Here is a 143,293-nt window from a genome sequence, read left to right as displayed (position 1 = left end):
CCGGATGTCGCCTCAGCATACGCGCAGAATCTCGAAGCCGCGTTGCCAGACGAGGGCGAGCTCGATGAGGCCCCTCTAGAGGACTGCTGGAGTACAATGAAAGCAGCAATCAACGACGCAGCAGAGAGCACCATCGGGTACGTGGAACGGAATCGACGGAACGAATGGTTCGACGAAGAGTGCAGAACGGTTTTGGAGGAGAAGAACGCAGCGAGGGCGGTAATGCTGCATCAAGGGACTCGACAGAACGTGGAACGTTACAAACAGAAGCGGAAACAGCAGACCCGCCTCTTTCGGGAGAAAAAGCGCCGCCTGGAAGAAGCGGAGTGTGAAGAAATGGAACTGCTGTGCCGTTCCCAAGAAACACGGAAGTTCTATCAGAAGCTCAACGCATCCCGCAACGGCTTCGTGCCGCGAGCCGAAATATGCAGGGATAAAGACGGAGGCCTCTTGACGGACGAACGTGAGGTGATCGAAAGGTGGAAGCAGCACTTCGATCAGCACCTGAACGGCGTGGAGAACGTAGGCACGAGAGCCCACGGCAACGGAAGGAACGACGACGCCAGTGCAGCGGAGGACGGAAATGAACCAACTCCCACGCTGAGGGAAGTTAAGGATGCCATTCACCAGCTCAAAACCAACAAAGCAGCTGGTAAGGATGGTATCGCAGCTGAATTCATCAAGATGGGCCCAGAAAAGTTGGCCACCTGTCTGCATCGGCTAATAGTCAGGATCTGGGAAACCGAACAGCTACCGGAGGAGTGGAAGGAAGGGGTAATCTGCCCCATTCACAAGAAATGCGACCATTTGGAATGTGAGAACTTCAGGGCGATCACTATTTTGAATGCTACCTACAAAGTGCTATCCCAGATCATCTTCCGTCGTCTGTCACCTAAAACAAATGAGTTCGTGGGAAGTTATCAAGCCGGCTTCATCGACGGCCGGTCGACAACGGACCAGATCTTTACCGTACGGCAAATCCTCCAGAAATGCCGTGAATACCAGGTCCCAACGCACCACCTGTTCATCGACTTCAAAGCGGCATACGACAGTATCGACCGCGCAGAGCTATGGAGAATCATGGACGAAAACGGCTTTCCTGGGAAGCTGACTAGAATGATTAAAGCAACGATGGACGGTGTGCAAAACTGCGTAAGGGTTTCGGATGAACAATCCAGTTCATTCGTATCTCGCCGGGGAATGCGACAAGGTGACGGACTCTCATGTCTACTCTTCAACATCGCGCTGGAAGGTGTGATGCGACGAGCCGGGCTCAACAACCGGGGAACGATTTTCACAAAATCCGGTCAATTTGTGTGCTTTGCGGACGACATGGACATTATCGCTAGAACATTTGGAACGGTGGCAGAACTGTACACCCGCCTGAAACGCGAAGCAGCAAAGGTCGGACTGGTGGTGAATGCCTCAAAAACAAAGTACATGCTGGTAGGCGGAACCGAAAACGACCGGATCCGTCTGGGTATTAATGTTACGATAGACGGGGATACTTTCGAGGTGGTGGAGGAATTCGTCTACCTCGGATCCTTACTGACGGCTGACAACAACGTGAGCCGAGAAATTCGAAGGCGCATCATCAGCGGAAGTCGGGCCTACTACGGGCTCCAGGAGAAACTGCGGTCGAAAAAGATTCACCCACGCACCAAATGCACCATGTACAAAACGCTAATAAGACCGGTGATCCTCTACGGGCACGAGACATGGACCATGCTCGAGGAGGACCTACAAGTACTCGGAGTTTTCGAGCGACGCGTGCTAAGAACGATCTTCGGCGGTGTGTAGGAGAACGGTGTGTGGCGGAGAAGGATGAACCACGAGCTCGCTGCACTTTACGGCGAACCCAGCATCCAGAAGGTGGCCAAAACCGGAAGGATACGGTGGGCAGGGCATGTTGCAAGAATGCCGGACAACAACCCTGCAAAGCTGGTGTTTGCAACTGATCCGGTTGGCACAAGAAGGCGTGGAGCGCAGAGAGCACGATGGGCGGACCAGGTGGAGCGTGACTTGGCGAGCTTTGGGCGCGACCGAGGATGGAGAGCGGTAGCCACAAACCGAGTATTGTGGCGTACTGTTGTTGATTATGTCTTGTCTTTATGATGTTGAACAAATAAATGTATGTATGTATGGATCGAGTGATGTGCGTAGTTCGAGTATCAGGGACACTCTGTTCAACATTGCTTTAGAGGGTGTAATAAGGAGAGCGGGATAAACACAAGTGGAACGATTTTCACGAAGTTCGTTCAGCTGCTTGGTTTCGCTGATGATATTGTTATTATTGTTATCGCAAATTTGAGACGATGGCGGGAAAGTACATTCGACTGAAGAATGAAACTAGGCGAATCGGATTAGCCAATAATGTGAAGAATTCGTGTACTTGGGCTCACTGCCCAAGTAACAATCTTAATTCTATTTGGTTTTATTTGTTTTTATGACAGTTTTATCGGAACATTGCATATTCTAGTTGATCTTATCGGAGTCTCAGCTGAGCACAACTATTCTTCGACAGTATGTGATTTTAAAAACACCTCCAAGAATTCTTGAGGTTCAGTTCATAAAACCATAAACACAACAAGAGCTGTTGAACTTATTTTCAGTTTTATAAGGTTCTTGTAGTTATCTTCAATCATCCGTTCTTGATCAAGAGTAACTGTTCTCGCATAAGAACAGTTTGGTACATGAAAAATACAAGAAAAAACTCAAGCATCAGATTTTGATTCTCATCGTTCCATTATTGCTGCCAATCAAGAACACCTACCCGGAAACCCAACCGCATCGCGGTGCAGTGCCAAGTTCCTCCGGTTGCAGCATTCGAAATGAGGAGGGTATGGTCATCTAGGACGTCGTTTCCCGTGCAATCGTGGTTCCAATCATCGATCTTCAAAATCAACAACTACTTACCTGTTGGAAGTGCTGACCGGAGGAATGAGGCACTGCACCGCATCAAGGCCGGTTATCGAAAAAGGTCTGCCTGGTTGGCAACGGTACCGGGCTGATAAATAAATTCATCGGACGAGATTCACAAAATCCACCGCGGTGCGATAATTTATTATTTGTTTACAATTTGGCGTACATGTTTTATGACGTTCTCGGCGGAGTTTGCATAAACCTATATCAAGAACGTTATAAACCTGAGTACTCTTGAGTAATACTTCTTACCCTTGCATAAGATGAAATAAATTTAAGGCGTTCTGGAAGGAGGCCAACCTGGCTGCATTGAGAACGTTATAAATCCTAGTATTCTTGAGTTATGCTTTTAGCTCTGGCATGAGTTGAAAGAAATTTAAGACGATCTTATAGTGATGTTGATTAAAACCATCGATGATGGACCGACCACCGGCCTAGATTTCAATGGAAGCCATGTTGAGAAAACTCATGAGCAATGTTCGCATGACCAGGAATAATATTTTTAAATATTTTATTAGTGCGTTATAATGGAAGCGCGTTGCAATTTTTGGAAGTATCTTGCAACATATATACGATGAATTTCGCTTGGCATTTGGCATCCTTGTTACACCACGGAAATATTTCCAATTTGTGTAATAAATTAATCCCGATTACAATAATGTGTCATTTTCATTGCGTGTTTTTTTTTTCAATTTAATTCACCAAACTTTTCTGTCGACATAAAAGCTGCATCGGCAACAACACTGACAAATTTATTATCGTTTTATCGTGTTCTTGAAGAATTCTACAAGGAGAGAGCAACTCGCCTTGAGGACAACTTGGGAAGTACAACAAGTTTTAAGAGAAATTTAAAAACAACTCTCCAAGAGCATCTTAGGATGGGCCTCTTTGGTCTTATGGCGGGTTTATGGTTGAGTTGATGTCGTTTTGCAGAGCAATTTGGTTTATGCATGGTTTTAAAGAACAGGTGTTGAAGAATACTTCAAAAGCATTATAAAATTAATTTTGTTACTTGGGTGGTGACCACCGACAACGACACCAGTACTGCCGTGAATCGCATATTTGTCCCATTTGCATAGGAAATCCAGCAAAGATGGGACTGATATGCGATTCACGGCAGAGTAGAGAAATTCAAGGGCGCATTGTGACAGGAAATCGGGCTTACTTTGGACTCCGCAAAATTCTATTCGTGCGTTCTTTGTGTTACATGTTTTATTTTAACTTGTATATATTCTCCAAGTTTTAATACACATTTATCGGGTTCCGACAGAATAGAAGCTTATGAAATGCAATCCTATCTGGTCAAATACTAGAGATGTAAACCATTTCCTGTCACAGACTTCAAGTCATTGTTCTCAAATATTGAAACCCGAAACGGGATGCCCGATTAGGATTAGTTTTCCTAGATAAAATCAAGCTTCGAAAGCAGCAGCAATGACTGTCAACTAAAAGATGAACTGCCAAACTGCCAAATACAATTCCAGGATGATTGAAGGACCAGAATCAATTAATGAAACCTTGTTGTCATTCTGTTATCAGAAGATGTTATCCATGTGGATAACAGGGCACATTTATGTGTTGTATTGTGATGTGTTAATTTGTAATGTATATTGTTTGTGCATTTATAAGGTGTCGTGATATGTTAATCCTTTGTAATAATTCATTTTCTTTTCCCAAGTAACAATTATACTTTTGTGGCAATCCTGAAGTAATTTCTAAGATTGAAGAATAAAACTTAGCAATAAAGTTCTTTGTTCTGCAAATCCGAGATAAAATAAGTATAAACTTTCCATAAGACTAATCTGGCCCACTCTTCAGGAGATCTTCAAGACTAGTTTTGAAGACTGCTTTGAAACTAGTTGTATTTATGTACTAACACTGTTGATTGGTTATAAGAACTTCATAAAATTTGTACAAGAATAGCTTGAAGCATGTTGATCTTTTAGCTGTCTTTCTCAAAAATGCTAATAGTGCATGATAAATTAAATGTTTTACCTCAGCATTATGCAGATGCGAACTAGTTTTGTTTCATGGATGAAATGTTAATTGAACTGCGAATTAATTTTCATCAAATTGAAATGGCTAATGCATCAAAATTGCCTGACAGATCATTGATGACAGGGAATCAAAATTTTCCGTGCCATATCCACTTTGTCGTTGATATGCCACCCAAAACATACGAAAATAACAAAGCGCCTCAAAAATAATATCATTCATTAATATACGAAGACATAAATTTCCTATAAAAACAAAAGGCTACGCCACTTTTTCAATTCTTTCTAAACATGGCTGCCGTTCCAAGCGAACAAAACTCATGCAGCCGCCATCAATTGTTATTAGCTTTAATCCAAACCACCTCAAAACAATGATGGAACCAAGTCGCCTTGCATGAAATCTACAGCACTTATTGAAGATTGTTTTTACTAGTGGTGATCTTAAGGCAGATTTGTTCGTCTTAAATGAAACTTATTCGTTTTATTCAAGAGTAACAGCCTTTGACAATTGTTTGTTTACCTTTTTGGAGCTAGAAAGTTGTTTCTGTACATTTTGCTTCAGGAAGTGCCAATTATATTATAGTTTTGTCTAAGGTACACCGGGGCAAGTTGAAATGGGTGGTGTAGTATCGGACTAACGTAGTAGGTCATGAGTATGTCAGATAATATAAGTCAGTCAGTGAAATGCCCCACACAATGCATACGTTTGCGTGTGCCTGACAGTAGTTTGACACATTTCCCATGGGAAAACTGTCAAAAAAACGCAAACCTCGACGGAACGGACGCTATGTGTTCCAGGCTTGACAGTAGGGGATAGAAGAACGATCTAAATATATATGGTACATTAAAGACAATTGTATCTCACTTTTATTAATGTCGAATTCGTTTATTCCCGACGGTGCACTGCACCGGTGTAGTAATTGACACCGGAAAAACGAACGGTTTCGGTGCACTTTGTTGACAGCTTATGATGGTATTAGTAAGAGCGCGTGAGAGCGTCAATGAAAACAATAAAGGATACAAAAATAAACATAATCAATGTTTTCATGATATCCGTGATGAACAAAATTATTTTCATTTATTTTTATTTTTACTTTCTATATACAATTTAACAATTTTAAAGGTTTTCAGTAATCCACTTGTACATGATAAACTTGTAATGATAAATGTTACTTGAAAATTGTTATCCAATGTTTTAACACTCCTACATTATTTATCTTCTTCAAATTCTTGTAATATTATATTTTTTCAATTAAACGATGCTTAGAATTCAACAATTTCCGATGCCCAATAAAAAAGGAGCTAACATTCAATTGTAAACGATCTACAACGTAAAAAGGAAAATAAACAAATGCTTTTTAAAATATAACGTTATTGAAACGCAACTCATATTATAAACGCTTTAACCATCCTTCAGTGACATTTGTTTGACTTTCAATGTAATCCAAAAATTCAATATTTGTTGTAAGAAAAAAAAATAGAATTTACGGTTTTTGAAACTGTTCCTACAGAATGTTACTTCAGTAATATTTCAGTCCAATTTGAATTGATATATTTTTATTCTATTCTGGGCTTATCAAAACTTTGTTACGTCATTTTTTTCATATATCATAGATCACCATGCGACAGAAAATTCTAATGATAAAATCATTAAAAGTAATCCACATAGATAATCAAAAAAAAAATAGTGATGGGAAAAATATACGTTGAATCAACTCTTTGAAATTTCATGTTATCGATAAATTTTCAAGATTCCTCAGAAGTTGAAAGACGTGATAATCATCGATCAAGTTTAAATAATTTTCAAACGCACTGATTTGCTATTTGGAAATTAAAACATCTCAAAATAAACGAATATCCAAGAAAACTGTTTACCTAATGCCGAAGAGAAAATCATCATCCCTACCAAAACAAAACCACGATACAAGTACAGCGATATGCATGTATTGGTAAAACTAGCTTTGTACCTGCTACACCGCGCTCAAACTGGGTGTAGCATTTTCTTGCACCGGTGCCAATCGGGTGTCAAAACAGAACAGTGCCTGCCAATAAACGAACGGTTTCGGTGCAAGTTTGCTACACCCGGTGGCAAAGCGGTGCAGGCGGTGCAAATAAACGAATTCGACATAAGTATCAATCTTCCGAATCCCGATCATAACAGTGAATATTATATTGGCGACGAGGAGAAAATGTGAGTATTCGATTGGTATTCGATAACTTTTAAAGAAATGGTTTGAATTCTGGCATATGTGAAAACAAAATCGCACGCATCGTTCTGCATGCGTTCTGTAGTTAACGAACCCGTTGAAAAAAAAGTGAAAATTCACCATGGCAACTATGAAAAAAAAAACAAATGCGTAAATGTTTTCTTGTGGATACTAATGAGTTCATATGTCATTTTCAATCAAGGGTAAAGCTGTGCCGTGTGATTTAAATGAGTACTTATATAACAATGCATGATTTGCTTACCATTCAAAAGAATTTTGATTCAAATTCTGGGATTACACAAGCAAACAGTTAATGTTGATTCACAAATAAAAAGGAAAAAAGTACTAGTGATATAGGACACTGAATAATTGAGAAACATGGAAATGGTAATGAACTACTCTTTCATAATAAAAATGGTGAGCATCTACCATTGTAGTATTGATTTGTGTTCAACTTCCTTTGGATAGAGAGTTTGGTTTTGTTGCAAATACGGTTTCGCTTAATTCAGAATAGGCGGAATCGTCTGATGTAAAAGCAACTGTACAATGAAGTGTTACAAGAAAAGTAGAATTATATGCTACATTTCACTATTGGATTGACGGCATCGTCGTTGGAAAGTGCGGGATCGTGATCCTGAAATGATAGGCGGATTCGCCAAACTGGTTCGGATTTTTGGTATTCATTCATGTTAGTAGGATCATAATTACTAACGGTAAAATAGTAAAGTAGTGCCACGTTAGAGAATAAATAACGAATAGTCAAAGCAGTTTTACTATTTGGCAGTGACGGATTCGTCAATAGGGCCCATATAGCCGAGGCGGTAAACGCACGGGTATTCAGCATGACCATGCTGAGGGTGACGGGTTCGATTCTGTTGAAGCATCGAAGCAATCGGTGCAAATTTGAATTTGGCAACATCATGCCGTTGCTATGTATTTACCATAGCAACCATAGCTGTAGCACATAGAGCTGTAATAAAGAATTTTTCATTAGTAGTTCAACCATTAACTGGACCACACGTGTTCAATTCATTTTCTCCCGGAAAAGTATCTTCCTTGCAGCCGAATCTCCAATAGGTTATTGGCCCAGCCGGAGGTTCCAGATCCAGAAAATTCAAGCGTGGACGTTTGCTGTTTTTTCCCGACGGAATGGAGTGGGCGAAAATCGTGAAATTGAACAATTCGAACTACCAATCATGGTCGTTCTCCGTGAAGGCGTTGCTGCGAAGGGAGCAGCTCTGGAGGCACGTGGAGCCGGGTACCCCGCCGGTACCGTTGACGGACGCTTGGACGGAAAGCGACGAGAGGACGCTGGCCACGATTCACTTGATGGTGGATGAGAGCCAGTACGGGCTGATTCGTGACAAGACGACGGCGAAAGACACGTGGGCGGCTCTGAAGGAACATCACGAGAGGACCACGTTGGGGCAACGGGTGACCCTCCTCCGCCAGATCACGAACCAGAATTACAAGGTAGGTGATAACATGGAGGCCTATCTCGCCGAAATAGAGAAGCAGTATGCACGTCTCGAAAATTCCGGATTCGAGATGCAAGAGTGCCTGAAGGTAGCGCTGATACTGCGGGGACTTCCGGAATCATTCAATCCGCTGACGACGGCGTTGGAAGCACGCAACGAAAATGAGCTAACCCTGGAGCTCGTTAAGGTGAAGCTGCTGGACGAAGCGGATAAGCTCCGGAAACGGTCCGGTTCCGACGAACAAGTGCTGCGAACGGGCGGAGCAAGTGCATCGCAGAAAAGCGTGGTGTGCTATCACTGCGGCAAGCCCGGACATCGGAAGCGAAACTGCAAGGCGTTTTTGGCGGAGAGCAGCGGCAAGATGGATCAGAAGCGAGAAAAGGCCAAGGCCAAAACAGTGCGCGAAAACGACGCAAAGTCGTTCACGTTTATGGTGCGGTCCGATATGCAAGATTCGAGTGCGTGGGTGATCGATTCGGGCGCGACGTCCCATTTGGCGAAAAATCGCAGTTCTTTTACGCGTCTCGATGAAACTGTGCGTCCGATGATGTCGACCGCCGACGGTAAAGTGCTGCATACGGCAGGTGTCGGTGACTGTAAAATCGAGTGCGTGAACGGTCGTAATGAAAAAGTGTCGATAACGTTGACCGGTGTGATTTTTGCCCCGGGACTTGAAGGCAATTTGATTTCCGTACCGAAGCTCGCGGAGAAAGGTGTGCGTGCGGAATTCGATGCGGACCAGTGTCGATTGGTGTACAACGGGTCGGTGATTGCGACGGCGGATCGCACCAGTGGATTGTACCGACTGAACGTGGCTGAAAAATCGTTGCAAGTGAGTAATAAGCAGCACAACGGCGATTGTCTGCACACGTGGCATCGAAGGCTCGGCCACCGAGATCCGGATGTGATTGGCGATATTGAGCGGCGGACTTTAGCTACCGGAATGAAGATCAAGCCCTGTGGCATACTGAAGACCTGTGAGTGCTGCGTTGAAGGGAAGATGGCTCGGCCGGCGTTTCCACAGGCAGCCGAGAAGAAGTCGAAAGCGGTGCTGGATATCGTGCACAGCGATGTATGCGGTCCTATGACAACATCACCGGGCGGGTGCCGATATTATATGACGATGATTGATGATCACAGCCGCTACACGGTCGTCTATTTTCTGAAGGAGAAGTCCGAGGTCGCCGACAAAATCCGTCAGTATGTGAGGTTCACCGAAACGCAATTCGGGAGGAAGCCGAAGGTCATCCGTTCCGACCGGGGTGGCGAGTACACCAGCTTTGCGCAAGTTCTACGTCGAGGAAGGAATCAAGGCTGAGTACGAGATCTGGTTCGGTGTGAAACCGGATTTGCAGCACCTGAAGGTATTCGGTTGCAGCGCCTACGTGTGGATCCCGCCGCAGAAGAGGAAGAAGTTTGAAGAGAAGGCAACCAAAATGACCTTCGTTGGATACGCGTCCGACAGCAAAGCCTACCGTTTGCTGAACACTTCTACAGGCCAGGTAGTCATCAGTCGTGACGTGCGATTCCTAGAGCTCGACGAAAAAGGTAAAAGCGTGAAAGATGGCACCGTTCGTGACCTACCAGGTGAGTGCTACAACGACGATGAACAGGTTGCAGTTCGATTGTACGATTGTGGACAAACTGGCGAGCAAGTTTCCCACGACGATTCCCAAGACGAGGAAGAATTTTTCGGATTCGAAGACGACGACGATGACGGTTTCATCGAGGCAGTACCAAGGCAGGAGGAGCAAGCTGTCGTTCCAGTTGCTCGGGATAATCTGCGGCGTTCATAGAGGACGAACTTTGGCGTTCCACCAGCGAGATACGACGGCACGATTGGTCTGGCCGTTAGCGAGTGCGCAGAACCAGGTACGTATCGAGAAGCGATTGCGAGCCCGGAAAGCGAGAAGTGGAAAGCTGCCATGGACGAGGAGATGGCATCTCTTCGTGATAACGACACGTGGACCCTCACTAATGCACCCCAACAACGCAACGTGATTGGATGTAAGTGGGTGTACAAGTGCAAACTGGACGAAACTGGGAAGACCGTGCGATACAAGGCCAGGTTGGTCGCACAGGGTTTTTCCCAAAAGTACGGAACGGATTACGATCAGGTGTTCGCACCGGTGGTGAAGCAAATCACGTTCCGTACCGTGCTAACAATTGCAAGCAAGCAGCGGATGATCGTCAAGCACATCGACATCAAGACCACAGAGAACAGACATCCAGGCTAGAACAAATTTCATTCGGAAAGTTGTGTAAGGATTTGAATCTTTACTTGAGTAAGGTTGCAAACCAATACACGATGACAACACTAACGCCACCAAACACCATGTTGCCACAGTCAGTGGTGAATTGAAACATTTCAAGTGGTGAATTAAATTAGTATGGGAAATTAACCGATTGCAGCGCCACGCTATTGCCACTTGTGTTGCCGATTTCAAATGGCCGTTAAATTCCTTACACAGTTTTGGAACTGGACTTGGATGTCTGTTCTCTGTGTCAAGACCGCGTACCTGTATGGCGTGCTGCAGGAGGAGATTTTCATGAAGCAGCCTCCGGGGTACTCGAATGGTGATCCGTCTACCGTGTGCCGCTTGAAGCGGAGTCTCTACGGGCTCAAGCAGGCTGCGCGGGTATGGAACCAGCGGATTGATGCAGCATTGAAAGGCATGGGGTTTCATCAGTCATCGGCTGACCCGTGTCTCTACTTGCGAATCGTGGACGGCGTGTGTACGTACATTTTGATCTACGTGGACGATATCGTTGTGGTGTGCAGAACGAAGCAGGAATATCGGAAGCTGACGGAGTCTCTGAGCAAGTCCTTCAAGATAGCAGAGCTGGGGGATTTGACATTCTTCCTGGGGATCAACGTTCGACGAGATGAGGACCGATTCACGTTGAGTCAGAAGTCGTACGTGCAGAAGATTTTGTCGCGGTTCAACATGGAGAACTGCAAAGCATCTCGTGTTCCGATGGCCAGTGGATTTGTACAACAAAAGGAGGAGGATAGTGACTCGTTGGCAGATGGACAACAGTACCAAAGTCTGATCGGTGCTTTGTTGTACATCGCTGTCAACACGCGCCCGGATATTGCGATCTCGACCTCTATTCTCGGGCGGCGCGTTACGAAACCAACAACAGCGGATTGGAACGAAGCAAAGCGGGTTCTACGTTACCTGAAAGGAACAGCAAACTATGAGCTGCGTCTGGGTGCTGATAGCAACCTTCAAGTGGAGTGCTTCGTCGATGCGGACTGGGCTGGTGAAGTCGACGATAGGAAGTCCAACACTGGCTATATTTTCAAGTTCGGCGGAGGACTCATCGGCTGGGGAAGCAGGAAGCAAACATGCGTGTCCCTATCGAGCACTGAAGCCGAGTACATCGCGATGGCGGAATGCCTACAGGAATTGCAGTGGCTGCGACGACTGTTGGGTGATTTGGGCATATGTCTAGCGTTGCCCATAGTGGTCAATGAAGACAACCAGAGCTGCATTGCACTAACCGCGGCGGACAGGACGTCTCGAAAGTCGAAACACATCGACACCAAGTACTGTTTCATTAAGGATCTGGTAGCAGCTGGTATCGTCTTCATTCGGTATTGTCCCACGAAACAGATGGAAGCGGATCTCCTCACCAAGCCTCTGGGAGCGGTGAAACTGAAGCAGTTACGTGAAGCCATCGGGATTCTACCACATGATGTTGAGGAGGAGTGTTGAAGCATCGAAGCAATCGGTGCAAATTTGAATTTGGCAACATCATGCCGTTGCTATGTATTTACCATAGCAACCATAGCTGTAGCACATAGAGCTGTAATAAAGAATTTTTCATTAGTAGTTCAACCATTAACTGGACCACACGTGTTCAATTCATTTTCTCCCGGAAAAGTATCTTCCTTGCAGCCGAATCTCCAATAGATTCCCGGTCGGTCCAGGATCTTTTCGTAAAGGAAATTTCCTTGACTTCCTTGGGCATAGAGTATGTTCGTGCCTGCCACACGATATACACATGCAAAATGGTCATTGGCAGAGGAAGCTCTCAGTTAATAACTGTGGAAGTGCTCATAGAACACTAAGCTGAGAAGCAGGCTTTGTCCCAGTGAGGACGTTACGCCAAGAAGAAGAAGAAGAAGAAGAAGAAGGATTCGCCAATAACGGGTTCGCTAATCAGAATAAATGGCGGAATCGCCAATAGCAAGATCGCTTAGCTTGAATCGTCAAAGCGGGTTCGCTAGTTTTGTGAATGGCGGAATCTTCAATAGCAAGATAGCTAAATATCAGGAATGGCGGAATCGTCAAAACGACCCTACTAAGTTTGTGAGTGACGGTATCGTCAATAGCGGGATCGCTTAATACCATAAATGGAGGAATTGCTTTAGCGGGTAAATGATTTTGGAAAATGACGGAATCGTCTGTAGCGGGTTCGCTAAACAGAATAAATGGCGGAATCGTCAATGGCAAGATAACAAATAGTAAGAACGGCGGAACCATCAAAGCGGGTTCGCTAATTTTGTAAATGGCGGAATCGTCAATAGCCATATCGTTAAATGATATGAATGGCGGAATCGTCAAAGCCGACTTATTGCTGTGTGCATTGGAAATGTGTTTGTGAATGACGGTATCGTCAAGAGCGGGATCGCTCTATACTTTGAAAGGATGATTCGCCTAAGCGCTTAGTGAATATCTCTTGAATGACAGAACAGTCCAAATGGAGAAAAATGGTAATTTTTTAACAATTGTTATTTACTTTGAGCTATAATGTATATAACTCACTCATTCACACAATAGCTCAACAATATTAAACACACATATTAAGAATATGGGGATTATTGTCGGAGTTTTACGGTGGCTGTTTAGAACTTTACATGGACCATCGACACCCAGGCCACGTTTCCCATAGAGACAGCAGACTAAAGAGTACATTTACATTATATAGATAGATACGCTCTGTATTTGGCATAATGTTATAACATGCATAGAAATAAAATATTTCTACGCTTTGGGCCGGAGAGGTCATATATGTTATGAAACTCGTAGTAAAGTTTTCCAGACAATTTGCGACTCATCTTAGTTGTTCATTATACTGCTGAAATATAAAACGAAGTTCAAAGTTCAATAAACGTTTGATGTAGTCGTACTATTGTAATTCTAATTTGCTTTACGATTTGATAGGTTCAGTATTAAATGATTGGTAAAAAAAGGTCACGTCAATAGTGCGGAAATTTGCCAGCAAATAATAGTTCCCGAGTAACAACTAGCACGATGTTTCATTTTTTTCGGCTTATAGGATTGTTGTACGGCCAATATAGAATACATCAGCTTTTTAATAGTAAAATATCGACACTAAAGGCGACATAAATAAGTGTGATTACATGAGTTTGTATCCTTAAATTTGGGGAAACCACTTAAATTGCCAAGTAGAGTATGAAGAAGGAGGACAACAAGAACGAGTACATTGAGCATACTCTGATGATAAACTTTTCTATATAATTCTTAAATATCTATCTACTGAAAATTATCGACATTCCAACATACAAGAGTGGTCAAGGACATTCATGTAACTGAAGTGTAATGCGAATGGAAGATAGTTGAAGCAAAGTTGTAATGTTGTAAGAAATGGCAAACAATGCAGTGTGTGCTAGACGAACTGTAAAACAGATGCTGAAAGAAGGATTCGACTCTTAAATAATTAAAACATAGCCATATAAATAAAAAAATGAGTAGTAAGTACTTAGTACATATTATGAAAATAAAGCGAAGGATTATGTTAACTGTCAAACATATCAATTAATCTTCGCAATGTCGAATGTTTGACACTAAGCCTTCGTCAATCTCTATATCCACAGGAGGAGAAAAAAATAGAAGAAGATGTATTTGATGATTAATCAAAATTAAATCAAATCAAATAAAAATGAGCTAATCTCGGATCGTCTCTACGGGTTCTACAAATTATAACAGTTCTGAAAGGTTCTGGAATTGTTCCACTATGATTTTCTACAGACATGAAATTTACAGTTTGCGATTTTCAAAAAGTAATTAAATTAGTATTGTCAAGCTTGAACAATTTATTTTTATTTGGTTGATGAAGTAGTTTTGGGACTTACATGGAAGAGCGTGATAAAAAAAATATACGCATAAGCTATAGCTATAGGTAAATGGACAGTGGTCTAATTTCCCAAAAGCGGGGGTAAAAAAAACTAGTTTTCGTTTCTTTCCAACTCTGAAATTGTCAAGAAAGTAAGCCTATCCGTTCCACAGTAATATACCCAAATTTTTGAAATGCATAAGAGCATAATAGTATGAAGGTATTTTGATATTGGGGAGATTGAGTTTAAAAGCATGGATGAGTATTATTTGACCTATAGAATGTAGCATTAAATCTATCAATCATTTTTAGGGCCAAGAATGAAGCAATTTTGGCAGACCAATAGCTGAAATAGTTATTTAAATTAGAAGCTTTTTTCCATGCGATGTTTTGAACAACCGGAATACATTCAGGCGGGTCGGGTCACAAACATTATTTTTATATTGTTCTATTAAAAAAAATAAAGGTCAAAACTGTTCATAGAAGAAAACGGTTCTGAAAATTGAGAGATAAAAAAAATACTTACATATACAGGTTTTTCGGTTTTAATAATACTTCAAGGTTGTAATCCATGTATAGTAAACAATTTGAGTATGTATCGTACAACATATGACGAAATATTATATTAAATGTGACAGAAAATTACATCATTAGACAATTAAATTTAGTCACATGTGTATATGTAAGTGTCACAATTATACATGAGTTTTTAAGTGTGTGGTTATTATCCATGATTGTGTCTGGTTAAACAAAGTTCACGATGGCAGATAAACTTCAAAATCGAATGGTGTGGTATACTAATATCTCAAATGAAGCGTGGACAAATAATACTCATCGACTTTTTAGAACACATATCTCCAGATAAATATTTGCTGAAGTTTGTCGGTTTTGCGAGAGTGATTGTCATAATATTAATTATAGTTTATTTAATCATTAATTAATGTGCAGTTGGTCAGGAATCGTAGAAATAGCGCAGTATACGAACAGGTCGCAGTTTTCCATTGAAAATTTTAAGATTTCGGGAACCGAGCAAAAGAGAATACCAACAGCTTAACAAAATAATTTATTTTGGCGTAATAACTGTATGATGGAATCAGTATTTTTTGTTGTATTAACATATCATGTTATGTTATCAAATTATTATAAGCGGCAAAATAACAAATATCATAAAAAACAATGTTCATGGAAGATCAATTAAATAAAATGTTTTGTAAGATTCAATAACAACTTAATTACAGTGAATATTGCAGTGAATTTGAAAACTTGTTATTGTTTAACACATTTTTGTACATTCTCAATAGTAGATGATAACTAAAATTGTCATGCAACAAAATATATTATTGAAATGACATTTCAATAACTTGATCATTAAAAAAATGATCAAACACATCATGTTATAGAAAAGTAATACTTTGCTAAGTTCATAATAACGAATTATGATATAAAAACAGGTCATGTGATTCTGCCATGAATTTGATATTCTTCTCTGCTCGGGGAAGGAGTAATTACAGCAACCAATTTATAAAGAACACTTGAAATCAAATCCAAACTGGCCGAAGACGAATAACGTGAGGTAGAACTCATAAGTAACAGGAATAAGAAAGTGTATGAAATAAAACAACACCAAATTAAAAAAAAAAAACTTAAAAGAGAAGCGAAAGTAAGCACTCAAGTTGTAACTAGAATCGATCAATTCACATTTATGTTTGACAGTTTATTACAGGATAAAATTGTAGTGTACACCTTTCAGCAAGTATTCTATTAAAAGAAATCAGGGACCGTGGTTAAACTAAACTAAAGGTGTTGAAAAAAGTAGATGTTATGTTGGAAACCATTATAACTCGATCTATGAAGTCTTGAAATTAATACGTATCATTCGATAGGCCATCTGAAGGAATTGGCTCAAACAGATGAAAAAGATATCACCGAAGAAAACATAGAAGTAATAGCATTCGAAACCTCTGAACCAGAACTTTTATTAATGTAACTTGTGTAAATAAAAATTGTTATTTAAAAGATTAAGTAAAGGGGGAGTGTAGTATCGGACTAACGTAGTAGGTCATGAGTATGTCAGATAATATAAGTCAGTCAGTGACAGTAGGGGATAGAAGAACGATCTAAATATATATGGTACATTAAAGACAATTGTATCTCACTTTTATTAAGTATATATCTTCCGAATCCCGATCATAACAGTGAATATTATAGGTGGGGCAAGATGAAACACGAAGTTTTGAAATAGATTTCAATACAATTTTAAAATTTATCCTTCGCTAAAAGATGGTTTCAATCAAAAACTAGAAAACATCATGTAAACCCGCTGTTTCATCTTGCCCCGCCCGTTTCAACTTGCCCCGGTGTACCTTATTTAATACGTGCATTTCTAAAACTTACTAGTATAGGGCACTGCATGAAATTCTCTCCTTCTCTTTTACTCTTACAGAAATTTAGTAAACAACAAGGCCAAGAAACGTCAGAATCCCATACAAAATCAAAACAATGCAGTGCCCTATTACACTATTTAGCATACACACCAAATTTTGAATTTCTCATCCAGCAAAACGTATTGCTGGAACCATATCAGCAAATTAAATTTTGCTGAACAATCAGTAATGGTAACTGAAAAATCAGCAAACACTTAAATTGCTGGATAATCAGTCAAACACTTGTCAAACACTTACAATTTTCCAAAAATACTTTTGCACGTCTCCTCATATCAACGCGAGCTAACAGGAATCAATGAAAATTCCTCCCAAAAAGGTACTTGGCAGCATCAAATGTAATGCGCCACGTCCACGATGGACATTCCTAGCATTGTAGAGCTGCTTTGGAGCTAAATTTGGTGGGTTTAATATTCATAATTGAACTTTGTTTTTTCTTCGAAAAGAAAAAAAAAACAAAAAATCCGGCCGGAATCGAGCGCGGACAAAATTACTGGTGAACCAGCAAAAAAATCGCATTACTGGATAGCCAGCAAAGTAATTATTGCTGGATGGATTGCTGGATCCACAGCATGTCAAAAACCAGCAAAATTTTGCTGGTTTCCAGCGAAATAAAAATAGTGTGTAAGCACGAGAAGAGTCACAGTAAGTACCCATTTCATTTTCGATTCAAGCTGCTGTGGCCTGTGTGAGTAACTGGCTGAAGGTTGAACTCGCATTTTTGGTTGGCTATAACAATGAATATTTCGTCGATATGATTACTTTTGAGCACAAAAACGGCAAAATTAACAGTGAGCAAAAATGTTTGAGTGTTTATATTTGCATAAAAAAGCCAATTTATTGCATAATTTATTATTTGAATAAATAAGATTTTATTATTCCGCTTAGTTCTTGTTCCAAAGTAGTAGCTCTAGCTCAAGAATTGAAAGCTTTAAGAAGTTTTTAAAGGAGAATATCTCAGATGAATTGTACTTGAATAAACAAAGGTTAAACTTTTAATAAAGTTTGTTGATGTTATGTGATGAAAATAACTTCAAATACGTCTTAAAACTTATTATAAGATCAAATACCTTAGGGAATCAAGTTGTTTTATGCGCGATTTTCAAAATTAACTTGAAGAAAACTTAAAAACCGCATACGAACGGAGATTATTTTCTCTTGATAAAAACAACTATAAATGTTTCATGAATTCTTCATGCTATGATAAAGCTTCCATAAAAATAAACAAATCTAAACGGAGTTTAAATTGTTACTTGGGTTGTTTTTGTAACATGGCGCCCAACTAAAAAACTTCGTGTATGCAAATGAAAGCTTGTTGGAAGGATTATAACTACAGTTTCAGGGCCATTTTACTTTTTGTGGATAGAGCCCGACCTTAAAATACACTAACGTAAGGTGTTGCGCACCATCTACGGCGGAGTGCAGATGGAAGACGGGACATGGGGAAGGCAAATGAACCACAAGCTACATTAGCTGCTAGAGTACCAACCATCGTCCAAACCGCGAAAATCAAGAGGCTGCGGTGGGCGGGTCACGTCATAAGGATGTCGGATAGCAACCGGACTAAAATGGTTCTCGAGAGTCAACCGACCGGTACAAGAAGGTGTGGTGAGCAGCGAGCTAGGTGGGTCGATCAAGTGGAGGACGATTTGCAGACCCTTCGCAGAGTGCGGAGCTGGAGAAGCACAGCCATGGACCGAGTAGAATGGAGACGGTTACTATGTACATCAGAGGCCACTCAGGCCTTGGTCTGACCGGTAAGTAAGTAATGAGTTAGTGAGAGTAAAAATTGCAATGCATTGAGAGGAAGTGATAAAATACTACAGTTCAATAGCACAAATCTCTAGAACATCTGATTAACATTTATTGATATGTGCAATAACATATTGTTCTGCTTTGCTGGTATGACATCAATTTCTATAAATGTCCCACTTTTAGAATCAACATTATGTTACACACGTCGGACTGTCATTTGAAATATGCACATTTCATATCATATCAACTCGTTATAGATGGATGTTACAGAACCATCAACAGTAGCAAATTGCTGGATTTTATTGAACAGTGTCAATAGCAAAACAGTATTCATAAACGGTTTGCAGAGACTCCACATGAACAGACAAAAATGGCCACAGTTTGATTAGCACATTGATTTTATATGAATAGTATGTAATCACAATTAAGGTGATTCATATGTGTGGATGGACTGTTCATATACAGAATCAACTTTTCTTAACTTTTCTGATTGTTCATACAAAATAATCAAGTTTACGCCTCAACACATAATCCGGGATAATATTCTATGAAACCAGTTATGTAACGTTTAGCAAACAGAATACTTAAACCAGTCATTAAACAATAAGCTGTTGATATTCTGAAAAGTAAAACAACCTGGTATAGAGACGCAGTAAATTCAGTAGGTTGAAACGTTCTTGACTGCGTCCCTGTCTTGCGAACTTAACAGACTTTACCGAACATAAAACATGATCCAACCCAATGGGGTTCCATGGATCGGCCTGCAACCAAAGCAAATAACTGAAACCTGTGTAAACTAGGAATGGTTTCCACGAGTTTATTTAATGGCTAACTGCGATGTGATCCAGTCCAAGTTTTCGTAGAATCGTGGATCGCTCATCTTCAGGGCGGACCTCTTGTACAGATAGTAGTAGAGCGGAGAAACTAAAACGGAGGACCCAGGTTAACGATGGACAATTGGATAGCTTACCTTCTGTCTGTCTTGGCGGCGGTCTTCTTACATAGTCTCTGTATGATGAACAATGCGGTCAGTGCCTTGGGCCATTGGAAGAGATACGGCGACTTATTGTGGTCAATCACCTGCCAGGTGTGCAAAGTAATGCACAGCAGGAAATACGTCATGGCCACCAACAGTGGGACACGGAACTTTTCATACAGGAGATGTGCCATGCCGGCCTAGAAGAAAATAAAATACATTTGAATAATACATATAGGTAGGTATTTTCAATTAGAAGTCTTCCATTAATTGATCTTACCTGATAAACATAAGTTGAGTACAGGCTAAAGATGATTGCCGTAAATGATAGAATCAGACACACATCCTGTGCCCTAAAATCATAGAAAACCCATCAGTATTTTCCCGACCAGGAAAAATCGATAATCCGCCTACAAAAACAGAAAGATGATGGACACTTTGTCGCCACGGGCCAAATACGAGAAACTGTTGATGCCCAAATCCACGCACAAGAAGACCAGTTGGAAAAACAGCAGGGAAGCGAATCGTTTAAGAGATAGTTTGAACATTTTCCTACGATGTACTCTGAAAAACTATCGGAACGAGATGCAATTTCGCGTATTTACTTCTGCACTGCACCGCCCACGCACAACACAACACAATCACTGACTGACTGAACTGCAGCACAGCTGAAAGAAATGCGCAGCCTAGCTGTGGAGCGACTGAGATGGCATTGCACAACAAAATGTTTTCGACCGTGTGCTAGAGCGTGATAGAGAGCAAACAAACCTTTTTGGGCAAAAAAAATGAACTACTTTATCGACAACAGATTCCGATTTGACAGTAGGCGCTTCCGGGAGCATGGTGCATGTAAGTGTGCAAGTTGCCTTGATAGGCCTTGATTTCTAATCCATTCGGGTATTGTCCATCTTAGAGCAACATTAACGGCGGCTACTATTCGAGCAACCCGCGCAGCGCTACCATTTTGACTTAACCACCCTTTTCCACAACGGTAGCAATCAAATTAGTCACCTTGATTCGTATCGGGAGGGCTGTCATATTCCCATAGAATTTTTAGCAGCGCAACTGTCCCGCTACTATATTTGGTCACCCACCCATAGCGCTACTATTTTGCGAGCGCATCCAGCAGCGACCGGTAAAGTTTGCTGCTCGGTTTGCTGCAATGATGGAGGGCTGCCAAACGGGGTATAGAAGCGCACCGTTAAAGGTATATAGTATATAGTATATAGTTTATTGCATTGCTAACTGGACTGCGACAGAGTGCGGAATCTTAAATAAAAGTGCGATATTGCATCAAATCGTTCCGGTGTCTTCACCGCACTTATTCATCGTGAGCTAATGCATAAGTGCGGTGAAGACACCGAAATGATCTGACACTAAATCGCACTTTTATTTGAGATTCCGCACTTCCTCGTCGCTCTTTTAACTGCGCAATATTTAAATCTCGGTATAGGGGAAATTGTGTATTTTCGGCAGTTTTGATCTTTTCGTCACGGGTTTTTTTTAAAAAGCTGTTGAACTCAGAGTTGGCCTCAAATCCCAACCAAGCTGAATTATATGAGCAAGTTCCTGGAAATTTTGTCGACAAAACACCCCCCCCCCCACCCCCGACAAGGAAAACAAACCTGCCGATAATACCCATCGTCACCCGGGTGGCCTATACACAAAGTAAATTCTCAGTTTGAAAATCAACCATGCGTTTTATTGTTTTAAACAAGCGCTATTTTTCTGCGTGAGGAATTATCTCAACCAGGGCCCTACATTTTCAATTTCAATTGAAATTTTCAGACGAAGTTTGTAAACAATGTTTTCAATCGTCAATGGAAACAAGGCGCCGTCGTCGTCGCTCAGCCCGACTGTCATCGTCACCGATGAACCGACGGTGCTGCGCCGTCGCAGATGCCACTTTGTTTCGCACTCACAAGCACACGCACGCTCGTTCGGTATCGACTGAATTTCTCTGTTATAACTCAATTAATGAGTGTAACAACTGGCAAATCTGTGTAATGTTAATGTATGCTATGCATATTTTACAGTGAGGATTCGCTCGTTGGGTCACGACTGCGCCCCGATTAGCGAATCGTGTTCGTTCGTTGGGGCAACTGACAACTGATCAAAATGCTCTAGACACACGTAAGTGACGAGAAATCAACACATAACACTCACATACTTGCGCAAACGGTCTGTATACAGGAGCTGCGATGCGACGACGGTCAGACGTCAAACTCGTTTTGACATCGATTTTGACATTGACAGTGCTTTTTAGTTGGGTTTTGCCCCAACCAGTGAACATCCAACCATCGAGACAGCCCATCTAACGAGCCGCCAACGAACGAATCGGGACTGTACTGATAAAGTGTATTACCCATAAAAAAAATTAAGCAAACATACATTTTAGACAATTTGAAAATTTCAATTGAATCCCAGTCGGTGTGAAAATGAGCCGCCACCCATCGTTGCGTCGAAGAAAGTGACAAGAAGGACGGATGAAGCGAAGCGCATGCATGTTGTTATGAATGTTCCCGTCGTCGGCGTCCGTCCGTTGCTGATGGGCGCTCGCTTTCAGCGTCATGTTTTGGTTTCGACGATGTAGGCCCCTGATCTCAACACCGCTAAAGAAGCCAATTGGGTTGTTTAGTGAATAAAATATTGCTATTTTCTATAGCCTAATCGAAAGAGCTCATTTTTCTGAGTATAACGTGATTTAATTGGATTCCAATACCTTTGTTTTGATGGTTAAATTAACAAAACAGTTTTAATTTTCGTGGATAGAATGACAGTTCAATCGATAAAGTGACAGTTCAACCCGAACAAAAATATTTCCCCATACAAACTTTAAATGAACTTTAAAAATAGTTCCCGGACTCCAAAAATTATGAAATTTTGGATTTCGACTAATTTTTGGGCGAAGAATCTGATTATGAAATAATCCTACACGAAAAATATTTTAATGATTTAATTTATGAAGATTGATTAATGTTTTTTATTAGATACGACGTTATTGATTTCATAAAGACAACTAATTGTGTTCATATAATGACCTAATGCTAGCCATAACATTTCCTTTTACCATTTATAAGTTTTGTGTTATGGCTAGAGAAGTATAAGATTCAACTAATAGATTCTCTAAGGTTTTGTTTTGAAAATCAAAAACAAAACGGCGCCAGATTTTTTCCGAAGCGGGCCATCGTGGCACGTTGTATTTTGCCACCGGCAATAAAAAAAGTAGTTTTGTGAGTCTGCGAAACAGCGCTTGGAGATCACGGTAGGTGTTTTACAACTTATTGTTTGTGATAATAACTTATTCAGCATTTCTTTTCAACAGGTTCTCTCCCAATACATCAACACTCTGGCTAGCGGACGGCGGATCTACTCGCTTAGTCGCAGCGGGAGCGGAGATTCCAGCTGGTTTCGCAACTCCTCAGCATTTCAACGGGCAAAGGGCAGCGCCATCCGCTCTCGGAATGAAGATCCCAGCTTGTTCCGCTTCTGCTCGATACTCCGGAAGCACTACCACCCGCTTCTTTGCTGCCGAAATAGAGATTCCGGCTGGCGCTACTCCTCGATGATCCGGCTTACGGAAGGCTGCATCATCCTTTGCCGGAAAGAGGATCCCTCCTACTCCTTTGCCACTCTGGATAGCTAAGGCACTGACACCCGTTTGTTTCCTGCAGGAGCGGAAGTTCTGGTCAGCTCCGCTGCTTCTCGTCATATTGGCCGGCTAAAGGCGGTGAAACCCGTTGCCGGAACAGCGATTCGGCTGGCATGCGTGATTTTGTGTCTGCTTTGAGGAAGGTTTTGATAATTGGACTCTAACGTCTTCAGTATACAGCACATACTATGTTGATTTTATTAAATAAACTATGTACAAATCGTAAACAAAACATGATTGTTTTAGTAAAATAAAGGAAAAAAAGTAAAATATTAGGAATTTCAAACAAAATATACAGAATATAATATATTAGGTTTAATGCATACATTCTATGAGGAAATTCTAATACAAATTATTACAAAGAGTGAATGGCATTCATAAGTTGAAACTTATACTTTTTATTCATCGTATGTTATGTTTCATATTACGCACTCAGATGAGCTTCATTAGGAAAACGAAATGGCAAAAATGTATAACATTTTCTTATATATTCGATATGGAAATTTTTTTTCGTGTAATACCCCTAAAGAACCCAATTCCGACGCCCCAGGGAGACATCCACCACAAGGAATTCAACAATAAATAATAAATACATAAATAAATACTTATAATATATATAATAATACTTATAATAAATACTTATAATATTATAATACTTAAAATAAATACTTATAAATACATAAATAAATAAACAATAAATAATAAATAAATAAAACTCGTCATTTTATCGATCAATGCACAAAAACGTTTTCCACGAACGTCGCATCACTTGCGGTCTTCGGAGGTCTGATTCCTCGTATTGAGCTTTGCAAGCAGGATTTCGCGACGATCGTGCAAATGTTCAATCTTTGACAGCACAATGTTCACACATCCAACAACAAAGGAAACAGTGCATAAACAAACCGATTAGTTGAAACACCACCCCAAAATAACGCTCCGTTACTGGAAAACTGTAGCGGCGACATCAACCAATGTATGCTGAAACCGGTGTGCATATTTTGTGCACCACCCATGGTGGGACAATTTTGTTTGCCTGTGCGTCGTATTTGGCGCAAGATCGTCAATATTAAAGTTTTCTACAGAAATCATTGATCGACTTTTTAGGAGCGGCGTCGGTGGTGTAGTGGTAAGCGTGGTTGCCTCTCACCCCAGTCGGTCTAGGTTCAATCCTAGTCGACGCCGTCGGTATTTCTGAGACAAAAATATCTGATCACGCCTTCCCTCGGATAGGAAGTAAAGCCGTAGGTCCCGGCCCATGTGTTGATGGGTTCGATATGTAGGGTGTCAGGTGTGTGTGGATGTCTCCCTGACCGTCCGTGTTTAGGCTTAGTACCAGAAATAGGCGGACGTTAAACTAGAGCTGATGCCGAACGGTGTCGGCTCGCCAGAAATAAGAAGAAGAAGAAGAAGACTTTTTAGGGATCAAGCTCGGGATCAAGGGGTGAGTCGGGAAAACTGCGGGACTTCCACACTTTGCGCAACTCTCTGATACGACCGCGCCCATACAACACCGAATCGAAAAACCATGACCGCACGTTTGTTTTCGTCCCATCTGACATTGACAGCTTTGGCTCGTTTCGGTTGGCAACGCCGATCGCTGGACGTGACGTCACCGAGCCGATCGAGTTCTTTTCTGTCCCACGTTTCGGGCTTCAAGTTTACTGATTTGAAGAGGCAGTAGAAATTCAGCCAAAATGAAGTGAGTTTTCCAATATTTTCGGACCGGATTCAAGTGCAAGGTGTTGGCCAAGCAAGCAACTAAGTGGAATTATGAATTTCTCATTCCAGGATCGGTCTGTGCGCGTTCAGCGGTTTCAAAATCTACCCCGCCAGTGGTAAAACATTGGTCAAAGCCGATGGCAAGGTAGGTGTCAACAATGGAAGTGAAATTCCGCGAGTTTTTAGTGAAATTGTGCCGGATTTGCGCTTCCAAGCGAAATGGTTCAATCGGAATTGCTGATAGAATTGTGAATGGCAGTAATCGCTGAAAAGTTGTTCGAAAAATCCGCGGATCGCGTAGTTTGTTGATGTATATTTTGTGCCTAACCTCGCTACACCCAAGTGACAGCTGCTCTACACGGTATCTGCTTCTCCGGTTTCCCTCTTTGTAGACCTTCACCTTCATCAACAAGAAATGCGAGCGTTCCTTCCTGATGAAGCGCAACCCGCGCAAGGTGAAATGGACCGTGCTGTACCGCAGGAAGCACAAGAAGGGCATGGTTGAGGAAGCCGCCAAGAAGCGCACCCGCCGTACCATGAAGTTCCAGCGCGCCATCGTCGGTGCCTCCCTCACCGATATCATGGCCAAGCGTAACATGAAGCCAGAGGTCCGCAAGGCCCAGCGTGATCAGGCCATCAAGTAAGTACCGCTTCGAAATTATGGAAACAAATTTCCCTTTCCGTGTGATGTTCGTAATGCATACTTGTATAGGGTGAGTGCACTAATGTTCGACCGATTACAAATCTTCTGTAACTGAATTGAAGATCAAACAAATTGTTTCAACAAGTCGACCGATTCAATTTAGTCGTCTATGATTTTGGATGTTCAAATTCATTCAGAAATTCCGTCAGGGTTTCTTTCTGGAACTTGTTTAGAGATGCCTAATAAGATTGCTCACAAGATTTCTTCCGAATTTTTTCACGAGATTTTTCTTGTGTTCTTTCTGGAAGTTCTTTTGAATTATTATCGGCATTTTCTCCATGATTGAGATAATTCTTGCCGAGATTCATTCTTGATAATCTTCCAAAATTCAGGAAGTCCGACCTATTTTTCTTTGAGTTTTTTTATGGGCAGAATTTCTAAATTTCTTCCAGAAGTTTTCTCGGTGTTTCTCCCAGAATCCTTCAGGTGATTTTTCCCAATAATCCAGCTGCGTTTCATCCAAAGAATTTTTCGTGGGATTTCTTCAAGGATTAACCTGAGTCTCTGTAGGAGTTTCTCTCAAGCTATATCTCAGATGTTATCTCGAAATTGCGGAGTTTCTCCTAGGATTCCTTTTATATATATTTTTGGAATTTCTTCGGATTTCTCTCTGTATTTCCTCAGGAATTTTTCATGAGATTTGTTCTTGGCGTAACATTCGCACTAAAGTCTGCTTCTCAGCTTCTATGTTCTATGAGCACTTCCACAGTTTTTATCTGCCAATGACCAGTTTGCAGGTGTATATCGTGTGGCAGGCACGAAGATATTCTCATGTCCAAAGAAGTCAAGGAAATTTCCTTTACGAAAAGTTCCTGGACAGATCGGTAATCGAACCTGTAACTTCCAGAATGGTCATGTTGGATAATCACGCCTTTCCAGCTGTGATTTTATCACGGGATTTCTTCTCGTAATGCTTCCAGAGGCCATCACTGGATTTCTTTTGGATTTCCTCCTAAAATTTCGTCATAAAGTTTCCGTGAGCTTTTGTCTTTAGTTTTTTCCCGGGATTTCTACATGAAAACTTCTCAAAAGTTCTCGCTGAATTCCTCTTCAAATTTCTCTCGGAGTGTCTCTGCCGGTACTCTGCCGTGAATCGCATATCAGTCCCATTTTTGCTGGATATCCTATACAAATGGGACAGATATGCGATTCACGGCAGTACTTCTCTTAAAAATAGCTCCCGGGATGTGTATCAAGATTTGTCCTGAACTTTCTCTCAAAGTTTTTTTTTTTTATCTGAGTTTTCAGACTTTTGCAAGAGCATTTCTCATAGAGTTCTTCCCGCGATTTCTTTCAGAGGCTTTAACAAGCTTTTCCACTTGGCTTTTCCAGGATCTCTTGAAAATGCTTATTTAGAGATTCTTCAGGAATTACTGCAAGGGTTCTACCCGGTATCCCTACCGAAAAATGTCATGGGATTCTGGGTGTTCTTTTTGGATCTTATAGTTTCTCCCGAAGATTTTGCAGCAATTTTCCCCGGAGTACCTCATAGAGTAATCTACGAAATGTAAAAAAAAAATCCCGGAGAAACATCGGAAGCAATCAAGGTGAAATTTTGTGATAAACTGAGGAAAGTCCATTGTATTCGGGAAAAAACCTGGAAATCTTCAAGTGCAGGGTGTCCATCCATCCGGGAAATACGGGAAAACCGGGAAAAAACCGGGAATTCGAAGCCACCGGGAAAACACGGGAAATTGTAGAGGCACCGTTAAGCAAGTCTTGAATAGAATGATAGCAACATTAACTGAGTTGCCGGTTGAATATGTTTTTATAGAAAGGCAGCCTCTCAGGAATTTTAGTAGTTTCTGTTGGATCTTAATAAATTCATGTAAAAGAAATCAGAATATACTTCTTAGGCGAAATTTTCAGATTTCTGCAAGATTTCACGATGGACTTTTTGAGTCTTGTTAGGAAAATCGGAATTCCTGGCGAACTCAGTAAACCTGCAGAAGTTACTTGCGGCGAAGAGATTTTCACGTTTGAAAAAAAATGTTTCAGTTTCTGGAGGGATTCTGGTGACATGCTTAGTGGAACTCTTCATATATTTCTGCCAGATCCCTTAAATTTGATCCCTTTGACAGAAGTCAAGAAGAAAATTATTGAAAAACAGTGATATTGTGCCTATCCGCTTCTGTACATAATTTTGGAGGAGTTTTAGGTAAAATTCAAATAAAATTCTGAAGAGTAAGTACAACACTGTAAATTACAGCGAATTTTCAAAAAAAAAGCTGCTCATGAAAGACTCTCTGATGGGATCCCATAAGAAGTTTCCTACAGATTTCCTTAGTATAGTAGTAAATTCCACAGAAGAATCTTCTATGGAATCTGTGAAGAAATGTTTCAAAATGTTACTTCCTGGAACATCACTCGGATCCCAGGAAGAGTATACAATAGAATCCCTGATATGTTTACGGCAATATTAGCCAAACGAAGCATTTTAAAAGAAATTGTAGGTACAAATTTCATGATTTTTTTTTTTTTTGGCAGAACCCATGGAGTACTTCCTAAAGGAAGAAATGTTGAATGTCCTCAAGATATTTAATATTGGAGAAGAACTCAAACGTTTTACTTCAAAATTCGAAGAAAATCGGTGTCAAAAGATTTTGGATTCAGCAAGTAAATTGTTTAAAATGACGATGGAAGCAGAACAAAAAGTTAGATGGAGATTTTCAGCAAATAATTGATACATTAGTTTCTAAAGACCAGGTTTACCAAAAGTGTTTCGATTTTTTCTACCGATTTTTTTATGATATTAAACAAAATTTTCTTGAAAAAATCAGACACAGTGACATCAGTTTCAATAATATTTTCATATAGATTCCATTTCCTTGTTATAGAAAGGACCTTTTCAACTAACTCTAATACTAAATTTCGTGTAAGAAGGGGAAATTGACACCAATGATTGTAGAGTCAGTAAGTTTTTTTTTTAAATCATAATTAATGAAATCAGCAAATCTATAAGATTCGTATCAAGTTATAGACCAAATTAAAACTGTATATAAAAAATACACTGAGGAGCGTCCTACTACAACAATAATTTGCGTTCGTACATACTCGGGAAGTTAGTCCATACCCGGGAAAAATCCGGGAATCGGAAAACTGAATTTGAATGGACACCCTGCAAGTGAAATCCCGAGAGAAATTACAAATCCGGAAGAATCTGTCCAAAAGTAAAAAAAAATCACATTCCTGAAGGAATCTTGAATAAATGTTTGAATAATATCCGGAAGGGATCCAGCGAGAAACCCTGAAGCCTTATAGGGAAAATCTGAGGAAGAAATCCGGACAGGTATTCCTACAAAGACCCCGTGAAATATTCATGCAGAAATTCTGGGAGGATACCTGCTAGAAAACTCTATCTACAAATCGGAAAAAAAACTTGATGGAATTTTCGGAGAAACTCCAGAAGAAATTTGGGAAAGATAAACTCCGGGCAAAGCTCTAACAAAATATTGGCTCATTTCAAACTCCAGAAAAAAAAAACTTTGTTAAGTACAAGTAAGAACTTCATGAAAAATTGTGGAAATATTTCTGTGAGATTTTACGAAAGAATGGAATGGAGAAATTGCGGTAAATTACATCCAAGACATCCGCAAAGACTTCGAGCAAAATCTTCAGAAGAATTACGGAACGTGCTCCAACCAAATTCTTAAATCGATCTTTGAAGGAATTGACAAATCCTTGAAAGCGTTCTTGAGACCACAAATATTGCTTGACAGGTCTCTCATTTCGGTCTCTGGAAAAAAAACTTTGATTAGTTCGATCAAAAACGATCAAACGATCATGGAAAATAGTGGAAAGATTTCTGTGAGATTTTACGAAAGAATGTAAAGGGGGAATTGCGGTAAATATAGACATCCAAGGAGGAATCCCGCAAATACTTCAAGGAATAACCTTGAATAGAATTTTGGGAAAATTCTCAGAAGAATTTCGGATCGTATTCTGCATAGGTACATTTCCAAGCAAATTCCTGAACGAATTGATAAATCTCGGAAAGAGTTCTTAAGATCCCAGGTTTTCTCTACAGTTTACTAGTATCTATCCATCGGCCAGGATAATCGGCACCACCCGTTTTTATTCAAAATTCATGTTAATATTCCATCGTTATTCTTAGTTTTCCGTAGAATCTTCATCGGAATCGCAACATTACGGCACCACAAGTAGTATCCTGTTCTTTCACTAGACGATCCTTCACGTAGATTTTTGGGGGGTCTGGCCAAAATCTACGCTTCATTCAATTTTTAAAAGTATTTATGAACGAGAATTAAGTCATAAATTGAAGGTTTTTTTTTGTCTGCCATTGCATGAAATTGTACATTGTGAGGCAAGTTCAATACAACACTATGCCCAGGAAAGTCGAGAAAAGTTATAGATCGGAACGGGAATCGAACCCGCCATGTCCGTATTGGTGATCCAAAGTCTTATCCACAGTCTTGCATACAAATCCATCGACTAGTATTGGGTTTTTAAATTAAGAAAAAAATCAGTGATTTTTTTATTTTTAAACGAAAGAGCACCTTTTTCTGAGCCGCTATGATTTTTTTCAGATTTTTAGAACTTTATTTTGGTATCTCAAATCAATTTCAAAGAGATTTTTTGAAATCACCTTTTGACAGCTGGGCAACTGCTTGATTTTGAAATAGGTTCCCGGGCACCAAAATTGATGAAAATTTGGATTTCGGCTCAGTTTGGCATGCAGATTCAGAATATGGAGGGGTCTGTGTCATTTGGCATAAAGCCATTTGGCATAAGGTCATTTGGCATAAGGTCATTTGGCATAAGGTCACTTGGCATAAATACATTGGCATAATGGTCATTTGGCATAATGGACACTTGGCATAACAAAGAAGGGTGCATTTGGATTATGCCTAATGTCCATTATGCCAAATGTCTTTAGCCAAATGACCTTATGCCAAACGACCTTATGCCAAATGACTTTATGCCAAATGTCCCGCTCCCAATATGGAGTTATCTCAACACCACTAAAGAAGCCAATCAATTTTGAAAATTTGGGAAATGTTTGGTAAACCTACATCCGGTAAAAAAAAAAGATATTTTCTTCACAAATCGCAAGAAATTGTTTCATATTGGGGGAAATCGGGGCATAATGGACACCCCTATTTTTTGCTGAAACCGTTGACTTCTATGTTAAACTTTTAATGTCTGTTTGTTTGTGGTTAGGCGTTTTGGAGAGTTTGGAAAAAAACATTCCGATTATTTCAGCCTTAAGTTTATTTAATTCACATTAATTGATGTTATGTAAACTCGTAACATGAAGTATTATATCTGTGATATTGATCCTCGTAGGCAAATTACTTAACCGGTCGATGTATCGAAAAAATTAGATTCTATAACATTCCCCAGAAAACCATTCCCCAGAAAACCAATCCCCAGAATTCCATTCCCCAGAATGTACCATTCCCCAGAAAACCATTTCCCAGAAACCCATTCCCCAGAATGTACCATTCCCCAGAAATCCATTCCCCAGAATGTACCATTCCCCAGAATTCCATTCCCCAGAATGTACCATTCCCCAGAAAGAAAATAAAACTATTGTTTTATTTCTGAATGGTTTATCTTCTTCTTCTTTATGGTTCTACGTCCGCACTGGGACTTGGCCTGCCTCTTTTCAACTTAGTGTTCTTGGAGCAATTCCACAGTTATTAATTGAAGGGCTTTCTTTGCCTGCCATTGCATGAATTTGTATATTGTGAGGCAAGTACAATGATACTCTATGCCCAGGGAGTCGAGAAAATTTTCCCGACCGGAACGGGAATCGAACCCGCCGTCTCCGGATTGGCGATCCATAGCCTTAACCACTAAGCTAACTGGAGACCCTGAATGGTTTATATTAATCGCTAAAAATCAAATATTTAATCGTAAGAAATCACCGAAAGAAACATCCTGCCAAAAATTCTTAAAAACTTTGGAAGTAAGCATGATTTGCCTTTACAATTTAGATTATTGGTATAATTATTGGCGTCGCAACTGCTTACTTTTTCAACATACATTTTTCCTTCTTTTCTGCATAGGTTGTTCTTTCGAATTGCACTTTTCAGTAAATTATCGACATCAAAATTTCTTACATTTTCTACGTAGTTTTTCCTTCTTTTCTGCATAGGCTGTTCTTTCGAGTTACACTATTCAGGTAATTATCGGCACCACAAGCACAGGTATTTAGAAATTTGAAAAAAATATTAAATAAATATTTTAGCAATTTTAACACCGGTGGAGGCTGTAATGCCCATAATTTCCCGAAAAAGAAGGGAGAATCTATGTTAAAAAAGTATATACGCAGTTGCGATGCCTATAATTTCCTGAAAAGTGCAACTCGAAAGAACAGACTATGCAAAAGAAGGGAAAATTGTTGATGAACATATAAGCAGTTGTAATGCCAACAAATCTTATAACGACTCAAACATTTTTTTAACGAAGAAGGAAACGTAACACTCTGATAATTGCCATCGTACAGGGGATGGCTAAAATGTTTGGGATAGGCAACTGTTTTTCTCTCACAAAAAACTTCAACAAGCTATAACTTTTCATAAAGCGCATAAAAAAATCTCAAATTTTGACTGTTTGTCAACCTGTTATGTGTGCATCAATGGTACAAATTTAAGTTCGATTGATTAATATTTCGCAAAGTTAGAACCGTTCGGGTAAAACACTATTTTTCAAACAACTCATTTTTGAGCTGTCATATCTCGGAAACCAGTGAACCGAATTGAATGAAATTTTAAACGTACACTAACAATATGTAAATGCTTCACAAACTATTAAAACATAGGTACTTTTTAAACATTGAAAAAAGTTATCATGGATTGACACTTTTTGGATTTTTCTCGAAAAAATGTAATTTTTTTACATCAATGTCAATAAATTTTAGTGTTGATATCCAAAGATTTTGCACTTCTGTTCTCAAGTTATCTCTAATCAGATATATTAGAGCCTATTAAGATTGAAAGAAGAACACTTTTAGTAATGTTTGTGTGGTGTTGTAAATTTGACTTATTTTCCTCTATATGGGTAAAAATTTCAAACCGGTATAACTTAATTCGCCGTGAGAATATATTACATTTTATAACGTCATATCAAGTATCAATATATTGTTGATGAACGTTAAGAAAATCATTCAATTCGGTTCACTGGTTTTCGAGATATGACAGTTCAAAAATTAGTTGTCTAAATAATAGTGTTTTACCCGAACGGTTCCAACTTCGTGAAAAATTAATCAATCGAGTCCAAATTTGTACCAATGATGCACATATAATAGGTAGACAAACAGTCAAAATTTGAGATTTTTTGATGCACTCTATGAAAAGTTATAGCATGTTGAATTTTTTTGTAGGAGAAAAAAAGTTGCCTATCCCAAACATTTTGGCCATCCCCTGTACTTCGATTTAACGGTTTATTTGAGGGTTGACCAACTGCCAATCCGCGGCGCTCGCATCGTTTTTGTTCGAGTTTGACACTACTGCCACCTAGTTGATGGTTGGTCAAATTCAGTCCTTTTAGAATTAAGCGAATCTGTTTCCGAGACTAAAATTTGAATCGAAAAATGTTCGAAGTGTTACGTCTGTTTGTCTGTGGTGACATTGTTTTCCTTTCGGCATTCAAAAACCCAACACTGTTCCTTTTTTTAAACAAGCTTTTTTTTAGAATTTAGGCAATTGGTACAATTATAGGAATTATAACTGCTTTCATTTTCAACATAGATGTTTCCTTCTTTGCTGCATAGGCTGTTCTTTCGAATTGCACTTTTCAGGAAATTATCGGCATCACAACTGCTTACTTTTTCAACATAGATCTTCCCTTCTTTTCTACATGGGCTGTTCTTTCGAGTTGCAATGTTTAGGTAATTATCGGCACCACAAGCACAGGTGATTAGAAATTTGAAAAAAAATATATATAATAAATATAACATCAATTTAACACCGGTGGTTGCAATAATGCCCATAATTTCCTGAAAAGTGCAATTTGAAAGAACAGCCTATGTAGAAAAGAAGGGAGAATCTATGTTGAAAATGTAAGCAGTTATAATTCCAAAAAAATTACTAATTGCCTTAATTCTAAGAAAAAAATTGTTTTAAAAGAAGGAACATTGTTGGGTTTTTGAAAGCCAAAAGGAAAACAATGATACTTCTTCATTAAAAATATTTAGAATTGCTGGCATTAAAACTGCTTATACCTATGATCACTTTTTCTATTCCATAGTATTGGAATAATGGTAAAAGCCCTTCTCATACCGCATGAATGAAGGGCCTTTGAAGCGAATAATTAGGAGCATCCATTGGGATGGATTCCTCCAACCATTTGCGTAGAAAAACGTGGTCAGTTGAGTCTTTCCGAGTAACTCAAAGTTTTCGACATAAAAATCTTTTTAATATAAACCGACCATAAACTGGTCCATTAGCATCTTGTACACTGAACAACATCAAAAGAAAATGCATTTTCTCTATAAATTTTGCACATCACTTTTAAAACTTTATTCATCGTGAAACAAGTGCTGCACAATTTTCACAAATCTGTCAAAAACAAAACATTTTATAGCAACGCAACTAAAATGGACATTTTGTGAACTTTCAAGATAGGTTTAAAGATCAACATGCAACTGTGTACAATGGTAATTAAACGTTTGAACCATTGTAGAATATTTTTATGGATATATCGTATAAGAAATAGATGTTTGCGCGTAATAACACTATAATGTTAAAATCCTTGCCTATAACATATTTTTATGATCAACATTGTACTGTTTGTGTATCGAATTAAACTTTTTAGACGAGTATATTAAGCTTTTCTGGGGAATGGTACATTCTGGGGAATGGATTTCTGGGGAATGGATTTCTGGGAAATGGTACATTCTGGGGAATGGTACATTCTGGGAAATGGTTTTCTGGGGAATGGAATTCTGGGGATTGGTATTCTGGGGAATGGTTTTCTGGGGAATGTTATAGAATCAAAAAATTAGCATAACATATGCCCCGTACCTTTCCTGCCAGCCCTAAAAACACACGGTTTTCAATTCATTATTTCTTTACCATAAAGACATTCTATCTGCTGTAAATGATTGAAAACGTAGGAAACAAGCTGAAGTTTTAAGCCAACCGATAATATGTTAAGTTTTTCTCTGTTAAACAGGCTTAACGTACTCATTTGCTTAGGGTGTCCTTATGCCCCTAATCCCCCTACCCAAAAGATTCCTCGAGGACAGAAAAAACGTTCATACTTTTTACCACAAAAAACTCAAAACAACACTTCATGGAAGATCTTCCAAAAAAGTTCCTCAAACATATTTTCCCAAAAAATGCTTCTGCAAGGAAATGCCTATACAATAAATTTCACATTTGATATAGGTACCTTACGAATAGAATGAAATTCGGGGAACGGATACCTCAGATATTCCTTTTCTTTTGCTCATCAAGCATTATAGACGAAACCATTACTAACATCACTATCGTCCATCACGAAATGTTATTCGATTTGGCCAAGTTCAGAAAGTTCGATTATTGGTGCCCTCACCCCTAGAGGCCTGCTTGCGCGTTTAAACGTCTATTACCCGATGGCGTTTTGAAGAAATAAGCTTGGCTAGATCAACTTCCATTTCGTTCACCTGAGATTTCTGCATTCTTGCTACTAGAGAGTGTATAGAGATTTCATTCTTTAGAAATAGTACATGCATCCGCCATGTGTGCTCTGTGCGCACTTGGTGATTCATCCACAACGCAGGTGAACAATTTAGCTAATGTGCTTCTGTCATTTCGTTCTAGGGTCGCCAAGGAAGCCAAGAAGGCCAAGCAGGCTGAGAAGAAGGTGACCAAGGCACCAGCCTCCAAGCAGCAGAAGACCAAGGCCGCCAAGGTGTCGCAGAAGGCTGCTCCACGTGTCGGAGGAAAGCGATAAGCCTCCAGTAGTGTGGCTCTCATCAGAACTGTGCGCGTGTGAATGTACTTGCTAAAGTCGTAAGAATTACAAAGGAAGAAGAATAACAGAAAGGTCGTAAACCACTCAAGATGGGTTAAATTCAAAGAGATATCACCGCCAAAAAATACAGTCACTCGGCCTTTTTTCATTCGGTAGGTAACCCATCCTGCAACGAAGAGTTCAAGATGATTGTGGCTCAAGTGGACGAATGTCCGACGGTTCATCGTGACGCTGAACAATTTCGATGCATTGATTTCGACGCACTTCTTTACCGGGAAAAGCAAACCCGTTTCTACATTAAGAGTAAGGAAATCGTGCTGGATGGTGTCGATTGCTGCTTTAAAATGAAATAAATGAATAAATAAAATTGCTTTTATTTATTCATTTATGTATCGATAGGGAAGTGGAACCATCTCGACAGGGCTTCTATTTTGGGCACTTTTCTGTTATCACTCAGCCAATTTCACTTTTTTGAACGCGGTGAGATACGTATAGTATCTAGCCGTGTACAAAATTGCAAGCCAATTGGTTTGAGTTTTAGACACATTCCACGCATTACGTTTTGCGCGAGAATTAAACTCTTGCTTCCAAAAATCGTAATGTTGTTAAATCCTACACGCTACACCAGCATATTAAACGATCAGATTTGAATAGAAGATTCATTTTATGCTTTCTAATTGGGAATTGGACCTTTGCACTTTGAAGGAAATCAAGAAATACAGCGTAACGGGACACCATCGCAAAAAATTACGAATTTTGATTGAATGTCAAGAAATTTGCTACTTTCTAGAAGCAGTTTTCAAAGTTTCAGAAACTATTAGATGAATATAAGTGATTATCTTCATCCTGTACCGACTTTTCGAACCCTCTAAGCAGAATACCCTCTTCGAATGAGTGTAATCAGTTTTGTACCTTATAATTCCACCCTAATTGCTTATCCTTTAACAGATATGCGTATTTCGACAACCACTTGTAATCTTCCTCAGTGTCAGTTATAGACTGTTTCAGAAATTATAAATACACTTTGTTTATTCTAATGATTTTTACCAATTTGTTTCAGAGTATAGCATATTCAGGGGGGGGGTATCGCAAACAACCGGGAAAAAACGGGAATTTGCTTAGAACATAAACCACCCTTAAAATTGAAGGTCCAGGATAATAATTTCTATTGCATCTACATGAGAATCATTATTTTTTCTTAAACATGATCAATATTTTTGTTATCTAAAGATACTATTATCGTCGCACCACCAAATCGAAGTCGTCGCTAGAAGCACATGCGAAGTTGCAGCTGCGAAGTAAATTTTAATCTATTTTTTCTGTTGCGCATCATTAAGCTAATTCAGAGCAACAATATACACTAATCCAAATTGAGTTGCGACATTTCTAAGTAGGTTAAAAATCAATTTTCGCACGTTCGGTCACTTCGTATTTCGACCAAAAGTATAATATATCGCAGATACTAGATGCAGAGTTCAAAACTTAATCATAAGATTTATTTTAGATTTTTCTTAAATTTTGATTTTAAATCTTGGATTTTTTAATAGAACCAGGCTTGTCCGCACTGAGCGCATGAAAATTCTGCTCTTTGGAATTACACCATCAAGCACATCATAAATTAGAAATCTTTTCATTTTATCAGATAGAAGGATGTTGAAATATTGTAAATGTCATTTCGAACTATTAAAAAATCGCACCGCAGCGCCACACGGGCCGTTCAAAGTAAAATTCACTAGAGTGTTTTCACCCGGGTGAAAATCTCTTTGCGCGCTCAGTGTGGCTCTGCGGTGCGGTTTTTTGGCAGTTCGAAATGACATTTACAATATTTCAACATCCTTCTATCTGATAAGATGAAAAAATTTCCAATTTATGATGTGCTTGATGGTGTAATTCCAAAGAGCAGAATTTTCATGCGCTCAGTGCGGACAAGCCTGAATAGAACTGTTGTGGAGAATTACAATTGTTTTTGAAAAAGCTAAGTTATAAATGGAAAACTTAAAATAATGTATCTTGGGAAGGGCAGTCAGTGTATTGTATCATTACAGAAAAACATATTGCCATATTTAAAAAAATACCTTATTTTACCGCAGTTTTCCTTTACAATTACAAATGCGTATGATTTTAGAAATTCTGTTAAATCGATCGTCTTCAAGAATTTCATAACATTTTTTCCAGTATTCCATGTTGCACATGTTCTTTAGATAGTATACAATCGATTCTTCCAGGTTGCCTAACATTTCTCTTGATGATAAACCAAGGTTTTCTTCGCAGATTCTCCTAGAGATTTCTCCAAACATGCATTAAGAGCTCACTTGAAGTGCAAATTTTCGGTAATACCAATCCGTGTGGTCAAATTATGAAATTCAAATAACTCAACGTACATATGTACAGATGGGTAAATTATTGGTTAAATTGGGAAAGTTTCAAACAATAAACAAATCGCTTTCGCTCTTCGTACATATGTACAACAGAGATGGTTATATTTGCGGTTTAGGGGAAGATGATATAGATCGATGAGATTAGAATTGAACCTTATGACAACTAAGTTGCCGGGTCATTAATTGGCTCGGTAGCTTAGTTGGTAAAGCACTTGTCTAGCGAATAAGGGTCGTGAGTTCAAATCTCACCTGAGCTGTGGATTTTTTCCCAATTTAACCAATAATTTACCCATCTGTACATATGTACGTTGAGTTATTTGAATTTCATAATGCATTAAGAGACTTTGTGGGGTTTTTCTTCACCGTTGAATTTTATGTTTCGAGATTTGTTGATTTTTTTTCGGTGAAAAAAATCAACAAATCTCGAAACATTCATTAAGAGATTTAACAAGATATTTTCCCAGGGATTTCTTGAAACGTCTTACAAGTAACAAAACCATTCAACCATATCAAGCAGTTTTACCAATAATTTCCTTTTTTTCAAGAAAATTATTGATAAAATTATAAATAATTTCTAAAGACGTTCTTAAAGATTTTACATGCTTTTCGACAAATACTTATGGAGTAATTTATTTGGGAATTCCAACTATATTTTACCTATTTGAATTCTCCCATGGATTTCTTCGGGAGTCCCCCTTTCATTAGTATACCGTCAAGGATCTCAACAGTGAACATTATCAAGGAAATAATTATTCCAGAGATTCCACAAACAGTTTTTACATTCCAGATTACCTTTACAGGTTTTTTCAAGAGATTCGAATATTCTCCCAGGGATTGCTCCAGTAGATTCTCGAGAAATTGATTTGAGTTAGAAATCTCTACCCTAACTTTGAATAGAGCATATCTAATATGTATAAAATTCCGAAAATACTTTCTTGAGAAATATTTGAAGTTTTTAAGACTAGAGAAAATATGGGCTTCTTACTAAATGTGGCCTATATTGGATTTTGTTTTTCCACCAAAGATGCTCTAATAGCAGGGCTCATTCGCTTCTAATTGTTAGGCATGATTTAATTTTTGCTTTGTTCGAGATTTTACTAACGTTTTCTGAATTTTGAATGTTGATAACTTGCACATAACAAAAGAACTTCTGGTACAAAAAATCGCATTCAAGTATTTTTATGTCATTTTGAGTGTTAAACAGTTCAAGCTTAAAGCATAAAATTGAACAGTTATGGTGTTATGTTGTTGGGGAATTTAAAATAAAAATATATAAATGTAAAATTTATCAAAGCCGCCATAAATTGTCAACCTCCTAGAACGCGATCAATTGAGCCAAAAGTCTACTTCACTTGGGCTGTTTATGATGAAGGATATTTTTTGACATTGTTAGACCTTTGACAATGGTGAGTAAGGTTCAACTGTTACAAAATCAGAAAAGTGAGAAAATAGCAATATCAATGTTCCGATTTAACCATATAAATCAATTTCTAGAAAACCGGGAAAAAAGTTTTAGGTACCGGGAAATAACCGGGAATTTATTTTACCGAGTTGAGTGGCCACCCTGCATATTGTACTCCATATTTTTATAAAAATATGGAGTACAATATGCTATACTCTGAAACAAATATATATTATATATATTTCCAGAGAAGGCCTGTAATGATGGTTCTTGATCAAATATTCCAGTACAGTAGACGTTCGGTCGGTGCAAACGGTTTAACTGCAATGCTTTTTAACTGCAAGTCCGGTAAATGCAACAAATTTGCAGTTATCGCACCGCCAAACGTCAAAATGGTGCGCCATGTTAGCCCTAATGAACAGTCGAATGAATTTTTCGTTCATTTTATGTCAATTGATGGCTTGTTGACACTGTCAGGCGTTGCAGTTATCGGATTTTCGTTCGCTAAGTGAAACGTAAACATGTTGCAGTTATCGAACGTCTACTGTAAAAATAACTTTCACCAATCGAGAAATATCTTTTATTATCGATACAGCCATTTTTATTGTGTTTGGAAATTAAATATTTTATCTGTGAGATTTTTTTCTTTTCTATTATGCTACATTTTTTGACCACTTTGTGCAACTTCAAATTTTAATCATCTAGTTTACAGAGCCCTATTTTTTAACTTTTACCAGAAACATCAACAAAATTGGTATTATTTGCTTCGTTAGCATGTTTACAATAAGAGCTAGAAGAAACTTTTTTGGATATTATGCTCAAATTGAAATGGCAGTTAATCGTTAGTGTATTTATAATTTCTGAAACAGTCTACACACTAAGATTCAGATGTTCCAGCTCAGTAATTTTTTCACTGAGTTCAGTATTTTTTCCATCTTTTTACTGAGTTTTCAACAGCAGATTTATTTCGGTACACTCGGTAATCGTATTTACCGTTCACCAGTAACGATATTTACCGTGCTTCAGTAACTTTTGACAGTTTGTGAGCTGAGCTCGGTAACTCATTTACAGAATATCCGCAAAATAAATAACCGAGCGTACCGAGTTAAATCTGCTGTTGAGAACTCAGTAAAAAGATGGGAAAAATACCGAGCTGATCTTAGTGTGTATATCCACAGCACAGACAAACAGACGTAACACTCTGAAAATTCTCATCGTACACCGATTTAACGGTCTTTTTCAAAATTTAATAGTTGGCCAACTGCCCAACCGTGGCGCTCGCATGGTTTTTTTTCGAGTCTGACGTTTGCTCACTACCGCCACCTAGTTGGTGGTTGGTCAAACATAGGCCTTTTAGCATTGGGCGAATATATTTTCGTGACTATGATTTGAATCGAAAAATGTTCGAAGTGTTACGTCTGTTTGTCTGTGTCCACAGTGTCAGTGGATAACTGACACTGAGGAAGATTACAAGTAGTAGTCGAAATACGCGTATCTGTCAAAGGATAAGCAATTAGGGCAGAATTAAAAGGTACAAAACTGATTATACTCATTCGAAAAAAAAAATATCTTCATTTTGGTGCAAAACGAATCATAATCTACAGCAGGAGCCCGAAAATATCGTTCATTTAAGTTCAAAAACCGCGGTGTAGAAGTGCGTGGAATGTGTCTATAGCAAAAAGTGCCCAAAATACCGGCCACTGCCCAAGTGGCTCGCTACCCTATGCCAAACAACCAATTCTGAGAAAGGAAGGTAATCAGAGCTGCTATTCGACGTTATACGTTATAATCTGGAAGATTGGATATGCCAGCTTCCCTTTAAAACAATTATGTAGAGAAATGTGGATTTTTCTTCAGGTTCCTTTGAGGTATCCTCCAATGCAATGGATAATAATTGTATCACCCTAAACGTTTTTGACAACTAACCAGAAAATTTCGCTGGTTTTTTTGCCGTGCTGAATGCATTCAGCAATACAAATTCCCGAAGTTCAGCACATTTTTCTGAAACATCCAGCTATTTGTGTTGACAGGGCACAAAGTAGTGCTGGATCCCAGAAAAATATTGCTGAATATTCAGCTAATCGTTTTGCTGGTTTTAGCTTTGCTGTAAGCGTTTGGCGTGACTCTTCAACTTTCGATTTCTGGCTTTGACTACCCTGATAAATCGGAACGCTCCCATATTCATCCTATTCGAAAACAAGTGATTACGGCACCGATTGATTCCGTTCTTTTTGTTTTCATGGGTGCTCACTTCAAACAAAAAATACAAACATAAGAAACAACACAAACAGCGCTTCAATCTTTTGTTTTTCGTAGGATGAAAATGGGAGCCACATGCTTAAGAAGGAAACCAATACCCTACACTGTAAAAAGTCAACGTGTGCGCGACCTACCACGAAACCGACGGTCCTTCCTGGTTGTCTGCAGTTTAAGAGAGTAAATATTTTTTCATAAAAAATACCTAAACTATCGTGCTTATCACCTAACAAAATTATCAACATAACCAAAACGTAGGGTAAGTCGGGGTAATTTGGCCACCTTAATCAAAAGTCGAAAGAAGATGCCGAAAACAACATTGAATCTCTCGCACGTCTTATGATCAATATTACTCGGTGATTATGATAATACTACACACTAGTTGCATAAAAATATCATAGTCATATCGTGTTTATATGCCAAAAAATGATTTTAAAAAAAGTGTGGTTTTTGTGTCGATTTTGAACCGCCGGGGTAATATGAAACGAAGAATTTATATCGCCTAACGTAATACAAACATAATTTGCTTGGCTTGATATTAAATCATATAGTATCAACTTGAAGTACATGGAAAACAAGCTAATTTGAAAGTCATCTTAGGTATTTAACCCTTAAAGGCGCACGACAATAAAAAACTGATTTAAAAAATAAATTAATAATAAAAATGAAGGTCAATTATTTTGGAGCGTTTTTAGGTATGTTGTTTTAAAACAACATTGCGCATTTAAGGGTTAAGGACAAACGTCTTGAAATCCCGTTCAACAGTGCATCAACATTTCAGACGCACAAATGTCAAGAGGCAAGCTTTAACAATGCATTTCATTATTCTGTTCTTGCTCACTTGATATTCTGTTATTCTGTTATAATCAACGCACCCCCTGGCCGTGGCCAATCTGCGTTGTTTCGCTGGGCGATACGTCTACCAGTAGACTTGTATCTGCCCTATGCTAAACCGATTAGCATATCAAGTCCTTTCCACTGATGAGTAGGCTCTAATGTCCCGCCCCTCCCTATAACCCATAGGGGGAAATAAGGAGTTTCCAGTTTCAAGTATTGTATTGATTATGACACCAACTCTTTCTATTCCTTGGGAAAAAAATCACTAGACTTGGATTATCAGACTACTATTAATAATGAACATAATTAAGATACAAGTTTACATACACAATTGCCCGTGTAGCTGCCGGCTTAGAATAGCACTACGGACCACCTGTTCCGGGGGTAAAAGTCCACCAAACAGGTAACCCCAATCCAAGGTGTCAGGCGACCCGTGCTGAGGGATGAATGGTTGAGGGGGTTTAAAAGATGCTCGATCTTTAACGGAGCCCGTAACGTGGGTAGATCGCCTTTTTGGGTTGCGTTGCGGTGATAGATCTCAAACCGAAATCTAGTGTCGTCCTATTTTTCAATTTTTGGAATAAGTGTTCTGGTAATTCAAGGAATTATAGTATTTAGTCCTTACTACTGGTGTTTGGAGACTTCCAGTTTTTGAATAAAACTGAGTTTACCAACTTTACTTTGCATATAGTTAAAAACCTCACCATCTGAGGCTAAACTCAATGCAAAGGAAATCAAATTGGGTTAGGGATCCATGTATGTACTAACTCTTCGAAGACTGGAAAGTGCTAGTACGCAAGGAACATACTAGAATCCTTATTACTGAACACATGTCCCATTATTGGAATGATATTGCTGCTAATGTTAAAACCCGGGTCCTAAACCTGGGGAGAATTTAGCAGTAAAACAAGGGTGATGCTAGGTTTCCGATGCATGGCCAATATCAGTACTCTTGTTTTGTTTTCTAATAAAACAAAACAAAAACTGTATCAAAATCGATACTTTATTGCCCCTCAATGGCAATTGAGTAATGCGACATGCACTACACTAAGGATACGGGTAATGTCACAATAGATCTAAAAACTGGTCGCAGTGACAAACCCGAACAGGAAAAAAAAAAAAAAAAAAACATACACAATTGTAAAAGCAGTGTACTTTAAAGTGAATTGAAAAATGTGAATAAGATAAATTGTAAACTATTTCGCGGCGACACGAATGCTTCAATAGTGTCATAAATAAAGGCGCAAACAAACAAATAATTGATATTGAAGTATGCATATTGAAGTATTTATCTATTAGCAAAGTAGTAGAAAGAGTTGGGTGCCTGATTATAAAATTGTTGTACTTATCTTGTGTGTTTCGGACAAGTCCCGTTTGTGTTGGCCATTAGGACACTTCTTGCTTCAAAACAGTCGTTTCTGGAATGGAAAGAGAATAATTGGCCGCACAACTCCGCAATTGGGCGGCCCGCACATATTAGTATAATGTTGCAAATCACCCTCCACGATTCTCTAGATACTGTTATAGCGTGTTTGTTGTAAATTTGTTAATAAGTGAAGCCTCCAAAACAGTTACGTGAAGTTGTATCAAAATTCTACAGAGTGTTGGGGAAGGGGAGGGGAAATAAACATACTTCTTCCTACACCTAGCAGTTCGGATCTTCTGTTCACACTGTCATTCCAACCTTCTTTCAGTGTGAAACGTTTCTGGATCTGGAACGGGTAGTATCACTTTACGCTACTCTTCTATCATGAACATAGATAACTACTTTTAAAAATAAAAGTTTTGTCCTACTACCTATTTTATACCTGAAAGATGTTAATTGGTCAAATGTTTTGTTCAGCAAGTCTATGTCCATATTGATGATACAACCTTTTATTAATGAGTAATAATGTTGCTCACAGTTGTGAGGCAGTATAACATTCAACTCGTTGAGGGCAAGTTATGAACCTAGAGAAAATTTCTTATTAGGCTGTTACCTCTAAAACTACTAAACACATATTGAAACGTGAAATTGTATTGTAATAATTGATCCTAATCTTAACCCTATCACTGGAACGCGTTTGAAGCAAATTGATATTGCTAATGATTTGGTTGGGCATTAAACGTTTTTTGGTTTCGACAATAGTCACATACTATGCCCTACGACATTGACGATTCTATTGTCTATGGCTCACCTATTTCGTGCCACCCAGCAGGGACTTGGTCTGGTACCCAATTCAGTATATCCGCTCCACGTAATATACCGCACCTCTTTTGATTTGTGATATATTACGCGGAACATTACTCTCTTCATTCGGATAGCGGCTATGTAACCCATTGGATTAAAAGCCTCCATCAAACATGAAGCGATTAATCGGAGACTGAAGACTCTATACCAAATTTGGCTCAGAGACAGGTAATCAGTGAGGTCAGTTTTTCTCGTTTGTCAGAGACGATTGATACGTATTAAGACAAACTTTCCACTGCATCTGCCAGCAATAATCGGTGATCGATCAACATTCCGAGTACCCCAATTTACACAAGAATGTCAAGGATCACCGCTCATGCTTTACAATACAGTTGGAAAAACTAGAACAACACCTGGCCACAATGATGCATAAAGCACTAAAGCGGACCGGAAGTGTTGGTGAGCCAGCCCCCACCATTCTGTTCTTGCTCACTTGATATTAGCTTAAAATAAGAAGCTCAGGTACGCTGGTTTTGTTTACGAAGAGATTTGTGCCCTCGAAATCGTGAGTAGGTGCCAAAGTCGGCCATTTTGGAATTCTAACAAGTATGTCCTTAAACAAGCGAAGTCTTATGTGATGTTTTTGTTCAGCCCTCGCCGGGGTAATTTGACCAACAATTTTAAATTTTATTTACCTACTCTGGGATTAATTCACTTCGTTCTAATGTTTTAATCGCTCCAATCTCAGATGAGTATTGGAGCTGTAAGGTGAATTTGCAAAAAAATACTAGATCTTAATTGATTTCCCAGTGGTGCTCAAATTGTCCCATTGGCCAAATTACCCCGACTACCCCTAAGTAATGCCGTAGAAAACGGCACTGACCCAACTTGCTCCACTTCACCTTACATAGAATGATGTGCAAATGTACAAACCAACTGGTGCAGCCCAGAAGGTAACCAATACTCGGCCACATAAATAATTCAGCCAACATACTGTATGTAACAGGGGATAGTCAAAATAATAGGGACAGGGAAAAAATTCACTCTTCAAAAAATGCTCAATTATCTGTAACTTTTCGAAAAGAGCATTGAATATTCTCAATTTTTTCACTGTAAGTTCATCAACTAGTTGTGTATCAGTGGTTCAAATTTGGAAACTTGCAAATTAAGTCAAACGTTTTTCAAAGTTCATTGTTAGGCATAAGTAATCAAAATTTCATTATTGCAATCGGTTCATTGAATCCGGAGATTTAACAGCTCATAGTTGGCTATCGGATAATTAAACCTTTTTCTAGAATCTTCTTAACTTCGCGTTGAATAGCTCGATCTTTTACAAAGTTTGAACACTGATACACAACTAGTTGATAAACTCAAAGTAAAATTTGAGAGAACATTTGATGCACTGTTCGAAAAGTTACAGCTAGTTTGCATGTCTCAATTATTTTGTACCTGTACCTCCAACCGACACCAATCAAATTAAACTCAGGAGGACGTTTCTTTCACACATTAAATATTAAACTATACACTCACGTTATAGGAAATGTGTCACTCTGTTAACATATATTGCCCAATAAACCTTGCATGTTCACATTTTTTTTTTGTTTTTTTGTTCGCAACCATCCTCATAGTAGGATGAAAAACAGAATATTTAAACTCTACCGCTGTTCAATAAAACATGGAACGCAATAATAACCTAAATTTTACTGTGATTAATCCTGGGGTTGTAAAAAATCTCCAATAAGGGGAAAAGCACTAATTTACGGCTGTCTTGATTTACTAACAGCAGGATAAAGTTGGTCAGTATTCTTTAAATGTATAGGAAACTAGTACTTTTACACCCTAACATGTGTAAAATGATCGTCCGTGTTTTTCTATGATTTGAAACGACTATGAAATACTTTATATTGCGACAACAAAAAAAAAGAAAATGTTAAACTAACTTACTTTGAGGTTTTCCCATGTCCTACATTGAAAGTGTTGTTTGTTAGTGTAAGAAAATACCTGCACATTCACTTTGACGTGCCTTTAATGTCGATGTCTTTTCTATCTTCATACCCCAAATGCCTTTATTTAAAATCCGCATCATGGAAAAAACAAGGTGTGATTGATGATGGGTGTGTGCGAATGGTCTTTCGAAATGATTGTTGTTGTTTGTTTTGTGGAAATTATTTAACTACTATCGACCCCTCTCTGCTTAGCCAGCTCGCCGCTGTTTGCGCGCATTTACTGCTGCTGCTGTTGCATCGGAGGCGCTAACCGACTGATAAAGCTAATGCTGCCTTGGAGCACCTTGCGCACGACTGGTGGCGTGCGTGCACCGTTGGCGAAATTATCCGTAACCAGACGCAACTCGTAAAATACGTTCCTCGTGTAGGGGTTGCGACGAGACGAGTAGCGCAGCACCAAGAACTGGTAGTACACCAATGGAGTCATAATACCGGCTTTTCCCCTACAATGAGTGGTAGAAAACGAAACGAATAGCAAATCAATTCAATGTATGAAAGAGAAGTGCCTGCTTTTGCAGCCACAGTAGTGTATAGGGCTGAGGTTTGCACAATGAATGAAATACTCACAGAAATACTAATACAATGGCCAGGGGCATAATGAAGATTTCGGCAAATGCTGCCAACCGCAGGATGTTTCTGGTTTGGAATTCCACCAGAGAGATACACAGCCGGGCGCCCCACCATGAGTTTTGTCCGAGTGTCTGCAAAGAGAAAATAAGGTGTGGTGATTATTCCAGGGTGGTAATGAAGTTTTCCAGGATAATGATTATTATTGTATCTATATGAGAATTATTGTGATTTTTCTAAAACTGGATCTGTAAATACTATAGTATATTTTTTTCGATATTTCCTGCTGAGGGAAGATACTAGATACGTTTGATCGTTTTCAAGAAATACATAACGATTTTTTCCAGTATCCCTGAACATGTTTTCCAGAAATAGAATAACATCAACTAGGCAGAGCTTCTCTGCCTATGATCGCATAACTGTCCCATATGTATAGGAAACGCAGCAAATATGGGACTGATATGCGATCATGGGTAGTTCTCTTGGTGATTAGCAAAGGCTTTTTTCGCAGATTTTCTCAGTGATTTCTCCAGGCATACATCGAGTGATTTCCACAGATTTTTCTCGAAACATTACTCAAACTCAAGTCACTTTTTTTCGAAAACAATTCAACAAATTGAAAATTCAAGCATTTTTAGCAATAATTTCTACAGACGTTCTTTAGAGTTTTGTACATGCATTTATTACAAGGAATTCCGGAGCAATTTTTTTGGAAATTTAACAATATTTCACCTCTTAGAATCCTACCATAGGATCCTATAACAGTTCCCCGAATGGCACATTACCCCGAAAGCCATTTCCCCGTATGACACATTAGCCCGAAAACCATTTCTCCGAATGACACTTACCTCGAATGCTATTTCCCTGCAAAATAATGACTTTAATTCATATTTTTCCCGAGAATGCAAATACAGTCAACTTTCGCTCGTTGCACTAAGCTCTTAGCCCAGTTAGTGAAAGACTTTCACTAACTGGGCTGAGTTTTCAGCTGTCAAATAATCTCTAACAATAGAAATTCAGGGCTACCAAACATGATAAAATGTGTTTCACGTCAAAAAGTGACGTTTGACTTCGTATTAATTGGGCTATAGCCCACCTAACGGGCGCCCAGTTAAAACGTAGCCCAACGACCGAAAGTTGACTGTACTTAGTTTGAAACTTAATATCAGATATTTTTTCTTCTTTTGTTCAACTGCTATTCTTTCGAGTCTGGGAATAATGATGGGTATACAGAAATAGCTCATTTAGAATAAATAAAAAAAGCAGAACTGTGAAATGATTAGGCGAGTTATGTAGAGTACTGCTCTGCCGTGAATCGCATATTAGTCCCATCTTTGCTGGATTTCCTATGCAAATGGGACAGATATGTGATTCACAGCAGTGCTCCTCTATCGCCTCTATCTAACTCAAACTGTCTACGACAAAGCTTTCCACTTTGTTCCATGGACTGCGCACAACTTGCCCTAAAACTGATGAGCTAAACTACTAATCACTGTTCTAATATAAGACGAAAGACCAACCTACGATAAAAGAAGGGAAAATCTTTATTAAATGCATTTGCTCCACATCATAATCTCATTATTTACGCCTACGTCTAGAAAGAATAGCCGATGCACAAAAGAAGGCAAAATTTCTGATAAAAATCAAGTTCATTTTTCTACAGACATCAGTTTTCTTTGCCAACACTATTGGAAGATATTTTTTCAGGGTAATCATCTATTCGGGGTGTTGGAATTCGGGTTACTCGACCATTCGGGGTATTGGTTATCGGGGAGATGGTTTTCGGGGTAATGAAATTCGGGGAACTGTTATAGGACCCATCAACAATTTACCCAGATTACCATCATACTAATTTGTTCAAGATTCTTTCTGAAAATCCTCCAGAGATTTTTAAGGGATTGCTTCAGAGGACTCTAGAGAAGTCTATTCTAAAATGCGACATGATTTTTCTCCAACGATTTCATTTAGCATTTCCTTCAAAATCTTCCACCGAAAACTTTGATAGGTATAACCTGGCTATCACTGAGATTTTTTCAGCTCCACTAGGATATTCTTTCAGAGTTATACCCGGAATTTCCACAATTATCGTATTAAAAATTAACTTCGAGTAAATTTAGAGAATTGATGGGAAAAGTTAAATCAAATCATTCCCTAATTTTTAATTTCGAATGAAGCGAATTTAATATGTATAAAACTCCGAAAATACTTTCGTGAAAAACATGTTAAATTTTCAAGATTAGAGAAAATGTCAGTTCCTGTATAAAATTTATCCTTTATCAAGTTTATTTTTCTATTATAGATGCTTTAACTGCATGTGGCTTGAGTTTATAGCAGTGAATCAAAATTCAACCATTGCACAACAATAATGACAATGTCGCAACCTGTATTTGTTGCGACAAAACAACCCATGCGACATTAGACTGGCCCAGATACAAAAATGTCGGAAACTTCCACGGGGCACCCTCTAGAATCGTGCCTCTGGATGAGAAGAACAATCTGTGAAAGATTCAGCTCAATCGGATAAAAAATGAGCTGGCGCAAATGAGTTGAAGGTTTGTATGGGATGTTCAGTCCAAATATATGGGAAATTGGATGACCTCCAGTCTCTCATTCAGCACGCGGGTTTAGCGATTTCGATTTGGCTCAGAATTGAAAGAATGGTAGTTGATACCCTAAGGAACAACTTCGTAAAAGATCATATCATGATAAAACTTAATTTAGTTGCAGTTTCAGCTAACGAAAGCAGGATAATAAGGACATCTTCCCCCGTTTACTCTCGGATGTTCTGTACAGCACGCGTGATTTGGCAAAGCGCCAAAGCGTGATTTGGCAAAAATAAAAAAAAAACACAAGACTGCTATACGAATTTCCAAAAGAATCCCTAGTGGTTCTGGAGATCCAATATTCTGTGGCGAAAATTCATGATTGAACTTTATCCAAATTATGAAAGAAACAGGTTTTTTACTTTATAATAAAGTTTTGTTTTTTTTTATTTATATGCGTTTCTTTTTCATAAAATTTTCAATCAAAATCATCAAGTTCAAGATGAATCTTAAAACACTTTTCAGATGAAAGTCGTCACACGTTTGAAAAAATTCAGATAAGCCTCCCGGAGGAATTCCAAGTTTATTTACTAGGAACTATTTTGAAAATTTTCCACAAATTCAGCGTTGAATTTCCTGAAAACCAAGTGATGACTGCATGTCTGCATTTCTACTTATTTGACAATACATAAAAAGTTATCCAATGCATAGGAAGCTTGTGATTCGCATCACTGGGTTTTCTTAATTATCAATCACTGAGAAAAGCTGACTACATTTGAAAATACACCAATCAGGAATATATTGTACTTTTGGCAAAATAAAATATATTTTTTAAATTGTTTTTCAATTTCTTATTTGACTTCTTGTGAGTTTGCTGGGATTCCTATTCACATGGGACTGTTGTGCAAATGAAGGCAGTGCAAATCTTCATCAATAGATGCCTGCGGTATATAATTCGTGCATAATGGCCTCAGAATTGGGTTTTTAAATTTTGAAAAATGTACTTTTTTCAAGCTTATTTTTTGATTTTATACGAAAGAGCATATTTTTCTGAGCCACTATGATTTTTTTTTTAGATTTTTGGAACTTTATTTGGTACTTAAAATCAATTTCAAACAGATTTTTTCAAATCACATTTTGACAACTGGGCAACTGTTTGACAGCTCCGCCCAGTACAAAATGCGACGAGGGGTGATTCGACAAATCGCTCCCATACAAACTGCAAACTGATTTTAAAATAGGTTCCCGGGCACCAAAATTCATGAAAATTTGGATTTCGGCTCAGTTTGGCATGTAGATTCAGAATATGGATATATCTGAACACCGCTAAAGGAGCCAATTGAATCTCTAACGTGGATCTCCACCATCGATATCAAAAGCTGATAGCGACAGAAATTCGGGAGCGAAAGTGGACGTGGGTCAGCCTCAATAAGTGAATAAAGGAAGTCGGCAGAAATTTGACCTGGCCACAGGTCGAGGCGATGGGTGGCAATCGCTCAGGATGGAGGTCTTTCAATTCGGCCCTCTGCACCACCGTGGATGCTCAGGACTGAAAATATTCTGTTCAATGAATTGACACCGTTGGAGGAGGCCTTCATCGGCAAGCTAATGTTCGTGAAGACTGATCAACGACGTATAAAATGTTTACTATGCGTCTGCGACAATCTTTTTGATGAATTCCGGGAGTCGCATGAATCACGAGGTATACTGCCCATGATCGCATAACTGTCCCATTTGATTAGGAAACCCAGCAAATATGGAGAGACATATTGTCAAGCAAACACAGTAGGCTGAGTTGGGTTGGTCACGTCGCAAAGATGCCGAAAAATTGCATGTATTAGCGTGGGACACCAAAGGACATTTTACTCCTGTACACTTTTTGAGTTTTATTTTAGTCTCATATCAACTGTGCAAAATTTCAGCTTGATCGGAGAAATTATAATTTAGCGCCAGCCGTTTTAAGTTTTCATACGATTTAATATGGGGAAAATCAATTTTTCAAAGAAAAATTGTCACAGGTTGACCCTTAACCCCCAAAAATAAATCGATGAATGATTTCTGTTGTAAATTTTACGAGGAACCAATCCTCCGAAGACAGCAAAGCGATCTAAGGCGTGTGGAAAAAGTTATTGACTGAATACCGAATGGCATGCCAACGCTGTTTAACATGTAAGGGATAACAATAAATAATAAAATCTCGTCATTTTATCGATCGGTTGAGGCTTAATAGGACAGATCGGTGAAGTACTAGATTTGTAGTAATGAGCTGAATTTTAGTATGGTGAGAAGGTCAATTCTCCGTTTCTGCAAAGAAATGGTGCAAAAAGCGTGGGTATTATGATTCCTTGCCTAATTTGATGCTGTTTGAGCAAAACTTTGGGCAACAGTGTTGTTTTTTTCTCCATTTCTTGCAACATAAACAACATAGTTATTCAAAGTTTTGCTCAAACAGCATCAAATTAGGCAAGGAATCATAATACCCACGCTTTGTGCACCATTTCTATGCAGAAACGGAGAATTGACCTTCTCACCATACAAAAATTCAGCTCATTACTACAAATCTAGTACTACACCGAACGTGCCCCATTACTTTTTCCACGAATGTCGCATCGGTTTGCGGTCTTCGGAGGTCTGATTTCTCGTGAAGTTTTCTACAGAAATCATTCATCAACTTATTTTTAGGGATCTAGGAGTGACTCCTAGCGATTTTTATTTGCAGAAGTAAAATTTTCCCATAGTAAATCGTATGAAAAACTAAGAATGGCGGGCGCTAAAATATAGTTTTTCCGATCGATCTGAAATTTTGCACAGTTGATATGGGACCAAAGGGGAACTCAAAAAGTATACAGGAGTTAGAGTTTTTCCTTTTTTTGTTGTTTCCCATATAAACCGTGTACCAGGCTAGCAGGTATCCACCTCTCTCTCTCTTCTTGGCGTAACGTCCTCATTGGGACAAAGCCTGCTTCTCAGCTTAGTGTTCTAGCACTAAGAGCACTTCCACAGTTATTAACTGAGAGCTTCCTCTGGCAATGACCATTTTGCATGCGTATATCGTGTGGCAGGCACGAAGATACTCTATGCCCAAGGAAGTCAAGGAAATTCTTTACGAAAAGATCCTGGACCGACCGGGAATCGAATCCGTCACCCTCAGCATGATCATGCTGAATACCCGTGCGTTTACCGCCTCGGCTATATGGGCCCTACAGGTATCCACCTATATCCATTAGAAAATCAGGGAGAGGTCGGCGGCTCCGTGGCAGGCCGCGCACAAGATGGCTGTTTGCTGTTGAAGAAGACCTTACTTAGAGCAGAAACAAAAACAAGACGCCGTTTGCAAATTCCCTTCAGCAGCGCAACGATACATACAAGGGCGTCAATTATAGCCCAAGTAAGTAACCAAATGCTATAATAATTTAGAATATTTTCAACAGGATTCTCAGAAGTGTTACTAGTGAAAACCTCAGAAACAGTTTTTAACCCTTCAACACGCGCGCTGTTGTAAAAGTACAACAGCACCAAAAAACCTCGTTCGTGGTATACAGCGCGAGCGCGGCGCAGTTTCGCTTGCTTGATGGCGCGCGTTCTGAAAGGTTAACAACTTTCAACCTGGAACTAAAATAAGCTAAAACTGCGGAAGAATTTCTGAAGGAATGTTCATATTATATATATTTTGCAAGTAGGTAAACGTTTATAAATTACGTTACACTTTAAGGGGAACAAAGTATGACTCATATTCATACAACAATTAAAGAAGTTCCATTCAAAAAGTGTCCAATAGGTGGATAAAATTACAAAACAATGACCTTTCACATAACTATTTTCTGCTATACTAGAAGAATATCATAAAATGCATTATCTTGCAATTATCGTAGGCAATACAGGTATCCGCACATTTCGATACATGAAATACTCGTAGTCATTCAGGCACGCAAAGTAGACTATAATTAGGTACGTACGAGTTACTGTGGTCATAGGGGTTAGACATGAAGGTTATGTGGCATCTTGAACAGCATTCAACTAGTCAGTCGGGGACAATCCAATAATTAAGTAAGGGCTAAATACTTGAGTTGAGACATTTTTTTTTTCAAAATACTCTTAAAAATGTCTACGAATGAAGAGGATAAGAGAATCGTAAAAAATTGCTTTACATTATTCAGGGACAGTCCCTTATCTACAATGTGCATGGATGCATACGCATTAGGTACTTTTACAGCTCCGACATCATCATGAAAATTGCTCCTACCTAGGTAGGTACGTTGTGATAAATTATCATACTATACCAGCGGGGCAGCGCGGACGTCAACCACGAATAGATGAGCCGTAGTCCACATGAATTTGACATGTTTGGGAAATTGACACTTTTGGGCACTCTGACAGATTTGGGATGTGCACGACGTTTGCGAATTAGTCATTACCATACGTTGTTACTTAAGTAAAACGTGTAAAACTAGCAAAAGGTTATCAAAATTTTAGCGTGCAATCGTTCGAAATTACACGACAACGCGGAGATAGCAAATAAATCAGTGAGAAATTGTGTAATACATAAATTTTCAGCACAAACAATTTTGAACGTGTTTTTGTTGTGAGCTACGGTGATTTTGCCTTTTGCTGGCCCCCTGTACTATACTATGGTACTTACGTCGAGCAGCGTGAGCGAGTAGCTAGCCGAATGCAGCACAGCGAATAAAGTCACGGGGAAGATGATCAACAGCACCGGATAGGCGTACAGGAAAATGAGCGAGTACAACAGGTAGTGGCAGGAGTCCTCTAGCAGCAGCTTCTGAAGATAATCTCGCGATAGCTGGAAGGGCGGCATGCGCTGGTGGAGGCGAAGTGCACTTGTGGCGGCATTAGCCATTAATACTTTGTAGTAGGCATTGGTGGGATTTCTGGAACAAAATTTAAATACAATACTCGTTAGATGTCATAAAATATGGTAATTTTGAACATATAAGATTCACATCAACCACATACATCGTAGGAACTAATAACTTCATTACATTTTATTTATATTTAGGGTATGTGTACCATCAATAATCTCACGCTCCCATATTCATCCTATTTGAAAACAAACCATTACGGCACCGATTAATTCCGTTCTTTTTGTTTTCATGGGTGCTCAATTCTAACAAAAATAAGACACAAAACTAACAGTGCTTCAATTATTTGATTTTCGTAGGATGTAGGATGTAGGAAAATGGGAGCCACATGCTTAAAAAGGGAACCAATACCATATTTCAAGTTGGATCGAAAGATTGTGTTCGATCCAAAACCAAATTTTCTCGGGCAGTCCGCTTACATCTCTATGCTATCAAAATCTTTTATCATTATTTTTGTGAGATATTGGCTATTGCTAGCTTTTACCGTTTCAGTGCGCGTTAGTATTTAGTTTCTAATAAATGGAGCATTTACAACTTGGACGGCACGGTGAAGACTGGGTAATTCGCGCAAAACAGATTGAATTGCGATCACTAGCTGCTGCCCAGCATTTCGTATCCCTACCTTCGCGTAGCACCGGCTGCAAGCAACTTTAGGGAAGATCGGGTAATCAACCCCGGTGGGAACTTTGGTGGTAGGCTGACAGGGACGTATGTTCTCCAGGAAGAGAGGCTTCCAACAGCTTCTGATCCCTATGTCAAGGGCGGCTGAGCGATATCCGAGTGTCTAAGCACGGTCCTCCGGAAAAAAGGAGGTTGGTGTCCGGCCGGTTAGAAAAATCTAACGGAAAATAAGCAACAGTATAATACGAACGTAGACTAACGGAAACAACCCCATCGAACAAAAGAAGGACCGCGGGTTCGGCATCGTAGCACTGCAGGAGGCGTTTGGACAGTGATGGGCGACATGCAGCCGACTTCAGCCTAATAAACGTGCACAGTCCTCACTCCGAAGACACTAAGGATGACAAAGACGCATGTTACGCGCAGCTTGAATGCCAGTACGATCACTGCCCAAGCCACGCCATCAAGATCAGCATAGGAGACCTAAACGCTCAGGCAGGCCAGGAGGAGGTACTCAGACCGACGATTGAAAAGTTCAGCGCCCACCAGCTGACGAACGAAAACGACCTTCGACTCATTAATTTCGCCGCCTCCATGGCCATACGTAGCACCTTTTTGCAATAGAATCTTCCTTATCGTTACACCTGGAGATCACCACAGCTGACGGAATCGCAAATCGACCACCTTCTGATTGACGGACGGCACTTCTCCGACATGATCGACGTCAGGACCTATCGTGGCGCTAACGTCGACTCCAACCACTATCTGGTGCTAGTCATACTGCGCCCAAAATTTTCCGTCATCAACAATTTACGGTACCGGCGACCGCCACGGTACAACCTAGAGCAACTGAAACAACCAGATGTCGCCTCAGCATACGCGCAGAATCTCGAGGCAGCGTTTCCAAACTAGGGCGAGCTCGATGTGGCCCTTCTAGAGGACTGCTGGAGAACAGTAAAAACAGCCATCAGCGGTAATGCTGCAGCAAGGAACCCGGTAGAACATAGAACGCTACAAACAAAAGCGGAAACAGCAGACCCGCCTCTTTCGGGGCAAAAGCACCGCCAAGAAGAAGCGGAGTGCAAAGAGAAGAAGCTTAACGCATCCCGTAACGGTTTTGTGCCGCAAGCCGAAATATGCCGGAATAAGGACGGGGGCCTCTTGACGGACGGACGTGAGGTGATCGAAAGGTGGAAGCCGCACTTAGATAAGCACCTGAATGACGTGGAGAAAATAGGGACGGGTGACCACGAGGGACGACTAAACCAATGCAACAGAGGACGGAAATTAGTCAACTCCCACGCTGAGGACGCCATTCACTCCCACGCTAAGGACGCCATTCACCAGCTCAAAACCAACAATGCAGTTGGAAAGGATAAGATCGCAGTTGAATTCATCAAAGTTGGCCATTTGTCTGCACCGTTTGGTAGTCAGGATCTGGGAAACCGAAAAGCTACCGGAGGAATGTAAGGAAGGAGTAATCCTTCCCATTCACAAGAAAGGCGACCATTTTGAATGTGAGAACTTCAGAGTGATCACCATTTTGTATGCTGCCTGCAAAGTGCTATACCAGATCATCTTCCGTCGTCTGTCTCCTTAAACGTGGGATGTTATCAAGCCGGCTTCATCGACGACCGGTCGACAATGGACTTGTCTTCACCGTAAGACACATCCACCAGAAATGCCGCTAATACCAGGTTCTAACGCATCACCTGTTCATCGACATCAAAGCGGTATACGACAGTATCGACCACACAGAGTAATGGAAAATCATGGACGAAAATGGTTTTCCTGGGATGCTGACTAGACTGGTTAAAGCAACGATGGACGGTGTGCAACACAGCGTATCAGGTATCAGTAGGTCGGGTCTAGAGGCACGTTCTCCTCCATTTGGGAAGTTTGTGCCATCAACAGCGTAAGGGTTTCAGATGAATATCCAGTTCATTCGAATCTCGCTGGGAACTACGACAAGGTTACGGACTCACATGCCTACTCTTCAACAGCAATGTGTATGCTTTGAGGATGATATGGACAATACCTATTGCCAAAAAATTAGGAACGGTGGCAGAACTGTACACCCGCATGAAATGCGGAGAAGTAAAGGTCGGACTCTGTGTGAATGCGTTAAAAACAAAGTGCATGCTGGCAGGCGGAGCCGAACACGATCGGATCCGTCTAGGAAGGTAGTAATGTGACGAATGCTGGAGGAATTCGTCTAACTCGGTTCCTTGCTGACGACTGACAACAATGTCAGTCATGAAATTCGAAGGCGCATCATCAGTGGAAGTCGTTCCTCAAGCCTGCGCACTAGTATGGAAAAAATAAATCCTCGCTCCAGTCGACTTTTAGATGCCATTTAGATCCCATATGAACTGTACAAAATTTCAGTGCAATCGGTGAAACTATAATTTAGCGCAATCGGTTCAAAGTTTTGATAGGATTTACTATGAGAAAAGTTACACTTTCAAACAAAAAATTTCAGAGGTCGCCCTTTGTCTCCTTAATTCAAATCGATCAACGCTTCTTGTAGAAAAATCATTCATGAAACTTTCCTTCGAAGACCGCAAAACGATTGGTTGCTTGTGGAAAAGGTTATTGATTTATTACCGATTAGTGATCCATCGAACGGCTGTTCGTTTCGTTTTATCAGCAGCACTGCTGCTACCGTTGTTGCATGTGGTGGCGGGAGGCATCATCACCCCCAGAAACAGCAGCAGCCAAGGCAGCAGCTACTTCTTCTTCTTCTTCTTCTTGGCGTAACGTCCTCACTGGGACAAAGCCTGCTCTCAGCTTAGTGTTCAATGAGCACTTCCACAGTTTTTAACTAAGAGCTTCCTCTGCCAATGACCATTTTGCATGTGTATATCGTGTGGCAGGCACGAAGATACTCTATGCCCAAGGAAGTCAAGGAAATTTCCTTTACGAAAAGATCCTGGACCGACCGGGAATCGAACCCGTCACCCTCAGCATGGTCATGCTGAATACCCGTGCGTTTACCGCCTCGGCTATACATATGGGCCTTGCAGCTACAGTGCTGCTAATAAAACAAAACAAAAAGCCGATCGTTGGATCACTAATCGGTAATAAATCAATAACTTTTTCCACAAACTTCCAATCGTTCTGCGGTCTTCGAATGAAAGTTTCATGAATGATTTTTCTACAAGAAGCGTTGATCGATTTGAATGGGGCACGTTCGGTGTAGTACTAGATTTGTAGTAATGAGCTGAATTTTAGTATGGTGAGAAGGCCAATTCTTCGTTTCTGCAATGAAATGGTGCAAAAAGCGTGGGTATTATGATTCCTTGCCTAATTTGATGCTGTTTGAGCAAAACTTTGGATAACTATGTTTTAATTAAATTAATTAATTATCGATTTTTGTGGCTTAACCAGCCGAATGGAAGTTTTACTTTATTCCAAAAGCTAGATTTTACATATACTGGCGTGAGTGAGAAATGGATAAATTGAGGTGAAATTTGCGAAAAAGTTACTCGTCCTCTCGGTGAGACTCGAACTCACGACTCCTACTCACTAGACAGGCGCGTTGCCGCTACGCCACGAGAAGACTCGAAGACGTAGCTGCTAACCTGAATTCAAGTTCAACACAAAATTCCGAGGTTATCTTTTCCACAGATTGCACCCCTTTCGGATGGAATTTTGTGTTGAACTTGAATTCAGGTTAGCAGCTACGTCTTCGAGTCTTCTCGTGGCGTAGCGGCAACGCGCCTGTCTAGTGAGTAGGAGTCGTGAGTTCGAGTCTCACCGAGAGGACGAGTAACTTTTTCGCAAATTTCACCTCAATTTGTCCATTTCTCACTCACGCCAGTATATGTAAAGTCTAGCTTTTGGAATAAAGTAAAACTTCCATTCGGCTGGTTAAGCCACAAAAATCGATAATTAATTAATTTAATTATGTCATCGAGCAACGGACTCATGTTCCGTAACCGGTCGTTTGAGAACGTCGCGACCCATTGGAAGCTTTCCGCTCACCGCGCGATCTCTTCGACACAGTCGTCGATGAGAGGTGTGTGGACTTCCAACACACAAAAACAATGCGCTCTCGCCTAGGCTTTACATATACAATATATGCGTAGTGTGGATGTACATCTCATTCCATCCGAAAGGGGTGCAATCTGTGGAAAAGATAACCTCGGAATTTTGTGTTGAACTTGAATTCAGGTTAGCAGCTACGTCTTCGAGTCTTCTCGTGGCGTAGCGGCAACGCGCCTGTCTAGTGAGTAGGAGTCGTGAGTTCGAGTCTCACCGAGAGGACGAGTAACTTTTTCGCAAATTTCACCTCAATTTGTCCATTTCTCACTCACGCCAGTATATGTAAAGTCTAGCTTTTGGAATAAAGTATAACTATGTTGTTTGTGTTGCAAGAAATGGAGAAAACAACAACACTGTTGCTCAAAGTTTTATTCAAACAGGATCAATTTAGGCAAGGAATCATAATCCCCACGCTTCTTGCACCATTTCATTGCAGAAACGGAGAATTGACCTTCTCACCATACTAAAATTCAGCTCATTACTACAAATCTAGTACTTCACCGGTCTGTCCTATTAAGGAGACAAGGGGCGACCTCTGGGATTTTTTGTTTGAAAGTATAACTTTTCCCATAGTAAATCCTATGAAAGCTTTGAACCGCTTGCGTTAAATTATAGTTTCACCGATTGCGCTGAAATTTTGCACAGTTTGTATGGGACCTGAATGGAATCCAAAAAGTCAACTGGAGCGAGAATTCAATGTTTATACCATACTACTGCGCACTTCAGAATCGGTACACTTACAATCGGCTGCAGATCAAAACGGTTTGACCTAGAAAAAAATGTTGTAAGAAGCAAATGAAGCTTATCTATTGCATTTTGTAGGAAAAATATAAAATTTGCAGTTTTTATTTCTTTAAGATACTATTTTGATCTGATTCTGTAATTCATGCCATTTTCATTTGTCCATTCACGCTATATTTGAAGCATAATTTTATTCAAAGTATTTTTTATGAAAAAATATTACCTGGGATCGATTTTTGGATCTACAATTCCCTAATTCATGTGGCCTAACATAATTCATACCGAAACCTGTATTATTTTGAAATTATTAGCAGTTTTCCCGCACAGCATTTGGAAATTAGCAGTCATGAGGCGAACTCCTCCTTATAAACCTAAAATTAGACAGTTTTCATGAGAGAAACACTGAAAACCATATGTAAGGACTGTTCACTTTATAAAGAGGACAGTTTTGCAACGCTATAAAAAAAAGGCGTTGTACAAATTTAACTAGCCTTGGTTGGCTGACTGTAGATTATATTAACATATAATAGCCATAATTAAATTGAGGTCAAATAGTTGAACTTCATAGAAATGGGGCAAAGTGTTTGGAATGGTCATTTTTTTGATTGGCAAAAACTAAAGATAAAAACAAAACAACGATGGAAACCATTGCAAATTTAACATAACATTGACGTCGGAAATAAAATTTTACATGTAGTTATTCTCAAATAAGAAGTATAACGACCAGGGTACGAAAAACGGATCACGCCGAAAAACAAACGCTTTGTCCTAAGCGGTGCATGTCGGTAACAAAGCCGCTCCGCAACAAACGCATGTCAGGCGATGAGAGCAATAAAACAAACATCGCTTGCCGTGCGTGTGCTGATATTCCGGGTTTTCTGATGAAATTTTCAAACCACATCATCGAATTCATAAGTATTTGGACGAATTAAGACTCTTGCAAACCTCAGAGTCGAGTTTCAGTTGTAAAACAATGCGAAAATCACGATGTGAATAGAACGAGACAAATATTCCGATCGTTTTTGTTGTGAACAAACTCGGAAGCGATTTTGTCATTATCTGCTAACGAAAAAACAAAGCGTTGTCGCCGTGCCTTCTTTGTTGCCTATTTTTCGCTTGCGCTGCCACATTCTGCGTACACTGATAACGACATAAGAATTGAAAATAAACAATAATAAGTTTCTCTAGAGTCGAAAATTTGCAATAATGTAGCTGAAAGTATGGCATTTTTCACTATGATCATCATAACGGATTAAGTTGATGTTGAAGAATGCACTTAAAAGCATATTTTTCTTCTGTGTAATTTAGAAAGCAATTCTCTCATGCACTGGACAAATTTTGAACCGAATCCGTTGTGTTATTACATCACTGTGCTTGAATAAATAGTTTTTTAAAAATCTCTATGAAAAAAAGAAAACTTACTATGTCAAGCTGGATGCTTTTTGGTGCAGTACTACTGACCATCTATTGAACTATATCCTTGGTAGAATAGTATTAGATTCCAATACATTGAAAAATTGATGAAAATTTAATTGTTAACTATGTGAAAAATTATATAGAATCTTGGGAATTGAGTTTCTATTGACGTTTAACGTAAACCGCTTCAGTTGCATAATAATAAACATTTTGGTTAATGTTACATTTTTCCTACATTGTAGAATAATTGTTAAAAGCTATGCAAAACACTGAAAATAATTTATTTGAAAAATGAAAAAGATACCGCATAAACAAGGTGTCCTCTTTATAAAGTGAACAGTCCTTATTATGAGACTATAGATGTAATTCTATGATCACAAATAAAAAAAAAGCAGAATAGATTTAGTTAAGTTAAAAAATATCTTAAGATATTTCACATCATTAAAACACATCCAATGAATTTCGTCAGCAAACGTCCATACAGCTTTCAAGCCACGATTATTCAAATTGTTCTGCGTCAAATCATTGGTTTCTTGTATACCAAAACTGTTCATATTGTATACTTCATATTGTATTGTTCATATTGTATACTCGTATGCGTATTTGCTGAACTAGAGTAAATGCGAAAACAATTTTCTTGACCTTAAGTATGTGTGGAAGTCTTTGATTTTCCATAAAACCCTTCAAAGGTTTACCATTGCTATACGGGTATTTTTAAAACACTCATGAAATATTTTACCTCCCTTAATTAATAATCATAAGGCCTTAAACGATTCTATACTGCGGAAATGGTGGATTTCGCAATTTTAAATTCCTACACAAATCTTGAATCTGACGATGATTGGTTTTTGTCCAATTTGTACAGAAAAAAAAACTTGAACTATTTATGAATTCAGATCACAAAACACGAAACAGCATTTTTTTTATTTTTCATACAAACTACAATAGATAGGCTTCAATTGCTTCTAACAACCCTTTTTTCCAAGTGAAGCCGTATTTGATCTGCAGCCGGTTGGAAGTGTACCGATTCTAAAGTGCGCAGGCTTTACTACATGCGCCAGAAGAAGCTCCGGTCTAAAAAAAAATCATCCACGCACCAAATGCACCATGTACAAAACACTAATAATACCGGTGGTCCTCTACGAACACAAGACATGGACTAAGACCATGCTCAAAGAGGAGCTGCAAGCACTCGGAGTTTTCAAGCGACGAATTCAGCGATCTTCGGCGGTGTGCAGGAGAATGGTATGAGGCGGAGAAGAATAAACCACGAGCTCGCTGCACTTTACGGTGAACTGCCACTGGGCGTTGCATGCTAGTCCATTGTCCAGTATCGTGCTTTCTTCAAAGAGCGAAAAGCTCACTGGAAGCATTTAACCTGTCCGTGTCTCTTTAAATTGCATGTTTTGGATATTTTGACATTGAAATAGAGACAAAGTCATGCATGAGTTGACTCGCGATTTCACTCATTGCTTTATTTCTTGGTGTTCTTATTATTTACAGCAAAGTTTTTAGGATTATATGATAGAACAAAAGCAATACGTGAGAAAATGATTCAGAATCGCGCGCGAGTTTGCTCACGCAGGAGCGGTTCATGAGTCTGCTTTGAGTGTGATTTTACCAACACTGAAGACGACCTCGAAAAAACGCACAAACGTGCTGGAAATTTGATGATATACGACGAAACGAGCATCCCAGTAGACTTTAATTAGCTTACAGGTCTTGAGTTCTATGCAGCATTACAACGTGGCAATGTTGCTGATTAATTTGAAGCCAAGAAATGATCAAAGTTTGCTAAGAAATTCATAGTTTAGTCGACTATGTATATGAAAATGTTGGAATATGTACAACAAATCATTATATTCACAACGAAAAGTGCCGAAAAAACGACTGGCACCCTTATTCAAAAGCTAAGATGATGTGTATAGTCAGGCCCGGTTTAAGGATTATGGGAGCCCGGGGCCCGAGCGGTTGTGAAGGCCCCTCGGAGGTACTAACGCAATGAGCAATACAGTTTTTCTTTGTTTTTGAGTAGTACTTGAACCAAAAACGGTTTTTGTGGGGGCCCAGGGCCCTTTCATAGTGCTGAGTTGCAAAAAGATATTTAAAATCCACTTGCGTCGTATTTTTGGCAGTTTTGTTCTCTTCGTCACGGGAGGTTTTTAGAAACCTATTGAACTCAAAGTTGGCCTCAAATCCTTCCAAAGTAAGATGAATGGTATGGCAATGTATCATGCATTTTGGCCGACAAAAAACTCCCACGACGGAGAGGACAAACCTGCCAATAATATCCAACGTCACCCTATTAGGTATTCAAAATAAGTCATGTTTAGAAGTACACTACGAATAAAACTTTTTATATTTAGAATTATGAGTCAAAATGTTGAATATTCGATGGGCTAAACGTTCTTTGAACTAAGTTTTTATAAAAAAAACAGTGTATTAAAAGGTATTAGAAGATTTTTTTTTGAGTGTCATCCTAAGTTTGTTTGTAAAAAATATAATATCTCTTGAACCATAAAAGACGAAAATGTTTATTGTGACCCGAAATTATGGAAGGACCGGGTTAAAATAAATAGAAGCTTCAATGCAAACGTACTTTCGACTTTCAAATCAGTATGACAAATTTCTAAAACTATCAACACGGTGCCTTTTTGAAGGTTTTTAATCTAATATAAAAACTTGATTGTCCCAAACCCGATGTGAATATTTTATATTAACGACCCGCCGGCTATAGATTATCATTTTCTTTATCATCGTCTCCATCCGTAACCAAACGTTTTACAATTTTATCGTTCATAAGTGTATAGGTTTCTTAAAAAAATATTTTCTGCCGTTTCAAAAATTTATTTATGAAGCAGGTGAAGAAACCCAAACTCTACAATTTGCGGTTTAAGCCTGGCTTAGCGCTGCTAAGCCACCTCAGAGCACCGCTTAAAATAAGCCACACTTAACGTAAACCGTAGCTTTATTAAACCGGGTTTAGTGGTTAAGCCGAGGTGAAGAAATTGAAAAAAAGTTAAGCCCGGCTTAAAATGTTGCTAAGCCTGGTTTAAAATTTAAGCCCGGTAAGCCAGGCTTACCCATATAGTTTAACGCTTAAGCCAGGGTGAAGAAATCGCCCCTTAAAATCGCCTCCATAAATTACGTCACGCTTTTAGGGGGAGGGGGGGTTCAGAAAAGTGTGACAATCCTTACAAAAATTTTAGAGGTCTCATACAAAAAGTGTGACATAGGGGGGAGGGGGGTTGAAAATGGGCAATTTTTGCGTGACGTAATTTATGGACGTTCCCTATGGGTAAGCCTGGCTTACCGGTTAAGCCGAGGTGAAGAAATCGGCCCTTAACTGATTGAAGAGATCATAGTTATAAGATAAACTATGCAATGCCTGTCGCACTATCAATGTTACCCGCATTATCAAAGTTACCCCGTTTTACTATACAAAAACTATATGTATTATGGAACTATAGATATAATTCTATGATCACAAATAAAAAAAAAAATCAGAGTGGATTCAGTTTAGTTAAAAAAATATCTTAAGATATTTTAAATCAATAAAACACATCCAACGAATTTCGTCAGCAAACGTTCATACAGCTTTAAAGCCACGATTATTCATATTGTTCTGCGTCAAATCATTGGTTTCTTGTATAACAATACTTATAGTATCCTTCCCAAGCGTATTTGCTGAACTAAAGTTAATGCGAAAATATTTTTTGACCTTAAGTATGTGTGAAAGCCTTTGATTTTCCATAAAATCCCTCAAAGGTTTACCATTGCTACATTGGTAAATTTAAAACACCCATGGAATATTTTAACTTCCTTAATTAACAATCATAAGACCTTAAACGATTCTATACTGCGTAATTGGTGGATTTGGCAATTTTAAACTCCTACACAAATCTTGAATCTGACGATGATTGGTTTTTGTTCAATTTGTGCAGAAAAAAAAAACTGGAACTATTTATGAATTCAGATCAATAGTTCATCTAAAAAATTAAAAACAGTAAATTTTATATTTTTCCTAAAAAACTACAGTAGATAGGCTTCAATTACTTCTAACAACATTTTTTTCCAAGTGAAACCGCTTTTGATTTGCAGCCGGTTGGAAGTGTACCGATTCTAAAATGCGCAGGCTTTAATACGACAAATCGCCTTTTTCATTGAATTACCTTAAGCTTGAGAATAAGTTACGTCTGGCTAGATTTTGTTGTGCGCTTACATTAGCACCCATCTCTGATAAAAATCATATACTCTGACATACAGCCAACAGAAAATTGTACGAAGTTCATGAACGAACAGATCTAGGAAGCAGTAGATATTTAATAAATACACATCTCACTCGCGTTTAGCATTACCCAATATACTAACCCATCGTAGTTTCTCCTACTTAATCGACTGACTGTTTACCTATTAGCCTAGGTATCTGTACAGCCCGAGTAGAAACGTATAACTAACACCAAACTGAAACAGCCTGGATATTGTATCACACGACCAATTGATGAAATTGTTCGGATATTATGTTTCCAGTTCAAAACCGAATTAGCGACATTTTTTCTTTGACTTCCGCTGCTTTTGCCTTGCGTTAAACACAATGTCGGAAGTGGGGCGCTGTATTGTAAACCTGATGCTCTATACAGCGCCCCACTTCCGACATTGTGTTTAACGCAAGGCAAAAGCAGCGGAAGTCAAAGAAAAAATGTCGCTAATTCGGTTTTGAACTGGAAACATAATACTAATGGTTGACTTTGTAATAGCTTATTTCGACATTTTTTTTTAAATTTGTCACAGTTAGGTAATACTATTAAGTATTAAGAACTGATGAATAACTACTTTTGTATTGTTGTACTTATCATAACAGCTCGTTCATTATTAATTCAAGTACTATAAAAAAATGATTTATTAATTGACGAATATAATGCGCGCACGGTACATTATTTTTCATATTTAACCTCTTACACTTGTGTTAATGGTGCACACGTGGGGGATAGCTTTCAAGAAAAAAGTTCTCGTATACTCCTGTTAATTCGACCGATAGCTCAATGAGACTATTTCCTCCTGCTCGGGATACGCTCAAATACATATAGCTACACTTGAAGCGTCATATATTTCGATTACGTAAACCAATTACATTTCCAGCGCCACGATTATGACCTGATGTACCGCCACCGCACCGCGCCGAGATATCGTGCATCTCGAGAGCCAAGAAAGCGATACCAAATACCTATACAACAACACACATGCATGCATGCATCGAACCGGCGGCGCGCGACGATGCTGGCGGCGGTGGCAAAGGCAATGTGGTTTTTGTTTGCCTTTGTCCGTCCATAGAGCGAGCCGGTCTTCACTTTTTGCCTCACCTGAATGAGTTGAATTTTATTTCAGAGCGAACACATTTGCATTGAGGTTTTTATGTCTGCAATAAACATGTAGGTAGGTACCTACATAACTATTTCCACAGGTAAACAACCCTGACTTTGCTGTATGGACAGGTGACGTCATCGAAGTCGAAGTGATAAGAAGGCTGTCCAGATAACGTACATAAAGGTATATGGGATCCTGATTTTCATTGAATGGGACTAAGATTACAGGTGATTGATGTGAATCGGAATGGTATTGAGTATACCTAAGTTAAGTTTTTCAGGATTTATATCACAATTTATGTAGTAAATACAAAATTAAATATTACTTACCCGAAAATTGGAATGACGTAGCCAATGGTAAACAGGATCGTTAGCACACGGGATGCCCACAGTGCCGTATCGATCTTGTTCAGGATAATGTGATCTTTAAGTGCCTGCACTCCACGTGCCAGCTGTGGTGGCTGGTCTCGTGACTGTTGATCACTCATTTTGGATCAAATTTGCTTCCTACTAACTGTGTTCCGTTCCGTTTCCACACGTAATCACTTTTCTTCCAACAAACTGTAAATAAACCGATTTCGTGAGGATTAAAGCCACTAATCACCACCACGTTTTCACATTCGCTGGTACTGTAACTTGGTTCAGTAAATCACTACACAGCCTTCAGGCCGAGAATCGATTCTTCAAGGTACACTGAGGATACTGTTCGTATGTTTTTCATAGTTTACATCTTATGAGCCAGTAATTTTTATTTTTTTCTTCATTTCATAGTTCTTGCATGCTTTTCATACTTTCAAATGCGAAATCCATAAGATTTGTCGTATGAAAAATCTTATAAGAAGCATCGTATGAAAATCATAAGATGTGTTATGAAACACCATTGCTAAAAAAACAACAAAACTGTTATTGGCTTCTAACCACTTCAACTTCCGAGGCGTCGATGGGCATATGAGTAAAGCACGCACTCGCCAATCTTGACGTCCCTGGTTCGTTTCCAGGTTGCGATTTTTTTTAATTTGTGCAAAATATTTCATAAAAATATGTATGATAATCATACGAGATAGTTTCAGTTTTTATACGTTATCGGTATGATTTTCATACGTGAGTGCTATGAAATTCATACAGTAACAGTATGACAATAATAGTTGGCGCTTTGCATCCAAAATCATAGTTCGTAACTATGATTTTCGCAAGAAATTCTTGTGGCAAAAAATCATAGTTGATTCGTATGATTTTCGGAGTTGCAGTATCCTCAGTGTAGGTACGCATATCATTGGATCTCTTCCTTTTATCTAATACCACTAGAACTATGCATTAACCTAATAATCTATTATCCATTGCATTTTTTCCGCAAAAGTTGCATATCAGCGAAATTGAGAAACGTTGGAGAGCTTTGCTCTTACTCGGTATACGAGTAGTTTCAATGATGCTCCGTTGGTACGATTTCCCGATGAACAAGGTTAGTAGGCAAGTCAAGTCAGCGCTTAATCCGCCCCATAAAGTCGGAAGCTTTGGAGGCAAATAGCAAAAACTGAAATTACTTGCCCCCATTAGGGTAAGTCGTCATGGAAATGAAATTACTTTATAGCGATTCAACCACAAGACCTCGGGTGAGCCTATAAATAAACGAACTGGTAGAAAAAAAAAACACAAGACCGCTGCCTTCTAAAACAACATTAAGCACATTTAAGAGACATAATAGTCCTGTTCAACGACGTAGGTTGAACTTGCTCGAAGTTGCTGCATCCCACTCTTACCCGTTTGATGACAAATGGGTAAGAGCAAGATGCAGCAACTTCGAGCAAGTTCAACCTGCGTCGTTGAACAGGACTAATAACTATGCGTCATTTCCAGCTATATGTTGCCTATAGGAAGTCAAAACATTCAACAAATCTCTACTTATTCTTCTATGGCAAAACCTGTTTTTTTTTTCAACTTATATACACACTTTTGGATTGGCAAAGTGTTGGAATTTAATGTAAAATTTATGCAGAACCAAAGGCTGCATCTCTGTTTGTTTCGTATAGAATACGATGACAATTATCTATTGATAATGCTACATACTTGGAACTATATTTAAGGGAAAGGGGATGTATTGTATTGGATCGTTGTTCATTAACAATGAATTTGGTCAAATGTTCACGTTGATGTTATGTTGCACTGATTAAACTCTTGAAAGTTGTGCATAAGTATCCAAATCCATCCTACAGTGTGGCCCATTAAAAATGTGTTAGTTTTCGAAGATATTGTTCACCTGCTTCCAATCGATAAACCATGCATTTATCTATTGGATATACAGTTGAGACACTAGTTTAACAATGACATAGAAACATTTAGTGTTTTTGTTCATAAACCTTTGAAAACAATTATCCCTGGCCAAGTTCGCAGGGGTTGACGGTATTAAAGTGAAGGAGTTTCATTTTGATTATTGTAATGTAGTGTTCTTTAGTGAAACATATCACCTTTTTAACACTTTAATGCGCCTCCAACGGTTCATCACGAACCGGCTGCTGCAGATGGAGTATGGCTGATCATATGCATCAGACATGCTCGATAAACAGGAGGAACCGCCGGGGCTCAGTAGAGTCTATTCCCAAGCAATAGTTCCAAGTCGGTTGGATTTGAGAAGGTTTTGATGATCGTTACAAATCCTAATAAAAGTATTATAGGATTTGTGACAGGTTTTGGAACCTTTTACAGCCATCTGACTTCAAAATGTTGTTTGGGCTCTATTTCCCACGTTTATCGGTTGATTTTTATTACATAGTAATTTATTAATGTCATAGTAGCTTTTTCGAATTTTTACAATGTTAGTTGGTCATATTTTCTTTAAATAAAGCAATAAAAATCGACCAAAGAATCAATAGTGGGAAGGAGATTTGCAGCACTTAATTGTGCTGATAGATTCGAAGCTAACGTGCGAACACTTAAACGCATTGTTGACGTCAATGCGTTCGACGTGACATGTTGGACAAAAACTGACTGCTTCATATTAACTGAACAACGTTACTTGTGTATGACTAGGTTGACATTTCTAGGCTACGCTTGAGAAAATGATATTGTACGAACCGCCAGCTGCGTACCGTGTTAGGAACCCCTGTAATTGTAGCTAGATGTTGAGGGAATGAGAATAGATTTCTTTTCGTGATTTGCATATTGCCTGCTAGATCGGGTGACAATAGACAGACGATCGACGAATGATAGCGAGTGGATGTGATATAGCGTGGTCATATAGTGCTCGAGATAATTTGCGGATAATATAGTTGAATTCTACTGTTTTTCGGTGATTTGAAGAAGGCCTGAGAATATTTGGAGTTGAGTTTTGTGAACAACATTGTACGTAAAGAAATTCCTATATGTTGCATTATACTAAACCGATCCTTAATTTGATAGATTTGCCACCGGTGGGAACACAATAGCCCTATTGAATTATAATTGCGTTGCCCGTGTGTATGAATCACTACGTAAGTCGGTCGGGGCTTGCCTGATAGTTATGTAAGAAGCTTACTGATGTTGAATATGTGCTTTAGGTTCGTAGAGAGATTGTGGGCTGTTTGTCAGGAGCTGCTGGGCTGAACGAGTTATCTTGTAGAACGGTCTATAGGAAAAACTAAAATTGTAAGAAACCTGTTTAATAATGAATTACAAATCACTAAATATAATGATTTTTTCAGCTTTGAGCGTATCATCAGTAAACGCTACAGAGAGGTTTTTCGTACAAATCCGAACATTTACTCAAAGAATTTTAATCTTTGTTCGGAACCTCACAAGATGTCCCGCCCAGCACCTTTGGATGATACCTACTGCGTGTGTGAGCTATGCCAGTTGTCCCCATCTATCGATCGTGGAATGGTTGCCTGCGACGAGTGCGGTAAATGGTTTCATTATTCCTGTGCGAATGTGGACGACTCTATTAAGGACCAACCGTGGTGCTGCAAGCTTTGCCTGGCGATGAGGTCCCAGCGGCACAGAGGAACTAGCACAGTGTCATCCAGGAGAAAGAAGGCAAAGGAATTAGAACTCAGGCGCTTGGACGAGGAGTATGCTATGCAGCAGGAGTATATGCGAAGAAGATATGACGTAATGGCTTCGTATATCGACGAATCCGATGATGATGAGGAGGAAAGCGTTCAAAACTCGAAGGTGAGCAACGTTAGTCGGACCAGACAGTGGATCGATAAGCAAATAGAGGTAAAGGGAGGACCAAAAGCCTTCGAGACCTACGGTGTGCAAGCGATCCCAGTAGCTGGACCAAGCCACGTTGGCTTGCAAGGGGACTGTTTTCCAGGAACTCCACCCGGTCGTCCTGATTCCCGTGTTCTACCCCGACATCATAACATTCCGCCAGCAGCAGTAGTACACGATAGACAACAAACGTACCATGTTCCGTCACCACCGGAACTCCAGCCGCTAGGGAGTACCATGAATTCGTACGGGCTGGGGATGGTCTCTAGCGTAGCTCGATCCCAGGAACCTCTGGATGACCGAGACCACAGAGCGTCATCGTTCGCACCTCATGACGTTGCTACATTTCGAAATATAGCGGGACCAAGAATGGCAAATTCCGTCAATATGAACGCGAATTTTGAACGGAATGAAAGACAGCGGCAATCAGCATCAGTACCGCCGTCAATGCTCGGAGGATTCCCGGTGTGTGGACCATCATCAGCTCAAATAGCCGCTAGACAGGTCTGGCCGAAAAAGCTGCCAACATTTTCCGGAGCAGTCGAAGAATGGCCCATATTCATAAGCTCATACGAAAACTCAAATACAGCGTGTGGGTTTTCAGACGTAGAAAACCTGATCAGGTTACAAGAAAGTTTGAAGGGTCCGGCACTTGAGACCGTACGAAGCAGATTGGTCCTACCTGCGAACGTGCCCAGAGTAGTAGACACACTGCGTAGAATCTATGGTAAACCGGAAGTGCTAATTAGATCATTGATTTCGAAGGTACGAAGCATCGAACCCCCAAAACAGGAAAGGCTGGACACTGTTATCAAGTTCGGAATGGCAGTCCAGCAACTATGTGATCATTTAGAAGCTGCGAATCAACTAGATCACCTAAGCAATCCGGTTCTGCTCCAAGAAATGGTGGATAAATTACCCACTAGTTTCAAGCTAGAGTGGGTGCGTTTCAAGAAGGTCGTACCGCATGTGTCGATTCGGACTTTCGGAGACTTCATGGAGCAGTTGATGGACGAGGCGAGTGAAGTCACTTTTGTGAACCCAACTATGGAGACAGCAGCGAAACAGGAAAGGAAGCCACCAAAAGAAAAAGGCTTTATCCACGCCCACAACGATGTAGCCGGTGTCAACGGAGACGACAAATCAAGGAGGTTTGCAACCCAAGCGTCGGAGGATAAACCGTGTGCGACGTGTTCGAAGGTCGGGCATCGTGCAAGGAATTGCGAAGACTTTAGAAAGCTATCTCTCGGTGAACGCCTGCGCCTGGTCGCTGACCGGAATCTTTGTACGCTGTGTCTCTACAATCATGGCACCATGCGATGTCGAAATAAGCTGCAGTGCAACGTTTCGGGATGTGGAGCAAAGCACCACCCCTTGCTACATCGCGTAGAAAAGGCACCAGAAACGAGCTGCATGCTGCACCATAGGAAATCGAAGTCGTCGGTCATATTTCGAGTGGTACCAGTGATCTTGGTTAACGGGGCCAAGCAATTCCGAACTCACGCGTTCTTCGACGAGGGTTCATCCAGAACATTGTTGGAAAAGGGAGTGGCTACCAAGTTGGGTCTGAAAGGTGCGATAAGGCCACTGAACCTGACATGGACGTCTGGCGTGACTAGGACCGAGAAATCATCGATGTCGGTGAAATTGGCCATATCCGGCAAGGACGAGGTCGAACAGTATCAGCTGAATGAAGTACATACGGTGGATCGACTCAATTTGCCGCAGCAGACCGTGAACTTCAACGAACTGGTGGAGAAGTTTGCACATCTACGGGGCATTGACATTGGGAACCAGGAAAGTGCCCAGCCGACTATTCTAATCGGACTGGATAACATGGACCTGATGGCGCCGATCGAATCGAGAATCGGCAATGAAGGCGAACCTATCGGCCTGCGGTGTAAACTCGGATGGACGATCTGTGGCCCGACTAGAGCGATTGCAGGGGAAGACTACTGCGGTGTTCATCAGTGCGACGTTGAAATGGATCAAGCTTTGAAGGATTATTTCACTATGGAGGAGGCCGGCGTCAACTGCCCCTACCGAGTAGAATCCGATGAAGATCGTCGGGCACGTGGGATCTTGGAACAAACTACCGTGAGAATTGGTCAAAGTTTCGAGACGGGTCTGCTCTGGAGGATAGATGACGTCAACATGCCTGACAGTTACCCGATGGCATACAGGCGACTACAGAGCTTGGAAAAGCGTTTTGCGAAAGAGCCAGGTTTGCAGGACAGGGTCAATACTGCTATTGAGGAGTTCGTCAGAAAGGGCTACGCGCACAAGGCGTCCTCCGAGGAATTGGCAGGCACCGAACCCGGTAAAATGTGGTACCTACCACTGAACGTGGTGGTGAACCCCAAAAAACCGGGGAAGATTCGTTTAACACTGGATGCGGCAGCGAAAGCAGGAGGCGTTTCCTTAAATGATATGCTGATCAAAGGACCGGATATGCTCGTTTCTTTACCAGTGATACTCAACCACTTTCGAGCACGGCGGATCGGCATAGGAGGAGACATAAGGGAAATGTTCTTGCAAATTCGGATGCGTGAGCAGGACAAACAGTTCCAGCGATTTTTGTTCAGGCGCGAGAAGAACAGCGCCCCTGACGTTTACATCATGGATGCCGTTATATTCGGAGCTAAATGTTCACCCTGCAATGCACATTTCACGAAAGATACCAACGCACTAGAGCACGCGAGTCGTTTCCCAGCCGCTGCAGACGCAATAATCAATCGACACTATGTCGATGATTATTTTGACAGCGCAGATGATGAAGATGAAGCGATTAAACGGGCTCTAGAAGTACGTCATGTCCATTCTCTGGGAGGATTCGAGATCCGAAGTTGGCTGAGTAACTCACCTAAAGTGCTGGAAGCTCTCGGAGATCATGAGGGAGTCGCCAAGACTCTCTGCTACGACAAGGCTGTGGGGTCCGAGAGAGTGCTAGGTCTGCTCTGGAGACCCGATGAGGACGTCTTCTCATTCAACACGGAATTGATGACAAATCTGGATCCGTATCTCATCGACGGAGTCCGACCAACAAAGCGTATCCTATTGAAGTGCGTAATGAGTTTCTTTGATCCCATTGGATTTCTGTCGCCCCTGCTGATCCACGGAAAAATTATTATTCAAGAAACTTGGAGGAGTAACACAGAATGGGATCAGCCCGTTACTGATGAGATCTTCAGAAAATGGCTTGACTGGACCAAAATGTTGCCGAGCATCGAATCAGTCAAAATCCCACGCTGTTTTTTCGGAAACGAATCGATTAACAACGTCAGCAACATACAATTACATATTTTCTCGGACGCTGGTGAGGATGCCTACGGTTGCGTAGCGTACCTTCGGTACACAGTAGCAGCTGACGTCCGGTGCTCTTTGATTGGATCTAAGTCTAAAGTGGCACCGCTGCAGTTAACATCAACACCTCGATTGGAACTGCAGGCAGCTGTCATCGGAGCACGAATGCTGAACACCCTATGCTCATCTTTGTGCGTGCCGATCCAAGAGCGCTTTCTGTGGGTGGACTCCATGACCGTTCTATCGTGGATAAGATCCGACAGCCGGAAGTACAAGCCATACGTAGCACACCGTGTTGCAGAGATCCTACACACAACGAACGTAGCGGACTGGAGGTACGTCCCGTCTAAGAAAAACGTTGCGGATGACATGACCAAGTGGGGCGACGGTACAACGTTGGACGCAGAGTGTAGGTGGTTTAAAGGACCATCATTTTTATTCGATGCAGTGGAGTCGTGGCCTGAACAACCAGGAACCAAACCCTTAGTCCCCGAAGAACTCCGAACCTGTTATCTGTTATATCATATCGTCCTGCCGGAACCAATCATAGACGTGACTCGAATTTCCAAGTGGCGAGTGCTACTCCGTACGGTGGCTTTGGTTTTTCGGTTTATCTCCAACTGTAGGCGAAGGGTGAAGAAGCTACCTATTGAAGCGATCAGTGGTGTTGAAGAAAGGCCTTCGACGATTCCAGCAGTGTGGGTGGTGATCCAACAGGAAGAACTGAATAAAGCTCAACGAGTCTTGTGGCGCATGGCTCAATCGGATTCTTTCGCGGATGAAGTGAAAGTGCTGATGAAGAACAAAGAACTTCCACCGAGTGAATGGCTCCATATCGAAAGATCTAGTCGTCTGTTTAGGACTTCGCCATTCATGGACCAGGACGGAGTGGTGAGAATGGAGGGTAGAACGGCAGCGGCCGAGTTCGCTGCGACCTGTACACGATTTCCAGTGATATTGGCTAGAGAACACCCGATTACAGCGAAGATAATTGAAGATTTCCATGTGCGATACGGCCATGCATCAAAGGAAACATTGGTGAACGAAGTGCGTCAAGCCTACTTCATCCCGAAATTGCGCACAGCGGTGGGGAAGGTGATCAACGGCTGCTTGGTGTGTAGGCTGCGCAAGAGTAAACCGATTGTCCCACGAATGGCCCCACTACTGGTTCAACGAATGCAGCCATTCATCAGAGCCTTCAGCTACGTGGGTTTGGATTACTTCGGGCCCATTGATGTGAGTATCGGCAGGAGAACTGAAAAGCGTTATGTAGCACTCTTCACATGCCTGGTAGTAAGAGCCGTGCACTGTGAAGTTGCTTTCAGTCTCAGTACTGAATCGTGTAAACTAGCCATCAGGCGTTTCATTCGACGACGTGGCTCCCCTGTGGAAATATTCAGCGACAATGGCACGAATTTCAAGGGAGCCAGCCGAGAATTAAGAGAAGAGCTGAAGAAGATCGATGTGGACTGTGCCAACACGTTCACGGATGCAAGGACCAAATGGACCTTCAATCCCCCATCCGCTCCCCACATGGGCGGTGTGTGGGAGCGAATGGTGAGGTCTGTTAAAGACGCGATGGCTGTGCTGAATGACGGCCGAAAACTAAACGATGAAATATTGATAACCACGTTGACTGAAGCTGAGTACCTGATCAACTCGCGCCCCTTGTTGTATTCTGGTACCGAGGATACAGAGCTAGACGCTATCACACCTAACCATTTCCTGTTTGGGAGCTCTTCTGGACAACATGAACCGTTCCAGACACCGATTTCACTGGCCGAAGAACTGAAGAGCAGTTATAAGCGTTCGCAAGCCTTAGCAAAGGAGCTTTGGACACGATGGTGCAAGGAGTACTTCCCAACTTTGAATCAGCGAAGTAAGTGGTATGCGGATAGTCGGGCTTTGAAAGTTGGGGATCTTGTCTTTGTAATGGATACTAAGGACACCGCTGGAGTGCGCGGCATCGTAGACGAGGTTTTCACTGGATTGGACGGACGTGTTCGACAAGCCGTAGTTCGGACTAACTCAGGATGTTTCAGGAGACCCGTTTCAAAATTGGCGGTTCTTGAAATAGAGAATAATCCTGGTGAGGTTGCTGAGGAAAGATAGGACCAGGTTTATGGGCTGGGGAGTGTACGAACCGCCAGCTGCGTACCGTGTTAGGAACCCCTGTAATTGTAGCTAGATGTTGAGGGAATGAGAATAGATTTCTTTTCGTGATTTGCATATTGCCTGCTAGATCGGGTGACAATAGACAGACGATCGACGAATGATAGCGAGTGGATGTGATATAGCGTGGTCATATAGTGCTCGAGATAATTTGCGGATAATATAGTTGAATTCTACTGTTTTTCGGTGATTTGAAGAAGGCCTGAGAATATTTGGAGTTGAGTTTTGTGAACAACATTGTACGTAAAGAAATTCCTATATGTTGCATTATACTAAACCGATCCTTAATTTGATAGATTTGCCACCGGTGGGAACACAATAGCCCTATTGAATTATAATTGCGTTGCCCGTGTGTATGAATCACTACGTAAGTCGGTCGGGGCTTGCCTGATAGTTATGTAAGAAGCTTACTGATGTTGAATATGTGCTTTAGGTTCGTAGAGAGATTGTGGGCTGTTTGTCAGGAGCTGCTGGGCTGAACGAGTTATCTTGTAGAACGGTCTATAGGAAAAACTAAAATTGTAAGAAACCTGTTTAATAATGAATTACAAATCACTAAATATAATGATTTTTTCAGCTTTGAGCGTATCATCAGTAAACGCTACAGAGAGGTTTTTCGTACAAATCCGAACAGATATGGTTCATCTAGGTAAGACCGATAGGACAATTGAACGAATTTGAATATTTTTAATAGTATTTGTAGCAGGATGAAAGTTGACATGAAATCTTTATTATTTTAAAATTTTATTGCAATCAACTGACCAACTTGGCGTATTTTTGATTATCTCTTAGATGTTCAAAAGTTCAGTTACATGTTTCGGTGGATTTGGGACCGATGACAATTTAAGGACACAAGAGATGAACACAAGTAGAAAACGATTAGTGAAATCAAGAAAACAATTTGACACAGGATCGACTATATTTTAACATACAGGGTTCGATTGATTCGATGGAAAAAAACAACATACGGCAACTGACTTAACGAGGAGAAAAACATATTTAACCATACCACAAAATCAAACAAGGAGACAAACACAAACCGTGTGACCATTACACTACATAGGCAAATCCTGACTGACTGACCAATTGAAAACTTTCCAATCTTCTACCGTAACTTTCTGAGTCAGTTGCAACAGTGTCTTAATGGATATCATTTTCCGCGTACGGCTGGCAAACTGATTCTGAAAGATTACGTACTCTTTTCTATCTTCGGGTCTAGTGTAGAGGTTTCAACTCTATTCAGAGTGCAGCTAGAAACCTAGCAAAAAAAAAAAAAAAAAATAAACCTTTGAAAACAATTATGTTGAACATAAGGTTCTCAGAAACGTCCACGCGTCAGAGGCCGTTTTTAAAGGCTGTAATTTTCGTAAAATTACTCTCAGTCACATTCAATAAAATGTTATTCCAAGAACAGCACTTTCATAGCTAGACAAGGTATTTAGGCGTCCGTTGATGATTTGGACAAGTACGAAAATTTACCGTCTTTTAAATTACGGGACATTTTCTGAAAATTGTAGTGAACGACAAATAAAAATTTTCAGAAAATATATAAAACTGGTCAAAATATCTACAAAAGCAAGCTAAAAAAATGAAATTGGTCAAACGGTTAAAAAGTTTTCAGACTCTAAAGTTAAACACTTTTGTAAAAAGAAGAAAAAATAAATTAAATCTTTAAAAAATCATATTTTGCGTAACTTTAGAAACAATTAATGTTCTATGAGTTGATTTGAAATTTAATTTGTGAGAAATTTATTAAAAAAGATTGAAAATCGGTTGAAAACTTATGGCACTTGAAGTGAAAACACCTTTTCATTACTCGAAAATTCAACTTTGAGGCGTTTGTGCCACCTCTTAATCTCAAAATTGTTGGCTCCAACTCAGAGGTTAATCTTTTTGTGTCATTTAAATTCAGAACAGCTTACGCAGGGTTGAAACGAGAAGGGTGGAAAAACATCCGCGCGAGCAAAACATGAATCCGCGCGATTCTGGAAATAAAATCGCGTCAAATCAGCGAGAGTGTGAAGGTAACTTTGTGTGTTTTTTCTCTAGCTTACGTTATTGAAGAAAAGGCACGTTAAACTAGAATGGACTAATTGAGTGCTGGATGAAGAATAAACTTTTGATTCGTATATCAACGCAGCTTATCTTTTATTATTGTAAGCTTTCTGCAAGTAAAGTTGAAGACATTTCGCCAGAGCTCCCGTTATTATTTTTTTTTCAAAAACATTCTTGAAAGAAGCAGTTGGGCCGATTTTTGATAAGAAGCAGTTAGACAAAATCGAAGGAGAAACATGCATAGAACTACTGCATTCGTGAAAAAAAAATAAAAAAAAACTGGATAAATTTTAAAAGCTGCTGAAAACAACACAAGGAAAAAAATTTTGAAATAAACAAAATGAAACAAGGAGAATTTCTTAAAGTATTTTTGAATATTTACGAAACAGTACCTGATACAAAATTTCGAGAAGAATTTTTAAAGCCAGCATGTAATTCTTGAAAGAATATTACCTGAAAAACCTGAGAAAATCTCCCTTAAAATGAGTAACCTGGTAAAATCCTAGAAGTTAAAAATTTCCAAGATATACTTGCTTGAGTCTTTTCAAGATTGTTTTTTTTTTCAGCAAGTTTGTGAAATTTCTGCAGGGTTTACCTGGATTTTCAAGGAATTTCTCTCAGAATTCCTGTAGTAATTTATCCACGAATGCCTGCAGACATACCCCAGAATTTTTCGCCAAAGTTTTCACTAACAATGCAATCTTGCAATGATTTATATGCCTATTTCATAAGTTTCCCCCAGGATTCCCCTCCAATTTTTTCCTGAAATAATCTAGGGATTTATCTAGAAATCTCTTTAGAAATTATATAGCAAGTGACTTTTGAAATTCTACCGGTAATGCGAGCAGATTATTATCGGAAATCCTCTTAGGGCTTCTGATAAATGGAATTCCGGGAAACAAATTTGATTTTTTTTATAAATTTGTTATTTTTGAAAGTTGAATAAAGATACACAACATCAAACCCGCAAAGGCCATATTGGAGGAATTGCTGCACAACTTCTTCAAAGACATATCAGGCCAAACATTTCAATAGGTCCTATCTGTATTTGAGAGGCTCTCTTCGTTCACTTTCTCTTTCAATTTTTGCAATGTAATGGTACACTTTTAAACTACTTTTGCAGTACGAATCAGAAGACGATTGTTTTGACCATCGTTCTATGCAAGGAGACAATCATATTTCAAATAAACAGCTAAGATAATAACGAAATAGAGGGAAACCAAAGAGAACCTCTCTTCTGCAGATAGGACCTTTAGATATGTTTGGCCTGATATTACAAATTTGATGTTATGGCATGGGCAGTAAAGAGGCTTTCAATTACAAATTCTATCTGAAGGTAACTAATGGACTAATGCTTTATTTTATCATATGAATTGATATTTTTGGTTGATGTATACATTTTTAACAATTGCTATTGCTTAAACATTAACAAAGTCTACCAACTACTCCTCGCTAATTGAAAGAAGTTTTAAGATTACTACACCTTGACATTTATCAAGAAGCAAACGCAAACTTTGAAAGCATTCTCTAAAACAATAATGAAACCTTTACAACTTTACACAAAACTATTCATCGCCCAAACCCGATTCCGTTATTAATAGGCAGACCCCGAAAGATCCCGTTTCATCAGTCTTTATGCCTTCGCCCCTGCCGCACACTGAGCCAAACATGAACCTCCATCAAAAGTTCCCCGTCATCATCATCATCACCATCATGCAACTAGATAGCTGTGTAGTTTACCTGCTCGTAGTAGGTCAGTCAAAGTACCGTGCAATATTTATGGGGAAGCCAATTATATCAATACCGTTTGAAATATTAAACAAAAAGGTTTTGCTGTTGCCACTATCCGCTAATTAAATGTCATGCCATGCTAAGAAAGTGATGTGTGTCCAATAATGTGATATTGGGGACCTATGACGAAATCTTCGGCCTACAGCAGGCGAAACGGGACATGGTCACTTGTGATAGCACTACCGTCTTGAAGAATCGATTTTGGTCACTTTCGTATCACTGTGTTGCAATAAGTAGCTTTTCTTCAGATTTATCATCCGGGAAGGAAATTAATCACTGATTAGGACGTTGTCAAAGAATATTCTGGAATAATTCTTCGCGCAGTCGATGCTTCTTTCGAGTTCGCAGCTAGCAGCTTATCTTCAACACATTGGGATTCGAAGCACATTAACTCTGCAACATTAACATTGGAATCTCTGTCCAGAAAACAGGTGAAATTTCCGCACAGAACCTGCTGCACACGGACCAAGAGAAAGCGAAAGCGCAACTACTACGCATTCACGATTCAGTTGCTGCTAACTTGGGATTCTCGAACGACGGCACGAAGGCAAAGTCATCCACTGGCTGGAGCGAAAGCCACTACTCACATCACAATGCTTCACACTCGCGCTGCTATTGCCACTAATAGTAATTCACTAGACCGATTAGTTACTTGCGTACTAGTTACTAGTTAGTAGTTAAGTGCCAATTAGGAAAACTGTAAAGACGGACGAGCAGTAAAACTTTTTTTTTGTCACTTCCAACATCACCATCCGACAGAAAAAGGAAAAAATTACGTTGACAGCTCACGGCTGAAAAGTCATCCCACACTCGCACGTGACATTTGCTGTCATCGCGAGAAAACATCGCAGAAAGAGAAGTGCGAGGGGTTGGAGCCTTTGGTCCGACAAACAATGGGCCCAGACGACAGACAATCGAGACAAATGGATCACTAAAATAACTAAAATGGCCGCTATGAAATGAACAGATAGCGCCACCGTAGCCTTGTGTGTTTGACGTAACTCGACTGCTGTCACTGTGTCACCGTCCATATACGGTGGCGCTTTTGTTTTGATGCGGTGAGTAGCGGAAAAGTAGGCTTCAATGATCCATTGGAGATATGCAAATATCCTCGAATTGCAATAATTGATGCAAATATTGAGGAAAATCAGAAAAGTTTGATTTCTCGTTTCAATATTTCAGGCCAAACATGTCTAAAGGTCCTATCTGCAGAAGAGAGGCTCTCTTTGGTTTCCCTCTCTTTCGTTAATATATCAGCTGTTTACAGTAGACGTTCGATAACTGCAACATGTTTACGTTTCACTTAGCGAACGAAAATTCGATAACTGCAACGCCTGACAGTGTCAACAAGCCGTCAATTGACGTAAAATGAACGAAAAATTCATTCGACTGTTCATTAGGACTAACATGGCGCACCATTTTGACGTTTGGCGGTGCGATAACTGCAAATTTGTTGCACTTACCGGACTTGCAGTTAAAAAGCATTGCAGTTAAACCGTTTGCACCGACCGAACGTCTACTGTAGGGTAACGGTTGAATTTTGGACCCCTAGAGGACATTAGATTAAATTTAAGTCAAAATCAAACAGATTCAGATGGTATTTTTACATAATGATGATATTAGTATGTTCGTAAAAGCCTCCACTGTCCGTTGAAAATACTCACAAGGTCATTTCTGGCTGAAAATTTTATGAAAATAACTGATTTTTGAAGCATCAGTTTTCACTGTTTTGGACACCCCAATATATTTTGGACCCTCTTCAGTATATATTGTGGACACCCGGTGTTTAAACTCGATTGAAACTATTTTGGAAGAATTTGCCGCTTGAATATGCTAGATCACATCCTAATTACTTGATTGACAAAGGCTGATTGAACGAACTTTGCGAATTTAGTGCGCTAGAATGGTAAACGTTTTTGTTTACATCTGCAAGTTTCCTCAGCACCGCAATCTCTTTTTGTAAACATGATGCGACACTCGCGCGGATGACGGGATTGGCAAAAATGAATTTCAAGGCAAATAAGGATATTTCCAGTCAGGAAATGATTGCTGCCCGTGCTGAGCAATCTTATTTAGCGAATGATTCTAAAAATTTTTGCCATCTCATCATTAAACCTGTGTAAGTTGTGATAATACGACCCAGGGGGCAAGGATGGGAAAAAATCAATAATTTATTGCGTATCCCTCACTCACATCCACGCACAATCTGATGCGAGTGTGCTTCTCTTCCAGCCAAGCAAAATCTTTCCACTCTCATTGCCCATTCTTTCTAATCGCCGAGCATCGAGCGACGCAAGCAACGACGGCCGAATGAATCGCTACCGAATCTGAGTGCCGAAGGCGAACGAACCAAGATTGAACGAATGCTTGCGTTCTGAGTCGGGTGCGAGAGCATTCATATTGGAACGTTCATTTGGCGTTCAGTGGAAGCATTCAGTACTGGGAATTGAATCAGTGAGTGCGTTTTGATTCAATCAGCTGAATGCCACTCGGTAGTTGAGAGAGCGAACGTTCTTGTCGTATACACCGATGCAAGCTGATTCATTTCGCACTCTATTTGTTTCTCTCCTGATTCGCTTCGGAGGCGTCGGTGCCGAGCCGTTCGTGTTGCGTTCGTTCCTAGTGCGCCGTGCTCTCACTCAGCATTGGGTTGTTGGCGTTCTTTTTGCTATTTTGCATCGCCGGCATTCGGGTGAGCGAATGAGTTTTCCCATGCTTGCCAGGGGGTCCAAAATATATGGGGGTCCAAATTATATTGGTTACCCTATTTGTATTATGATTTTCTCCTTGCATTGAACGATGGTCAAAATAATCGTCTTTTGATTTGTACTTCAAACATAGTTGAAAAGAGTGTATTATTACATTGCAATACAGTAGACGTTCGGTCGGTGCAAACGGTTTAACTGCAATGCTTTCTAACTGCAAGTCCGGTAAGTGCAACAAATTTGCAGTTATCGCACCGCCAAATGTCAAAATGGTGCGCCATGTTAGCCCTAATGAACAGTCGAATGAATTTTTCGTTCATTTTACGTCAATTGGATTTTTTAATTAAGAAAAATTCAATGATTTTTTATTTTTAAACGAAAGAGCACCTTTTTCTGAACCGCTATGATTTTTTTCAGATTTTCATAACTTTATTTTGGTATCTAAAATCGATTTCAAAGAGATTTTTCGAAATCACCTTTTGACAGCTGGGCAACTGCTTGACAGCTTCGCTCAGTACAAAATGCGACGAGGGGTGATTCGACAAATCGCTCCCATACAAATTTCAAATTGATTTTTAAATAGGTTCCCGGGCACCAAAATTCATAAAAATTGGATTTCGGCTCAGTTTGGCATGCAGATTCAGAATATGGAATTATCTCAACACCACTAAAGAAGCCAATTGGCGGCTTGTTGACACTGTCAGGCGTTGCAGTTATCGAATTTTCGTTCGCTAAGTGAAACGTAAACATGTTGCAGTTATCGAACGTCTACTGTATATGGCAACCCTAATCCCACCTAATGCATCTGACAGGAGCAAACATCTATCGTGTATCCACAATGGAATCCTTTGTGGATACACAAATGTTTACATTACAACATGTTGGATTCTAAAAGATGGTGTCCTCGCACCCTGGTGGTTGAGAACGGTTGAGTACGGTTAATAATTTTACTATGGAATCGGTAATTTCCACAACAAAATTTATTTCAGTGTAGTCGCTTCCAACTTTTTTTTTGCAGACTCGAGCTCGACGGCGGTCGAGCGATCGAATCGAGGTTTTTGGAGCGAGATTTTCCGCGCGAAAACATCGCAAAAGCGGAACTTCAGAAGGCCAGCATGCAGCAAGCATCCCCGGAACGAACGCGAAGATTGTGAGCAAAAAAGACGAGCCAAAAAATAAAAACAAACATCGACCCGCCGCACGCTGCTTCACAAATTTCACGCACGGGACTACGTGCTTAGCCGGTTTAGCCTGTTCAGCATAAAATTCCAAAACTAAAGAGTCACTTAGGAAATCATATCAGCATTACAACTGCAATTTTTTTTTGTAGTAAAGCATGTCATCGGAAAACAGAATAATCGACAGTGACGATGACGACTGCCGACTGCCCGCCGACACAATGCTGGTCCTACAGCAGTTTCTGCGGGAGAAAGAGTTGCGCGAAAAGGCTGAGGAAGCGGGCGAATTGGCTGGCTCTAAAGAATTCGAGGAGAATTGGGTTGGTATATCAAAAGAGTAGATGTTTTGAAACCAATGATTTGTAATATTCTAGCTTTTATTCATTAATTTCAGCAATTAAGTCAGTTCTGGTACAACGAGGACACTAAAGTGAAACTGGCTCAGGCGGTTCGTTACTTCAAGGATGCGTCTGAAGGGAAGGAGCTGCGAGTGGCGCTACTCTCGTCCCCATCACTCTATCACCACGTTAAGGAAGTCATCGAAAATGGTAAGTCCGTTTATACTATACACATTTTATAAACTTGATATTGCAATTCTGTACTAATCCATTGAGTCCAAGCTAAACGATGGCTAAACCAAATATATTAGACTAATGTTAAGTGTAACGGTAACGAACGATTACACTAGTTTACAGCATTTTTGAACTCGGTAAGCTGATGATCGTTTTTGGTGTAGAATCATGTCCTGAGTTCGAAAACGCGAAGGAAAAAAATTACAGTAGAGCGGAAATTTTTTTAACTTTCCATACAAGGTTGATGATTTGAAATCGATTTTTGTTCTATTTTTATGCAAAGTCGCTCACTTCACACATCTCATTCTCCGTAGTTAATGCTCCGATTAAGCTGATTTTTTTACTGTAACTCAACCACTTATGATATGTCAAATAAACGTTGAGAAAGAATTTTTATATTGTTTTTTCTTATTGAAAAAAAAATACATTTCTTCATAAATTTTTGGAAATTTTGCTAAAATTTAAGGAGATCGTCCCCAAAACTCGCCAATATCTTGATTTTCATAAATCTCATGCAAAACCTGCATTCAGATGATCGAATGGTATTATGTTCAGCTTTTAATTAATGGAAAAAGATTTAAAATTGGTTGAACAAAACGCAAGATATTTGAATTTTATTGAATTCCATATTTTAAAAAGTTGTAAAACTCGATATTGAGCTTAATCTCAAAAACTGTTCTACTTTAAATTTTTAAAAGCACGGTTTCGAAATCAGTGCTAAATTATGCTTCAAAAATTTTGGTCGTTGACAGAAGTTCACGACTTTCGTTTTATTTTGTAAACTAGTGTTACTTATTCTTGTAAATATGTAACGCTTTTCCAGTCCAAATTACAAGAAGGCAATTTGGCAATAGACGCGGTCGGGGAAGTACTGGAGTTTTAGTAATGAGCTGTAGATTTGTAGTAATCAGCTGAAGCCCACGCAATCTTGGTTGCTCTTTAGAGTACCCGAGAGGCAAATCTGGCCGGCATATTCTGTGGAATAGAACCACATATTAATGTATATTTAAAACAATCTATAATTTGGCTATGGGACATGCACGGTGAAGTACTAGATTAGTAGTAATGAGCTAAAAGGCAAGAAATGGAGAATGCAACATCACAGTTGTCCAAAGTTTTGCTCGAATAGCATTTTATAAACCAATTTTCAGGTTCGGTTTTAAGTATGGATTCCAATGATACTAGAGGTACTCGTTGCAAAACTCGATTTTTTCAACACTTTTCGTATTCATCCAACTCGGCAAGCCTCGTTCGTTGGATACATGTACGACTCGTGCTGAAAAAATCAACTTTTTGCAACTCGTTACATAAATAACTATATGTAATTGCTGCGTAAGCCATAACGCAATCTAGCGCTCATCACCCTTCCCTCTCAAGCAGACACAGAAGATAGCAATTTTTTGTTTAATATTTTAATAGTTTAATAGTTTATTTAATCAATTACGCGAACCTGTTACATTAAATGTTTAGGAGAGGTCAAGGAAACAATATTTTTATTAATAATTAATATTTTCATACGGAAACGTTTCCGTATGAAAACAAACCTATCCTCCTCGGTAGCGCAACAGAGAAAGGTGATCAAACGTCAGATAGCCTTATGATTTTCTGCTTATTTGAAATGTTTCATGATTTTGCGAATGAATTAATCAAAGATTGCTTTGGTGATCGCGACGTTTAATCAGTTAATCAGTTTACGCTGTTAAGTGAATCCCCCTACTATATTTCTGGAAGGCGAAAGATGTCGAATTATTTTATTTTTATTTTATATGTATTAACGAGATTTTTAGTCCTATGCTAGTTTATCTCGAGACCCACGCTTTACTTCCCTTCCGAAGGAAGAACTCACATTTTGTGAGTTTGTCGGGAGTGGGATGCGATCCCAGGACCTCGGCGTGAAAGTCACGTGCTTTAACCTCCTTACCAGGTCCGCTCCATGTCCTACACTGGGAAAAAAATCTTCATTCCTTCTATGTGTCCGGGACATGGATTCTTGCAATGGGGGTAAACAAATGTTTTCCATTAGTGCGACTCATACTTTTGATGAGGCACCATACAGCAGCGACTCATACAATTCATGCGCTAATTTGCCTGCGTAATCGGGTATTGGTTGCATATACTTTGGCACATGGATATTTGCCATTAATGTCGTTTTCGGATTTGAACCTGGGTTAGAGCTGACCCTGACTCACAATAAACGAACAAAAACGGATCCAGATCCGACCCGAGTCGAGTCAACATGTAAACATTATGAAAAAGAATGAAACTGTCAGTTGCGCATTTTCATTAAATTAATCTTCTCTGCGCACAATTGAATGCTGAAACGCTATGTGGTGCATCAATTTAATAATGCAATGCCATCAATGAAAGTTTTCAACCTTCTATTTGCTCAAAAAGATAGCAATTTTGATTTTCACGATTTGTTTTGTTGGTTTGTTTACATTTAATTTGACAGATGGATCCCGCTCGGGTTGGATCGGAAAAAATCGGCAGAGCGAACCTCGCTCTGTTTGGGTCGGATCTGGAGCGGATCCCGATCCGACTCGATTGAATAACCGAACGTTTTGACAGCAGTTAGGGCGGATCCAGAGCGAAACTAGGTTCGCTCTAGGAATAAACGAAAACGACATAAGTGTGAGGCAATTTTCCTGAGTGTAGTATAAACTCTACTAGTATAAACTCTATAGGGCACTGCACTGTTTTGATTTTGTATGGGATTTTGACGTTTCGTGGCCTTGTTGTTTACAAAGTTTCTGTAAGAGTGAAAGAGAAGGAAAGCATTTCATGCAGTGCCCTATAGTATAATATAGTAAACACCGCCTCAGATTTAGCTGATGAAATCTTCACGAGGCCAGAGTGGAAAATGCAATTAAATCTTTTAAGCCTTTCAAATCTGCAGGAGTTGATGGTATATTTCCAGCACTGATTCAAAACGGAAGAGCGGTGTTGATACTTACCTCACCTTACCGGTCAGGCTAAGGCCGGGGTGGCCTCTGCTGTACATAGTAGCCGCCTCCATTCCACTCGGTCCATGGCTGTTTGCCTCCAGTTCCGCACTCTGCGTAGGATCCGCAGATCGTCCTCCACTTGGTCGACCCACCTAGCTCGCTGCGCTCCACGTCTTCTTGTACCGGTCGGATGACTCTCGAGAACCATTTTAGTCGGGTTGCTATCCGACATCCTGATGACGTGACCCGCCCACCGTAGCCTCCCGATTTTCGCGGTATGGACGATGGTTGGTTCTCTTAGCAGCTGATGCAGCTCGTGGTTCATTCGCCTTCTCCAAGTCCCGTCTTCCATCTGCACTCCGCCGTAGATGGTACGCAACACCTTCCGAAAACTCCAAGGGCGCGTTGGTCCTCTGCACGTAGGGTCCATGTTTCGTGCCCATAGAGGACGACCGGTCTAATCAACGTTTTGTAGATGGTTAACTTCGTGTTACGGCGAACTTTATTCGATCGTAGAGTTCTGCGGAGTCCAAAGTAGGCACGATTTCCTGCCACAATGCGCCTCTGAATTTCTCTGCTGGTGTCGTTGTCGTCGGTCACTAGTGAGCCCAAGTACACGAATTCTTCAACCGCCTTGATTTCATCACCGTCGATATGAATTCGGGGTGGCGGGCGCGGTGATTCCTCCCTGGAGCCCTTTGTCATCATGTACTTTGTCTTCGACACATTAATGACTAATCCGATTCGCTTGGCTTCACTCTTTAGTCGGATGTACGTTTCCGCCATCGTCTCAAATTTACGAGCAATAATATCAATATCATCGGCGAAACCAAGCAACTGAACGGACTTCGTGAAAATCGTCCCACTCGTGTTTATCCCCGCTCTTCATATTACACCCTCCAAAGCAATGTTGAACAGCAAGCACGAATGACCATCACCTTGCCGTAACCCTCTGCGAGATTCGAAGGGACTCGAGAGTGTCCCTGATACTCGAACTACGCACATCACTCGATCCATCGTCGCCTTGATCAACCGTATCAGTTTATCCGGGAATCCGTATTCGTGCATAATCTGCCATAGCTGTTCTCGATCGATTGTATCATACGCCGATTTGAAATCGATGAACAAGTGATGTGTGGGCACGTTGTATTCGCGGCATTTCTGCAACACCTGGCGGATGGCGAACATCTGGTCCGTTGTAGCGCGTTCACCCATAAATCCAGCCTGATATTGCCCCACGAACTCTCTTGCAATTGGTGATAGACGGCGGCATAAAATTTGAGAGAGTATCTTGTAGGCAGCGCTCAGTAGTGTGATCGCGCGATAGTTCCCGCAATCCAACTTGTCGCCCTTTTTGTAGATGGGACACACGATACCTTCCATCCATTCCTCCGGTAATACTTCCTCCTCCCAAATCTTGGTAATGACCCAGTGTAGTGCTCTCACCAGTGCTTCTCCACCGTATTTTAGAAGCTCGCTTGGTAGTTGATCTGCTCCAGCGGCTTTGTTGTTTTTCAACCGGCCAACCTCCTCCTCAATCTCTTGAAGGTCAGGGGCCGGAAGTCTTTCGTCCTGTGCATATACTCCAAGATCTGTTACCACGCCACCTTCGGTACTTGCAACGTCGCCATTGAGGTGCTCATCGTAATGCTGCCGCCACCTCTCGACCACCTCACGCTCGCTCGTGAGAATATTCCCGTGATTATCTCGGCACATGTCGGCTTGTGGCACAAAGCCTCTGCGCGAGCGGTTCAGCTTCTCGTAGAACTTTCGTGTGTCCTTAGCGCGGTACAGCTCTTCCATCGCTTCGCGATCTCGTTCTTCCTGCTGGCGCTTCTTCATCCGGAAGACTGAGTTTTGCCTGTTCCGCGCCTGTTTGTAACGTGCCTCATTCGCTCTCGTACGGTGTTGCAGCATTCTCGCCCATGCTGCATTCTTCTCGTTTTTCAACTGTTCACATTCGCCGTCGTACCAGTCGTTTCTGTGATTCGGAGTTGCGAAGCCTAGTGCTGTAGCCGAGGTACTACCTATGGCGGATCGGATGTCCCTCCAGCCATCTTCAAGTGTAGCTGCGCCAAGCTGCTCTTCCGTTGGTAGGGCCACTGCTAACTGCTGCGCGTAGTCTTGAGCCACTTCTACGTTACGAAGTTGCTCGATGTTGAGCCGCGGCGTTCGACTTCGACGCGTGGTGATAACTGTCGAAAGTTTTGAGCGCATGCATACAGCGACTAAGTAGTGATCCGAATCTATATTCGCACTGCGTTATGTGCGGACGTTGGTTATATCTGAGAAGAATTTACCTTCGATTAGAACGTGGTCGATTTGGTTTTCTGTTTGATGGTCGGGTGATCTCCAGGTGGCTTTGTGGATATCTTTGCGGGGGAAGAAGGTGCTTCGGACTACCATACCACGGGAGGCTGCAAAGTTTACGCATCGCTGGCCGTTATCATTCGATACGGCGTGCAGGCTGTTTCGCCCGATTACCGGTCTGTACATTTCCTCCCTTCCTACCTGCGCGTTCATGTCGCCGACAACGATTTTCACGTCACGCGGCGAGCAGCCATCCTATGTTTGCTATAACTGCGCGTTGAACGCTTCTTTCTCGTCATAGGGTCTCCCTTCGTGTGGGCAGTGGACGTTGATGATGCTGTAGTTGAAGAAACGGCCCTTAACTCTCAACATGCACATCCTTGCGTTGATCGGCTGCCACCCGATCACACGTTGTCGCATCTTGCCCAACACTATAAAACCTGTTCCCAGTTCATTGGTGGTGCCACAGCTTTGGTAGAAGGTAGCCGCTCGATGCCCGCTTTTCCACACTTTCTGTCCAGTCCAACAAAGTTCCTGCAACGCCACGATGTCGAAGTTGCGGGGATGTAGTTCGTCGTAGATTATCCTGTCACATCCTGCGAAACCTAGTATCGTAGATTGTATCGAGTCGTATTTTCTCCTGGGTGGCTTATTGGGCCTACGCCAACACTCCTGTCTCGCCGGAGGGCCATCGTGCCAGTTCTGTTTAACGTCCCAACCAACACTGGGACGACCACGCTGATGGGGCTACCACCTTGGATCTAGCTGGGCGTGGTGCAGCGTTTCTTACTCAGCCGCTGGATGCCAGAACAGACGCTGTTTGAGCCGCACCTCCTTGGTGAACAGACACTCGGATCGTACCTCCTCAATCTAGCTGAAGTCAGAAGGACAACAGTTCCCAGGCTGCACTACCAGCTAAGCACACAACTCTTAGGGAAGATTCAAATATTACGTCCATCATTTTTTGGGATTTTTAGACCCCCCCTCCCCCCTCTGTCACGCTGTTTTCCTATACCTAATACACGTACTGTCACACTTCTCTAGACCCCCTCCCTCCCCCAAATGTTGAACGTAATTTTTGAACGTTCCCTTAGCTGGCGGTCTTTGTCATCGCTTGACCCGTGGAAGCATGAGATAAGAACTTGTGCACGGAACTACAAATCAACCCAAATTTAAGTTGTTTTGACGCAATCCCGGTCTTCCGTGGAATAACTCAAATTTGCGTCAAACAGCGAAAGTGGTGAGTGAGTAGTTCTCGTTTGAGAGCGGCAAAAAAATTAACCCACTGGTAAGTTATTTTCACCCAACGGAGGCCTCAAATGACGCAAATTTGGGTTAACTCAAGAAAACCCAAATTTGGCTTCTTCCACGGAAGAGCAGCGGATGCGTCGGTGCTTCTCTCTTTGTTTTTGACAACATTGCGGTGGGGCGAGGGAGAAAACAACCCAACTTTGAGTTAAAACTAAAAGCAGTTTAGCCAAATTTGAGTTTTTAAAACTTATTCTTTGGGTTTTAATATTTTTCCGTGTGAGGACGAGAGCTATATTGGACGCTCTCCTTATCGACTCACCGTTTTGCAGCCCAGAGCGGTGTTGATTCCATTACTAATTAGATGTTCAAGGCTAGTTTGAGATTGAACTACGTTCCATCAAAATGAAGGCTTGTAAGAGTTATTTTTATACCAAAAAAGTGGAAGCAAGTGACGCATCCGAGAGCATATAGGCCAACTAGTCTTTCTTCAGTTTTGTTGAAGACTATGAAAAAGGATTTGAAGGATTTTATCAATTATTCTTACATAAAAGAGCATCCCCTATCAGACTTCCAGTTTGCTTATCAATCTGGTAAGTCAACGGTTACGGCACTTCATTCGCTAGTAACAAAGGTGGAAAAAACGTTTTCAGACCTAGAAGGAGCATTTGATAATGCCTCCTATTCATCTATGAAGTGTGCTATATGGAGAACAAAAACTTCGACCAATGTATCATACATTGGTTTTATACTGTGCTTGCCAAAAGAGAAATCACCTACGAGCTGGGAAGTTCTTCTATAACAGTAAGGGCAACGAAAGGTTGCCCTCAAGGAGGATTCCTCTCACCACTAATGTGGTCCTTAGGTGTAGACGATCTTCTAAAAAGCTTGACGGAAAGAGGTTTTGAAGTTGTGGGCTTTGCAGACGATATGGTCATTATAGTGAGAGGAAAGTATGACAAAACTGTTTCGGAGAGAATGCAAAGGGCCCTAAACTGTAGGTACATATTGATGGTGTATTAAGGAAGCCTTAGCATCAACCCGTCAAAAGTCGTAATTGCCCCTATCACTAGGAGATGGGTTCCTAGTGATCGAGTCAAATACTTAGGTTTGATTCTGGATGCCAAACTGAACTGAACTGGATGAAAACTGAACTGGAATGCTCAAACCGTGATCGATAAGGCAACAAGTGCGTTTTGGTTATGCTCCAAAACTATTGTCAGAAAGTGGGGCCTAAAACCAAAAATGATAATGTGAATTTATACTGCCATAATCCGCCCAAAAGTGATGTATGCTTCGTTTGTCTGGTAGTCAAAAACAAAAGAGGCTATCACACAATTGATGTCAGAGGCGACGCGTGGTCTAATAAGGGTCTTGTTTGACATTGGGAATAAACTGTCCATGATCGCATAACTGTCCCATATGAATAGGAAACCCAGCAAATATGAGACTGATATGCGATCATAGGCAGTAAATTAAAAATTTGTATTCGACACACTGGTGGTGAAAAACGGGCATTGATTGAGTATTGAGAATTACAAATATGTACATATTCCAAAACTGAAAGTGGTGCACGTTTCTTATGAATAATTAAGAAATCTCAGATTGCGAAAATTCAACGTCTTTCGTCCATTGCTATTACAGGAGCGATGCGCAGCACTCCATCAAAAGCTTTAGATGCGATTCTCAATCTGCTACATTTGCACGAGTACGTGCAATTAGAAGCAGAAAAGGTTGTGCTGATATTTAAACGAGTTCAAAAGTTTATGCTAGGTGATCTTGTTGGTCACCTGAGCATTTCACATTACTTCCAAAATAGGCTAGTAATAGAAATGATTAAAGGCTGGATGAAATCGGTGGAAAACCATGATATTCCCTTTTGGACGAAAAAACTCGCGCAGATTGGGAAGTCGGAGGTCCCACTGTTCGTCAATCAATCAGATGGCTAAAAAGTTGAAATAAAAACGGGATCAGGAATATACGGCCCTAGAATAAAAAGTTCAGTTGCGATGAGACACTATTCTACGGTGTTTCAAGCAGAGGTTCTTGCTATTTTGAAATGCGCAAATATCTGCCTTGAGAGAAAATACCTACATATTATGAATGTATTCACCTCGTGGAAAGTCGCCTCTTTCTCAATACTTTGCGACTGTTGCTTTATTTGGCTAACTTTTAGATAAAACTACAAGGTAAAAGTCCTCCATGCCAAGGGGTTGGTCATTCAGCACACTTCATTTGTGCCGTGATTTTTGAGCGTGTGCCAATATGTGCCTAAACTGTGCCGGTTGTTTTTCAGTGTATGCCGAAGTGTGCCGAACGTGCCGGAGGTGTGCCGAATGTGCCCAGTGGAATATTTTCTTAGAATGTTTTTGCGCTAATTATAATCCTGTCTATTTTTGGCGAATGTTATTGGTCTAGTCGGTGTTTACCGACAAAATTCCACCCAGAACACTTGTCTAGAATCTGTATGAAGGGATTTTTTGCAATCGTAAGTATAATGACAGTTTGATTCCATACCGCAAAGTTGGATTTCTATGTTGTGCCCAGCCACTTGTCATCCAAATACTACCCCACAGTAAAAAAGCGAGCCAACATCTCTGACCCCCATTGTGCGTTGAACCCCATTTTGACAGCAAAATTTGTAAACAATAAACTTTTCTGGACCAACACTTGAAAAGCGCGTAATATTTTCCACAACAAAAAAGGAAATTTTCGAAAATACTAGAAGAATTATGAAAAAATCTAATTCTCTTAGCTGAAATATGTTACAATAAATAAAAACGTGTTCAAATTAGGCCGCAATTGGGGATATAAAGAACTTTTTTTGTTAAAGAACAAATATCACTCGTAAACTACGCCTAAATCAAATGTTTGACCTGAAACAGATGATGACTTCAAAAACATGGCCGCATCGCAGCTGGTTGGTTGTGCCCATGTGTGCCGGCATGTGTGCCGAGATGTGCCGGCATGTGTGCCGGGCACAATGTGCCGAGTGACCAACCCCTTGCTCCATGCACTGTTTTTGATAGCATGCTTCTGAGCTGAGAAAATAGTAGGGTGGGGCGGGGCAAGATGGGTCACCTAAGGATGGATCACCATAACTTTGTAAATACAAATCGTATTGGTTTGTATTCGTCCGCTACTCTTTAATACACTAGTTAGCTATGCTAAAAGTCGATAAAAAGTTCATTAAATGCAAAATATGATGTTAAACAAGCAGTTTTAAAAAGTGACCGATTTTGCGCCGTGAAAAAAGTGCGGGGTAAGATGGGTCACCTTTTAAGTAATTCACATTTTCTCAACGAAAAACGTCAAAATATAAGATTTGTTCCGCATTTACATATGCTTCATATCCATTTTGAGTAAACAAGAGCTACTAGTAAACATTTTATAAATTTATTTGGAATATAAAAAACTTTACGATTTGAGTGTTCCTAAGGCGACTTGAAAATCGATGTTTTCACTAAAAAATTATCATAATTTTATGTTATAATTTTGAGCGTTCATTCCGCTTGATTGAAGTCATTTATGGGATAGTCTTATAATAAAAAATAAATAACTTTTGAATGCTCCAAAAATACGTTCAAAATTGAAGGTGACCCATCTTGCCCCGCGGCCGTTTATATGGAGATTATATCGAATGTATCGCATAAGAAAAATGGCTAAAAACCATTTTATTTTTTATTTCCAATGAAAGTGAATATTTTTTCAATCAATGCCTCAAACTTTTGTATATTCATGCTGGTCATCTAACAGAATTATTAACATAATCAAAACATGAGCAATGCGCCCGAAAATGGCACTGACCCATCTTGCCCCGCGACCCATCTTGCCCCGCCCCACCCTAAGTGAGTGTTTCCATCCCTGGGGAGCCTAATAAATATGTTAGATAGATGCTGTGAAGTTGGAAAGACAAAACGGCTTTTTCAATCCGTTTCAGTTTCTAGCGAAGGCTATAAATTCGTGTTGTATATGCAAAGGGAAAGTATACAAAGTAGGAGAAATGGGATGGGCCTGGGATTGAACCCAGACAGAATCAGAACCGGTAGCCATTTAGAGGCGATTTCTTCACCTCGGCTTAAGCGTTAAAACAGGTTTAACTATATGGGTGTGTCTGGCTTACCGTTTAAGCCGAGGTGAAGAAATCGGCCCTTAGACCACCAAGCCCGTCTGAAGATTATTTCCATTTACGGGTTTAGTGAAAATATATACATATTTATTTTTTAATTTTAAAGAAGTTAAATTTTGTGAACTGCAATGTAATGTTAAAATATCCAAATTCCTCCACAGTTACATGTGGTTACATATACTTGCGGGCCAATTGGTTTATTTATTGTACATATTTACATAAATGTTCTACCAAAATGCTTTCACTTTTCACCAGTGACCCTATTCGAGTTCGATCAACGATTCGCTTCGATTGGAGAGGACTTCAAACATTTCGATTATAACCGCGCAACCGAAGATGGCTACCTAGAAGAGTTTCGGGAATCGTTCGATCTCATAATTGCCGATCCTCCGTTCCTGTCGGAAGAATGCATCGAAAAAATGGGCACCGTAGTTCGAAGGATTGCCAAACCGGATTGCAGGACGGTACTTTGTTCGGGACGCGCCGTGCAAGAGTGGGCTAAGAAGTTCCTAGGGTTAGATATGTGTAAATTTGAGCCACAGCACGAGAGGAATTTGGGAAATGAGTTTGCCTCGTACGCCAATTTCGACCTGGATAGTGTGTTAGCAGAAAAGGTGTAGCTTTATTACCCGGCAGAAAATGTTACAAAAATGAAGCTTTCTGTTCGACCTATTGCTAGTCCTCATTCATCCGAAATGCATCCATTATCGTCTAAATTCTAAACGTTCTAAGATTATTCCTTCTTCGCATCGCTTCCGTTCTCCTTCGCCGTGGATTCCGTTCGCTTCTGTTGGACCAACTCCCGGAGACTGTCCTCCTGCTCTTTGAGATTTTTCAGCAAGAACTCTTTGTTCTTTTCGCACTGACCGATCATCTCCTCGAAGTTGTTCTGTTTGATCTTCATCTCATCCGTCAGCGAGGGAACATCCGACAGGACGAACATTCGCCCCACCGAGGCGTACACTTTGGTGTCGGCATTCAGCTGGGAAATTTCCTTATTGGTCAGTTCCACCCGCTGTTTGGACACCTTCAAACTGTCCGTCTTCATGTCCAGCAGGCGGATTTTCTTCGTGGATTCGATTTTGTTCATTTGCATCTCAGAGAAGGCCTAAAATGGGAAGAAAGGGTTAGTCGGCTGCATCAACACTTGTGGCAGACAATATTTATACCTTTTTCAATTCCAAATCCATGGTGTTTATTGTGTGTTTCTCGTGGTTTTGAATAAAATTTGCAAAATATCCGATTTTTGAAATAGTTATCGCCTTCTATCCGTGCATGTGTTCGAAAATCAGGGAAAAAATCTGCACTTTTCGCTAGAAATCAACCGGAGAAGAAACAAATTCAGAACTGTCAAATCGGCAAACGCGAGCATGACAGCAACTTAACGAGGGGCTCGAAAATGGCAAAAAAAATGCTACTGCGGCACGCAGCCGAATGAAAAAATCACGTGTGTGGGCTAACATCGACCGCTGTGCAGCGTGCATCAATGACGATGATTCATCATTGCCCAGAAACGAAACGTCAAAATTCAGTCATTGTCCTCTCCATCGCACGGCGCAGATTTGCTATCGTGATTTCGCGATCGATTTTTGGCTATTTTTCGGTCAAAAATTGTGTGTTTCTCTTCAGAATAATCTCCAGCGACACAATGAGTGACGACTACTTGAGTAAACCACTTTCGTTTGGAGCTCCATCACCGGGTAAGTATGATTTCACAAAAATTTTAGTTACGCAATAAAGGGCAGCTCTCCTGTCGAGAGGTGTAACCTCACACTCGGTATGCATGATGATCATTGTTTTGAACTTGCACATTGCAGCGCTTCCATCGCAGCAGATTCAACCCTTGTCGCCGTACCTGAACTATGATACCCGTTACCTGCAGTCCCAGCCGGAGTTTATCTTTCCCGAGGGTGCCTCCAAACAGCGGGGCCGATTCGAGTTGGCATTCTCACAGATCGGATCGTCGGCAATGATCGGAGCGGGGATTGGGGGTGTTGCTGGGTTCTACAATGGAGTGCGTGCCACCGCGCTGGCCAATCAAACCGGAAAGCTGCGTCGAACACAGTAAGTAACAAGTGGGTTACTCAATTCAATAATAATTGAACGTATCAGGGAGATGAAAAACGGGGTTGTTGAGTCCTTCGAAGGAATCAACCCTCTGCTGCTTATGATTGCACTATAGCACCACCGATTTTCTATGAACTCAAAAGTATACATGGAGTACATAAACAGAAGTAGATGAATATGAAACAATAGTTTTATGCGTAAAGTAATTGTAATTGTAATTTCTTATCATAAACGTAAGCCTGGCGGTGTAACCAATCATCAGGTCCAGGAAATTCAAGTTCAAAAAGTTCGAGCTATTTTTGGAAACGCTTCATTTTTTAGCATATTAATTTTCATATCCTGAGGTTTTGGGTTTCTGGTGAAATACCTTTTGATTTAGATACTTTTTGAACAAAATCGATAAACAAAATGGATGCACAGTTTCGTATTGAAAGATCTCCATTCTGGGCCCGCCGGCGCCTTGACCTGTGCCCAGGTCAAATTTTTGTCGAATTTCTTTATTTCTTTGATGAGGCTGCGTTGCGTTTAAAGCTTTGGTGTGTCGACTAAACTGATTTTTTTTTATACATTACTTGAAGTCGCAAAAGCAGCTCTCGCCTTCTTGATCCGTTCAGATGTTCCATAGGACAACCCACGATTTGGTTAACGATCAATCGCACCTACACGGATTTGGTCGATTTTTTCTCAGGGACATCCTTACGTCTGCGTGTGACTTAAATTGATTTGCTCCAAGATTATCGGAGCGTGCCAGTTGTCCACACAACCTGCTGACGTCTAGAAAATGCGTCATTCTTCCCCTGTATCCGATTAAGCATCATTTCGCAGAGGACTTTGAGAACGATGTTCAGTAACATGACGCCCCTCCAATTATCGCATATGTACGATCAGATTACCCTTTTCGGGAAGGCACCTTTACTAAGACGCCTTGCATTGTCGTAGTTTCTCATATGTTGTTGCAGAATAATTGATGCATCAGATGTGCTGCAGATACTACGAGGTCTGCTTTAAGCACTTTGGGCTGATATGCGATCGACCCTTCGAACAACGGATGGCTGTTTCTATCTCCTGCAATAATGGAGCATCCTTGTTGACATGTGTAATGCGTCGAAACCTTCACGGGTCATGCTAAAGGTTGGTAGCGTAGCCTCGAAACTTGAAAAAGATTTCCTAAGTGCTCGAATCAACGTTTCACCTGGTCAGCCTGGTCGGTCAATAGCTGTTTTTCATGGGCACCATAGCATTCATCAGTCCCACTAAGGCGACGTGAGACATCGTAGAGGAGACGAATGTTGCCAGTATTTGCGGCTTTCTCGCCTTGGTCGTCTAAGGAGCCCATCCACGCTATGGTGTCCCATCTACAGTAGACGTTCGGTCGGTGCAAACGGTTTAACTGCAATGCTTTCTAACTGCAAGTCCGGTAAGTGCAACAAATTTGCAGTTATCGCACCGCCAAACGTCAAAATGGTGCGCCATGTTAGCCCTAATGAACAGTCGAATGAATTTTTCGTTCATTTTACATCAATTGACGGCTTGTTGACACTGTCAGGCGTTGCATTTATCGAATTTTCGTTCGCTAAGTGAAACGTAAACATGTTGCAGTTATCGAACGTCTACTGTACATAAGTGCTCCATTTCCCTCTCGATAGTGCTGCTGGCAGGCTTTGGTGGCTTTGGCCTCTCGTGTTTTCGCTCGCTTTATTTTGGCTTTGGCGTTCATTCGGTCCTCTATCTTCCTCCAGGTGTCACCTGTGATCCACCGCTTACATTGTTCTCGCAAGTGGCGATAAAGTCGTTCTTGATGGCGATTCGCTTCATTGATCTTTTAAGCTATCACCTTTCGGTTCTCGAGCTAATCGACGAAGGACCTTTTCACTGTAGCGTCTTTCAGTCGGCGTGTGTCGAATTTACTCACTTTCAATCCTTAGCACCCATGGTGGCGCAGAGGTCCGAATTGAAGGATGTCCATCCTGGGCGATTGCCCGTCATCGCCTTCACCTGTAGCCAGGTGAAATATCTGTCGACTTCCTTTATTTCCTTGTTGAAGCTGCTCCGCCATTAGTGTCTGGGTCTGCCTCCGCTATGATGTCCTTCCTGCTGGGTTCCAATCTAACGCTTGCTTGCACATTTCGCTCCCGCTCCTGCGTAGAGTGTAGCCGATCCCCCTCCACGTTCGCTTCCGAATTTCTGTCGCTATCGGCTTTTGATGACGATCGATGATCGAGCTCTACGTTGGAGATCCAATTGTGAGGCCACAATGCACTAATTATATACCGCAGGCATCGATGGCAGGCATTGATGAAGACCTGCAGCCGTTGACTATTCTCGACTGATACACTCCAAGTTTCACTGGTTCGAGTTAAAAATTCGGATCTTGGCGTGTCGACTAATCTGACTCTTTTCCCAAACATTTCTTAAACTCGCTAAGGCAACCCGCGCTTTCTTTATCCGTGCACGTATGTCGATCTTGGTGCCACCATCGGCTGCCATTTGGCAACCAAGATATTGGAAGCTTTCAACAGTCTCCACTGCTTTCCCAGCTACCGTGAAACTGGAAGGGTTGAGCGTGTTTACATCCAACGATTTGGTCTTGTTGACGTTAATAATTAGACCAGCCACCGAGGAGCGATTGGCAAGATCATCGAGCTTACTCTGCATACCAGTGCGCCGTTGAGCAATGAGAGCAACGTCATCAGCCAGTTCGAAGCAAGGTTCGAAGTCCTTTAGGTGCTCTATGGTAATGGGTTGCCACAGCAACTCACGATTTGGTTCACGATCAATCGCACCTACAAGAATCTCGTCAATTACGATGAGGAACAGTAGCGGTGATAGGTTACATCCTTGCCTCACTCCAGCAACGACCCGGTTGGGATTGGACAAAACACCGTTGTACACTACTCAGCACGAAAACGCCCTGTACTGAGCCTCAATGAGGCCGATGATCTTCTCAGCGACACCCTTGCGCCTAAGGGCTCCCCACATGTTTCCATGATTGAGACAGTCGGAAGCTTTTTCGTAATAAATGAACACTAGGCGTCCGGTTTTTTTTCGCCCTGTCGATAGATCCTAGTACTGCACAGACGGATTTAGTCGATTAGGTGATGATGGTCGGACGTCTTAAGCCACAGTATAGCAGAATTTAACCATGATACCAATCTGTGTTCTCCGATATTCGTCGCTCTACGATCTCAAATCTTAATTATTGTCCGTTGTTGCGCGCTAAAAGTCGTTGTCATTTAATCACTTTACAGCCCCTCTTCGCATGTCAGTCCAATGTTGTTTTTCAAAGCCCCTACCTTTTGAAGTATAACTCCAATTATTTTCTAAAAAATGTTTTTACTTCATGCGTATCCTTTTCATGGCATATTGAACTGTGAAATGAGGCGGAATAAATATCAAATTTGCTTTTAATGACCTCGTGAGTGACTAAAATATGATTCACATTAGAAACGACATGGGACTGACATGCCAAGAGGGGCAGTTTACGTTTCTGTAACGTTTTATTCGAGTTTTGGAATATGTAGTAGGTTGTTCGCATAAGGTCCTTTATCTACCGTGTGATGGAGCCTTAGGTATAGCTTCCGGTGGAGGAGCATTTCATATTTAGACCCTTGGTTAATAGACTCAGCGCTGTTATTGTACGCTTGGGCTACAACTGAAGCACAAAGACAATAAGCAGGCTATCCAATGGGAAACTTCATAGACTGCAAATAATTAACACAGAGAGGCTTAATAAAGACTGCCCCAGAAAGTATGGACGCACCTAGTCTTCAATTGTCTGGGCCTGATCGATGGTTCTAGTTTAGGGCTTCGTTTTGGCTATTTCTGCTTACAATAGGATTGAAAATTCAAACGTTCTTTGCCACGATGAACATTGGAATTCGAAATGGTATCTTTTTTTGTCATACCCGCTCTGTGTCAGTTAGAAGGTTTTTTTCTTGTGCTCAAATACCTTCACTATTTGCTTTTCCAAACGAGGGTTAGCAGGATCTTTATTGTTAACCTAATTTTTGCCTATGCTTAAACGTGTTATCCCCTCCGTGTTTGCCGATTGCTGCTTGCACGGTTTTCTCACTTACTCCCACCATATTTTGCTCATTTCTTTAGTGATCTTTAAAGCCATGTTCATCGTTTGTGCACATTTTTTCGTTGATGTTCCGCTGAAAGTTCTTGTATTTTGAAACAAACTGTTGGAATCGCAAAACCCGGAATACAAGTGCTGAGAAAATAGGTTGACCAACAGCATGTAGCTTTTAAAAAGAACTAGTCATCAATAGTTTTGAAATGTCAGTATGTTCTTTATGCGTCTATACTTTCTGGACCGGTCTTTAATTAAATAGTTCAAATAAACAATCACAGTTTATCAATGGACCACCCGAAGAATTCGCATTGGCCATTGTTAGGGATAACAGATTTTGCCGTTCATTGATCCTAATCCTACACTCTTTCCAGGCTGCTAAATCACGTCATGAAACAAGGAGCAGCTACCGCTAACACTCTTGGCACCCTGGCGGTGATGTACTCGGTCTTCGGCGTAGTGCTCCAGTGGGCGCGTGGGGAGGACGATGAAATCAACACGATAGCGGCCGGCGGTGCCACCGGACTGCTCTACAAATCCACCGCAGGCTTGAGGAAGTGTGCCATGGGAGGCGGCATCGGTTTGGCTTTGAGTTCGCTCTACGTGCTGTGGAACGTCACCGGCGGGAGCTCGAAAAAGCTGAAGGAACTGCGGTCGCAGTACATGTAGGTTATTGTTTAAGTTCTCCCGAATTAGGATTATGACGAGATCACTAGGTTCCGTAGGTAAATTCGAAGCGTGGAAGGCCACGAAACATTCAGTTTTCGATCATTGTCGATTGTTTTGTCGGCCGAATGGGACACAACGGGAACAAGTGTTTCCTTGAAATGGGTTTGATTATGTATGTTTTAAGGTACACTTGTTAGCTGTGATTTGAATATTTTTAAAATATTTTCATTGTATGAAAATGGCACTCTAATTTAAGTACTGCGTGTGAGGAAATAATAAATTATAATTGTATTAAGCAACGTGCTGCAATTATTGACCGAAATCTTTCGATGTTGCCCAAGGCAATCTATCTCACAAACTTCAAATGCGAACAGCACTGCCTAAAGTTGACGATTTAACTGAAAACTATACCAATGCTGCAGCTGCAGCATGGAACACGGCAGAATGTGGAACGATTCAAACAGAACCGGAAACGGCAGACCCGCCTCTTTCGGGAGAAAGTATAAACGTCACCTGGGAGAAGTGGAATGCGAGAAAATGGAACTATGTAATGTTACATCCTCAAGAAACATGGAAATTCTACCAGAAGCTCAACGCATCCCGCAACGGTTTCGTAACGCGAGCCGAAATATGACGTGAGGTGATCGAAAAGTGGAAGCAGCACACCGATGAGTACGGCTTTCCTGGGAATCAAAACTATTCAAATCTCGCCGGGGACTTGACCAAGGTGACGAATTCGCATGTCTTTAACATTGCTCTGCCGACTTATACGATAACAAGCAGTATGGGCTAAAAACCAGTTTTCCGCCGTAACAAGTGCACTATGTGCAAAGCGCTTATAAAACCGGTGGTCCTTGGACACCAAACTTGAACCATCCGAATAGAATGCTAAGGACGATCTTCGGCGGTGTGCAGGAGGACGGTGTCACAGAACAGATGTGTATCTTCAAACAAATTTGAAGTTTCGAGGTGGAAGTCGTGAAATTGTCACTTAAAGAACTAGATTGGAATGAATTTCCAAGGGAAAATAAAAAACATCAAAGCGTGCTACGTCGTCTCCCTATGCTCGCTGTAGGAAAAAGCTTGACTTCCACCACCAGGTTCGCTAGTGTTGAGCTTATAAAACCGATGATCCTTTATGGACACCAGACTTTTAAGCACTTTCTTCGGCGGTGTGCAGGAGGCCGGTGTGTGAAGTTGTTCATCCAAGAGCTCCTTGCAATCTACGGCGAATGCAGGACAACAACCCTGCAAAGTTGGTGTTCGCTACTGATCCGGTTGGCACAAGAAGCCGTGGAGCGCAAATATCACGATGGGCGGACCAGGTGAAGCGTGATGTGGCGAGTATCGGGCGTGACCAAGAATGGAAAGCTGCAGCCGCAAATCGAGTATTGTGGGGTACCTGTTATTGTTTATTAGTGTCTATGTTTTATTTGAAATGTGATGTCTAATAAATAAAATGATATATAAAATCTTATATTTATTTGTTTCTCTTAAAAACTAAAACTTAGTCATTAGATGGTAAACATAAGGTTGATAAAATGACAATCTATTGAGGAATGTGTGTAAACTTTTAATAATTGCAAAAAATATCTGTTTGATTTGTAAAACGTTTGAAAGGCACATGTTTCCCTGACAAATTGTAGGCCAATTAAAATGAACACATATGTCATATAAAATTTGTAATGTTCTTAAGTAATACTCAGTTGTGCTGTGTTTTATAATCGATTCAAAAATGGCAAACATCATGAGAAAGCTGATACTCGTTGTGCATGGTAACTTCAGACGCGAACTCTACGGCTAGCCCTAGCCCGTTGGGCAGCAATGACCACCGTCCAGATCCAAAGAGCAATACAAGTCCACGAGCAGATGATACCAATGATGAGCGCGGCCGATGTATTGATTCTTCCCTCACGGCGTCTGTCCCACGAGACGTCCTGATGGAGATAGTCCATGAAGTCGAATACCGAGGCACAGGACAGTCTTCCCTGGATGGCAGCCACCAATTGTCCACTGGCTTGCATATACTTGATCAACTCGTTGCGATACTGCTTGCAACTGTAGAGGAATCCGTCCAGGTACATAGCCGCGTGGACCAACGTGAACAGGGCCATGAAGCTACCAATGATGCTCACCGGGATCCAGTAGTATGGGCTGATATCATCATCGTCCGTCACGTCGGTCTTGGTGGTCATAACGACTACATCGCCAGATCTGAAAAGTTGGATACGGAATTAGCTATTTATGCAGCGAGTTGCAGAAAGATGTTTTTTTTTTCAGCATGAGCTGTACATTGATCCAACGAATCTTGCAGATTACATATTGGAAACTCAATAGGCATTTATAGCATTTGTATGGGAATTCAGAAGACCTACAAACTGTTCAGAAAACCTACATAGCTGTTCAGTACTAGAATTCAACAGTAGTATTTTTTCAGCTCACAAAGCTGTGACATGTACATATTTGGTATTGGTCATAGATTTTCTTAGAAACTCGGAACACAAAATAAAATGTTAAATACATGATACCTTAACCATCCATACTATCCCACTCCCACATAGTATCCAAGAAGTATACGAATTCTGGTTGGTTTGATTTCGTTTATGTTTACAGGAAAAGCAACTTACAGTACGACGACTGTTGATTTCAAGCACTGTACTCGAGGAGAGCTTAGTTAGATCATGCAAAATATCCTGCCATCTGATGCCATATTGAGTGTTACACTCAATAATCAATCTCACGAATGGTTCGGGATTATTCTGAAAAAAAAAACAAAAAAGCTTTTTCCGATACAATGTATAATGTTAGTTAATCTGCCATGCTCCCCAAATAATTCTGAAATGCAATAGTTATTGCTTAAGCATTGTTAGGTATATGGTTACGCCCGTTTCTTTTTTTGCACGGGTCGACTTTTGGCCATAATTTAGTCAATTTATAATCAATTCACATGGAAATTTGTACACAGAGGGACACGGTTTGTACTGTACGTATACGGAAAATCAAGTCAATTGGTTTAAAACTGACTGAGTTATGGCAGAAAAACGACCCGTGCAGAAAATAATCGGGTGTACATATTGCAGACTACATCCCAAATTGGACTATCACACCAATTTTGAGCGAGATCAACTTATTCTGAAAATTATAGAACTTTTAGTAAAACTTATAAGATTTTTGAACACATTTTTAAAACATTATACCTCAATATGTACTCGATGAAACTATTTCATTTTTTTTGTGTTACAGCTTATACCTAAGGCTTTCATATGCAGCTTCGTTTGAGGTTTTATATTCACTACAAAAAATATGAAAAATCTGTATATGTTCAAGAGTGTCAATTGGAAATTTAACATATTTTGATCAATAAAAGTGCCAAGTGTTTTCAACTTTTATAAAACTTTCTTAATGAAATATTTTCATACAAGATGTACTAAACTACATATGAAGAGTAGGTCCTATGCATTTTTCGTTCAGTTAATGCACTTTTATTGGTGAAAAACGTTTGGCAGAAAATATGTGCAAAATAAGGTAAAGTTTTAAACATGTAGTTGACAATCAGCACATTTTTCATATTTTTTGTAGTGAATATAAAACCTCAAACGAAGTTGCATATGAAAGCTTTAGATTAAAAAAAAAGTTTAAATTAAAAAGATTCATCGAGTACATATGTATTGAGATATAATGTTTTGAAAATGTGTTCAAAAATCTTATAAGTTTTACTAAAAGTTCTATAACTTTAAAAAAAAAATATTCGAACTCGCTCAAAATGTTACCAATGAAGCTTTAATACATGGTTTATGTTTGGTCAAAATTTCAGCGTTTTCGATGAAATTATGAACATTTGAATGGAAAATTATTTTGACCAAAAAGTTGCTGTACGGACAATTGTTAGATACACTGTAAATCATATCTCAAATCGAACAATTTTTGCTGTCATAGCTCGATGGGATTTCAATGTGTTATTCAAAAATTTAAAGAATATCGCACGAATAGCTCAATCGCACGAATAGCTCAAAGTGATATGATATCAGTTTTTGTTCTTGTTGAAATATCTGAAAATTTCTACATAAGAACAAATTTAGCTCTTCTGCACGAAATGGAACACATACACCCATAGAGATGGCTCAATGTTAGTGAAATGTGCCCCTTTTTAAGCTGCGGAAACGAAGAACCTCATGCTCGTGTTCTTAGGATATTCATAACAGTGAGCCACAGTTAAAAAGTAAGCATCGCCGCCTGTGGTTCGAAGCTGGATATTGGTATTTTTTTTTTTCAAGAAAAAGTTCGACGAATCTTGTCTGCTATCGTTTTGATCTTGTAATATCTTAACGAGCTATTATTGAGCAAATCACCATACCAGATTTTGCTATTATTTCTGATCTTTTACCTCTTATATCAAGCAAACCAATAACAGTTATTGTTCTTTAGTAATTCAATCAATAATAACTAAATATGCAATTTATTAGATGTTTCCACCTACTTGTGATAACGTTAAATTTTGAGTTTTATCCTAAAGATTGCACCAAATAGATATACTAAGGCTAACCCAATACAATTTTAGTGATAATATGGTAAACAATTTGCAAATAAGCTCAACTTGGGCTGATTTCTTTGAGAATGACCGTTATATTAAAGATAGTCGTCATAAAACGTAAATTTTACACATAATTCACCATTATAGGGTTATAAGCATGTTTGAGATAAGTGAGAATGGTGTGAATCAATCAGATAAAGTGCAGCCATACTTCTTCAACACAACAAATCTCATTAAAACGGTATTATGGACATTTTTATTTAATTTACGTTTTATTTATTCTGAACAACATAAACGTTTGTAAAGTAGTTGTTACATTTATAGAATAGTTTTAAGAATTTTTCATGAATTGCATTCTCCAATTCATGGAAAATTCTTCGATTGTTACATGGAGTGTATTACGTTTGCATTTAGTTGTATTTTTTGTATCGTATGTTATTTATACTTTGGCTTGTGAATCTGTCTCTGACTTTAATGTGCATTTGTAGCGCTCCGAAAATTTCAGGAGTGGTCCAGGAGCAAACACGCTAACACAGACAACAAATTGTAGACCGTCTTGTGTTGTTGCCCGAATCGAGATTCTCCCTTAGGATTAGAAATTCCAAGATCAAACTCAAGCTATGTAAGCAACTAAATCTGCGAACAAAACGGCAACCTACCGGAAAAAATACAATCACAAGATTGACTGATGGACCAAAAACAATCATGAAACCTTGTCATCCTGGCATTTGACTCCGTTATCTATTTGTGCTATGTGTTGAATGTTTAAGTTTTGTGCAGTTTTTGTGCATTTGTAATGTTTCATTTTATTTTTCGTATCTGAGTTCCCAAACGTGGGGCTCAATCGGAAAATAAAATGAGCATTTGAAGGGTTCTGCTAATAGTTTCGTCCAACGTGGGAGACGATGCATTGGCAGTGTTCAGCACCATTTTATTCGTAACATTGGCGCCCAACGTGGGGCGTCATGTATTTATAGGGTTCTAAAGTATATGTTTGTATGTAATGTAATGTTGAAATGTTATTTCTACCATAATTTGAGCAAAATGTGGAGTGTAAATGAGTGCAACCATCTTTTGTGATCTGTTGTTTACAATTTTTTTCTTGTTGATTTACATCGTTAAAGGGTGAAAATCAACTATGGCGAATAATTGGAACTATAGCCATAATTGGAACACTTATCCCAGTATACTTTTTAAAAAAATCTGATCATTTGCCAGCTTTTGCAAAATGCAAACTAGCGTCTCCTAGTGTGCTGGCCCCTCCAGAATAATCCATTGCAGAAAAAAAAAACTCAAGAGATTCGGGTGTTAAGAATCTTTGAAGCAGTTCTGGAGTATACAATAGTTATTTATGTAACGAGTTGCAAAAAGTTGATTTTTCCAGCACGTGTCGTACATTTATCCGACGAGGCTTGTCGAGTTGGATAAATACGAAGAGTGCTGACAAAATCGAGTTTTGCAACGAGTTCCATACCAAATTTTATGCAATGTTTTTTTTCATAATGCAACCCATTTGAGTTGCATACAACTATTTTTTATTATGCAACTCATTTAAGTTGCACAATGATGAGCCAGTTCGGAAAAATTGGCAATTGTGATACCAAAATGAGTTATATAAAGTGTAAATTATGATACTGAATTGCATCTATCTAAAATCTATATCGACATAGGCATGCCCCCCTAGACCTATGACCTAATTATACTTATGCTCAAGGGACCCTAATGGTACGCAATTTATGAATGATTCCTTAAAAAAGAGCTCATACACAACGAGAAGGAGATAGTTTTGAATATAGAACTACGTTTGTCCACTGCAGAAGCCAGAGAGCCTTTCCACAGAACTTTTTTTTTCGTGACGTTACAACGCAAATTTTAATCAGGTTAAACTCAGGCCTCAACGAACCGATTTACTTTCTTTCGGTCTCATTTGAAACATATTCTGGAGTACAACAACCATACAAAATTTTATAAATGGTACTTGCTCTGTATTTGAATACATTTCATAAAGATTGATTTTTCGTGACGTTACAACGCTTAAAAAACCTACACTTTGACCAGCCATAGCTTAGAGTTGTAAAGTATTACAATTGAAATTCTTTGTATGCTAAAAAATCTACATACATTTATCTGTTAATGATAGAAGACTTTTGAAAATCAGTGCGTTGGTGTTTAAATTACGGCAGCTTTGATGAATGGTGTGCCTCAATGAATTAAAATAACGATTTTATTGTTAATCTTAATCGTCGTTCAATAAATAGTGTTATATTTATATCATGTTGAATACATTTTTAAACGACAAGAGTAATTTAGATACAGGGGTTCTCAAACTTTTTCAGTTTGCGGCCCACTTTTGATTTTCAATGAGTTTGGCGACCCACCAGCATGGAAATTAATAAAATAATTCTTTTTATTTTTGCAAATTTTGGCTGCCATTTTATAACTTTCATAGGTTGTGATAAACTTACGTTACGTAGTCCTCAAACTAAAAAAAAATATTTATTTATAATGCTCTTTTAGTTTTTTTTAAGTTCAAGAAAGGTTAAGGTGCCCAAGTTTGCAGCATCAGTTAACTCTTAGTCTTAAAACTTTGAGATGAAACTGTGAAATTAAATATCGGCTAAAAATGCTACAGAAATTCACAGCGCGTGGTTGAACATCAAGAATTATAGATACACTGTGGTGCATAATTGATCGGACAAACGCCGATTTTCATACAAAATGACCAAGTTTGAGATGTTGTAACTTTGGTTTGCGTTGATGGATTGCGCTCAATTTTTTACACGGAACTACTCATATGCTGAATTTTACGCATACGAAGTACAACATGTTTTCGTTCACAGGATTGGGCGTGGCAAGGCGTTCAAAATGTGCAAAAGTGATCGGACAGCGGCACTCCTTTGATTTACACACGTGCCGCTGTCCGATCACTTTTGCACATTTTGAACGCCTTGCCACGCCCAATCCTGTGAACAAAAACATGTTGTACTTCGTATACGTAAAATTCAGCATATGAGTAGTTCCGTGTCAAAAATTGAGCGCAATCCATCAACGCAAACCAAAGTTACAGCATCTCAAACTTGGCCATTTTGTATGAAAATCGGCGTTTGTCCGATCAATTATGCACCACAGTGTAAGTTCTCTTGATTTTTTTTCATAATATCCTCAATACAAATTTATTTTATCTCAATTTTTATTGAAATCACCTAAAGTTCAGATAATCAACATTCATCTGATTTTGACAGAAGTTTCGCCTCACTGAAATTCGGTAGGTGTAAGCTGAGACGAGACTCGCGAAGACGGTCTTCTTTTTCTCCACTTTGTTATTTTTTCTTCTTCCTATCTGTGTTGACATTATGTTTTGGGCTGGTGGTTCAAACACGTACGTGACCGCATTACCTCACATGCAGTGTGACTGAATCCCATTCATGCACAAAATCATGTTGAGGTGAAATTTTGCACCGCCAACAATCGCCAAGCAAAGTAATCATTGGAATATTTTGTTTTCAATTTAGTTTTGACAGTACAGTAGAAGAAAATGCTGCTCGGAGTGAATTTTGGCTTCAGAATTTATCTCGGATAGCAATACTTTCCTCGTTTTAGATAACGTAATCAAACGGGCTACAACTGACAGCTCAGTTGGGCTGCACTTGACGTTGCTTTTTTTCCTCTTCGCGAGTCTCGTCTCAGGGTGTAAGTATTCTTGTCGAAGTTTGGTAATTTTTTGGTATTTCTACTTTTTGCCTTTCTCGTACACCAAGGTGTACCGAAAGGCTATATGTTCACTCCAAAAACAAAAATTTGATAGAGCCCCCGGAGGGGTCAAGTGTTATATACCAATCGACTCAGCTCGACGAGTTGAGATGATGTCTGTGTGTATGTATGTGTGTGTGTGTATGTATGTGTGTGTGTGTATGTGTACAAAAAGGTCACCTCATTTTTAGATAGTAAATATGAACTGATTTCAACGACCGATGGTTCATTCGACGCGGTATATTGCCCCATTGTTTCCTATTGAAAATGGTTCAGATCGGTCCAGCCGTTCCGGAGTTATGGCCATTTAGGTGTTCCGGACCGGTACCCCAGGAAGGGGCCAGATATGAAAATGCAACAAACCCATGCATGCGACCCATCAAACCACTGCATTTTCGATTATCTGATGAAAGGGAAGTAGGAAAATGGTCTCAGACTATATCTGAACCGGTAGTGTTTCGGAACCGGTTCCGGGTGTCCCGCCGGAAGTGGCCAAATATAAAAGTGAACTAAACCCATGCATGCGACACATCAAACAGCGGCTTTTTCGATAACCTGATGAACGGTAAGCAGGAGAATAGTTTCAGACCATATCTGAACCGGTTGTGTTCCAGAATCGGTTCCAGGTGTCTCGCCGGAAGTGGCCAACTAAAAAAGTGAACCAAACCCATGCATGCGACACATCAAAGAGCGGCTTTTTCGATAACCAAATGAACGGTAAGCAGTAAAATAGTTTCAGCCCATATCTGAACCGGTTGTGTTCCGGAACCGGTTCCAGGTTTCCCGCCGGAAGTGGCCAAATATAAAAGTGAACCAAACCCATGCATGCGACACATCAAAGAGCGGCTTTTTCGATAACCTGATGAACGGCAAGCAGGAGAATAGTTTCAGACCATATCTGAACCGGTTGTGTTCCAGAATCGGTTCCAGGTGTCTCGCCGGAAGTGGCCAACTAAAAAAGTGAACCAAACCCATGCATGCGACACATCAAAGAGCGGCTTTTTCGATAACCAAATGAGCGGTAAGCAGTAAAATAGTTTCAGCCCATATCTGAACCGGTTGTGTTCCGGAACCGGTTCCAGGTTTCCCGCCGGAAGTGGCCAAATATAAAAGTGAACCAAACCCATGCATGCGACACATCAAAGAGCGGCTTTTTCGATAACCTGATGAACGGCAAGCAGGAGAATAGTTTCAGCACCGACGAACCGACGTGACAGCTAGAACAAATAAATTCAAATTTGTTGTCCCCGACGCCATGATGAAAAATAGCCAAACACTACCGCCTCCTTTATAACGGTTCGCGTTGTTTTGATAGCTTAACTCCAAACCACCGTGTATTCATATAGGAAAAGGTTCGCGCCTGAGCTGATTTGACAGAAGCGTTCGCTCGCTTTTCTGGTCGACCGTTAAATTTAGGGGGGACACTTTTGAAACACCACTGTCACGTCGGTTCGTCGGTGGTTTCAGACCATATCTGAACCGGTTGTGTTCCAGAATCGGTTCCAGGTGTCCCGCCGGAAGAGGCCAACTAAAAAAGTGAACCGAACCCATGCATGCGACACATCAAAGAGCGGCTTTTTCGATAACCAAATGAACGGTAAGCAGTAAAATAGTTTCAGCCCATATCTGAACCGGTTGTGTTCCGGAACCGGTTCCAGGTTTCCCGCCGGAAGTGGCCAATTAAAAAAGTGAACTATACCCAGGCATGCGACACATCAAAGAGCGGCTTTTTCGATAACCAGATGAACGGTAAGCAGTAAGATAGTTTCAGTCCATATCTGAACCGGTTGTGTTCCTGAACTGGTTCCAAGTGTTCCGCCGGAAGTGGCCAACTATAAAAGTGTACCAAACCCATGCATGCGACGTATCAAAGAGCGACTTTTTTGATAACCAGATGAACGGTAAGCAGGACTACATCTGAACCGGTTGTGTTCCGGAACCGGTTCCAGGTGTCCCGCTGGAAGTGGCCAATTAGAAAAGTGAACCGAACCCAGACATGCGACACACCAAATATCGGCTTTATCGATAATCAGATTAACGGTAAGCAGGAAAATAGTTTCAGACCATATCTGAATCGCTAATATAGTAAACTGACGAAGTTGAAGGGACGAATCCTGCTGAATGCTTCTGATGATGACCGAAGAATAGTAGGTCGAAACGCTTAACGCTAAACAAGTTGTATATCACCGATAACCACCAATCAATCCTCTAAATAACATATCTGAACCGGTTGTGTTCCGGAACCGTTTCCAGATGTCTAGCCGGAAGTGGCCAGTTTAAAAAGTGAACCAAACCCATGCAGTTTCGTGGTGGCTTGTCAGTCTTGACAAAAATAAAACACTATTTATGGGACAAAATAACATAAATAGTGTTTTATTTTTGTCAAGACTGACAAGCCACCACGAAACAGTTTCGTAAAACAGTCGAACACACCAACGATACAAACCAATGCATGCGAAATATCAAATCATCAAAAATGTTCGATAACCAGATAAACGGGCAGCGGGAAAATAGTCTTTGACCAAGCTCTGATCACACCTAAGATTACCGGCAGTGTTGCAGAATCAGGATTAGGTGCATCGCTGAAATTACAACAAAACAAAATCGATGCAAGCGATACATATGCGCAAAAGAACAAAATTTTGATAAAAATTCAAGCGATCTTGCAAATCACACCATTTTCCTGAGGCGTAATTATACAGTAGGATGAATCAACGTTGTATGGGAAAATTTTAATTTTATAGCACTTAAATTACTGCGCACAATTTTGATGCAACTGGTTGAGCCATCGCGCTCTGTAACACGGTTAAAATTTGAATGGGTTTTATTATGGGAAATTTTACTTGCTTGCACTTTCTTTTGTCAAATTTTACATGAATCTTATACTGCCGTTCCACGCCCAATTGTCCCATGTTATATGGGAATCCCATATAACATGGGATAATCATGCGTAGAACGGCAGTATAACCAATGATAATAAAGTATGTAAAGGCTAAACTGTGCAGAAAAAAATGCTGAAATGTAATGATAATGTTCGGCATCCAGTGCTAGTAAAGGTGGTCAAGCACTCAACTGAGAGGTTTATATTTTTTTGCAATTTCTCATCGTAATAGGCTGTTTTACCTCACGCATATCTGACAGTAAAACGCCTACTTTCCCACACCAAATTAACAGTGCTGTAATGATTCATTACAGCACTGATTTGCGTTGCGTAATGAACCATTACAGCACTGTTTTCAGTTTTGATCAACTTCTTGATGTTTTCTGGATGCAGTTTAGAAAAATTGTGACAACTGCACAGTATAACCTGCTATGATCAGATTTCCCTAAACATGTCTATAAGCATCAGTATGCAGTTTGATGAAAAGTTTTGTTTGAAACTTCCCTCAAGGGGTAATTTATGAACTTGCAAAAAACGTTGTACGCAACTCGGTGCAGAACTCGATTTTTACAGCACTCGCCTCGCCGTAATTATCCAACTCGGCAAGCCTCGTTGGATAAATGTACGACTCGTGCTGTAAAAATCGTCATTCTGCACCTTGTTGCGTAAACTACTATTTTGCAATCTCTCATCGTAATAGGCTGTTTTCCCTCACGCAAATATGACAGGAAAAGGCTTACTTTCCCACACCAAATTAGCAGTGCGATAATGGTTCATTACAGCACTGATTTGCGTTGCGTAATGAACCACTACAGCACTGTTTTCAGTTTTGATCAACTTCTTGATGCTTCTGGATGCAGGTTTAAAAATTTCTGAGTACTACACAGCATAACCTGCTATGATCACACTTTCTTAAACATGGCTATGAACATCAGAATGGAGTTTGATGAAAAAGTTTTGTTTAAAATTATCCTCAAATCTTGCCTCAAGTACAGTAAGGACCTGATTTTGTCAGCCCCATTTTGCAAAAAAACTTTTTGCTCCCATTACCATATGGTCACATTTTATGCAATTTATTTATTTTTATCATCAAACTACTGCTGAGATGCAGAACATAGAGGGATAAAAAGTATGAAAAACTGTTTCAGTCTTTGAAAAGAGTAAAAAATGTGAAAAAGAGGATGACAAAATCGGGTCACTTATGTGGTAATTTATGAAATTGCAAATAACGTTGCACGAAACTCGGTGCAGAACTCGATTTTTACAGCACTCATCGTAATTATCCAACACAGCAAGCCTCGTTGGATAAATGTATGACTTGTGCTGTAAAATCCTCATTCTGCACTTTGTTGCGTAAACTACTATTTCAGCTCTGCTTATACGTTTAACATAATACATAACATAGGAATATGAGCCATCAAAAAGTTTCCAAATTCGATTATGGCTTTAATAAGGTTCTTGCTTTTCTGAACAAGGCTGACACAAATTTCGATTTTCTCTTAAGTCCAGAGGGGTCCCCCCTTCGAAATTTTGGATCGGAATTCAACATTTTGAGGAAGGACACAAATGAATAAACAAATAAATTTTTAAATTTTAAGGTGTAGAGTCCTCCAGAAAATTTCTTACCAAACCCGATGAGTTAATCGGTTTTGCTTAATTGTTTGAGTATTTTTTTCATCAAGTAAATTTATTATTTATCAACTCCACCCCCTCATTGACGAACGAGCACTGTGACAAAAGAAGAAAATGATATTTGTTCCGTTCTAGAGTATTTTCAGAATTCAGGAACACTTCGGCTTATGGCGACGGAAATATCTTAGAGTACATATTCGACGAGAAAGGCGCTATCACCACGAGGTGGATTAATCTGGGTTTTTTTATTTATTTTAACCGCTGAAACTGACGTCCAAAAGAAAATGCTAACTGCAAGCAACAACCCGAACTCGTTTTTTCCAGAACACAAGTAAAATCTTAAATTGTACCCTAATCTTAAAACTGGCGGTTGAAAACTCATAGTTTTAGAATCGATTTCAGAACGCAGACAGTAGTTTCAATATTCAATATACTCCAAACATGACTTATAATGCAAAACTTTGAATAGATTTAAGGAGAAACAAATCAAATTCTAGAAATAACTCTTACTGAAATGGTTTTCTCCAAGGGAGTTTTTGGAAATTAGAAAATGGCTAGAATTTAGCATTAACATTCGACATTAGTTAATAAAGACTTCGCGACCCATCAAAAATTAGCCCGCGACCCACCAGTGGGTCGCGACCCATAGTTTGAGAAACGCTGATTTAGAATGTTATAAAAATGTTACATGTGACAATATTCAACTTCGAAAAATGAGTATTGATGATACAGGTCCCTTAGAATGTGTCCATAATAGAGGAATACATTAGCAACAGGTTTGGCTATAATATTCACAAGTTAATTTTATATGAACAAGTGCAGTCAATTGTCTCTTAGGATAGTTTATGATCTCCGAGTCAAAGATTAGAACATTAAACAAACCAGTTAACATTTTTTAAATTAATTTCCATTTTGATGTGCTCTGGTATTTGACTTACCCACTATAAATTATAGTCACACGTACCCCCTTTTCCCGCCAACCCTTCGCATTTTCTCCCACACCAATCCAAACGAAAGCATTTGCGTAGTTCATAAATTACCTACTTGCTGCCCATTGAATAGTAACATTATTGTTTTTATCCCAAAACTACAGACTCACCTTTGTCGGACCGTAGCCGTAGAAGTGTGTCCCCTCGGTCTGCCACAGCATACTCGAAAGAGGTGAAATATGCCGAAAATGAAGCAAAAGATGATGGGCAAAACCAGTCCATAGGTTGCCCAATGGCAGTACGCAATGTGGCCTCCCGTGAAGAACGTTGGCGTCGATAGGCCATTCAGAATGCACCCGCAGTTGGTTTCAACACAAGTGTCTAGCACGTACTGCCAATGGTGCCATGCTACGGCCGTTGATATGCAGCAGATAAATGATAACGCACCGATAAGGGGATACAGGTACGCTAGACGCCTTTCACTGTCGTACTCGTTCATATTGAGTCACTACTTCTGATGGCAGAAATTATGCTGAGATCCTAGAATAAATTTGGTGGTTTTGCAATTTCAACTTAAATCACTAAACTTATCTCTTCGAATTATATAGTTAATTTCCAACGTACGTTGGGCGTTACCTTTCCAACAAGAAACCTAATCAAAACAATGAGTGGCTCACTAAACTGGTCATGTACGCGCAGAGAACTAATTCGAATCTACGAACGACGCCACGATTAAGCACATCGTTTCGTCGTTGCTGTACTTACACCGAAGCAGTATGACATGCTCGCTCGAACCTATTACATAAAAAAATCGAGTTCCTCTCCGCAATGGACAGGTATTCAGTGGTGTTTGTATTGTGGTTTTCACCTGTGCTTTACACATGGCACCAACACCCACATTGAGCACCTTCATGTTGTGCTACATATACACATCGCTATCTCAGAGGTACTAGATTGAAGCAATATACCTATGAATGAGTTTAAATCTCCCAAAATCAATAAGAATGTATATCCTCTATTAGAAGCCAAGTTATGTGTTAGTTTCTGTTATTCAATTGAATCATTTGCTTCAAAAATCTCATAAGTCCTGACATTTGTCAAAATATCGATAAAACACATTTAAATCAAAGATCATTTTTTATTAATTTGCATTTCACCTGATGTAACTATTACAAGAATATTAGAATGCAAGAATTCAAACTAGAAATGTTGATAAAGTCAATAATATATATCAACAATAATCAGCAATGAGTAATTTATAGCTTTTGAAGCTTACGTTTACATAAAAAAAAAATCTAATAAAATACTAATAATAAATACATATATGAAATCAACGGCTTGACCACAGAGACAAAAAGACGGAACACTGATAATTTCAATCGTACACCGATTTTACGGTTAATTAAAAACTTCGATAGAGTTTGACGGGTGACGTTTACACTTTATCACACTATCGGTATGGTTGGCCAAACTCAGTATTTTTAGCATTGGGCGAATATGTTTCCGTCCGTGACTATGTTTTGTATACAAAATTCGAAGTGTTACGTCTATGTGTCTATTGTTCATTCATAGTAAGTAAAACAACCTTTCACTCTATTTTATAATAACATGACCTTCTTAAACCGTAAAACTACATGTGAAATACCAAACAAATTGGACATTTTCTTGAAAGCAAAAAAAAACATTTTTCGGCTTGATGTTCGACGATGATGATAAAAATAGGATTTTTATCTCAAAGTGGACTTATATGTTTTTCCAAACGAACGATTCAATTGCAGCCTTAAGCTGTGGTTTAAGCGCGCCAGATGTAGCGTGTTGCTAGAAGAAGGTTGTGTTGGCTCGTGAATGTGACCGTAACATGCTACTTGCAGTGAACTCTCCACAAATAATTTGAATGATCGTACCGTACACTCTTGTGGTAAACTGAATCCCTCACTTCCTTTTACATTACCCCATTTGAATGTATAATGTAGGTATATGCAACAAATATGCCACATTTTGTTGCCTATGGACTTATCCACCGACGAGCCGAGTTCATCGCGGCCCGAGAATTTTGACACTAGAGCGGGGTCTTTCCAATTAGAATTGAACGATTCTGATTGGGAATGGCCCCGCTCTAGTGTCAAAATTCTCGGACAGCGATGAATTCGGTTCATCGGTGGATAAGTCCATTGATTCTAACGGCATTCAGATTCTGTTGGTACTCTTGCCCTTTCACCTTAATGTGCAGTACACCTATTCTATATACATCAATTAAAGAAATTAACTCAATTGATGTCACGCAATGTCAAGTTTATAGCTTAGATGCGTTGTTCGTGTAATTAATTCTTGAATGATTGAAAGCATACAATATCTTCTAAGTACGGTATGGTCCTACATAGCAAAGCGATGTTGAAACGATATTGCTGTGTGGTGACGTGGTGCACAACACGGAAAGGGCAAGCAAACATTACACATCGACTGGTTTCATTTATTTGGCGCGCATAGGTACCAACCGAAAACGATGCCTCTTTAACTATTACTGATATGAATAATGAAGCATTCTCTGAATCCGTCAAAGGTTATGTAAATAATAAATTTTCAACTATTTCTTTTATTAGAAACAATTTTAACCGCGAACTACTTCATCTCTGTACTATTTTTGTACCTATTGAGATTTATGAGATGGATATATTTGCGGTGCAAGTTAAGGGAAGGATGAAGCATGATCGATGAGATTTAAATTACCTTACATACATTACATTTATTACCTTACATTACCTTACATACATACATTTATTTGTACAAGGCATAATTAACAACAGTACGTCCCAATACTCGGTTTGTGGCTGCCGCTCTCCATCCTCGGTTGCGCCCAATGCTCGCCAAGTCATGCTTACCTCCCACGGTTCTTCAGTAGATCGGCGAGTATGCGGGTGCTCCCAATGAAGTTGAGAGATCGGCAGTTCCACGTGCCGAGTTTCCAATCGCAAGTCCTTTTTGTTCGCTGGGGTCGTTGCCGTTGGTCTCGGTTCGTATTGTTCTGTTGCTGATTTTCCGTTACGGCTCGTAGGGCCTGACACCAACCCCCCATACTTTCCGGAGGACCATAGTGCACAGTTGAGCTTAGAGTCCTTCCCTGGCACTCGGACGCATATCAGCCGCCCCTAACATGAGGATCAGACGCTGTTGTGAGCCACTCCTCCTGGAGAACAGACGCTCAGGTTTGCCGAAGCAAACCCCCCTTCCCTGTCAGCCTACGACCAAAGTTCCCACCGGGGTTGGTTACCCGATCTTCCCTAAGGTTGCTCATAGTTTCCGGCCGGTACCACGAGGAGGTAGGGATAGGAGTTGCTGGGCAGAGGCTAGTGGATCACACTGGGATCTGAATTGCACAGCATACCCAGCCTTTACCGTGCCAAATTTAAATTTAAATTACCTTATGACAACTAAAATGACAGACACTGAAGACGACCTTACAGTTGAGGTCGAAATACATACATATATGTCAAAGGATGCAAATTCTTAGTGGAATTCAAAGGAACAGTACTTAACACGATTTTCTTTTATTTAATTTATTTAGTTCAACATCAAATTCATGATATCTCACAGCACCAAAAATTTGCCGCCATAATACTCGATTTGCAGCTGCAGCTTTCCAACGTCGGTCACGCCCAACGCTCGCCAGATCACGCTCCACCTAATCCGCCCCTCTGCGCTCCACGCCTTTTTGTGCCAACCGGATCTGTCACGAATACCAACTTTGCAGAGTTGTTGTCCGGCATTCTTGCAACAGGGTGGCCACATACTCGGGAAATTCGGGAAATGCGGGAAAAAGTCGGGAATTGAAATTCATCGGGAAATATGCGGGAATAAGTCGGGAATTTTGTTTATGATCGGGAATTTTTAAAATTATGTGTAACGCCTCCAACATGTAAACTCAAACCTAGATTTACTTGAAGCTTGACTCACTTCAAATCCAGATTCTTACACAGTTTCGGAAGGTTCACGCAGGGATTTCAAAATCCTGAGCAGCATTGGTTTCTGAATAACGAGTGATTTCTTGTTTGATAGAGGCTATCGAGTAACAGGTTTTTATTGTCTGGATGCTCGAATTCAATTTGGACACAAACATATTTAAAATCACAATTTTTAAAAATAAAGTTTTGAAATCTAAAAAAAACTGGAAGCAGTATGGCAAAAACATAACACATGGTCACAGGAAAGTGACCATTTTTTGATCATTTTTGGAACCTAGCTTGTGACCAGGGATGGGATCATTCATTTGCAATGAGTTACATTCACTTGCTACTATCTCAGCTCAGAAGCATGTTTTCGAAAAACAATGTATGGATGAAATCAACCTTGTAGTTTTATCTGAAAGTTTTCCGAATAACACTCGGGTCGCACACGCATAGCAAAGTCGTGAGCGGGCTGCGAAGGCAACTCTCCACGCCGTGAATGTAAATTACATTCATGCCGGGGAGAGTTGCTTTTGCTGCCTTCTGTTGACTTAATTATTGATGCCACGATAGTACATTGTTCTACAAAGTTTCAGGTAAAACAAATATTAAGAAATCTTCCATACATTGATTTTTGCCACGATGTTTCTGAAGCGAGTTAACAGCAAGTGAATGTAAGTGATTGCAAACGAATGATCCCATCCCTGCTTATGACATAGGGGCCATCCATTAAGTACGTCACGGCCCTAGGGGGGAGGGGGAGTTTGTAAAAGTGTGACAAGCAATGTGTTAAGTATAGGAAAAACCCGTAAGAAGGGGGGAGGGGGGGGGGGGGGGGTCGAAAATTCCCGATTTTAGCGTGATGTACTTAATGGATGCTCCCATATCACACTTCAGGATTTTGCAGAACAAGGATATTTGAACATGGTTCTAGGGATTTTGGGTACAATGGCAACCTCTCCGGATATCTCGGAAACCTGGTGTTTCTAGGGAAGTGTGCACTTTTTGATTGGTTATGGAAAACCAATATTCAACTTACTTGGAAAGTTCTTCAACAATGGGATTAGAAATTAATCCCAGAATATCAATGTTTTCCTTAAATATCTAAAATGAGCCTTACAACTTTCGTCAGAAATGTCAAAGTTTTGTTTGAGAATTTCAGCTAGAAATTGCTAATGAATAGGAAACTTTTTTTAAAAATCCACATTTTCGAAATTTGAGAAAAATTCCACTAAAGAATTCATTGTTAGTGCTCTCATAACTCATATTTTCTTTTTTAACCTTCCGTAACTCGCGCGGTTGGCTACCTGCGTCAGCACCACGCTGATGCTGAGTACAAAAAGCAAGATTTTTTCAACGTGTTTTACAAAATACAACAGCGCGATCGCTCGAGGGTTAAAATAACCAATTCCCACTAAACAGGAATTTTTCATAGGAATTTTGAGAAGCTCCAACAGAGATTTATCTGAGTTCTGTATTTGTTTTCATCTAAATGTATCTTCAGAAGCCAGTTTCCTTAGAAACAATCCAAGAGTTTTGACATAAATCGCCAGCGAGTCCTTGTGAAAATCCTTTATACATACAAAATATCAAACTATGTGTAATCTAATGGATTTCGGATAATTTTGAATATTGTGGTTTGAATATAAACCTGTTAATATAACTTATTTTTTCTTAATACAGTAAGGACCCGATTTTAGAAGCCCCATTTCGTAACAAACTTTTTGCTCTCGTTACCCTGCCCTTCGGTTCAGAAAGGGGTATGGGCGCGTTCTGCCAACTTGGTCGAGGCAGATTTCATGTGAGAACAAGTTGCATACGGACATTCAAAAGTGCCTGAACGAAAGATGCTGCTTGTGAGGATCACTTGAAGATCGGATGGAAGATCATTCTTTTTTTTAGAATATTCGCGTTCGTCTATTTGTTGCTCTTCGTGTTCGTATATTTTAGGTTTCATCTTCAACTGAGTTTCATGAACGCTGCTAGTCTGCAGGGATGATCTTCGCATCTGCATCCGTTGAACCATTCTGAATGGCCGTCGTGAAAGTATCACCAAAAGCGCTACTAACATTTATTTTATATTTTCATGTATCTGAGTATCATGAGTGATAGCAGTAAGCAGGGATAGCAGTGATAAATGGAAGTAATGCAGTTCGACGGTGGTGCGATGCTGGTTAAAAATATCGCTGGAGATGAGCATTGTTTGTACTCAGCCATGTCTAAGACGTGCTCCGAAGTCTCAGGAAAGGAAGCATGCATAAAGCACTACATCTATAAAATCCCGGGAAAAAGTTGAAAAACCTTATTAGTGGAAATCCAGCGGTAGACAAGAGGTAGATATGGATGGATGTTCGTTGGAATTGGAAGGACATTGGTAATGACAGCCGAATTTAAGAAAGCGACGAAGCGATTGTAGCAGGAGATGGTGAAGTTGGACTACGAAGACGATTTCCTAGAAACCGCAGGCAGCAAATGATATAGGCTTATCGTCTTTCGATGGAGATGACGATGAGGACGAAGCAGCATTCCAAGAACATAACCAAAATTTAATCACAACTACCTACCACAAAAAACAACACGATCGAACGAAAATAGGAAAGAGCAACCCAGCAAAACCAGTATGTACACGGAGAAACTGAAAAACTCAAAATTAGGTACTTTTAAACTCAATTTTGAGTTCTTTTTCATCTCCCTTTTCATGCGCTCTTTCTATTGTTGTCAGAGAGTGAAGAGAGAAACAACCCAACTTTTGCAGTTCCGTGCGTCAAGCCAATACTGAGTTTCTAGCACAGTACTCAAATTTGAGTGAATACAACCTAGTCAAAATTTCGGTAGGGTGGAAAAAACTTAAAATTAGGTATTTTTTTCACATGGAAGCAAGCGGGAACAACCCAACAAAAACATCGATTCCATCAACTCAAAATTGGCTTGACGCACGCAACCCCGAAGTTGGGTGGAAAGAACTCACTTTTGGGTAGTTTCGTCTCTCCGTGTATGTTCAAAACGCTTACCCCAAACAAGCGACCCAAAGGTAAATTACGTTGACCATTTAACTAACAACACATTCTCTTACAGCTCAATACACCACATCGATTTCCCACCTTTCCCAATCCTTAAGGCCACGCAAAACTTAAAAGCCGCAGAGCTAAAGAGGTTGCTATGCCTACTCCCAAATTCAAAGGTGTATTATGGACAATGCAAGTTCTCGGACTTGCATTGGAGACTTGGCCCTATGACCCCCTTGTGCATCAATAAAATAAAATAAAATAAAATAAACTGTTTGCTCTCGTTATCACACGGTCAAACTTTTACTAATTCATTTGTATTTATCATCAAACTATAAATGTAGTGCAGAACATAAAGAACATAAAATGTTTGAAAAACTGTTTAGGTTTTTGAGGAGAGCATAAAACATGTTCCGAAAAGGGGCTGACAATCGGGTCACTAATGTATTTATTTGTTAGCTCAATTATTGAATAGATTTCCTGATTTGTTACCAGCAGAGTATGTGAGAAAATGTCACAGACATTTATTCAGTATTTTTGCAATAAACTCCTTCCAAGAAAATTTGTTAGGAAATTCCTCGAAGAATTTCATCAGAAAACACTCCAATAATTCGGCTTATAGGAATTGAACTTAGTTAAGTTCATGTGTGCCGTCCTCCACACCTTTAGAGTTTCTGGGATAGCGTAAAAAAGTCCTATAAAGAATTCACCAAAGAGTATTACAATTAGTCGACTAGATTTTTTTTTATTGGAACTTCATCAAGAATTTCTTAAGAAGTTCACAAAAATCTTTTGGGAATTCCGAAACACATATTTTCAAACATAGGTTTACTTTACAAGGCATCCGAAACTAGAAGCAAATTTCATATATATTAGATGTGAATTTATTTTGAAGTTAACGTCGCTAAAATAATGTAAAACTGTCACAGTATACGAGCAGAGTCTGACAGCAAATTGACAACAAATTTTGATGTTGTGATATTGCAAATTATGATAACTCAGGTTGTTGTCGTTTTGGTCGTTTTAACGGTTAAAACATCAAAAATGAGAGCAGAAAAATGTTCCCGTAACAGCAAGTTGAAAACAAATCCTGCTATCAGTGATATCAAATTGATAACTGTTTTTGCTATCAGTAAGAAAAAATGGAAAAATCGTTATATATAGGGGTATTTCGATTGATATGGAATTCTAAATGTTATAAGACATTTAATTACACAAATAGTATATTCTTAGAGTTATTATACAAGGTTGATCTTATTTTTTATAATAGATAACAGCAAAACGAAATCTAAATTTGTAATCAAATTTAGTCAAGACAATCTGATATCAAAATGTGACATCAATTTGCTGCTGAATACAAATCGAGTTTTCGATTTGCTATCATTTTGTTGTTAGACTCTGCTCGGGTATGTATCACAATGACACTGTAAATATTTCAGTTTTACAGATCCACTTAAAAATTTGGATGATTGGAAGTTCTGCATGCTCCATAGGTATATAAAGAAAAATCGGGAAAATTCAAAATTAATGCGGGAAAAAGTCGGGAAAAATGCGGGAATTTCAATTTCGATTTTGTGTGGCCACCCTGTTGCAACATGCCCTGCCAAACGTATCTTTCCGGCTTTAGCCACCTTCTGGATGCTGAGTTCGCCGTAAAGTGCAGCGAGCTCGTGGTTCATCCTTCTTCGCCATCACCGCACCGTTCTCCTGCACACCCGCCGAAGATCGTCCTTAGCACGCGTCGCTCAAAAACTCCGAGTACTTGCATGTCCTCCTCGAGCATGGTCCATGTCTCGTGCCCGTAGAGGATCACCGGTCTTATTAGTATTATGTACATGGTGCATTTGGTGCGTATCAGGTATCAGTAGGTCGGCTCTAGAGGCACCTTCTCCTCCATTCGGGAAATTTGTGCCATAGGCATTTGGTGCGTGTGTGAATCTTTTTCGACCGCACTTTTTTCTGGAGCCTGTAATAGGCCCGACTTCCACTGATAATGCGCTTTCGAATTAACTTCTTTAACGGTGTTGAGATAATTCGATATTCTAAATCTACATGTCAAACTGAGCCGAAATCCAAATTTTCATGAATTTTTGAGTCCGGGAACCTATTTGAAAATCAATTTGAAATTTGTATGGGAGCGATTTGTCGAATCACCCCTCGTCGCAGTTTGTACTTGGCGGAGCTGTCAAACAGTTACCTAGCTGTCAAAAGGTGATTTCGAAAAATCTCTTTGAAATCGATTATAAATACCAAAACAATGTTTTAAAAATCTGAAAAAAATCATAGTGACTCGGAAAAAGGTGCTCTTTCGTATAAAATCAAAAAGTCAATACATTTTTGAAAATTTAAATACCCAATTTCACGACTCACATTGTTGTCACTGTCAGTAAGGATCCGAGGTAGACGAATTCCTCCACCACCTCGAAGGTATCCCGTCTATCGTAACATCACTACCCAGACGGATCCGGTCGTGTTCGTCCGCCTGCAAGCATGTACTATGTTTTTGGAGGCATTCACCACCAGTCCGACCTTTGCTGCTTCGCGTTTCAGGCGGGTGTACAGCTCTGCCACCGTTCCAAATGTTCTGGCGATAATGTCCATGTCGTCTGCAAACCACACAAATTGACCGCATTTTGTGAAAATCGGTCCCCGGCTGTTGAGCCCGGCTCGACGCATCACACCTTCCAGAGCGATGTGGAATAGTAGGCATGAGAGTCCTTCACCTTGTCGCAGTCCCCGGCGAGATTCGAATGAACTGGATAGTTCACCCGAAACCCTTACGCAATTTTGCACACCGTCCATCGATGCTTTAATCAGTCTAGTCAGCTTCCCAGGAAAGTCGTTTTCGTTCATGATTCTCCATAGCTCTGCGCGGTCGATACTGTCGTATGCAGCTTTGAAGTCGATGAACAGGTGATGTGTATGGACCTGCTATTCACGGTATTTCTGGAGGATTTGCCGTACGGTGAAGGTCCGTTGTCGACCGGCCGTCGATGAATCCGGCTTGATAACTTCCTACGAACTCATTCGTTTTAGGTGGCAGACGACGGTAGATGATCTGGGATAGCACTTTGTAGGCAGCATTCAAAATAGGGATGGTTCTGAAGTTCTCACATTTCAAATGGTCGCCTTTCTTGTGAATGGGACAGATTATCTCTGTGATGGTACAACATTTATTAATTCCAAATCTTTTAATAGAACCATAAAAATCCATCCTTTTGAATCACTCTAATGAAAACCCAACAGCACGCAAGCCAATACCAAACCAACCACGCAGAAAGATGTAAACAAATTTCATTCCAAATAAAACAAATGCTTCCACACGGGGACCTACGGCCAGGTAGCAGCGATACGACCGGTGAACCAGAATGCACTTTGCTTACGAATCGTTTTGATCCACCGGCCGACCGCGCTGACTGTGATTGTTGGACCTTCAATTTAATTATACATGTAGACTTAAGCTTGGAGACTTTTTAGCAATAACAACTGTTACCTTTAAATACAATGAGCTCAATAAAGAAAAGTACATTCGTTCGGGTTCTAGGCAACTGGAACCTCGAGAACCAAGTTCTCAGTTCTTTTGATTAAGTGCTCTGAAGAGAACCCTTGCGGGGTAGTTCTCTTCAGATACCACTTCGTTATTGAAAGAAATCCTCGTGAGTGATAACGCTTAGTTTCGTCGCGATGTTTCGTTCCCGCATCCCGTGCTCTAAGTAATGAAGAGTAAAATTCAGAGCACGTCATGGCGACCGGCCAGTGAAGACCTCAAGTGCCTGATCCAGCGAAAAGAAAAAAAAATAATATTAAAAGTGAATAACAAAAACTAGAAGAAGCTTTTGTGACTTGTGGTAAAAAAAAACTGAACAGAAATGGGGTCGTCAAAGTCGAAAACCGTCCAAAACAACGGAGACCCCCAAGTGAATGTAATAAACACCTTAGAAGAACATAGTGGATTACATGCGGAACATGAATTCAAATTATGGGTCGTACTATGTTTAAACGTTGTACAGATCCTAGTGATCATTTACAAGTGGCACCAGAAAAGAGTAACCCGAAAAGCATTCCTGCGAGGACAGAAATCCACAGACAATATAAGCAAGATTTGAAAAAAAGAACAATGTCATAAGGACTAAGATTGTTGTGCAAGGCAATCGAAGAAAGTGTAAATGGAAGAACAATCAAAGTGAACATACGTGAAAAGACAAACAAACAAATTATCCAAATATTCGTCAAAAACACTATTTTGGAAATATTACACGAAGACGAAGAAACGGTGCAAATAAAAACAAAAAACATAACTCACATAGAAGCGTTCGTCACACCAAAGGTATGTAAAGTGAAAGACATTGCGAAATGGGAACGCATTTATCTCCCATTAGGACAATACGGAAAATTAATCCTGTCGACTAGCGCCGGAATAATGGATAGTGCCGAAGCAAGAAGAATGCGTGTTGGAGGAAAAATCATCGCGTATTTCTATTAAACATAAACTATAACAGTGCACGAAAAACCGAAAAAAACTACTACGGCAGTAACGTGATAGTGAAGATGATGAAGACAATAATGATCTTTGGGCTGGCTGTGGCAATGGAATATGCCATGGTATTTTGGTTCTACCATTTTCTCCGAAATGAACTGGAAACGATAAAGTTCAATTTATAGTAGTAGTGGACAAATAACACCTCATAAAAGGGGCGAAACGGTGACCAGGGCACCCCAGTTGAAGATCATCAAAAAAGGGGCGAAACGGTGACCAGGGCACCCCAGCTGAAGATCATCATAAAAGGGGCGAAACGGTGTCCAGGGCACCCCTTCAGGAGGTAGAACGTGCAACAACGGCGATTAAGTCAGAATTGAGTCAACATGATGTGAATAAGAGTAAGTGATATTTTTAATATACATGCATTATATTAATTAAATATGTAAATGGATGAAACCATTAACGTTCTTGTAGAAAGTCTCACAAAAGTTTTAATAAATTTAAAAAAATCTCCTAACAGAAGATACAGAATAATAACATTATACCAAAAATACCAAAATGCAAAGACTATTTATAATGAAATAACGGGAATTTTTGTTAAAAATGGTAAAGACTTTAATCACGAAAAGGTATTGGAAATATATGGGGAGATTAAAAAGCTCATTACTGAAAAATTAAAATCGAGACGGCTAATCTCGTTAAAAACGGTAGCTGATACAATCATTTATTTAATTAAAGCCTATCGCCGAAATATAAAAATGGCAAAGGTTGATTTAAAACTAGGAACTTCCCTAGTTACAGTTTATGACGGAAAACCGGAAGGCCTCAATTCCTTTCTAGATTCAGTAGCATTGCTAAAGGAGCATGTTACTGGAGAAAATGCAAGCGCTCCAGCTGATATAAAAACGGCAGCAGAAGTAAAATTAGCTAAATTTATAAAAACACGTCTTACGGGAATCGCTCGTCAAGTGATTCCAGAAGTAGATGACATTGATCAAATTGTAGATGCCGTGAAGCAACAATGTAGTCCCAAAGCAACTTCAGACAGCATCATTGCTAAATTAAATGGACTTCGACAAAAGCAACTACCAGCGGACGATTTTTGCTCGCAAGTTGAAAACTTGTCTGTTCAACTCAAATCGATATATTTGCAAGAGCAAATACCTTTAAACAAAGCAACACAATTAGCGACAAAAATGGGTGTTGAAACGCTCATTAAAGGCGCCAAAAATAATGATGTTAAGCTTATACTTAAAGCTGGTAAGTTTGAAACACTTAACGAAGCCATACTAAAATTTCAACAAAATGACAGCGACACACTACCTGCTATGAATATGTTATATTCACAACAGGACAAAACCAAATTCAAAAACGCAAGAAACGTGGTTAAAAATAACAACGATCAGCGAAGAAGCAATTACTACCAAGGTCCAAAGCCATGGAACAACTGTAATCAACATAACAAACCATGTAACAATTACAGACAACATTTTAGAGGTAATAATCAACATGCACGTTATAACCAACAAGGAAATGGCCAAAATTCACGATATCTCCAACAAGTAAACAACTAATACCCCCGGTTTTATCAACAACAAGGTAGACGATCAAATATGTTTATGGCTAATGAGCAGCCACAACATGCAAGTCAATCCCAACAAAACTATTCACACCAACAATATCAACAACATCTGATAAACAGTAACCCAACACAAATAGTGACTCAAATACCTCAAAATAGAACAAATCATTTTTTAGGGGCACACCAAGGGCAGCTTACACAATAAATGTATCTGCCACAAATTTCGTATATTTAAATGTTGACCTATCAGAATCACAATGTACATTCATAGTTGATTGTGGATCCGATATTTCCGCAATTAAAAATACAAAACTCAGAAATAATCAAATATACAATCCAAACCAAACTTGTAATATATCAGGAATTGGTAGTGGGACAGTATCAACACTAGGAATTACGTGTACAAATATAATAATTAATGACACTATACTTACACAGTCATTCCATATAGTAAACCACGATTTTCCCATTCCAACCGACGGAATACTGGGAAGAGATTTTTTGGTAAACTTTAAATGTAAAATAGACTACGAAACATGGCTATTGATCATGACAATTAACGGACACAGAATTAGTTTACCAATATACAACAATTTAAATAATACAAAGATAATACCGCCACGATGCGAAATAATAAAAGCCTTCAATATTCCAAATGTACTGGAAGAAAGTGTTATAAAGTCACAAGAAATCCTACCTGGGTTATTCTGTGCAAATGTAATAGTTAATGCTGCACAACCTTTCCTAAAATTTATTAACACAACAGACAACAGTATAGCTATACCTAATGAATTCCAACCTCAATTCGAACCACTAACGAACTTTTGTTTTTACTCAAAAGTCAACAATACCAATAAAACTGAACGAAAACAACAATTATTGAAAGAAATTCGGACGGAAGGGTTAGAGCCTCATATAAAGCAAAACCTTGAACAATTATGTCTGGAATTCAACGATATTTTTTCCCTAGAAAACGATGTATTGACTGAAAACAATTTTTATAAACAGTCAATTACTTTGAATGACAAAAATCCGGTGTACATAAAAAATTATAGAACACCAGAAAGTCAAAGAACCGAAATTAATCAACAAGTTGAAAAAATGTACAGAGAAGGCATCATTCGAGATTCAACCTCCCCTTATAATTCACCAATTCTCCTTGTTCCAAAGAAATCAAACAATGGAGATAAAAAATGGCGACTCGTTGTAGACTTTCGCCAGCTCAATAAAAAAATAACTCCAGATAAATTTCCTCTCCCGAGAATAGACGAAATCCTTGACCAATTAGGTAGAGCGAAATATTTTACAACGCTCGACCTCATGTCTGGATTTCATCAAATACCACTTGATGAACAATCCAAGAAATACACAGCATTTTCTTCTTCAACAGGGCATTTCGAATTTCACAGATTGCCATTTGGATTGAATATCAGTCCAAACAGCTTTCAGAGAATGATGTCAATCGCTTTAAGTGGATTGACACCTGAATGTGCATTTTTATATATCGACGACATAATTGTTGTCGGTTGCTCTATAAAGACTCACCTTATGAACTTACAGAAAGTTTTCAGTAAATTAAGAAAGTATAATTTGAAGCTGAATCCTTCAAAATGCTTTTTCTTCAGGAGTGATGTCACATATTTAGGACATCACATCTCTGAAAAAGGTATTCAACCAGATAAATCTAAATTCAAAGCTATCCACGAATACCCCACGCCCAAAAGTGCAGATGAAGCTCGACGATTCGTCGCGTTCTGTAATTACTACAGAAGATTCATACAAAATTTTGCACAAATAGCACAACCACTAAATCATCTTCTTAAAAAAGATGTGCCTTTCAAATGGACCCAAGCATGTCAGGATGCCTTTGATAAACTAAGACAAGAATTGCTATCACCGAAAATTTTACAATTTCCGGATTTTTCTGAAGAATTCATCGTGACAACGGATGCCTCGAAATTAGCATGTGGCGCAGTATTAGCTCAAAAGGTAAATGATGTAGAAATGCCAATAGCATTTGCGACTAAATCATTCACCAAAGGCGAATCAAACAAGTCCACAATTGAGCAGGAATTAACTGCAATACATTGGGCAATTAATTATTTCCGCCCATACTTATATGGTAGAAAGTTTATTATAAAAACAGATCATCGACCACTAATCTATCTGTTTTCCATGCGAAATCCGTCCTCTAAACTAACTCGTATGAGATTGGAACTAGAGGAATACGATTTCATTGTACAGTACATTAAGGGTAAATCTAATTATGTATCAGACGCTTTATCACGCATTGAAATAGATAGTGATAAATTAAAATCAATGTATATAATTACAAGATCTATGACAGCTAGAGAGCAGAATAGACAACGTAAATATCAGATTACTAATGTGGAAAGGCACAAGGCTGACGAGCTTAGAGTTTTTGATGCCATTAGTAGCGAAATAGCTTTTAAGATTCCAAAATTAACATTTCATATGAATAATAAAGCAATAATCATTGATGTATATGACAAAAAATACAGAAAGCGATCAATTCCAGCATTCATACTCTCAAGAAACCATAATCAAATGAACGTGCAAACATTGAATGAAATATTTGACTATATTGAAAAAGGGATCCCGAGTAGAGTTTTTACTCACCTTAAACATGAAAGAGTTGATGACACTCTAAAAAATAAAAAGGTTATTGCAATTGCAAGTAATGACATTATTTTCACACAAGTTGATATAAATATATTCAAAGAGATAGGTAATCAACGTCTTAGGACTGTTACCGTAATGATTTATGATAGACCAAAAATATTGTCATCAAAAGAAGAAATACTATCGAAACTGAAATTGTTTCATGATACACCAACTGGTGGACATGTAGGAATAAACAGAATGTATAGAAAAATTAAGTCATTATATTCTTGGCCTAACATGAAAAAGATTATAACAACGTATGTAAAATCATGCGAAAAATGTAAGCATAATAAACACTTTATTTCGATCAAACCTAAAACAGTCATTACAACAACACCAGTTAAACCATTTAATATTGTTTCAATCGATACAGTTGGGCCTTTTTCATATTCAAATAACAGAAATCGATACGCAGTAACAATACAATGCGATTTCTCAAAATATATAATAGTTATACCAATACCAGACAAATCAGCAACTACAATTGCAAAAGCGGTGATCGAAAAATGTATTTTAGTATACGGACCAATGATAGGAATTAAAACCGATCAAGGTACCGAATACAAAGGAGTTTTCGATGAAGTCTGCAATCTTTTACAAATAAACCACATTTGTTCGACTGCATATCATCCACAAACTATTGGAGCATTGGAACGAAATCACAAGTGTCTTAACGAATACTTGCGAATTTTTTCCAATGATTTCAAAAATGATTGGGATGAATGGATGAATTACTACAGTTTTAGCTATAATACAACCCCAAACATAGAACATGGATTTACACCTTTCGAAATATTGTTTGGAAAAAAATCAAATACACTAGATATTTTGCAAAATAACAGTAAACCTGATCCATTATACAATATAGGATCATATGAAAGAGAACTAAAATTTAGATTACAAACAATTCATGCAATAGTACACAAATCAATCGAGCAAACAAAAATGAAAAGAACAAATGATTATAATTCAAACATTATAGAAACCAATCTGAAAATAGGAGATAAAGTATACCTAAAATTAGAAAACCGAAGCAAACTAGATCCACTCTATAGCGGACCATACATCATAACTGCACCAACGACATGTAATGCAACAATAGCAAATGGAAATAGAAATTCTATAGAAGTTCACAAATCAAGACTGGTTAAATCATAATCAATAAATTATTAATATTACAGAAGAATAGTTTCCTTACAGTACACTATTCTTCCGAAAGGGGGAAGGTGTGATGGTACAACATTTATTAATTCCAAATCTTTTAATAGAACCATAAAAATCCATCCTTTTGAATCACTCTAATGAAAACCCAACAGCACGCAAGCCAATACCAAACCAACCACGCAGAAAGATGTAAACAAATTTCATTCCAAATAAAACAAATGCTTCCACACGGGGACCTACGGCCAGGTAGCAGCGATACGACCGGTGAACCAGAATGCACTTTGCTTACGAATCGTTTTGATCCACCGGCCGACCGCGCTGACTGTGATTGTTGGACCTTCAATTTAATTATACATGTAGACTTAAGCTTGGAGACTTTTTAGCAATAACAACTGTTACCTTTAAATACAATGAGCTCAATAAAGAAAAGTACATTCGTTCGGGTTCTAGGCAACTGGAACCTCGAGAACCAAGTTCTCAGTTCTTTTGATTAAGTGCTCTGAAGAGAACCCTTGCGGGGTAGTTCTCTTCAGATACCACTTCGTTATTGAAAGAAATCCTCGTGAGTGATAACGCTTAGTTTCGTCGCGATGTTTCGTTCCCGCATCCCGTGCTCTAAGTAATGAAGAGTAAAATTCAGAGCACGTCATCTCTTCCTTTCATTCCTCCGGTAGCTGTTCGGTTTCCTAGATCCTGACTATCAGCCGGTGCATACAGGTGGCCAACTTTTCCGGGCCCATCTTGATGAGTTAAGCTGCGATACCATCCTCACCAGCTGCTTTGTTGGTTTTGAGTTGATGAATAGCATCCTTAACTTCCCTCAGAGCGTGGGAGTTGGTCCATTTCCGTCCTCCGCTGCACTATCATCGTCGTTTCTTCCGTTGCTGTGGTTCCCCGTACCTACGTTCTTCACGCCATTCAGGTGCTGATCGAAGTGCTGCTCACCTCACATGTCCGTCAAGAGGCCTCCGTCATTATACCTGCACATTTGGGCTCGCGGCACGAAGCCGTTGCGGGATGCGTTGAGCTTCTGATAGAACTTCCGTGCTTCTTGGGAACGGCACAGCAGTTCCATCTCTGCACTCCGCTTCTTCCAGGCGGCGCTTTTTCTCCCGAAAGAGGCGAGTCTGCTGTTTCCGCTTCTGTTTGTAACGTTCCACGTTCTGTCGAGTCATTACCGCTGCAGCATTACCGCCCTCGCTGCGTTCTTCTCCTCCAAAACCGTTCTGAACTCTTCGTCGCACCATTCGTTCCGTCGATTCCGTTCCACGTACCCGATGGTGCTCTCTGCTGCGTCGTTGATGGCTGCTTTCACTGTACTCCAGCAGTCCTCTAGAGGGGCGTCATCGAGCTCGCCCTCGTCTTGCAACGCGGCTTCGAGATTCTGCGCATATGCTGAGGCGACATCTGATTGCTTCAGTCGCTCTAGGTTTTACCGTGGCGGTCGCCGGTACTGTACATTGTTGATGACGGAGAGTTTTGGGCGCAGTTTGGCCATCACCAGATAATGGTCGGAGTCGATGTTGGCGCCACGATAGGTCCTGACGTCGATAATGTCGGAGAAGTGCCGTCCGTCAATCAGAACGTGGTCGATTTGAGATTCCGTCTGCTGTGGTGATCTCCAGGTGTAACGATAAGGGAGGCTGCATGTGTTGGAAAAGGTGCTACGTATGGCCATATTTTTGGAGGCGGCGAAATCAATGAGTCGTAGGCCGTTTTCGTTCGTCTGCTGGTGGGCGCTGAACTTACCAATCGTCGGTCTGAATTCCTCCTCCTGGCCTACCTGAGCGTTCAAATCTCCTATGATGACCTTGACGTCGTGGCTTGGGCAGCGATCGTACTCGCGTTCGAGCTGCGCGTAAAATGCGTCCTTTTCATCAACAGTACTTCCGGAGTGTGGGCTGTGCACGTTTATTATGCTGAATTTGATAAATCGGCCCTTGATCCTCAACCTGCACATTCTTTCGTCGATCGGCCACCAACCGATCACGCGCCTCTGCATATCACCCATCACAATGAAAGCTGTTCCCAGCTCGCGTGTGTTACCGCAGCTCTGGTAGATGGTATGATTACGATGCCGAACCCGCAGTCCTTCAGTAGATCGGCGAGTATGCGGGTGCTCCCAATGAAGTTGAGAGATCGGCACTTCCACGTATCGAGTTTCCAATCGAAAGTCCTTTTTGTTCGCTGTGGTCGTTGCCGTTGGTCTCGGTTCGTATTATTCTGTTGCTGATTTTCCGCTACAATGGTTTTTTACGGCTGGCTCGTAGGGCCTGACACCAACCCCTTACTTTCCGGAGGACCATAGTGCACAGTTGAGCTTAGAGTCCTTCCCTGGCACTCGGACGTAGATCAGCCGCCCCTAACATGGGGATCAGACGCTGTTGTGAGCCGCTCCTCCTGGAGAACAGACGCTCAGGTTTGCCGAAGCAAACCCCCCCCCCCCCCCCCTACCCTGTCAGCCTACGACCAAAGTTCCCACCGGGGTTGGTTACCCGATCTTCCCTAAGCATTGAATTAAAATTCAACCATCACGCAACAATAACGACAATGTCGCAACTTGAACTTGTTGCGACATTCTACCCAATGCGACATAGGTTTGTCCCAACTTGAACAGAACAAAACAAAGATCGTGCATCACGAGTTTAGAGATTTTTGGGGCTTGCATTGTGATTTTCGAGCGGTAACTTCGAGTTGGTAAACACTGCAACGCTGCTGAAGATGTACCATTAAAAAATTTTGATTTTGGGTTGGTAATAATTATTATTATTGTCTTTATTAATGAGGTTTTCAACCTTTGGTTGGTTCGCCTCAAAGTGTTGGTAATAATTGATTATTCACGAGTTGAAATGTACGCAACAAACTCAGGTTCCATTTTGTCTGCAACAAAAAAAAAATCGAGATCATGTCACACGCTATGTCTGAACCAGCAGATTATAAAAAATGAATGTACATCGGGTTTCTTTTCACCAAACATCAGCAATCAAGTTATATTTTCATTTGCAGAAGGTTTCAAAATATTCTATCGGTGAAATTTTTTCCATACATTTTGTATGGGAGAGAAATTGGCCGAAAATGAGAATTCATGTAAATTTGTATGAAAAACAGCTAAGAAGGTGCAAAAATCAAAATTTCCCCGATGAAATATTTTAAATCCTTCTGCATATGATAATATAGCATGAATTCTGACATTCTGTGGAAAGAAACCCGATGTACATTCAATTTTTATAATCTGCTAGTTCAGACATAGCGTGTGTCATTATCTGTTACCAGTTGGGATAAAGAGTAATCGCCGAGTCTTCTTTGTTGCTTGTTTTGTGTCTCTTTTGTCTGATAATTGTCTTCACTGTCCCTAAGGTTGCTCATAGATTCCGGCCGGTACCGCGTGAAGGCAGGGATAGGAGTTCCTGGGCAGAGGCTAGTGGATCACAATGGAATCTGAATTGCGCAGCATACCCAGCCTTTACCGTGCCAGTGTTAGACGGCCTTTCAATAAAAACAAATACTTAAGAAATCCCAATTACAGATGTGAAACGAATTCAATTTGATTTTGAATGAGGGATCGTACACAAATTACGTCACGCTTTTAGAGGGGAGGGGGGATTTTGCAGAACGTGACGACTCTTACAAAAAATATTGAGTTCCCATACAAAAAAATGTGACATAGGGGGAGGGGGGGGGGGGGTTTAAAAAGGTCGATTTTTGCGTGACATAATTTGTGTATCACCCCTGAGAACTTATTGGACACGGTGTATAGCAATGCAACTCATTTCGGTTGCATTATGAATCATAATGCTATTGTTTGATTATTATTACCCGTTACAATCCCATACAAACTTTAAACGCGATGCGCAAGATGTAGACATACTTAATTGATCATACACGAATTTTGCACAGTTATTTGGGACTTCAAATGGGACCTAAAAAGCTTTGATCTGGTCGGATGACATCAAACTTTTCATTTTCCCATATAACAGATGACCCATTTTAATGTTCATATCTTTATTAGGAAACCCTGATAAAAAATATCATAAAAATACGATAAATTTTATTGTTACAACACCATTTTTTCGAAAAATATTCACCATTAAACATATTGTAATTTACACGGCACACTCACCATCACCCCTATTGTTTTATACCACTTTATGGCACTTTTACAATAAAAAATGGTGGTCGTTATGTATCTTAACCATAAAATTTTGAGAAAATTTCCATACACTTTTTCGCGAAAAACAATAGAATGTATTGTGTTTTTATGAGACATTTTTAGGACAATTTTCAAAAGATAACAATATATATTAATGTTTTTTCATTGTTCTTACAATACAAATACAATTAATTGAATGGCGTCAAATGAATCGTTTTTACAATAAAAATACAGTAATATTTGTTGTTATTTGTAAGCAGTTTTCGCTTTTGAAAATCCATAGAATTTATATTTCCCGCTAACATTTATATCCAGCATTTACGAGCACTAACGTCCGCCAGAATGATATGCACATTTTATGATAAGAATCAAACACTCCGATGTCTGTCTGGTATGTATTGCTTGGCAGCTGTTGATAAGATCTATCTTCAATCTTTTCAAATAACTGCCAAATATCACAAGTCAGACCTCAGGTCGTATGATCCATACCATAAATCGTTCACAATTCATGTGGCCATTAGTATCTGTAAATGCTGGAGAAAAATGTTACCGAGAAATATTAATTCTTTGGTTTTTCAAAGGCGAAATCTGTTTAGGGTAGGTAATCAAAATTTGAACCAAATTGCGGCTTTCTGAAGTAGTGCAAATTTTAAGTGATTTTTTCTCCCACATGGAAATAATTTACAACGGCAAAATCGTACATGGAAGCCACGGGTATAAACTTTCTGTTAAATGGTAAAAAGTTTGTATTTGCACCGAATTTCATTGAAATATTTGATTTTTCATCAACAATGATTTTAATCATAATTTGAACCAATTTTAATCTTAATTTGAACTACTGGCGGCAACAACTCGAGCAACTCACAAAACAGCCAATTCCATGCTAAACAATGAAAAATCACATGAATCTGCTAATTCTCATACCCAGTGTTGCCACATTTTTATCTGTATCGGAGGCTCAAAAATCTTTTTTATCTGTACCAGACATTCGAAAAATCTGTACCCAAAATCTGTACCAAATTTGTTCCACATTTGATTTAAAATCGCTTAAAATACACAAAAAATAGCATTACATTCAGGCTAAACTATGAAAAACACTTAATTTGAGTATACTGTTACCAATTTCTGAACTTTAAAAACAAAAATATCAGTATTAAAAATGTTTTAAATTTGAATTTTAATGATTTTTTCTCAATTTCAAAAAAATCTGTACCATTCTGTACCTTTTGCTGAAAATCTGTAATCTGTACCGTACAGAATCTGTACCGAAAAGTTGAAAAAAATCTGTACTTTTACAGAATAATCTGTACCTGTGGTAACACTGCTCATACCTATTTTTCATTAGGAAGTGGAATCTCAACTCAGAATGTTCGAAATTCTTTAGGAATTTGGAAACTAAATTTGGATTATTTCATCCCCCAAGAGTAAACAAAGCATCCACTAGTGCAATCTACAGGCCCACACTAGAAGCTCACCCCCGTTTACTAGTTCAAATTTAGATTACAAATGGTTCAACTTAAGATAACATTCTCCAAGTAAGAATCACTTAAATTTGATAATTTTATGACAAATTATGCGGAATATTATTCGGTTGGTCGATTCTACGATAAATAAGCTTTCATTTGACGTGCTCACATATTGCATGCGATACAATGAATGAGCTGTACGAGTGCACCGAAAATGTGCTTTCTCTTGGGGGAAATGGGTGAAATCACAGTGATTTTTCAATTGCCTCTTTTCCATGACAAACACGCTTTTTTCAATGCTTTTAAAGTCCATGTTATCAGGTTATATCACGGAAAGCTGTTTAACATCTTTTTCGGGACAATATTTGCCTGAAAAGTACGTCGTTTTAATGAACTTTGAAATGGTTCAAATTAAGATTACAATTTGACTAGTTCAAAGTTTGATTTCTTACCCTACATAACAACAAATATTATTGCATGTTTATTTTAACATCGGTTCAATTGACCCCATTAAACTAATTGTATTTGTATTGTTATCAATGCTAGTTTAATTTATTGGAAAACATTAGAAAAACCATTGTTCATCTTTTTCTTGTCGTAACATCCTCACTTGGCTAAACCTGCTTTTCAGCTAGTTTTCTATAAAAGTACTTCCTCAGTTATTCATTGAGAGCTTCCTCTGCCAACACGGCTTGACGTCTGTCAGTCGTTGAAGTTTTAGCGAATAACATTCGATAACCGAAACATTTGCTGTATTCAAATTCAAAACGAAAACTATAAAAAAATATGTCAACCCAAGCAACCAAAAGTTCGGATTCCACTTGAAGAACGAACTCAGAAGTTCAAGTTCGGTTCAATTCCAGGTTTCGTTGAACTTAATTCTCCAGAAAGTTACTCTTGTATTGTTTATGAACTTGGAAGTGCATGTACAAGCTTTTGACTTCTCTTCAAAACGACATTAAAGTCGAAAAAAGGTTCAAAAAGAACTTATGTTGAACTTTAAAACAGAGTTCAATCAAATATTAACCGAACTCATGTTGAACTTTTGCGTGCCTTTAAAATTCAAATATAGTTCATTTGAACATATTCCAACAACTTGAAATCATCCGTTCCGAACTTGTTTCGAACTTGTTTTGAACTTACTACTGAAAGTTCGGATAAATATTAACCGTACCAAAAGTGAACTTCACTTGAACTTCGGCGACAGCGGGGCCGGGGAGAAGTTCTCATTCAATTAAATCACTCGGAAATCGAGCCCAGCTTGTGTTAATTCCACAAGTACACTTTGTTCCACTATAATATTTGAACGTACTTACTTGTAATCAACGCAAAGGATCCGTATTGTGTGGATCAAAGGCTGTCCCCGCAGCGGAAAACTGTTCCCCCCAGGATGCCGCCGGGGGTTTTTCGGCTGCGCACAAAAATTTTCCAGCTTTGCTGGATGTTTTCACACCCGTCTCACTTGTCACTGCAGCGCACCGGTAATCGACGCAATCGTATTCACTGAAAACCAAGCTGAAAACTTATAATCTTTTCTTGAAGTCGATACACTGGCCTTAATTTATTGCTTTGCACTGCGAACCACAACAAACTGAAAATGTCAAACTGCGTAAGTTCACAAGAAGTTCCACGTGAACTTCTTTCGAACTTTCGACTTTAAAAACTATTCCAAGTTCAGAGAAAGTTCACATGCGAACCTGATTGAGCTCTACTATATGATATCAGCACATTGAGTAAAATCCCACAGTGCATAACAACACATACATGGAGTAGTGGTTAGGCACCGACTTTCAACGAGGAGATCCCGAGTTCAAATCTCAGTAAGTAAAAAACATCAAACATTATTTCATGAACTAATGGTTCTTAATAATAAATTACTTTTGAGGACTAAACATTTTTTTTTTCATTTTTTCGAAGTTTATTTTTAAGCTGAATAGCGTTCCTTTCAGCGACACAAGTGTACTTTTTGTGAACTGAAGTTCGGTTAATTACTTAAAAAGTGAGCTGAATAGAATGCTATTCATATACCTTTGAATAGCTGATTAAGCCCAAACATGCTATTTTGTCCGAACTTTTGGTTGCTTGGGAAGTGATTTTGTATTTGATTATACAAACATGATCCAAGCAACAACAATATTTATTGTTATTTATTGGTTACGAATTGTTTTTAAGTGTAATTGAGAAATAAACTCTTTTTTAATAAAAAGTCCATGAGACCTTTGCAGGCACTTTTGCAATTATTTAAAAAAAACTTAAATTAATTTTTACTGATGGTAACTTTAAATTATTATAGAACTATTGACAAACAATCGAATCAATTAGTCACTAATAACGCTAATGTTCACTTATTGTACGAACTATATGGGCTTGATTTCTATTGTAAAAAGTAACAATATATCTACTATGTGTTTTATTGTGAACAATAAAACCAGTCATTTGTTAATAATATTTACCATGTAATGAATGGTAATTTTTTATCCGGGAAGTTATTTTTTCAGGAAGTACACTATGCGTGTAGCTTGGTCAATTTAAAAACGCAATTCCAAGTCCTACGGGTGTCGTCATGCGTCAATAAATCAACCACTCGATCGACTTCATAGAAAACCAATACATTTTTCAAAAATTCTACAAGCTATCACCCTTTAGGCATATCATTAGCACATCTGGTGTTACACATGTGTCACAATGGAAGATGCAATAAAAACGAATATCGTACCCAACGCTTTGGCTCTGGTCGATAACGAAATGTGCTAAATAGTTTTGCATGCGAAGTGATAAATTAGTCGCTGGTATTGTGATTGCAAACTGTGGCTAGTCACTGTTCATAATGCTGTGCGGTCGGTATCGGAATGGAAAACTGCTGTTGTTGAGTTTCGTACTTCTACTGGCACTATGCACCTACGTACGTAAGAAAATATTTTTTATAAATGCATAATTGTGGAACTTGTTGATTGAGAATTTTAGGTATATAAAAGGCACGGTAAGCCCACAAAGTCCCATTACAATGTAATGGTATGGTGGAGCCCGTATGAGAAACAACTGGATTATCACAGGAAATGTGGGGACGTAGAATGTCGTTTTACAAGCGATCGAAAAGCACAAAGGGACCTTTTTTTCTCTGTAAGTAATTCAATGATTTCGTAAGAGCTGCAAATTTGACTATTGAATCAATAAATTAGGGTTTTACCATAGAAACTGTGGTTTTACCAAATCAGCAAAATCAGCGGGATTTCATACAATCATATGGTATGAACAAATCTGCATTTCCCGCTAAATTACGTAAATTTCGTATGAAAAGGAAAACTAATAAGTCTTGAAAACCAAAAGTGCCTAGTAATATAGCCTAAATATACAAGTACTCAGTTGTCCCTAAATACGAAACTCGCAAGGGGAATGACATATCCTTTTCTAACCGGAAAATCCGCATTTATCCGTTGCTAACTGAACAACAGTTAGACGCGGTTAACGACGGTTAGCAACGGATAAATGCGGATTTTACGGTTAGCAAAGGAAGTGTCATTCCTCCTGGAAACTCGTTAAAAATTATTGAATCACACAAAAATAAGCTTCATTTTAAACTAAATTTCATGGACCCATATAGCCGATTCAGAAATACTATAGTGAGAGTGATGGGTTCGATTATTACTCTGCCCAAACTGTAATCTTTTTATTTTTGTGAATTTTAGCAATAATGTTAGTTTTTCACACAATTCCAGGACGTTTTCGTAAAGGAATTTTCCTTAACTTCCTTGTGCATATTCAGAGTATTTTCTTGCCTGCCACACGCTATACACTACACGTGCAAAATGACCATTGCAGAGTAAGCTCTCAGTTATTATAATAACTGTGTAAGCGCTCATAGAACACAAAGCTGAAAAACAGGATTTGTCCCAGTTGGAACATATGTCACAAAGAAGGAGAAGAAAATGGCAAAAAATAACGTCTTGGATTCTTGAAGAAAATACATAAATTTAATAAATTAATAAAAGATTACTCTTACAGGGATATCTGTTTCACGGAAGAAAAATTTCGATTCATGATATGCCAGAAAAACGCAAAATCGACCAGTACTGGGGATTGTACCACGATGCGTCTCCTAAAAATGCACCATTTCTTCTGCACGGATTGGACATATTCAACTTGTCATCAACATTTAGCCGACATAGTACAGTTCCGCTTACATTGCAATCGTTTACAACCCTGGAAGAGCTGATAAACTACAAAAATATGTACACTTTTGGGCTGAAAACGAGCTTCCAGAAGAAAATGAAACTTGCTCCTGTTTTGTACATGCAGTCCCACTGCGATACATTAACTGGTCGAGAATTGTATGTCAAAGAGTTAGGAAAGCATATAGCAATCGATTCGTACGGTAATTGTTTAAAGAACAAAACATTTCCGGATGGAATCACAAACGATTCAATGGATATTAATGATGTGCAGAATTTCTATGATTTTGTATCCAAGTACAAATTTATCATTGTATATCAGGATATGATATGCGAAGATTACATTGCTGATAAGTTTTGGAAATCATTGAGCTTGGGAATTGTACCTATCTATTTCGGGGCACCCAACATAAGGGTAAGTTGCATAAGAGATAACTAG

At 39.8% G+C, this 143,293-nt stretch overlaps 9 protein-coding genes across 13 annotated transcripts in view; 5 read left to right on the top strand and 4 right to left on the bottom strand.

Moving 5' to 3' along the window:
• Positions 1-18,973: 18,973 nt before the first annotated feature.
• Positions 18,974-20,523, bottom strand: LOC109420061 (transmembrane protein 138). Its single transcript, XM_019694365.3, has 4 exons — positions 20,275-20,523; positions 20,141-20,213; positions 19,886-20,060; positions 18,974-19,808 (listed from the first exon to the last, which is right to left on the bottom strand). Exons 1-4 carry the CDS (start codon positions 20,406-20,408, stop codon positions 19,702-19,704), a joined length of 489 nt encoding a protein of 162 aa, XP_019549910.3. The 5' UTR covers positions 20,409-20,523; the 3' UTR covers positions 18,974-19,701.
• A 4,572-nt stretch (positions 20,524-25,095) lies between these two features.
• On the top strand, positions 25,096-35,941 carry LOC109433111 (large ribosomal subunit protein eL24). Its single transcript, XM_019709504.3, has 4 exons — positions 25,096-25,211; positions 25,301-25,376; positions 25,624-25,871; positions 35,705-35,941. Exons 1-4 carry the CDS (start codon positions 25,207-25,209, stop codon positions 35,835-35,837), a joined length of 462 nt encoding a protein of 153 aa, XP_019565049.1. The 5' UTR covers positions 25,096-25,206; the 3' UTR covers positions 35,838-35,941.
• Positions 35,942-46,427: 10,486 nt separating this feature from the next.
• On the bottom strand, positions 46,428-81,366 carry LOC109420079 (Krueppel homolog 2). 4 transcript variants are annotated; one of them, XM_062851125.1, is made up of 5 exons: positions 81,244-81,366; positions 67,416-67,646; positions 54,657-54,906; positions 47,475-47,608; positions 46,428-47,350 (listed from the first exon to the last, which is right to left on the bottom strand). In XM_062851125.1, exons 2-5 carry the CDS (start codon positions 67,571-67,573, stop codon positions 47,125-47,127), a joined length of 768 nt encoding a protein of 255 aa, XP_062707109.1. In that variant the 5' UTR covers positions 67,574-67,646; positions 81,244-81,366; the 3' UTR covers positions 46,428-47,124. The 4 variants fall into 4 exon arrangements, with proteins under 4 accessions (XP_062707109.1, XP_019549933.3, XP_062707110.1 ...); XM_019694388.3 differs by having other exon boundaries at positions 81,179-81,365; XM_062851126.1 differs by having other exon boundaries at positions 81,252-81,362.
• Positions 70,857-76,685, top strand: LOC134286354 (uncharacterized). Its single transcript, XM_062847965.1, has one exon. The coding sequence runs from the start codon at positions 70,857-70,859 to the stop codon at positions 76,683-76,685; it is 5,829 nt and encodes a 1,942-aa protein (XP_062703949.1).
• A 2,986-nt stretch (positions 81,367-84,352) lies between the features above and the next one.
• Positions 84,353-96,346, top strand: LOC109433083 (protein-lysine N-methyltransferase CG9154). The gene is made up of 3 exons (XM_019709474.3): positions 84,353-84,794; positions 84,869-85,022; positions 95,934-96,346. The coding sequence occupies exons 1-3, from the start codon at positions 84,633-84,635 to the stop codon at positions 96,296-96,298; spliced, it is 681 nt and encodes a 226-aa protein (XP_019565019.3). The 5' UTR covers positions 84,353-84,632; the 3' UTR covers positions 96,299-96,346.
• Positions 96,274-97,043, bottom strand: LOC109433084 (prefoldin subunit 1). Its single transcript, XM_019709475.3, has 2 exons — positions 96,848-97,043; positions 96,274-96,786 (listed from the first exon to the last, which is right to left on the bottom strand). Exons 1-2 carry the CDS (start codon positions 96,866-96,868, stop codon positions 96,412-96,414), a joined length of 396 nt encoding a protein of 131 aa, XP_019565020.2. The 5' UTR covers positions 96,869-97,043; the 3' UTR covers positions 96,274-96,411.
• Positions 97,044-97,198: 155 nt separating this feature from the next.
• LOC109420136 (mitochondrial import inner membrane translocase subunit Tim23) lies at positions 97,199-102,784 on the top strand. The gene is made up of 3 exons (XM_019694451.3): positions 97,199-97,378; positions 97,496-97,742; positions 102,195-102,784. The coding sequence occupies exons 1-3, from the start codon at positions 97,327-97,329 to the stop codon at positions 102,487-102,489; spliced, it is 594 nt and encodes a 197-aa protein (XP_019549996.1). The 5' UTR covers positions 97,199-97,326; the 3' UTR covers positions 102,490-102,784.
• Positions 102,785-103,956: 1,172 nt separating this feature from the next.
• LOC109433145 (uncharacterized) lies at positions 103,957-117,003 on the bottom strand. 2 transcript variants are annotated; one of them, XM_029855197.2, is made up of 3 exons: positions 116,849-117,003; positions 116,383-116,752; positions 103,957-104,703 (listed from the first exon to the last, which is right to left on the bottom strand). In XM_029855197.2, exons 2-3 carry the CDS (start codon positions 116,709-116,711, stop codon positions 104,271-104,273), a joined length of 762 nt encoding a protein of 253 aa, XP_029711057.1. In that variant the 5' UTR covers positions 116,712-116,752; positions 116,849-117,003; the 3' UTR covers positions 103,957-104,270. The 2 variants fall into 2 exon arrangements, with proteins under 2 accessions (XP_029711057.1, XP_029711064.1); XM_029855204.2 differs by having other exon boundaries at positions 116,837-116,999.
• Positions 117,004-141,412: 24,409 nt separating this feature from the next.
• LOC109420147 (alpha-(1,3)-fucosyltransferase 10) overlaps positions 141,413-143,293 on the top strand; it is a 2,772-nt gene continuing 891 nt past the window's right edge. Inside the window, exons 1-3 of the mRNA XM_019694465.3 lie at positions 141,413-141,587; positions 141,650-141,805; positions 142,688-143,269. Of these exons, the coding sequence (XP_019550010.3) occupies positions 141,513-141,587; positions 141,650-141,805; positions 142,688-143,269 (813 nt within the window). The 5' untranslated portion in view covers positions 141,413-141,512. The remainder of the gene's footprint in view (positions 141,588-141,649; positions 141,806-142,687; positions 143,270-143,293) is intronic.

Source organism: Aedes albopictus, chromosome 2, assembly GCF_035046485.1.
Source record: "Aedes albopictus strain Foshan chromosome 2, AalbF5, whole genome shotgun sequence".
NCBI classification, from domain to species: domain Eukaryota; kingdom Metazoa; phylum Arthropoda; class Insecta; order Diptera; family Culicidae; genus Aedes; species Aedes albopictus.
This window is presented reverse-complemented; position numbering and strand designations above follow the sequence as displayed.

Excerpts from the sequence above, each read along its gene's own strand:
- LOC109433145 (XM_029855197.2), bottom strand. The coding sequence starts at position 116,711 with ATGAACGAGTACGACAGTGAAAGGCGTCTAGCGTACCTGTATCCCCTT. Across the intron at positions 104,704-116,382 it reads ACGGCTACGGTCCGACAAAG|ATCTGGCGATGTAGTCGTTA; the intron begins GTGAGTCTGTAG and ends CCAACTTTTCAG.
- LOC109433111 (XM_019709504.3), top strand. Across the intron at positions 25,377-25,623 it reads TGGTCAAAGCCGATGGCAAG|ACCTTCACCTTCATCAACAA; the intron begins GTAGGTGTCAAC and ends CCCTCTTTGTAG. Across the intron at positions 25,872-35,704 it reads CAGCGTGATCAGGCCATCAA|GGTCGCCAAGGAAGCCAAGA; the intron begins GTAAGTACCGCT and ends ATTTCGTTCTAG.
- LOC109420061 (XM_019694365.3), bottom strand. The coding sequence starts at position 20,408 with ATGTTCAAACTATCTCTTAAACGATTCGCTTCCCTGCTGTTTTTCCAA. Across the intron at positions 20,061-20,140 it reads ACTCAACTTATGTTTATCAG|GCCGGCATGGCACATCTCCT; the intron begins GTAAGATCAATT and ends ATTTTCTTCTAG. Across the intron at positions 19,809-19,885 it reads GTTCATCATACAGAGACTAT|TTTCTCCGCTCTACTACTAT; the intron begins GTAAGAAGACCG and ends CCTCCGTTTTAG.
- LOC134286354 (XM_062847965.1), top strand. The coding sequence starts at position 70,857 with ATGTCCCGCCCAGCACCTTTGGATGATACCTACTGCGTGTGTGAGCTA.
- LOC109420136 (XM_019694451.3), top strand. The coding sequence starts at position 97,327 with ATGAGTGACGACTACTTGAGTAAACCACTTTCGTTTGGAGCTCCATCA. Across the intron at positions 97,379-97,495 it reads GTTTGGAGCTCCATCACCGG|CGCTTCCATCGCAGCAGATT; the intron begins GTAAGTATGATT and ends TGCACATTGCAG. Across the intron at positions 97,743-102,194 it reads GGAAAGCTGCGTCGAACACA|GCTGCTAAATCACGTCATGA; the intron begins GTAAGTAACAAG and ends CACTCTTTCCAG.
- LOC109433084 (XM_019709475.3), bottom strand. The coding sequence starts at position 96,868 with ATGGATTTGGAATTGAAAAAG. Across the intron at positions 96,787-96,847 it reads TGGATTTGGAATTGAAAAAG|GCCTTCTCTGAGATGCAAAT; the intron begins GTATAAATATTG and ends TTCCCATTTTAG.
- LOC109420079 (XM_062851125.1), bottom strand. The coding sequence starts at position 67,573 with ATGAGTGATCAACAGTCACGAGACCAGCCACCACAGCTGGCACGTGGA. Across the intron at positions 54,907-67,415 it reads TACGTCATTCCAATTTTCGG|AAATCCCACCAATGCCTACT; the intron begins GTAAGTAATATT and ends ATTTTGTTCCAG. Across the intron at positions 47,351-47,474 it reads GCCATTGTATTAGTATTTCT|GGGAAAAGCCGGTATTATGA; the intron begins GTGAGTATTTCA and ends CACTCATTGTAG.
- LOC109433083 (XM_019709474.3), top strand. The coding sequence starts at position 84,633 with ATGTCATCGGAAAACAGAATAATCGACAGTGACGATGACGACTGCCGA. Across the intron at positions 84,795-84,868 it reads AAGAATTCGAGGAGAATTGG|CAATTAAGTCAGTTCTGGTA; the intron begins GTTGGTATATCA and ends CATTAATTTCAG. Across the intron at positions 85,023-95,933 it reads TAAGGAAGTCATCGAAAATG|TGACCCTATTCGAGTTCGAT; the intron begins GTAAGTCCGTTT and ends ACTTTTCACCAG.